At 41.5% G+C, this 106,099-nt stretch overlaps 5 protein-coding genes across 10 annotated transcripts in view; 1 reads left to right on the forward strand and 4 right to left on the reverse strand.

Annotated features, from left to right (window-relative positions):
- The window catches only part of SELENOO (selenoprotein O), a 14,662-nt gene extending 10,066 nt beyond the window's left edge, over positions 1 to 4,596 (forward strand). The window contains exons 8-9 of the mRNA XM_042872682.1: positions 335 to 491; positions 1,102 to 4,596. Of these exons, the coding sequence (XP_042728616.1) occupies positions 335 to 491; positions 1,102 to 1,281 (337 nt within the window). The 3' untranslated portion in view covers positions 1,282 to 4,596. The remainder of the gene's footprint in view (positions 1 to 334; positions 492 to 1,101) is intronic.
- Positions 4,597 to 7,177: 2,581 nt separating this feature from the next.
- On the reverse strand, positions 7,178 to 30,702 carry TUBGCP6 (tubulin gamma complex associated protein 6). 4 transcript variants are annotated; one of them, XM_042872677.1, is made up of 27 exons: positions 30,647 to 30,702; positions 28,546 to 29,357; positions 27,008 to 27,171; positions 25,447 to 25,657; positions 24,805 to 24,978; positions 23,461 to 23,582; positions 23,075 to 23,150; positions 22,436 to 22,545; positions 21,115 to 21,206; positions 20,878 to 21,017; positions 19,980 to 20,129; positions 18,682 to 18,763; positions 18,510 to 18,598; positions 18,004 to 18,119; positions 17,252 to 17,390; positions 17,044 to 17,160; positions 15,503 to 16,799; positions 15,036 to 15,091; positions 14,566 to 14,758; positions 14,124 to 14,292; positions 12,850 to 12,991; positions 11,551 to 11,745; positions 11,145 to 11,277; positions 10,552 to 10,765; positions 9,453 to 9,652; positions 8,404 to 8,566; positions 7,560 to 7,646 (listed from the first exon to the last, which is right to left on the reverse strand). In XM_042872677.1, exons 2-26 carry the CDS (start codon positions 29,290 to 29,292, stop codon positions 8,415 to 8,417), a joined length of 5,280 nt encoding a protein of 1,759 aa, XP_042728611.1. In that variant the 5' UTR covers positions 29,293 to 29,357; positions 30,647 to 30,702; the 3' UTR covers positions 7,560 to 7,646; positions 8,404 to 8,414. The 4 variants fall into 4 exon arrangements, with proteins under 4 accessions (XP_042728613.1, XP_042728612.1, XP_042728611.1 ...); XM_042872676.1 differs by having other exon boundaries at positions 25,447 to 25,660; XM_042872679.1 differs by lacking the exon at positions 8,404 to 8,566 and having other exon boundaries at positions 7,178 to 7,646.
- A 255-nt stretch (positions 30,703 to 30,957) lies between these two features.
- HDAC10 (histone deacetylase 10) lies at positions 30,958 to 46,925 on the reverse strand. 3 transcript variants are annotated; one of them, XM_042872841.1, is made up of 20 exons: positions 46,412 to 46,922; positions 45,484 to 45,618; positions 43,238 to 43,334; positions 42,572 to 42,669; positions 42,388 to 42,492; positions 42,110 to 42,178; positions 41,510 to 41,636; positions 40,969 to 41,034; positions 40,808 to 40,867; positions 40,328 to 40,417; positions 39,026 to 39,132; positions 38,724 to 38,791; positions 37,991 to 38,270; positions 36,837 to 36,927; positions 35,178 to 35,263; positions 34,654 to 34,707; positions 34,135 to 34,219; positions 33,444 to 33,629; positions 32,838 to 32,997; positions 30,958 to 32,173 (listed from the first exon to the last, which is right to left on the reverse strand). In XM_042872841.1, exons 1-20 carry the CDS (start codon positions 46,486 to 46,488, stop codon positions 32,157 to 32,159), a joined length of 2,058 nt encoding a protein of 685 aa, XP_042728775.1. In that variant the 5' UTR covers positions 46,489 to 46,922; the 3' UTR covers positions 30,958 to 32,156. The 3 variants fall into 3 exon arrangements, with proteins under 3 accessions (XP_042728775.1, XP_042728776.1, XP_042728777.1); XM_042872842.1 differs by having other exon boundaries at positions 43,234 to 43,334; XM_042872843.1 differs by lacking the exons at positions 30,958 to 32,173; positions 32,838 to 32,997 and having other exon boundaries at positions 33,450 to 33,574; positions 46,412 to 46,925.
- Positions 46,926 to 48,728: 1,803 nt separating this feature from the next.
- LOC122180957 (secreted frizzled-related protein 2-like) lies at positions 48,729 to 52,028 on the reverse strand. The gene is made up of 4 exons (XM_042872984.1): positions 51,742 to 52,028; positions 51,040 to 51,209; positions 50,095 to 50,187; positions 48,729 to 49,039 (listed from the first exon to the last, which is right to left on the reverse strand). Exons 1-4 carry the CDS (start codon positions 52,026 to 52,028, stop codon positions 48,729 to 48,731), a joined length of 861 nt encoding a protein of 286 aa, XP_042728918.1.
- A 14,020-nt stretch (positions 52,029 to 66,048) lies between these two features.
- Positions 66,049 to 96,770, reverse strand: MAPK12 (mitogen-activated protein kinase 12). Its single transcript, XM_042872759.1, has 12 exons — positions 96,596 to 96,770; positions 96,019 to 96,148; positions 86,671 to 86,729; positions 83,766 to 83,877; positions 78,512 to 78,541; positions 77,862 to 77,909; positions 73,104 to 73,218; positions 72,401 to 72,472; positions 71,539 to 71,618; positions 70,722 to 70,800; positions 68,858 to 69,031; positions 66,049 to 68,039 (listed from the first exon to the last, which is right to left on the reverse strand). Exons 1-12 carry the CDS (start codon positions 96,709 to 96,711, stop codon positions 67,969 to 67,971), a joined length of 1,086 nt encoding a protein of 361 aa, XP_042728693.1. The 5' UTR covers positions 96,712 to 96,770; the 3' UTR covers positions 66,049 to 67,968.
- Positions 96,771 to 106,099: the final 9,329 nt, after the last annotated feature.

Raw genomic sequence — 106,099 nt, forward strand, 5'->3', positions numbered from 1 at the left:
GTCCTGTGGAATGTTAGTTGTTTCTGCTCTGTGGCCTAGGTCAGGACTTGTTTCCTCACCTGGCTGGCTGGGATCTCTTTTAACAGTGGGTCTGAGAGTTCTAGCAGGCATTCCTGCTGGCAGATCAAACAGCTGCAGCTGTACTGCATCCCTTTCATCAGAATATGAAACAATTCCACCAATAAACAAGCACAGAAATATTTAAAAGCTAAGTTCTGAATGTGAAGGTTTTCACAGAGCAGTGCATGACGGACATCAGCTACAGGTCTTCAGACAAGAACCACATCGGCTTCTACATCTGGAAGCAAACTCGTTTCTGCACGCTTAATTTCAGAGTCCGTTTACACAAAGAAGTAGAAAACATCAGTGATGGTGATGCATGGAATACTGAACGTGTGAAGGTTATGAATTCCAACAATCCAAAGTACATCTTGAGAAATTATATCGCCCAGAATGCCATAGAAGCAGCTGAAAATGGGGATTTCTCAGAGGTAAGATTGCTGCTGAACAGCTGTACGGGTTTGCATGGATGTGTAGTGCTGCTGCTCTTTCACTCGATGGCAGGTGAGCTTCTTTCTGGCTGTTTTTTAAGTAAAGGGATTGGGAATTTCCTGTTTGGAATGCTTGTCCTGTTTTTGAGTGAGCTGTGGTTTTAATGACTGCTGAACAAAGAGAGGAACTCAAAATCTGAGTCTGAATCTTAAGACACTTCACTGTCTTGAAGTCGGGGTTTAACTTCCACCTGGTCTTTGCTGTGCTATATGGTATTATTAAAAATTCCTGGCTTTCATCTGTGGAGTTCAGCATGCAGGTTGTTACATTCAGAATAAGGGTCAAGTAATGTATTCTGAGAAATATGTCAAAAGGATTTGGGTACAAGACCTGCATTTTAAGTTATCTGAGCTCGTGTTCCATGCAGATACAAATTACTTTACAGTTTTTGGCTCATTTCTGTAGATATTTTTCATCTATTTCCTATTTGGCTTGCATGGAGTTTGTGTATTAAGAACAGCATGTTCAATTATCACTTAGTTTGAGGTTCTTTTCTACATCATTTTGTCTTTCTTAACTGTAGTAACCATACTGTGGTTTTTTCTGTAGGTGAGAAATGTATTGAAACTCCTGGAAAATCCATTCCAAGAAACAGAAGATTGCACAGAGATAGAGGAGGAAGCTGCCTCTACAGCAGCTGCTTGTGCTCAAGCAACCAGAAGCAGGCTACCATATTGCAGTAAACCTCCACTCTGGGCTTCAGAGCTCTGTGTTACATGATCTTCATAACTGCCTTGTTTTATTTTTCGCTGTAAACTGAAGACTGTAATCCTCCTTCAGCAGTGAAGAATTGAGCAAGGCAGTCATCAAAGTGCTATTAAGTTATTGAAACAACCCTACATTTGGATGCATCTACAACAGTCTTCAGCTGTGCTTAATTTAGAGCAGTCTTGGACCCTTGGAACAAGCTGATAATGCTGGGCAGTCTGTACAGATTGTTTTTTGGTGTGTTTTGAGACTGAAAGCCTTTCCTTTATTCATATCACATTGCAGTATTTTCTGTTGAGACACACTGACTTTTGAACATCCAAATGGAGTTGTTATGTGAAGACAAAAGTATCAAGTCAGGAATCTGATCTGTTTTTGTCTGATGTCTTAACTAATAGTACTTCTAACATCTATTTGCTGCTTTTTCTGTGCAGGGATTTCTAGTCCTCTTTAATGGAGGAATAGATTCAGAGATGCTTGTTTTAAGCCACGATTCAGTTAATTAGTTCATTTATTGTGAACCTTTAGGTTGATATTTAATCTTCATTTTCAGGGAGTCTGCAGGCAGGGGTTTGAGGGGGGGAATGAACAAACGCGTGGGTTTTGTTCTTTTTAGTGTTTTATTATAAATAATACATAAGGAGCAGAATTAAGGGAGGCTGTATATTTGCACGTGGAAACCTTGGTGGTGAAGTCATTTCAGATTCAGTGTTTACATACAGTATACATGAATGCAGATATTTACAAAAGCCATGAGTGCAGTTTGTAAGCCAGTTGTAAGTCGACTCCGGCAAATTCAGTTGCCTGAATGAGCACCAACTGCACAGGTGACCCCAGTACTCAAACACAGGTTCCTTCTGTTGATCTGTGTACTCTTACCACAGTTCTTCTTGAGAGAAGCACGCAGCTGGGATGCCTGCTCACAGTGCTCAGTGAGATGCTCCCATTCCCACTGTGGTCTTGTGCATCTTACTCTGCTTCTGTGGCTGTTGAGAGTTTTTACGCTGTAAAGAAAGGAAGGTGCTATTTAAGGAATGCACTGTTTGAGCACTGTGTAAAAAAGAGGAGGATGGGAGCTGACTTGCTTGAAAATGTATTGATAGTATTTCAGTGGGTTTCATTTGAGATTTTAGGGGAAAATCTGTTTCTTCTATTGCCGTGTCAGCAAAAGTGAAAGAAGGTCCCAAGTTAAAGGTTTGACTGAGCTTTCTGAACTTGCTTCTAAAGGGCTCTGGCTCACATATCCTTGTGCAAGTCTGATGTAGTACAAAGGTTTCTCTTTTCCAAGGAGGCCACTGTCTTCCACTGTGAGTTTATGGGCTGTTTAGGAAACACTCTTTGCCCCTGTGCAGGACAGGTATTAGCTCAGGTTGAAATGAGCTCTTCTAGGTCTTCCTCAAATCATGAGAAAGCTGAGCTGCTGCTTGTCCAGTTCTGCTATTAGCACTGTCAATTTGTTCTTGCTGCCACAGCAAACAGGAGGTGTTTTGAATGCAGACATGAATTCTGCCTTGCCTTTGACTTAGAGAAGCTGATGCTAAGCAATGTCTGGCAAATGAGAATCTGACAAACACGGCACCTCCTGTGACATCTCAGAGTCCTTACTGAAAAGGGTAAATGTGAAGAAGTGTTTGTCCAATCTGGGGCAGAATGGTGCATTTGGTACCTTGAAGAAGGCAGCAATAATGTGGGGGCTGGAGTGAATGATCCCTTCCAGCCCCTACAAGTCTGCGATTCTGTAATACTTGCTGGTGCAGCTGGTTGAAGAAATCCATTTCTGTAGGAGTTTGACTGCTGAAGTGTCTGTCATCAGACGTTACCCTTCACTGAACTTGGGGACTTCTGAAACCATCTCATGGAAACTCCTACTGCAAGGCAGTGTTGGGTAAAGACTGTGCCGGGGGGATGGCCAGGGAAATGTGCTGGCAGTTGAAAGACATCTCAAGCAAACTCATGGCAGATTTGCAGAATCAGTGATCTCTTATGCCAGGAGGAATTAATAGGAAGGGGGGGAAAAAAAAAAGTTGCTCACAGTGATCTTAACTGTGTGCTCATTTTTTCTCAATTTATATTTTGGGAGGCAGAAAGGAGCGCTGTTGTGGTGGAGCTCTGCTTAAGCTGTTGACTTTAACAAAGTGGTCTGTAGTAATGATTTTAAACCATACCTCAGGGATTATGTGTTTTTAATGGCATTCTGACGTTACTTTATTTTGGGGTCGGAGTAGATCTTATTAATGCATGAAGAAGGAGAATGGTATTTTAGCACTGTATTTGGACACAGGAGATGTTGAATTAACTATTGAATTAATTTCCATATAAAGAAGCACATTGATTTGCTGTTGTAACACCAAAGTCACGGAGAGAGAGTGGGAGATACTTTGAAATAGCAAATTTATTCTTAAAAAGGGGTGCCAGATGTAAAAGTGAAGAATGAAAATGTGGGGTACATTTCCCACTAATTGCGTTCTTAAGTGAGAATCAAGTACAAGAGGACTGGAAGGCTTGAAGTCACAACTGGAGGACATTCATCGTGTGGCTGCTTTGGTGTGTGCCACCTAAAGCTGTGTCTAATAAATACCCCATGCTCACAGCTGTGAGTATGCTCCCCATGTTTCTGCCAGGGTTGAGCTGTTGGCGTTGAACTGCTTGGTTTCTCAGTGCATGCAATAATACTGATGCTCTGGATTGGAATAAAAGTGACCAAGCCAAATAGAATCTTGTGATCTTCCAGCACCTTCATTCCAAAAGGCAAATGTTTCAGCTCATCGATAGTAGCTTTGTTCTGTTCCTGGAGAAGTGTGAGAGTGGTGGCTTGTTAAGGACAATTCAGCTAAGTTCTTAGCTAACTTAATCTTTTAGGTCAGCTCTCTAGAGAGAAGGAAATATGGCTTGTAACATTTGAGAGTCTGAATATTTGAATCAAAAATCGCTGCTTGTTTTTTTTTTTAGAGCTCATCTGTGCTGTACTTAGGCCTGAGAATAATTATTTCTGACCAGATATTCTGCTTATATAGAAAGACTTTTAGGCTCAGAATGAACTTGTGACTTTTCAACACCAACAGTGTTCTTTGGAAACCCTTTGGTTGCACTTTGGTCCTCTGCCTGTACAACCTGACCTGCCATTGCCTGAAAGCAGATGGCACCCAGGGGACCAGGAGCCTCACATTCCAGTGGGCTCCTCTTGTGACTGAGATCTCACCATCACTGCTTCCTGAGCTTGTAGAACTACGATTGCTTGATGTTTGACCGTCGGTGTTCTCTTGGCAATGCTTTTGTTTGTTTCTCTTCAGACAAATGCTGCTGTCTTTAATTCTTTTATTAAGAAAAAAATAAATCTGAAATGTAATTTTAATATCCTGGTCAGTGCCTGTTGTTTCCTGGGAGGCATTTCCTGTTAACAGTGCCATTCAGCAGCCTTCTGTGCAGAAGCAGTAGTGCTGGGTCAGTGTCAGCTGGCCAGATGGGATCACAGCAATCTCATGGATATTTTTGCAGTGTTTTCTGAGGAGTGAATGGTGACAGCTGCAGCCTCCTGCCTTGCCAGCAGTGCCAGCAGTGGGGCAGGTAGGTACCTTTACCTCTGAGTTCCTTGTCAGTAAGACCTACACTGATGCCTCTTTAATCCCAAAGTTTTAAGAAGGAAAGGGGGGGAAAGGGAGGAACTCAGCTGCCTAGTGTCAGCAGATACAGGATTTGATTTTTAAGCCCTGCTCAAAGTAGGCCTTGGAGTCCAAAGGGAAGAAGCATTATAAGATCTCCATCAGGAGTCACTAGGAGACCAGACTGCACTTCACCCTTCCAGAGCTGGCTGATACTTGAGGCAGTGGACGTAAAAATACAGAGGGCTTCACTGTACTGCCACATCTCGTGTAGGAGCCTTAACTGTGTTGCATTCTTCACATCTAACACCTGTACACCTGTGTTACATCATACAGCATCACTAAGTTGAAAATACCCATTAGTTATTCTATTTTGAAGAGGTGGTTCTTGCTATTTCCTAACAGCTGGTTCTACATAGGCAATGTTTTCCAAATCAAAATGAATTTTACCTTCTTACAGGGCCTCGGCAGGACCTGGTTAACTAACTCGCATCCTGGCAGCCCTGTGGTGCAGCTTTGGCTCTGCAGCTCAGCTGCCCCAATAAGCCCTGTGTGTGGGCTGCTCCTTGCAGTGTTTTTGCATTCTCAAGGCCTTCTCTTCTCTTCACCTTGTCCCACAGCCACAAGCTGAGTTGTTGGGGGGGGGGGGCAGCTGCTCTTCTGTGCCTTGTATCACTCTGCTCAGCCATAGAAGGTGGGGGTTCACAGAATCACAAGTTGCAGGGACAGTGGCTGGGCTGTGCCCTGCTAGTGGGAAGTGAGGAGTGGCTGCTGCTGCAGCATTTCCCTCTTCCTGGGCCCTCATTTCTGCTTTTCCCCTTTTCTCTGCTGTCCTGCGTGTGTTGCACCCCATCCCTGGAGTGCTCAAGGCCGGAGGGCCTTTGGGCAGCCTGATCTAGTGGGAGCTGCCCTGCCCACAGCATGGGTGGCACTGCATGGTCTTTAAGGTTCCTTCCAACCCACACTGTTCCATGGTGGCAGTGGGGTGAGAGAGCAGCTATATGGATGCTTAGCTGGAGGCCAGGGGTCAACCCACAACCACTTCTGTACTTTTTTTTTCTTTTCTTGTTGTAAGGCTGCACTTAAAGGCCCAACTTTGCTGTTAGATCTTTTTTTTTTTTCAGAACTTCTATCAAAAAGATGGATACAGACATTCAGTACCACAGAGCTGGAGGCAAGGACTGGGAGAGGAAGGCAAGCAGTGGGAAAATGATGAGCGGTACCTGTGCTTTGACATCTGTCATGTTTTAGTTCTTGCTCATATTCCTCTCATTTTCATCACACAGAGCTCCTTTGCAAGTCATCTGACTGCTGCGCTGTGCTGAGGTGCTCTGAGGTCCCAGCCTGGGAGCTGGAAGCACTTTGGCTGCTCTCTAGTGATCGCTGTGCGTCAGGACAACAGTCCCAGCAGGAGGGACTGCAGGAGTCCCAGCAGACTTGTGCTTGTGCAGAAATCAGCTAAAACATCAGGCAGGCAAACAGCTCTCTGCCTGCCCGTGCAACAAAGCAGCTCAACCTGCAAGCTACCTGCCCTTTGGATATCTTCTTCTGCAGCAGGAAAGACAGCACAGAAGTGAAAGGAGCACAGATGGAGAAAACAGGGTAGCTTTGTTAGAACTGTGTAATACGGTCTTTTAGAGCGACCTGGGACCAGGGCAGCTTTATAACTGATATATTCTGACTCCAATGTGTCATTTCCATTTCAGGGGAAAAAAACCAACACCATAGGTAACAAAAAATCGTATTTGGTATTCCATATTATGGAAATATGTGGGCAATGCCTATACCTTTAAGTGGCTGCCAATTAGAAAATGAGGCTCTGAATATATCTATGTTTTAAGCAATTGTGTCTTTATAATCTCAAAAGTCAACATACTTCAAACCTGAAAAATGCAAAGCAGAGTCCCCCTCTGCAACATTTCATATTTCATAGTTTCTTTTGATAATGGTGAGGTTAAAAAAAAAACCAAGGAAGTAAAAACTGTGCTCCTGCAGTTAGAAGCAGCCAATGGAGTTGTGTTTCACTCCTGTGATGCTGAATTTCTCTTCTAGTTCATTTTGTGGTGATTATGTAAAGCCCAAATCAGCCATAAGGACAGTAGATCTGTGATAAGCGATCGCACAGTTGCTGGGTGCTTGAATAGTCCAATAATTATCCTCTCCTCCCCGATCACTGCAATGTTTCATCAAGCCCTCTTCTTTCACTCCACTACCAGCCTTCAAGAAGTTGTCATGTTTAGACTGATCTTAGTTGTCAGTATGAAAATAAAACGCATCAAATCCATCTGAACAGCTGCACCTCACACTCAGCAACTTTAGAAAGTATCTATCGTTTGATTTATTGCACATGTACGTATTTACATCGGAGGAAATTCACAACACTGAAAATACAACATTTACACATTCACAGATATACAGTTTTGCACTCCCTCCTCTGCTAAGCTGGGGCACTCCTCTATCTTTGTGAAAATGGCAACATCGATTCTCAGTAGGTGAAACGACAGGAAGCTGTTACAGAGTGATGCATCTTAAAAATTATGTGGTGGCTATATTCTTCAAGCTATCAGAGGATGGGTTATTCAATTGACAAAAATGCCTCTTGCATGGCATTTGCATAAGCTCCTATAAATTACAAGCATACAGGGTTTACTGTTTCTGCTTTACCATGCTATCAGTGATCTTTAGGCTGCAGGGCTCAGTTATCCTTGTAGTAGTTATTGAAGTTGATTCGCAGTAGGAAGTCCTCCAAATGTGGCTGGTATCCTCTATTTACAAGCTTTGTTACCACTGGGAGAAAAACAAAAGGCAAAATAAGCTTCAACAAAGATTAATATTCCGAAGTCAGGATCGGCATTTCAATTTAGGAGATAAAAAGCAACAAAACCAGCCTATTGTAGAAAGCTGAGGACAATGGAAACAAACATGCAATTTTGTATGAGACAGGTCCAATCTTTCTCTCTGGAATTATAAAGAATTGCAAATTCGATGCAAGTTCCAAGTGAAACTGTCTTATGCTTTCCCCAGGCTGCTTTCACAACAAGAGGCTGTGTTCTTATTGTAATGCCAACTGACCAGGAAACGTGGTTAGGCCTGCTGGTGGCCTCTGAAGGAAGAAGCTCTGCTGATGCTCTCTTGAGCTATGTCCACGTGAGAGAAAATCAAAGAAACTCCTACGACAAACCCTTCAAGCTCCACAAATAAACAAATTGACTTATTCTTCATATCCTTATTTAACAGAGTAAAAAAGGCAGCAGAAACTCCCTAAGCTCTGCCATGCACTTACAGAAAGGGAATCAGCAAGCAGCAGTAACATGCAGGGAGGAAGGGAAGGTGGGCAGTTAGAAGTCAGGGCCTGCATCAAAGCCATTGAAGTCCAGACTACTTTGTATTGGCTTTCAATGGATACTGGATCGACACATTGTGAGAGAGTCTTCTACAATACACAGTGACTGGAGGAACACGTGTAGATAACAAGCACAGATTCGTTTTGTAGTGCTTAATAAAGAGGGTGGAAAGAACTGGGTCACTCAGCAAATTTCCTTACGGAATGGTTTATTAATCTCTGTCCATGAAGCAATCATAGATCTCGTAGTATGGGCTTAGGTGGTTCCCAAAGGTGTTCTGACCTCCTGTAGAATTTGGAAGCAGCCATTCTAACTCATCCTGAAATATCTGTTTTTGGTCCTTTGACACCATTTTTGGATACCCTTAAAGAATAAAAAGGGCAGCTCATTTCCTGAAGAATATAATCTGACTATAAAGTGTTCTCCTTAGATCTATTTTTCAAGAACAGTTACACTTCCTTCAGGAACTGAAGGGTTTTTGAAAAACAAACAAACAAACAAAAAACAACCAAACCCCATGAACTACCTTTGTATTCAGGGGAAAGGTAAATGCTTTCTACTAAAAATACAAGCAAGGTCCGAAAGAGAAATGGAAAAAAAACAGATGGCTCAACCATTTCTTGGCATTATAGCTAAGCTGATAGCAAGAAGAAATTTTATGATATTAAAGCATAGAACATTTGGCAAATGATCCATGCAGTTGAATAATACATGCCTGGAAAACTGGCTACAAGCTACAAGCAGTGCCAGGAGGGTCTCACTGAGCCTCAGTCTAACATTGGAATTGGAATTTTCAAATCACACAGCAATGGTAACATTCAGCCAGTTCAGACAGATAAAGCTTTGAGTTAATTTCAGATATAACTGTCTCTCATTGCTGCCAATAAAAAGTTCCAGAAGTCAATTGCAGAGAAAAGAAAAATATAAGCACATATAGAGAAAGCTAAATACTGAATCTTTATTTTGGAAATTAGCAAAGATTTATGTTCAGTTTGGGGATATCTGTTAAGAGTTCTTATGTGGATGCTTTAATTAGAATCACTAAATCACTCAGCTTGAAAGAGACCACTAAGATGATCTGGTGTTTGCAGAACAAGATAATGCAGTTTTCATTTGAGAACTACGTGTTCTAACACACAATAATTACATGCATCTTCTTGCTGTACTTGCAAAACCTCTTAGCTATTTTTTCAGTTGTCAGTTGAATGCTGTCATCTGTCACTGTCCCAGAATGTATGCAATTTCTTACCTTTGAATAAGAAGTGAGAGTAATACTTGAAAGTATTGTACGACTGCTGCATCAAACCAAAGTTGGGATGAACAGCCATTTGCTTCCCAGCATCAAAGCTCCACGACTGAGAGATCAGCTGGCTGCGGAACTTCAAGATGAGGCTGAAGATGCTGTGTATGATGTTCATCACTGGGGCAGCCTTCTCAGTCAACAGACCCCTAACAGAAAAGTAACAATGGTAAAAATGTAGCTGACATTATTTGAGTTTGTAGGAAGAAGAACACGACAATGGGGCGACAGTCCTTTAGGTTTCCTCTTTAGTTGCTTTAAATGATAACAAAAAAAAAATAATAATCTATGAGTCTGCAGTCAACTGTAACGGTGATTTTATAATTCCTGTTCTTCCCATCTTTTCTATCCACCCACTATGATTCCAGTGTATGCACTTTAAGAAGACATCAAATAAACCCTTGTTGCTCTCCTCTTATTCCCACCACCACCTTTCCCCATATAAAGTAACCGAAAGGCCACGAATGTAAGATTCCCCACAGACATGTGTCTCTTGCTGTGCTAGTGAATCTGGATGGAGGCATCACATCACATTTGTTCTCACACAGCCCAGTCCTGGGCACCACACAGTATCAAGGGCAAAATGTACAAAAATGTACAGAACAAGCATCTCACATTCTTGAGCCAGGACTGCTTGTGAACACTACTCACACAGAATGAAAATAACACTCATTAACAGAGGCTATGACAAGGATGGGCTGAAAGAAAAACAATTGTGGCAGAAGTGCCACGATTCTGCCACTTAGGTTAGAGCTCTGCAGCTCAAGGGGATCTAAGGTTCACAGAGGCAGAGCAGGAAGCAACTGCAGGGAGTCTGAGTGAGTAAGGAGATGGCTAGCTGAGGAAATTATGGATCTTTCTATGTGCCACTGTGTTTCCCTTTATAAGAACACTTTGATTCTAGGCACTTTCATGTATGAGAATGATGTAGCAGTGTTTGTGGTTAGGGAGAAGTCAGTCTGCACACCTACGCTGGGCCAAACAGATGTGCAGACTGGCAGATCCATTCACTGAAATATGTGAAATAAATATAAGCGTGCTAGCTTGCCTGAAAATTGCTTTGTTGAGGTATTCAGCGTGTGTTCTGTGAATTTCTTCCAAATTGCCCACAGAAGACAGTTTGTTTCCAAATTCGCACCACGTAACATGAAGGATCTGATTAGCAATGTAACCTTGAATAACTTTCACAAAATGCTGCATCTCATGTTTATACAGCTGCAGCTGTCGAAACTGAACAGAATTTGATGCATGACTCACTAATGCTGAAAGGAAAAACAGAAATATATTATCAGTGGAATCCAGTGGGACTGTCTAAAACAGGATTTATAAAGGAATGAACAGTTCTTTTAGTAAGACCTGTATAAAATGCTAAGGAAATTTCTTTATTGTGGCATTTGAAGCTTGACACATTAATTATGACTGCATTAAGTCATATTTATGATCAACTGACAATCTGAGATTGTGGAGTCTCCTACTCTGGAGATATTCAAGACCCTTCTGGACATCTACCTGTGCAGCTCACTGTAGGGAGCCTGCTTTGCAGGGGGGTTGGACTCGATGATCTTTAAAGATCCCTTCCAGCCCCTACAATTCAGTGATTCTGCAACAGCATGCCCTCCAGCTCACTTGTTTTATACTTACCAGTGCGTTTTAAGTGAAACCACACATCCTTGAGAGTCCACACCATGTGCTTCAACTGAAGCAAAAAGGAGAAGATCTTGTTGTATTTATTCATGCAGCTCTCTGTTATGACAATATTCAGAGGCCAGTCAACCTAAAAGAAATAACCGAGCACTGACCATGCTGCGTTTTTGTGTTAGAAATTATTACCACATTTCAGATACAAATATTTCCAAGACATATAAACCGATGTAAGTATTTTGATTATATAATGCAGTGGCCAGGATGTGTAAATCCTGTAATTTCAATTACACGGTTTTTCACTCCATTCTTGGAGGTATTCCACTATTAAGATGTTCAGTCTACCATAATACACAAGAACCATGCTATGCTTGCAGTGCTACTGCCTTCAGACTGCCTTTCTTACCTTGTACCTTAGCTCTAAGCAGCTCAGAGCATCAGGTGCGTTGGGCTTGAACACTTCTGGAAGGTACTTGAGGGCAAAAGAAAGATTGGAAGCAAGCTGGGTGTCACCATGAAGACTGTACTGTAATGCTTTGTTTAGGATAGAATTAAGAACCAGCGGATTCAGCAGTTCACCAGGTGTCTGTCCTGATCCAAGCTACGGGAAGAAGAAACCCTAATTACACATTATTAATTAAAAGAGTTGACTCTTGCAAACAGATGAATTCAAGCAGAATGGTAAAGTGATGACTACCTGAACTACCAGATGTCCCATCATTCTGACTGGAAAAATTTACTTTTGCAGTAGGGATGCACAAAGAGGTTATGAAGAAATTTCTGAATAATGTATCGTCCACAGCATCAAGGTAATCTCCACGTGCACTCATTTCTTTTGATACGTGGGATCGGAGCTTGCTGTGGTCAGGAGCTGCTGTTAAGCATCCCTGCTGGAGGGAACACGGCCTTCAGACTTCAGAGGGGCAGAAAGCCAGAGACAGGGCTGGCATTAGCCACCTGACTCCAGTCTGTCCATCTCGCAGTGCAGCAGCCTCAGAGGCATACAAATCAAGCTATTCAAGGAGTCGAGTGCTTTTTCTAGTTGCACCAAAAGCATTCTTAGGGGGACAGGAAAATGCATTAACTGTCCCTGCAGGTATGTTTCTCTACTGACAAGCAGGTGCACGAGAGCTGCTCTGAAAGCAATATCTCCTATTTTATCATATCAACCCATGCCGTCACAAGACGAATGCAGTCTCATCAGACAGTGCAGCACTCTCTTCAGATGTCCCCCCTTCTGCTGTGTAGGACATTTGAGGTAGGAGCTGTTATTTTACAACACAGGCCTTTGCACTGGACCTCAAGTGGCAACAGACTCTTCCAGCTTTGCTACCAGGAGACAGAGTACAGCAGTTCTCACAGGAAAGAGTGAAATTCCCTTCTTTAACTGCTGATCTGTCAAAGTTAGAAATTACCAATCTCCATGTACCAAGTACTCTATTTCTGGGATTATCTGTAAGAAATATTACACCCTTCCTTGGAATTTCCCTGGGTATGGGCACCCCTTCTGAGCAAAGACCTTCTTTTGCCTCAGTCCTTACAAGCTTAACAGAGTTCCTCACTTCTTGACATAGCACAAAGAGGAAAACAGCACCAGCTAGGATTCTGATTCACACCATTCCCTTATTTCCATCCAATTTCATTCACAGGTGTCAAGCTAAAACAAATAACCAAAAACCAAAGGCTAAGAAGATGCAGCATGTACCTTCTCAAACAACAGGTCACTGAGCGACTGAGCAAACTCCCCATCTTCCATTAACAGGAAGTGTCTCAGTGCTTCAAAATGCTTCTCTACATTCAGTTCCACGAAGTAGTAATCAACTATTGCTTTGTTCACAAGAGAAACACTAAAAGAAAAACACAGAAAAGGTATTATTCTTACAAGGATCTCCTTAATGTTAACATTCTGCTATGGCTACATCAGGTTAATGCTTCAGTACTTTGATATCCAAGACAGGAACACGTTCATACAAGCAAAAGAAAATGAGATAAAGCTTATGCTCAAAAGTCTTCACTCAGGATATGCCACAACTAAAAGCTACCACCTCAGTGAACTGGGTTTTGAACTGTACTGCAGAAGTACTTTAAGGCTGGCTACACACACAACGGGCTGCTGACTCTGTAGCAACATTTCATCAACAGTCTTCTAACTTATTTTTGTCACCTAAACAAACAGCTCAGGCATACATACTTTGCTTTGCTGAATACATGCAACTGTATACACAACTCTGGTAGACAATCTGGATGTTTAAAAATAAGGTAATTAGATCTTTCTATTATGAGCTTAAAAATACAGCATAGACAGAGCTAGTAAGTGGAAATCCAATTTTGCAAGAAAGAAGATTCTAAAATAGGAAGCATTTCAACCTATCTGTGAGCAACTGTTTTCATGACAGAAGCTGAACTTTTACACATTAACAAACTTTTGTTTAACATACCATACTAATAAAATAGCCTCACACACATGTGGGTTCCCTTAATATTCCAACAACAACAAGAACAGACTCCAGTCAATTTCAAATCAGCCTTGAAGACAATGGAGATCCCACAGAAACATAAAACATATTCTGCTCAATACGCATGAACTTTCATATAATCAAAAGATCTTCTTTTTTCCCCCTCTACCAAAGAAAGCACATATCTTGTAAATAATACACCTGTTTAAAAGAATAAGGAAACAGTGGTGTGAAATAGTTGTGAAACCCAGGAATGTGAGAGCAAATTCTTCCCTCTCAGCCCCTGTATTCCAAACAGACCTTCACTTTTGTAATTTACTCGTATAAATGTATGTATATATTACTATTTACAATGTAAATCTGAACTTTTTAGTTTGTAATAAACCAGCCACCAGACCACTTCTGGAAGCAAAAGGAAAATTTAGAAGCACACATCCGTGTGCTACTCTTGTCTCAGAACAGAACTAAGAGCACTACATGAATTGCTATAATACAAATTACATTATTTCCAGTAAGAACTCACTGAGATACCAGTGGGGCAGTAATGGAACGTTTCATCAGCACGGGCAGAGATAGGAGCTCACTCAGTTGTACAGCTGTTTCATCTGTTGCTGACTGTACCATAGGATCCACAGGAAAAGTGTATGATCTTGGTATCACATGGTGCAAGAGATGGGAAACTGGTAGTTCTGCTGAATTTAAAAATACATAGACACTGTGAGTTGTTATACTTCAGCAATTTGATGATCTACTTCTGTTAACTTCTGCAAACCCCTCTACATCAGAAAAACAAAGTATGTCAATGTATAATTCTCATCTTTGTGCCTAGAAATAATTTGTTTAGCTACTGCAGTTCATAATATTGATAATTTACTGAAAATTCAGATACTTGTTCCAGCACCCCACTTTCTTGCTCAAGTTTGCTACACCTTCCTCTCCCTACTTCTCCCAAGTGTTCTACTCACACATTAAATCATAACTATCTTGGTACTTTTCAATGCAGTATTGATCTGATAATGCTTTCAAATAAGCTTGTTCTTTCTTCCATGCATCTTCCTCTCCTCCTTCCTCATCCTTAGTTTTGGAAGCACTGGGTTCAGAAAACAAAGCTTCTTGAGGCACAGTATCCCGTGGAATTGCCTTTTCGGGCTCTTCTGCCTAAAAGAAAAAACACGGCCAAATTGCTTTTAGGACAGCTGCTGCTTTTGGCCATTCACACTTCATGTGTTCTTACAGGCAATTGACAAGTTGTTCCATCTGAAAATAAGACAGCTTACTTGTCAATTCTTTTTGGACACGTAAAAACAGTACAGTATAACAGATTAGTAAATTAACACAGACCCACATTACCTTAATTACCTTAACACATTACCTTAATTACCAGATCACTCAATTCTTTGAAGGAAGTCTTCTGCACTACCAGTTTGTTTCTTACCTGCAAGCTCTGTGATGAATCTGGAGAAGGGTCTTTGTCAACCTCATCTGCAATTACTACAATTACAAATAAGGTAAAGACAGCAATTACTCAGACCTGCTGATAGTACTTAGTTCATACTTCAGATCTGTTCCCAAAGTTGTTCAAAATTTCCTTAAAGCCTACAGACAGTAAGAGTTCCTCCCCAAAGTCCAACACATGCAGTTTTTTGCATGTTCTCTACTCAAGTTCACATGAGGTCCTGTTTCACAAAGTTTCAGAACCCTTTTTCTTTTTTCCCCTCAATTCTCTATTTCTTGTATATAGAAGAAGAGAATACGTGGAATTCTTGACTCTGGATTCTAAAAGCATTCTAAAACTTATACAAGGAATTAAGAAATAAGTAGCCATTTTGAATGTAAACATTTACAGTGACTTTCAGGATGTCTTAAACAAATGCTGACTGAATAAACTTCATTTTATTTTACCTTCTTGCTTCTCTTCCACTGCATTTTCCTTTTTGTCACCTTTAGCATCAGGAGAGACAGGATCAACGTCAGATGACTGTGAGTGAGGTGAAATACTTTCCTTAGCTTCTGATGGTTTTGTTTCCTTTCCAATCTCTCCAGAAGGAGATAACTGTTCATTATACAGAAGTGTCTGAACTGTGGAATCAGATGAAGGACCAGAAATTGCTTTACGATGAGGTATGGGATCATCTTCTGTAGACGGAGTCCACTTCCCTATTTGGATGCTTGACTGGGATGCATGACCAAACGGGCTCCAACGAGATTTCAGAGGCTGTGTATCTGAAACTAGCTCTCCAATTTTGATGTGTGACTGTGAAGAATGCCCGTGGATGTTCCAACGAGGTCTGGCTGAGACAACCTCTGACACATTCTCACCAATCTTAATATTGGCATCAGACACATGGCCATGGATGTTCCACCGGGGCCGTGCAGGAGCAACATTGGACACATATTCACCAACCCTAATACTGGCTTCCGAAGCATGCCCGTGAATGCTCCACCTCGGTCTTGAGGGCTCTACCTCTGAAGCATATTCCCCAATTTTAATATGAGCTTCAGAAACATGCCCATGAATATTCCATCGGGGTCGAGTAGATTCAACTTCTGAGGTATAGCTGCTGATTTCTATATGGGAGTCTGAAGAATGCCCATAAGGACTTGAACGTGTCTGGTAAGTGTCCACCTCAGGCACATATTCTCCCACTCTGATGTTGGCATCAGATGCATGCCCATGGATGTTCCACCGAGGCCTTCTAGACTCCACATCAAATACATTTTCTCCAACTCTAATGTGCCCTTGCAAAGCAGCAGTCGGCCTGAGAACAGTATTAAAATCATACTCGTTTTGCTGATGTAGCAGTGCATTACCCTCTCCTTCTGAGACAGGCTGATTTTCACCTATTTGAGAAGTCTCTGACAGATCTGAGTTAATATTTCTAAGTGCTTCATCTAGCAGAGATCCTTGTAAGCTAATGGCAACAGGTTGCTCATCTTGTGGCTTTGGTAAGAAATCTTCTATGTTCACACTGGATTCCGGAGAAGAATCAGCATTACACAGGGGGCTGCATGCTTGCTCTGAACCCTGCAGACTGCCTTCAGATCCAGCAGGTTTAGGCTGAAAATGCTCATCAGCATTAATACTTGCCAGCTGCGGCATGGCCAATGGTTTGTCAGTAGATGTAACGTATTCCAGTCCAGATTCAGATTCTTTTCTGCCAACTCGTTCATTAGAATGCAAAGGTTTCACAGTTGACACCTAAAAAGAAGTAATTATTACACTGTATGGCTAGTCACATAATCAAGCTACTTAATAAGGCATCATGCTGTTACATGTAAGACTTGAAATTTTCCAATTTTTCAGATGCATTACAGATACAGTGATAACTACTCATGCTGCTGCTGCAGCAAACCTTCTATTTGATGAACTGAACTATGAAATGAACTCCCCTTAAGGAAACTTGGAACATCTACCTGGAGTTTATGTAAGCAAATAAACTCACCTGTGAATGTGGATCTTCCACAGCAGTGTTTCTATCCAAAGCCAGCTGGCACTGTTTATAAGGAATAATATCTAATTTCCTCCTGTAGCTTCCATCTGGAAGTTTTTCAAGCATTTCCTGTAAGCAAAAATGACAAAACTAAAAGTCTTTAACGCATCAAATACCAGATTTTCTAAAGATCATTTATTTAAATCTTTTCAGAAAATACCTCGATACGTTTCTGATCTTCAAAAAGAAATTTAAGACGAGCTGTTTCCAACTTGTGTCTCTGGATTTTCCATAAAGCTCTTTGTTCCCTACGGGCTGCGTCGTCAGAAAGTTTGCTATAATGGTCAATTAACTCTTGCCTGAACAAAAGTAAAAATAAAGCTGAGTTACAGATTTTCTATAGTAATTTTTCCTCTTCCCTTCTGAAGAATGAGATCTTTCTGTATTTCAGAACCAAGAAATAAATTTTTAACATTAAAAAATAGAGGCTTCATTTACAGCGAAATTACAAGTACAGAAAATAGGACTGCAGTTTTAGTTAATATGCTCCTATAACTACGCTTAGTATGTCACTTGTTTTTGTAAGTATTTCTGGATATAAGGGAAGAAAATGAAATACCACCAGCTATGTAACATTAGCACACCAAGTAACTGATTATCAGTGTACCTGGAGTCTCCTTTTTATCTCTGCTTTGGCATACATATGGCCATTTCTGCTACGGGCTCATGTTTTAATTCTCAGATTAACATTTTTACCCAAACTCTGATCAAAACAGTAAACAGACTGGATAGAACGGGCACAAATCAGTTGAACCCAGGCTTCTAGACCACTAAACAATCCTACACATCCAAAAGCTGTGAACATTAGCCCTGCAGAGTTGTGTCTGAAAACTGCCAATGCCATAAATTACAAAATAAAACAATTTTCTTGAGATCTTTGGAAGCTTTGGGAGACTACTCACACAGACTTACCTTGCCTTTTTTTCTAGTTCCTCTTCCAAAGCTTTCAGTCTTTTTTCTCTTTCTCTGAGCTCTCGAGCATAGCTGAAATCATCATCAATCTCCTCTTGCTTTATAGCAAGGCGACGCTGCATAAATATTTAAAGCCACTCAATACTAGCTGTAATGCACACATCTGCAAAAAGTTCTTACCTGCATTTCAGGAATATGTCATTGTAGAATCATAGAATGGCCTGGGTTGAAAAGGTCCACAATGATCATCTACCTTCAACCCCCCTGCTATGTGCAGGGTCGCCAACCAGCAGACCAGGCTGCCCAGAGCCACATCCAGCCTGGCCTCGAATGCCTCCAGGGATGGGGCATCCACAACCTCTATCTATTAATTCATTCAATTCATTCATATTAATTCACAACCTCCATATATTTACTCATTCAAATTCAGTACAATAAATCAAAATAACCTTTTAATTACTTGTATAAGAAATACACATAGCCTTTAGAAATAAAAACAGAAATACCTCTTGGTCTTTTGCAAATTGCTCTTTCAACTTCTGAAACTGTTCACGTTTCTTTGCATCTAAAGCCATTCGTTCCGATATCTGCCGATCTGTGTTACAACAAGGATGCTGTTATTTTACATTAACAAACCCGACAGAACACACAAACACACCAAACTCCATCACAACTCACCATTAATGGCTTTTAGCACTTTGCTAGCAGTCTCTCGTGCATGAACAATTAATTCCTGCTTGGCTATTTCCATGCGCAAATCCTGAAAATATCAACCAACCACAAAAAGCAGGTGGAAATACTCCTGTTATTTTAGACTTGAAAATACAGCTACACGTGGCTATTAACCCATGTAACCATACCATAACCATAAAATGGTTATTAATTCACGATCACAGTAAGCGAAGAAGAATAAAACAATTAATTAAATTTTAAGTCTACAGTAAGTTAAAATTATTATTGAAAACTTGTTCGTACTCTGGACCTTACATCAAAACACATCAGTCCAGTATACGTACTACAATCAGGCAATGTGTAGGACAGAACTACAAGTATTCTAACAAAACAATTAGCCATGCAAATTAGGAAAAGGAGTGTTGTCACAGAATCACAGAATGGACAGGGTTGGAAGGGACCTCAAGGATCATGAAGCTCCAACCCCCTGCCACATGCAGGGCCACCAACCTCCCATTTAATACTAGACCAGGCTGCCCAGGGCCCCATCCAACCTGGCCTTGAACACCTCCAGGGACGGGGCATCCACAACCTCTTTGGACAGCCTGTTCCAGCACCTCACCACTCTCTCTGTAAAGAACTTCCCCCTGACATCCAACCTAAATCTTCCCTTTCAAAGAGTTGATTCCCCTCCTGTTTGTAGGCTCCCTTTAGGTACTGAAAGGCTGCAATGAGGTCACCCCGCAGCCTTCTTTTCTCCAGGCTGAACAAACCCAGCTCCCTCAGCCTGTCTTCATAGGGGAGGTGCTTCAGTTCCCTGATCATCTTTGTGGCCCTTCTCTGGGTCCTCTCCAACAGCTCCCTGTCATTTTTGTACTGCGGGCTCCACACCTGGATGCAGTACTCCAGATGGGGCCTCACAAGAGCAGAGTAGAGAGGGACAATCACCTCCCTGTCCCTGCTGGCCACCTCTCTTCTGATTCCTAATTTCTTCCATTAGCTAAGTAAGAATCTAAAATCTTTTCAATGCTTTTTAGTAGCAAGGCAAATCTTTTGCGGAAAAGAATTAAGATGGAAGTCCAAATCTCCTTTAAAATGCGAAAATGCTGACAAATAACAACACATTGCCTAATGCTTTAAAAGCTGTATTCAAAGTCTGTTAACTGCACTAACAGGTCAAACAGCAATTGGCCAATAAGAAAAAGTCTGACCATCAATGCAAATTCTGTTGAAGTTACAATAAAAATAAAGAGTAATTAAAAAAAAGATCAAACTATAAGTTGTTTACTCTTTCACTCATTTACCTTTTCCTCTTTGCTTATAGAACTGTACCGAGCAATTCTTTCCATCCGACCTACGTACACTGCACAATCTCTCTCTATTTCTTTCAGCTCCTCGAGTGAAAAAATAACAGAAATCCGGGGTACGGGTATATCTGACCAACATATGTAGTGCTGAAAAACAGAGAGAAATTTTCTTCTCAATACATTCTAAAAATTGAAAGATATACGATCATGAACTCACGTGCCAGTGCTACTGGCACACCTGAGTCGTGGTTTGGAAATGATTATCAGAGCAGATTTAGGAGAACTAGCAGAGAGCCATCTTGTTTAAGATATCAGTGTTATGACTTTTATCTGGAGCTGCCCAGAATACTTTTTACATAAGAGTGCCCACACACTTCAAACACTTCTGTAGTTGTTTCTCTGTTAGACCTGCACAAAACAGTGTGAAGAAACAAAGTAATTTAACCAGTTCTTCTTGCCAAGGACAACATTTGCTCTGCAAAATGAGAAAAAAAGGAACTATTCAAGCTCTTCTTGGAAAGGCAGTGCTAGAGCTGACATAGAAGAGCTATGTAGAACCAAGACCTAGTAACTAAGGCATCTGGAGTGAAAAATGGAAGGCACAGGCTTAAAAGACTAAATCATTTCTGCTTTCAGCAGAAGGAAAATAAGAAATCTAGCACATGCACAGTATACAATAAATCTGATGCTGTTAAAAATGTGTATTTCTGCAGTTGAGATATTAGCAAGTAGAGTGGATAATCAGTTCTTGAATATCTGACATTCATGCATTAGCCTCCTGCTTATGCAATACCAGTTGTAGATGAAGGAGTTCACTTGCTAAAAATATGGCAAGCCAACTCTGAAGAGACATGGTTTTCTCAATAAAACAGGGAAGAACCAAACCAATACATACCCTGGGACAACACAACTTCAGCAGGTTTATGGTTTTCCCACATATATATACGTCATTAGCAATATGTTTAAGAAATACAGGGACACAATCTTCTACTTCTTTTGAAATCAAGACGTAACCATGAGTCCAGTAATGCTTATCTGTGTACCAGAAAAAAAGAAGAAATTATGTATTTTCAAGTATTTAATTAACAGCACAAATTGTGTAAAATAGAAGTGCTCAATATGCATACTGTACCTCTGAAACAAAGATAATCCTCATTCACCTGGATCATAAACTCTCCGTAAACATCCCTGAATACACCACTGTACACCCAGTCATAGATAAATCTAAAAGAAATGTAATTAAATAATATTGAAAATGAATCCTGGCTTTCTCACCTTTATCACAACCAACCAACCAGTATATTCTTTAAAACATCAAAGCACACAAGCCACAGGAAGAATAAAAACATGCACTCAAGTGCTGTCACACTGACATTTAAGCATACATAGGGCTCTATCTCTGCATTTTTCTCAAAATAAACCAACTCAATAGAGCATATTTCACTGATTATTACGATCAAAGATTGTCCCAGTTAAAACAATCTTTTTATTTCTGCATGTAAATTTACTAAGAAAATATTAAAAACCTCTAGAAACATTCCAGTCACATCAAAAGAGCAGGGAGAGAGAAGCAGGAGTCAGATGTAACCTGGTCAGGAAGAAATGGACAGACTATAGAACAAAGACACAATATCAACCCTTTGTATCCACAGACAGTTTTGAATATACATGTAATAATGAGAAAACCTATTTCAGAGTATTTATTCATGCTCCTATTCATGCATATTTCTTCTGTGCAATACCAAGCCTTTAAAGAAATACAAAATACAATTATCTGAACCTACAGGCAAAAAGGTTCAGAGCACCCTGATAGCCTTCTTTTTCCTTAATAGTTCCAATACCAACACCTTTCCTAGAAGTTTGGTCAATGCAACAAACAGGAAACCTTTAGTGCAGGAGCCACAGTTCAATTTGGACATTGTAAATAAAAGTTAAATCTTTCTATGTATTAGAACTGGTGTTCCTATTATCTATCAGAGCAATAACTTTGATCAGTGAATTTCTTTCAGGATAACAATATTTCTCCACGTGATGGATGCCTCCTTCCATGTCAGCCCTGATGACTGATGTTTTGATAAAGATCTGCAAGACATTGTTGTTATTATTATTTCTGCTTACTGAAAAGCCCTCAAACACAGTGGAAATAAGCATTAACTTTCCCAGTCTGTAGAACTCTAGCACAAAGGCATGATTGCCAGTTTCAGGATTCTACATTAAAACCCACATATTGTTACTGATCTGGAAAAGAGAGGGAAAGAAGCATTCAGCAAAATTAATGGATTTTAACATGTATTTTGCAGAAACAGCTGCACCTTACGTATTTTCTGAAAACGTTAAAAGTCATTGCTAGGTTAACAGTTAGCAGAGCTGTTAGCAATTAGCATTTACTCACTAGATTGCTAATTCAAAATTGCTCTTAAATACAACTGTGCAGAGAACAGTTATGGACGCACCTTGTGTATGGCTCACAACTTGTCTTTAACAAAGACAGAAGGACTGGATAGTGTTCGTTGCTACAGTTGTTGAGGGCCTCTTTGTACAGATACGAAAGCAATTTTACACCCTAAAAATGAAAATGATAAATATTATAATATTAGATGACAAATTCCGCTACAACATTATTAATAAAAATTGGTGAATATGTATATTTAGATCCATTTCACACACAGAAGGCAGGATCCATCTTTAGATACCTGCAGTTAAGATCACTCTATCTGAGTTAGCTTGTGAATGCCCCCTCCTCCCTGGAGGCATTCAAAGCCAGGCTGGATGGGGCTTTGAGCAACCTGGTCTAGAGGGAGGTGTCCCTGCTTATGGCAGGGGGCTGGAACTAGATGACCTTAATGGGCCCTGCCAACCCACACCATTCTATGATTCTAAGTTTCTAGTGATCTCATTCTCACTTTATAAACACTGGAGAGTTGGATTAATTTCATTTGCTACAAACATCTCCTCTACAATGAAATAAACTGCACTTTAGAGGTCTGAGGTCGTATCTTTGGTAGAAACCAAATGCATTATATAAAACCGCATTTTTGAAAAAGGTTATAATTGTAACTGAAGTGAAACATGAAAACAAAATCTGTTATCACCGTAGGAAATGAAGCACCAGCTCCGCCACTGATCCCCAGTGCTGTTGCTCCTATGCCACAAAGTTCAGCCAGATATCTAAAAAACAGTATTAAAGCATACGTAAGAATTTCAGACAGAAAGCTCTGAGATCACGGTGATCTGAACTTTGCTATAGATTAAATTCACACCACAACGCTATGGTATTATCTGAATGATAACATTATCTGAGTGTAAAGACTTTACATGTTTTCCCTAGGGAATATAAAGAAATCTTTGTGTGAAAATGCTGGAAAAATACTGAAAGATTATATAAGGCTGTCTAATATTCTCCTGTAGTGTAAAGAAAAAAAGCAGGCTGCAGTTTTTGTTCTATGGAAAGCTTAAATATTTAATGTTAATCTCTTACCTCAACTGACGACCCAATTTCCTGAAGAGAAAGCTGATTGTCAGAAGACTTAAAGTAGGAGGAGTAGACAAAACACAGGCTCGGTAATATTGAAGATACTTTCTCAGACCACTTGTGAAAGCCTGTTGTCAACAGAAAATATTTACAAAGCCTTACTGGTAACTGGTGTTAATAGTTATATCTCACATCAGTTGCACCAGCATGAAAACAAACCTTTAATAAAATAATCTGCATCTAAAAGCAAGAGGAGCTTGTGTAGGAAAGTAAGAGTCCACATAACTTCAGGCATACAATTAACCAAATGACTCCCTTATACTCTTTCAATGTGCCATGAACAAAGACTGTACCCAGGCACACCCTGAGCATTTTGGTTCAACTTCCTTGAAATGCCCTTTTGAAGAGCTTCTGATTCTGTAGCAGCTCCATTCTGAACCCAGGGAAACCTGTTCCTTACTTCCATACCTAAACTAAACAGAGGAAAAAAACCCATATAATGTCTAACTTTCTCTAGGTTGACTAAGAATTGAATAAGAATTTTTATTCCATTTCTATTAACATAGCTATAAATGAAAGATTCAGGAGGCATATATTTTCATAACTAATCCTAAAAGAATTATATGCATTAGAAAGAGAAATTCACCTGGTATCATGCAGGTACACAGAGTTCAGAAAAATATAAAGAGGGCTGACAAGTAAAATGTGCCCTTAATTCTGAACTAAGAAAAAGTTATTAAAGCTATTTAAATAGCATGTTTCTCTATTTCAGTATCAAGGTAATATATATATACAATGTTGTATATATACATACTGTATTAAGAAAGCTATTGTATTTTAAAGTTATGTATTTTAACATATTGCCCAGGGAGGTGGTGGAGTCACCGAGCCTGGGGGTGTTCAAGGAAAGGCTGGATGTTGTGTTGAGGGACATGGTTTAGTGGGAGCTACTGGGAATAGGTGAACGGTTGGACTGGGTGATCTTTTAGGTCTTTTCCAACCTTGGTGATTCTATGATTCTATGATTCTATGATATAAATGTTTCTAAATTCTGTCCCTTTAAATCTCAACAAAGCCACGTAACAGATCATAGTTTAGGTAATGAAGAGCTTTCATTTGTTGCCTTGGGGAAGGCAAACCCTAAGCACACACAGCCCCAGTTTAAGCAGGGCTCCAATGGTGGCACTGTTCCTTGCTGACCCGGGATACATAAATATACATATTTGTATTGAAAATACTTTGCAGTTCTGCAGAAAGCAGAAATTCCAGCCTTATTTGTAATCAAAGTTGCATTCTCTACCTAAAATAACTGGCCCATTAAATGTAAGTGATTTAACACAATGGTGCTACCTGAAACACAAGCCCTTTGCTGTACGAAGAATCTAAGACTGGCTGAAGAGAGAAGCGACTCAGCCGTGTGTAGTAGGTTCCATATTCTGCAACTTCTGAGAGCAGGTTGTGCATTGCCTCTGGTGAAGTTCCAGACACATATACCCCCTCCTTTATAACAAAGGTTTGAGCAGCCTAAAATGAAATGGGAGAGGAAAAACAAGGCTTCAAATATTACCCAGCTGCATTCTGATTTAATTTAACAAATTTTCAGCATAAACGCCCTGATAACTCATACTACATATGTAGGAAAATATAGTAAGAATATTAAACCATAGCAAAATTTCAGGAGTGCATTTTCACATATATTGAAAAAGATTAATTATCAACATTTTTCATGAAGACCCAGTCTACAACATTATTTAAACTTCTGTTTTCCATAATTCATTAGCTTATTTTTGCAAATTATTTTGACAAATGCTTGTTCCCTGCCTCTTGCAATTCGCCATTACTGCAATAGATAGATATGACATTACTGCAATTAGGTCACACTCATCCTCTTAGCACAACTGCAAGATCTCAAAATAAATACTGCATTGAAAAGGAGGTTTCTTAAAAAAAAAAAAAATGCAACTGTGAATTGTAGTTAAATATCTTTCATACCTGATTGAGTGAAAATGTAGTGGATACCACACCAATGAGGACATTCAAGACATCCTTCACCAGTTCAGGTTCCCTCATCAGCACAAGCTGTGGAAGCTGAAGTACAGTACTACTGAAGAGCTGCATTTCCCCTTCTCGCAGTTTGTAGAATTTGTCAAAAGCTTCTCTCCCAGCCTCAGTGAGGTATGGCTCTTCCTTTTTACCAGGTGGGCTGCCACAGCAAACAAAATATTGAAAGGGGATTATATGAGAAATATATCTAAGGCAAAAAAAAAAAGGTATTTCAGAATGCTTCACAGCTGCTAATGTGTACTGACCACAGGATGCTAAGTTTTCAAGGGATGGTTCATACAGACAACAAAATCATAGGCCTAACTCAGGACAACAAATAACCTGGCAGATAATTTGAACATCACCTCAGAAACACAGGCTTGGCCAGAGAAATTCTACTCTCTTTTGTGGCTTTCATTGCTGCAGTTTCCATTTTAGGAAAACGAGGGCAATACATACTTGATTTCCAGGATAATGTAATACTGATATTCAAACATGTTCCAGAGCAACATGCTCAAAGTATAATGACTTGTATTATCACTTTCTACTGCTTTCTAGCAGGAATTACCATCCTTCCAAAACAAACCTCCCATCCAACTCTTCCAAACTGCTTTGGGTTCTAGTAGCATTTCTAACAGGAAAGCTTCAGTTATATGGCCTGCATTTGACTTTTAAGATCCTTAAAATCTAAACGGTAACAAGAAAAACTGTTTTTCTTACTATGAGAAAAGCCAGAGAGTGCTACAGCGGGTTTGGGAAATAAGGGAACAGAAATGAGCTTAAGCTTGGGCTTGAAAATTTCAATACTATACAGCATTGCAGCAGGTGCATCACTAGGCCATTACTTACAACTACAGAAAACATGCACAAGTTTTGTTGAGAAATGGGTGAGGTGCTGTTCAGCAGGAATGGAAGAATGAAACTTGCCATTCTTTTCAGGGAATCATGGAAAAGGAATCAGGGAAGCAAGGAATCTTTTGACAGGGCTGCCTACAGCATTCTTTCAGGAGAGGAAACTCTTTCAACAGCTGGACAACTACAAGTCAAATACCATCAACAATCAGTTAGTGATTTCTGTTTAAGTTACAGACCAAGGAAAAGGAGCACAATACTGGGGGGTAAGGGTTTAATTCTTCTAGCGCTTTCTCTTCTGAATCTGAAAATATGAAATCATTTCAGGTTGAAATTAATTGGATTGTGTATACGGAGATCTTAGTTAGAAAATGTTGCATTTCACATGGGCAGAAAGCACTGCCGTGACTCCGTCAGTTTTTAGTGCTAAGGTGATTTTCTCTCTTCCAATGAAACAGATGCACTAGCTCCCTGAAATGGCATGATCTTTTTTGCTCTCGATCACTAACACACGTACTGAATTCTAGGTATTAAATCTGCGGTATTCCTACTGCATGTTTAACTCCTATACTGAGCTCATTCAGAACTAAGATGAATTGCACCTTCACACATTTGCATGTGATGCACAGGAAGTTTGCCAATAACATCAGACACATACTATCCAATTCTTTCCCAGCATCTTCGTTTGCTCGGCCCGTATGTAAGCACTGCATCCCACAGATCTATGTCTGGAGTCATGCTTGGCTCTGACTGAGAATCAGGAGTCAGATTGGATGCCGACTGGAATCCTTCATCTTCTGACTGGTCTATGCTTTGAGGAACCTGTCGGAGAGAGTTCAAGCTTTACGTATGAAAACATAACTGAAGAAACACATGCTGATAAAGATTTTGCTATCATTTGTGATTAAGTGATTCAATATGACTCAGCCAGTGCCCACTCCTTTAATCTCTAACTTTTTTCCTTAAACACTTTCATTTGTTCCACTTCCACAGGCACCAATGCCTAAATACAAAACAACAATCAATCACCACTGAAATAATAACACTACGTTCGTTAATGCTAAAATTGAAACCTACTCCTTTGTAAGCATATAGTTCTGTAGAGAACAAAATGGCACTGCTCAGAATGACTTTTAAGCAGATTACTAATTCTAATTCTTAAAATATGTACAAATTTTGTTAACATAGCTTGTTCTCTGATGCTTATTCACATGCAGAAAACCTGAAAGTGTCCAAGCACTGCATGTGCCACACTCTAATCTAGCAGTTGTATGTGCAGAGCAGTACCCAGTTCTAGTAGGACAATTGCACAATGACCTCCACACAAAAAACACAGCACGTTCTTCAAGAAATCTCAAATCCTACAGTCTGATGGCGACTACAGCACTCAACAAAAAGTCTGCCTCCTCACAGTTAAGACTTACATCTGTATGAGTACAGGGCTTTTTGTTTTTAATATCTGAATGCTAGTTTCAGTTAGGACTTTGAGTTAAGGAATTGCAAGAGGTATTTGTATGTTAAGTAGAGAGAACAAAGGAGGATTAAAAAAAGAAACAGTATAACAACTTACCAACTGTAACAAATGGAAAGACAGAAAAAAAACCACAAGTGCATTATCTAGTACCTCGATAAGAATATAATGTAGCAAAAATGAATAGATTGGACAGTAAAAGCTACAGTAGAAACTAAATGCTGCAAAGGTAAAAGGACAGCGGGACACAGGAGGTTTGATGAAATATAATGACTGAAAAAATGATTCAAGATACAAAAGTCACAAGGAAAATACACATTGGGTCATGTAATCTGAAGAGCAAAGCACGTATATTCAGGCAGGAGAGCTTATTCAGTCAGGAACAGTAACAAGCAAACAGCAAGGCAAAGAAGTTCAATACACAAAGCAGGCAAAAAATGTAAGCAAAAGATTACTGGGGTGGAAAAGGCACAGACAAAGTTGATGGCTTAACTTCACACAACCTATAGCCAGCCACTTCTTTATACAGTTCTAGGACAAGACCAACATCTTCATTATCATACATTTCTGCAACAGGAAAGGAACAAACGATCCCTGCTCCAGCTAAAATTCCAACACTTGCTTCTATTACACATGAAATTACTACCTGTGTTCAAAAAAACAAGTTCAAAATGCCATACTGAAAGCATGCATAGACTCTGAGTCCAAAATAAACGATACCATACTTTAATTGCAAGTCCAGACAAATCTGCATTGTCAGGCACTGGTGGCAAATCCAACTTGATGTCCATGTCATAAGTACGGCTGTGGACAAGAGCACCAAAGAGCGAGACGCGTGTTTCTCTCTCAAACCTGTCCCCAGCAGGATAGTTCTGTGAGAACAAGCCTATGGCAGGGAGTCCTGTTCCAGGGGCAGCCTCCATGATCTGAAGCGTCTTCTGAATTGTGTCATTGAACTGACATTCTTCATTTGTTATTAGAGACTGTATATCAGCTTCAAACACACTTACATCGTAATAATCATAACCCTGATACTTGACATTTCTCCCGACATATTTGTTGTTCAGAAAATAGTCCTTTTTTTGTGGTACAAGCTGTGGAGGACCTGTTCCTGCAAGCTGTACAAAGAGATCCAGGACAGCATTAACCTCAGTAAATGGTAAGCCCTCGGCTGCTTCCAGCTCCTCCACAAGACTCTCCAGCCTATCTGCCTGAGCTCCTAGTCCACCGACTCTCAGGTTGAAAGACAACATCAAAATCTTGTTTTTAACTGGAAGCCTGGAAATGTTTGATTGCAGCTTACGTGCTTCATCTTGAAAAAGGTTTATGAACAGAGTGTTATACGCAACCCTCTTCAGGTTTTGCTTAGCCTTCCTCTTGCTGATCTTCTGCCTGCCCAGGTGCACCTTCCATGGCAAACCCGTCAGGTGTGCCTCACACAGGTCATTGAACAGCTGTGTAATGCTCTCCATTTTTTGTCAAACCGTGAGGCTACACCAATTAGCTTGACAGTGAGTCTCTGGTTTCATGTGAAGATCTGGAAAATATCAGGAAAAAGAGGAGATGCTCATGACATAAACATGAAAAGCAGGTGAGCATGTTTTAACTGAAACCAAGGCAGCCCATAGCCACGGAATAATTAAGGTTAAAAATGATCTCTAAGATCATTTAGTTCAATCATCCGCCTTCCACCAATGTTGCCCACTAACCCATGTCCCTATGTATGACATCTACACGATTCTTGAACACCTCCAGGGACCCATCACCTCTTCGAGCAACAAGTTCCCGTGCCTGACCACTCTTTCGGAGAAGAAATTTTTCCTAATATCCAATCTGAACATCCTCTGTCACAACTTGAGACCATTCCCTCTCATCCTATTGCTGTCATGCAGGAAAAGAGGCCAACTCCCACCTTGCCGAAACCTCCTTTCAAGTAGCTGTAGAGTGCAATGAGGTCTCCCCTCAGCCTCCTCTTCTCCAGACTAAACAATCCCAGTTCCCTCAGCTGCTCCCCATAAGACTTGTGCTGCAGATCCCTCACCAGCTTTGCTGCCCTTCTCTGGACACGCTCCAGGGCCTCAGTGAGGGACCCAAAACTGAACACAGTACTCGAGGTACAGCCTCACCAGAGCTGAGTACAGAGGGACGATCACTTCTCTGTTGCTGCTGGCTACACTATTTCTGATACAAGCCAGGACACCATTGGCCCTCCTGGCCACCTGGGCACACTGCTGGCTCCTGTTCAGCCGAGCATCGACCAACACCCCCAAGTCCTGTTCCCCAGAACAGCTTTCCAGCCACCCCGCCCCAAGCCTGTAGCACTGCCTGGGGCTGTTGCAGTCAGAGCACAGGGCCCAGCACTCGACCTTTAATAAGATTTCATCCCACTTGCCTTAGCCATCGATCCAGCTTGTCCAGATCCCAAATGAGAACGAAAAAACTGACCCATTACATATTTAGGACACAAGCTATAAAAACACTGCCATGACTTAAACCCAAACTTTAAATCGCTCATTTTACAGCGACGCTTAACTCCAGAAGCCTATTTTTACAGAGAAGCCCGCCTGACTCAACGCCTTTGGGAACATTCCCAGACGTGCCCTCCAGCCCCCAGCCGCCGCCCCCAGCAGCCCGCCGCGCCCACGGCACAGCACAGCACAGCACTGCACACCTACATGAGTGCACAGCCGCTGCGGCAGCGCGGTGCGCAGCCCCCAGCCGCCCCCCAGCTGCTCGCACCCCCCATCATCCCGCGCACTCCTCCGCCCGTCGGTGAGCCCAGCCGCCCCCAGCAGCTCCCGCCCGGCCCCGCCGCAGCTCCTCTACCTGCGGGGGCTCCCCCGGCGGCCGCCGCCCGCAGCTCGGGCCGCCCCTCCGCTCCCCCTCAGCGCGGCGCGGTTGCCGGCGCCGCTACGTCACGGGAACGCGACGGCCGAGGGAGGCGGGAGGGGCACGGCGCTACCACGGCCCTGAGGTGCCGCACCGCCCCCTTCGCCAGCACCGCCCCCTGAGCGCCCGCGTCGGCTGCTCGCCAGTAGCGATCGGCGCCGCAACGCCCCTCCTCGGCCCGGCCGCCAGCGAGGAGCTCAGGAAACGCGAGCGGTCCGCAGCCAGCAAACGTAGTGCTGCAAACAGAGTTCTGACAGTACTTGCAAAGTTCTTTTATTGAAAATAGAGTTTTACCTTCTTAGTCATGTTCTAATAAACGTAACCTACATCTCATGGCTTACAGAGGGCAGCAAAACAGAACAAGTGGGATCCTCCCTGGGAGAGAACACACTGGACACAGAATTTTCCAAAAACAGTCCTAAAAATAGGACAACGAAGACTGATTTAATCAGTGTGTGCAGTTGATCCCAATACCAACAGCAGTAGGAAAGCAGCCTAATGGATATATGTGATTTTAAGTGCTTGAAAGCAGGTTACAATACTGAAGTCACAGAGACGTACACCTGGAAACGAGCACAGAAAGGAGAGTGCTGAAAACCAAGGCACAGTACGGCTGCTGCCTCAGGAAGTCCATTTTGTTTTGAGAGTTCACAAGCTGCCTCACCTGAGGCCACCACCAAAACATAATAGCAGTGCTTTTTATTTTTTATATAGAAAACTTGCATTTGAAAGGAGAGCAGACTCAAGTCCATAGCCCCAGAACATTCACAGCACATATGTATGTCATAAATGTTATTTTAGTCTTTACACTGTTTTACTCAATAACATATTGAGTGACTTTACCTATGCAAAGTATTATGTGTTTTTCTCCTTGGGCTCTGTGTAGTTCAGGAGATTAGATTTCACCTCAATCACACACTGCCACTGCTGGGATGCTATTAATGTTCTCTCATCAGTCACAGGAATTAAAGGAAAGACCATATTTGGTGAATCCTTTAAGTCCTAGAAATGTATCATTAATCTGAAGGACCTGTTGTTGAGTTCAAACTCCCAGTGAGCTGGTGGTAGTGCACTCAGGTGTCGCACTGAGTCATTCTGAAATGCTTGGCTATTAGAATTGCTCATTCACGTTCCCATCTTCTGGAGTTTGCAAACATTGACGCAGTCAAGCTAGTGCCTGTGCAAGCCTGACTTTGCAGTCACATATAACACAGGCCTCAGAGCACAGAGGACTGGGTTTCGCATGTCAGTTGCATAGTGTCAACACAGAATGTACAAGCATAGCACCCTGACAAAAACATGGATTGTAAGTATTTGAAAAAAAAGAGGAAACTGTAAATGGCTCTTATTCTGCTTAGACATCAACCACCTTTTTTTCCCCAGTGACTTGAAAGGCAAAATGAAGTGTCACGTTTTCTTCTGCTGCATAAAATGGTTTTAAAGTGCTTTAAATTCCATCGTTCACTGAAAAGAACACCAGTAAGATGAAGTTATTAATCAAGCTCATTCCCAAGTCCATAACAACAGTTTTACTGGGGCTAGGCCACTGCTCCTGACCCTTTCTTCTAAAAGCATTTTCTTTCAGAGAGAGATGCCCACCTTTACCACTGTTTATGAATATTCTGCTTAAAACCAAAGGTTATTCAGCAGAAAACTGTTTGTAAGTTGGTACTCTTAAATCCCACATGCCTTCCTAAACTGATTTCCTTTACCTGGTCTTCAACTACATGTGAATGTATTTCAATCAGAACTAACCACTACTGAGTTAAGGAACACTATTTTTCATTATTTTAAAATGCCATCTCATTCTACACTATCTTCAGAAAGCACATCAGCAGTCAGAGCCCATGCACATCTTATTAAACATTATTTAAACTCATAGAATTATGGTAGCTTTATTTCAGGATAAATAATACACATTTTTGGAGCAACGATACTCAGAGTTCCAAAGTGTACAGTTACACTGTGCTATGAAATGCAGTGCTTTCAAGCTCAATGGGCAGAATCAAGGGCATGCAGCTTCATACTGCTCACATTGCATCAGTGTGTTCCCACTGACTTAGAATTCAGTTGTATTTTATCATCTGTCTAAGAACATATATATTAATAAGAACTAAAGACTACTTACCTGAGCATTGAAGCATTTTCCAGTCCTGCTGAAGCTGGTTTCTTAGTTTTTTTATTTGATTTACTTTTTCTTGGGTAGGAGGCACATGAGCTCCAAAATTTGGCATAGAAGCACCTGCAAGTGCTTTGGCTACACTTTGCATTAGATTTATGTCTGTGTCCTAAATAAGAAAAAAAAAAGCAAACAGAACAGTGGGCTGCTTCCAATCGTATTAGATGGAAAAAAGTCATAAACTATCTTTAGTCAGAGCACAACTCTAAGCTGCACATTCCATGTGGAAAGCAAAGCCAGTCCCCAAACTGAGGCAAACTGTTGGATCATCATCTGCTGCACGTAAACACAAACATTAGCTCAGGCCTTGCATTCACGCCTTAGCTTCTCAATCGTGCAGGCTGCCTACAGCTCAGTATGTGTCTGCCTGCTTTTGTTCTCAGGCCAGACAGAAACATGGGCTATTTATGTCAACAACTCAGATGTTCCAAAGACAGCATAATGAGCACAGTCAGAATACAGCAGCTCAGAGCAGTTCACACCCAACACGCTGTTGCTTGATTTGAGTTCTGTCCCAGGTCACCTGAAGTACCATGGTGTAGCACCACTTCTTACCTCAATCACTGCAAGAATTCGAGATTCTGCCAGTCCTTGTAGCAAACCAATAATAAGAGAAATCCCACTTATTCCAAGGCTCCTGTTTGGTCCAACAGCTATTACTATCAGGTTGGGTTGGTAACTATATGCTACAGGGAGAATGAATCCAAGCACAGCAGAAAAGAAGTCATTCCTGTCAGCATCCTTTAACAGCAATGAAAAGCAATTTAGAACAAACATGAAGCTGAAAATGCTCATATGTAGGATTGGAAAATTAAAAAAAAAAAAAAAAAAGGCAAGAAAACCCCAAACCCAACATAACATGAGATTCAAAAAGCTTTCTGTTGACTCTAGGAACAGAATACTGATGTGTTTTCACAGCAATCCTTATATTAAACATGCAGCTTTGATCAACACTGGTTATTCATATTTTCTGTAGCATCACTGCACTGCAACTCTGCCTTCTCTAACATAAAACAAAACAGCCATTGCAGGCTTACTCAAACCATGCATTCTAATTCACATTAAAGGTCTGTGAAGGAGCAGCACTACTGGAAGGGCAAAGAAAGAATTTTTTTTTTTGAAGTCCCAATTGCAGTGAGAGGTGTAATTCTCAATGACATCTTATGAATTTATAAATCTATTCTATTCTTTGTTTTAAAAAACCCAAACTTTTTATCTTAGGATGTTTTCACAAAGTGCACCTTACCTCTTTCCAGTTTAGCACAATGTAGTGTTTAGAGCTGCTCTTTCCAGTCTGTTCTTTCTTGCAAACATGTATGACGAGTATTTTTCTGTAATCGAAACCCACATCCAAGTATTTCACCAACTCCCAATGAGATAAAAAGTTCTGTTTTATCCATTATTTCAGTATAATGTATACTTTCTTCCCTATCTTGTCTTACCCTTTTAAATAATTGCCTTTTTTATTATTTTGCATATTCAACATTGTATTTTCAATCTTACATTTTCAGTAATAATTCTAATTTAAATTGATATAGAAGGGCTATACTTCAAACCAACTACTAAACTAATAAGGCAGAATTTAGAAACAGAAGCTTGTTTTCAGAAATACATTTTGGCTTGCTCGGTATTTTGTTTCAGGTTAAACTCAATGAAAAATCAATTCACAACTGATTTCTTAGTGCAGATTTCATCATATATATGGTCATTTAGGAACATTTATCATCCCTGGGATTTAATTTCCTAAATTAAAAAGAAGCCTCACCCATCTTCTGTGCTCGGTATGATATCCATATCTCCAACAAAGATGCAAAGCACTCTATAGAACACAAAGGAAAATCATGTATACATTCATTTGTACATGCAAGTAATTCTTTTCAATTAATGCAACTGATTTAAAGAATTTGCATGCAGATTAAATAAATAAAAAAGAATATACACCTCTCTGAACTTGGTCTATTAGAAGTATAAAGAAATTTAGGATACCTCAAGGGAATGCTCTTCTCCCACTAATCCTGGGGAAACTAAGCCAAGAAAATGTCCTTAGGTCAAGGGCAGCCAATATCTGGCACAGAAAGCCTAAGTTTGCACAGCATTGATCCCTACAGGTGTTCTGCGTTTGGTAAGGCAAAAGGATTTTGTCATATGCAATGCTGTCTTTACTGCAAATCAAAAAAGCTGTGCACATTTGTTTTAAAATGAAGCCTTTCAACAAAGGCAACCTGACATATTTTATCCACTTTCATCTTTTTACATTTTGAATACCAAATGCAAAAGATAAAAATTCACCTTTGAAACCCAAAACGAAGAGAATGGCTCAGTGCAACAGCAACAGAAGCAGAAGCTGCAGGTGATTCTGCAATTCCATTGCATACCTACAAAAGATTTTTTTTTTTATTCAGAAGTAATTAGTGCTGCACAAGATCGTGTCGTTTCTTATTTGCACCGATTGGTTTTTTTACTTATGTATCATTCAAACAAAGCCACAGCTGCAGGGAAGAGATCCTAAGATTAAGATGTTATTAATTCGTGTACAACACAAAGGTCACATTTGATTCTGACACCAAAAGCTGTTGTACAGTTTCAAGTGCATGGTCCTGCATGGAAAGTCAGCTGTAAAAGTAGCTTATGTAGGTGAAGGTCATCTTCAGTGGTTCTCTCAGCAGTCTGCAGATTAGATGCACTCAGTGTGCCAGAATGCAAAACACACTGGAAAGACAGACACTATGAAAAGAAAGCTGTCCCAGAATTCTGACTCTTCCTTTAACATGGGTGAGCCATTACTTTCTAGAAAACATGGTGACAGTATTAACCAGTCAACATTTAAGTGCTGGTTTGTGTTGTGCAGAGCTTTAAACTCCGCGTGAAACATAAGGGAACATAAGCAAGGACACAACGTGTGCTCTTCCTGCTCAGTTCTCCTCTAACTCTGAACACAAAATCTCAGCATCACCTCCATATAATCTCAAATAGTCATTACTTGCAGATGCTATTTACTTCTGCCAGTAGTTTATCTCATCTATTTATAATCTATTTTATTTATAGTTTATCTAATCTATACCTAGAGGTACCTGCAGCCTGTAACAATAGAAATTTGTTCCCAAAATCTACAGCCATGACTGCCAACAGCAGGAAGATGACTTACAAGAAAGAGGCCATTCTCACAGTTATTAATCCTCACTGGCTTTGTACTTTAGAGAGAGCTTTTTATTCAAAGAGACTGATTTACCAAATGAGACTGTTTGCATAATATACATTTGGCATTTTATTTTTAACTTGCTTGTTGTTTTCCTCTTTGTTTTTCAAAATGTCAGTACATAAATACAATCTTGCAACCTCTAAGTCTGCCTCATTTTCATTCCTGACTGTGCAAGGATCAGATTGCTGAGCTGGAATGGTTGTTTGGAATCATACAGCACAGTGGTGTTTTGAACTGGTCTATGAAAGTAATCAGGGTGAAGGGCCAGGAAAACAAATGACTGCATAAATTATTGTACATATAATGATAGAGAGTACAGCTTAGCATACTCTGCTATCTTATAGGGTACTGCAGAAGTTAACTCTCTCCTGAAGTCTGCAGGCAAAACTCCATGCAGAAGTTGAAATCTATCTCAGATTCCTTGCTGCTCGCTGGTGCTTGATACAGTCTTGTGCCCACAGCAACTGGAAGAATGAATATCTGGTTCATCCTTATGTTTGAGAGCGATGCCTCATGAGCTGTGACTGCAGAAAAGCAGAATAATATCTTGCCCAATAATAATTAGAAAGGTGTCTTAAGGTTAACTACTCCTAAAATGCTTTCTCATCTCACATCCTCTCTTGTTAGCTAAGCACAGACTAGTTGAGATCAGCAGGGTTATGAACTACACAGTAACTAATATCTAGATGTAGAAGCAGAAATCAGGAAGGCAACCCCCAGCCCCCTCAATTAAACCACATTCTCTTTACCTCTTTCTTAAGTATTTTATCTAGGATGGTCAAAGCACTGCCAAGAGAGAGCAAAGTTTTGTTTGCTTCCACAAGGTCCGCATAAAAATCACTGTAAAATGAATCACACAAAGCAAAACTAGGTTAGATATGACAGCACTTTTGGAGAGGATCCTGATAATGGTATTTTGCAGTCAGTACTGACAGCAACACATTTTCTATAAATACTACACATTCATTCTCAAAGACCTAGCTCTAGCAGGAAGATGACAACACTCCTGCCTAACAGTCTCTAAACCTGTTTCTATTTGCACTAAAAGAAAACAAAAAATGCCTGATGATATTCAGGAAATAAAGTGCTGTCAAAATGAGACGTTCTAATTTTGGAAGTTGAGTTTCTGAAATTGCAATACCAGTCAGATATTTCTTTTCCAGCTAAAAGCTAACACAGATCTTAGAGGCATTTTCCTAACACCTTCCTTCTAAACTAACACATTTTCACTGTCCTCTCTCTCTTGAAACATTCTGATTAGTTATGTAAAGGAGTCCAGAGGAGGGCCACTAAGATGATCAGAGGGCTGGAGCACCCCTCCTATGAAGAAAGGTTGAGGGAGCTGGGCTTGTTCAGCTTGGAGAACAGAAGGCTCCAGGAAGACCTCATTGTGGCCTTCCAGTACTTGAAGGGAGCTTATAAACAGGAGGGGGAACAGCTGTTTACAAGGGTGAACAGTGACAGGACAAGGGGAAAATGGTTTTAAACTTTAGGTTTAGGGAGGCTTAGGTTAGATATTAGGAGGAAGTTTTTCACACAGAGGGTGGTGACACACTGGAACAGGTTGCCCAAGGAGGCTGTGGATGCCCCATCCCTGCAGGCATTCAAGGCCAGGCTGGATGTGGCTCTGGGCAGCCTGGTCTGCTGGTTGGTGACCCTGCAAACAGCAGGGGGTCGAAATTAGATGATCACTGTCGTCCTTTTTGACCCATATGATCCTATGACTTTAAGGAGAAAAATGGTAGCTAACTCTAATGTCTTAAGTTTTCAGAAGTAGTAATGCTGCCTATGACTGAGTAGACCGATGCCACAGAGACAATGGCAGGGAAAGAATAAGATTATGGTTTGTTCTGAGACCTCTCATCCTTATAATTAAGTTGAAAATTAATTAAATACGACCAACCTGACAAGAGCTTCTAGTTCATTTTTGTCCATTTCCTTCACAACATGAAGGTGTACTGGGAAGGTGTTTGGGTCTGCTGAAGCTTTCAACTCAGCTGTTGTTGCTGTTTTGATGGGAGGAATTGGAAATACAATATTTTTCATGTGCAACTCCAAAAATCTTTCTATTCTGTCAGTTCCATTGCTGTCAGCTATCTTAGCTTCACCATCTGTACAGGGATTTGTATCAGCAGTCTTTAGTAAGTCTGATTTGGTGCTCAAATTGTGCAAAAACGATGTGTCTAGAAAAAAAAGTTTCACGTGTATTAATTTGTGAGCAGTATGTTAATATTTAGTCACAATTATTTGCAAAACAAAGTACACCTGTATTCACAGTGTTTATATTTGTTTCCATGCACTGTCTGCAATATTTTGGCACACACATTTTTCAGTGATGCTACAATTTTTTTAATCCAGAAAAAATTTGTAAGTGATAATAAAATTCCACCATTTTTTTTCCCCACACAGCAAACAAAGATATCAAAGCACTACTTTTTAATGTGATGTTTGTCACCTCTAGAAGTTAACAATGTTTTTTTTCCTCAGACTAGCTGAAGACTTGGCCCTGAAGGAAGCCTCACAGCCCTCCAGCAATCATTTGGGTGAATAACTGGTAGTTCAGTTATTTCAAACCAGAGGAAATGATCTTAATTTTGAATTTCTGTATGAATCCTTTTACCAATTCTATTAATTACCTTCATACGTCAACCATTTCCAGTAGGGTTTATGTGCTGCTCTCACATTTTGAATAGATTCAATAGCACTGTGAAAGAAACAGGATTAACAGTATCAGTAGTGATGAAAAAACAGGGAATAATTTACCAATGGGAAAAAACAACACCAACAAGAAAATAAAATCACTGAAGAAATGTCTCAAAGCAGGAAATAGATTACAACGTATCACATGTAAACCTTGGCAGGCAAAGTGCTTAAAGCTTGCACATCTTTATATCTTTGATAGCTACACAGGTTGTTCTAGAATTATTCCTATGCTTACCTTAGGCAAGGTGCCATTTCTCCAGTTACCTGAGGCAGAGGATCTCTTAGCAAAGTTCTTACAGTCATGCAGACGGATTCAGACAAGGACCTCAGATGGTACCCACCCTAGAAAAAGTGTTTCATTCCACGTAAGGGACCAATACACATGAAGTCTGAATGTCATCACGGGAAATAAATCAAACTGAATGTACCTGAATTTACAGAAATGAAAGATTGTAAGCAAACACAATTCAGTGTTTCATATAAAAAATTATTAAGTTAGAGGTTACCTGCTGAAGTTCAGCAGCAAGCAACAACTCTATTCACTTCATCATGGTTCAGTTCAGTTTGGAAGTCAGTTGTGACTTTGCCCTGTAACTCTAGAAACATTCTTTTACACTCCCCTCCCATAGCATTCCAGCTTCAGCAGTCCTGGTGGAAGATTCCTTACAAGGTAAAAATTACTGCTGTCCTCTAAAATATCTGCACAGGGGAAATCTCCCACAGCCTGACACTTAAAATATCACTGTCCTGATAATTTGGCAAGAGTTGGAAGAGAAATGAAGATAGATTTAAGATGATGGAATTAAAGATGACAGACTTGTTCCTGCATTCCATTCATGGAGCAGTCATATCATCTGCATCGTGAGGAGATGATTATTTGCACTTCAGGCAGTATGTATAATAACCTGCTGAAGAAAGGGTGATGGAAAACAGCTCAAGCAAAACAGAGGTCAAGTGAATCAATTTCTAAGCAATTCACTTGTTTGGGATCATACTGGGAAGATTCACAAACTTATCTACCAGCAAAATGACCGTTTCTCCACCGTGCAGAAGAGGAGTTGACATTGACTTCAAAAGGAGGAAAAAAATGCTTTTAAAAAGACCTCTTAAAGATCTTGATAGATGTTTTTATTAAAAACAAACAAAAAAACTCCCCAAATGGGAATGCAGCACAGGCTCTATAACCAACTTACAGTGTATTTATGCTAAAGCTTTTAAAAATTATTCAGGAGTAAGACAAAATTGCACAACACTAGTAATGCAGTTTATTCCCTACATAAGTTTTAATGAAGTGGGGACTGTCCAGAGCAGCATTCTGTAGTCACTGTGCACAAGAACTGAACACAGCTGTAGAAGCTGTTTTCAGAAAAATAAGCACATGTTCCTCTGTTCTAACATTTTAAATTAAAATAATAATCAGGACACACACTTCTTTTCATGTCTAAGAGCACTGCCAAATTTTAGTCTTTTTTTGTATTATTGATTCTAAGAGGAGATACAAAAAGAAATTATTTTGTTAAGCTCCAGAAGTATTTACCTCCAGGATGACACACAGCTTCCCATGGGCCAACTGCATCAGGAAATGGGTAAGGTGGGCAAAGACTTCAGGAGTGGCATTCATCTGACCCTAAATTAAAGAAAAGTTCTGTTAAGAGATGAAACCTTGAATCAAAAACACTAGTGAGAACAATAAATAAATAGATAGATGATCTGAAATAAATGAGATTGGACTCAGCCTCAGCATAAAGGAACGCTCACCTCTAGCTGTATCTAACAAAATGCTGAACCAACTGCTTTAAAGGAAGATGCAAAAAGATGATGCAGGAGTTGCGCCTACAGGACAATCTATCTTTATATGTCCTGTGCTATGCATTGAGCTGGGTCAGCTTAAAGACTCAAACATGTATTTTCAGCTTGGTCAGTGAATTGCACATAGCAATCAATGGGCATTTAAGATGCAGGAATATTTTACAAACACATTTATGACTGACAACACAAACCACAAAATGTTACTTACCTCAGGGTCTCCAATTCCTGAATCATATCCAGAGGAGACAAGAACCAGTTCAGGATCAAACTGTTACAAAACAGAAAGAAATATAGCACGTTCTTTTGCACTGCATTTCAACTGTACACAGCTATACAATGACACCAGCATATTCATTAATTGTACAGTACCTCAAAAGCCGTTGGAAGTAACACATGAAAAAATGCAGCAAGATAATCTGAATTTCCCATCCCAACCTGCAAAATGGGAGAAATCAGATCAGATGGGAGATCAGATCTTCCTGTTGAAGTAATAGCTTTTCCTAAGCTTTTGCCAGACATAAGGAAAGATAATACCAAAAGTTAAAGACAAGACAGCCTCGTAAGATCAGCTCAAACACCTCTGTATAAGAACTATATACAGATATCCATCGTTTTGGGTCTTCAGTTCTCTGCTGAACAAGGATGGACATAGCCATCTCCTGAAGCACTCCCAGGAGTGGCTAGCCAAGATACTGAAGAGAAACGATATGCATGTGTCGTCTTCTCTCTTGAAACAAACAAACACGACATTCTGAACCTTATTTCTTAGAAGACATTTCACTGACAGGAATAAGATACACTATGCTACATCTGCCAAGCAGGCAAAGCAGCACATATTCAGAAAGCATTATATAATGCATAAGAAATAAAGCTATTGCCTTTGTTCTGTTGGGCTGTAAATAACATTTACCTTATTCCAAGGTAAATTTATATTAAAACCTTTTCCTTTTCCCAAACCCACAGCATCATAATCAGATTCTTTGAGTGATGGCCAGAATTCCTGATGTTCGTAGCGATGCCAGGAGAAATACAAAACACTGAAAATACAAGAAAAATCCAGCTTGACAAAAAGGCTCCAAAACTGACCCTGTGAACTCTAATATATAGTGAAAGCATGAAAATATAATTATCCTTTCCTCTTAGTTCGCTAAGCAGCTTTTGACCATAGAAATCGGTACAGAAGGCCCTATGTCAAAATTAACCTGGGACAGCTTTTAGTAATGTCATGCATGTGCTCCCTACAGAGATCTTACAACTGATAATCTTCCTAAAAGTCACACTGCTCACTCATTTTGTGTTTGTTAATCTTTACTGTAAAATAAATTCATGTGTTTCTTGTTAGATTTTTTTCCCCCTTTACTTAATAACAGGTTAAAAACAACAGTCACTAAAATAGCAAGAAGAACATCTTGTCTTTGGTGAGATTCTAGATTTAGGAGTATAAGAAAAATATCTTATTCCCTACAGAAGCACGCAGTATTTAGCTAGCTAACAAAAGCATCCTTCAAACCTTGGATCTTCTTCAAATATATACTGAGTTCCTTGCCCATGGTGCACATCCCAGTCAACAATTAGGATTCTGCATAGAAAAGCAAAATAAAACATTCAGTGGAAGAACCACAGCATAGAGGTCTGAAGGAAGTGCAGATGACTGAAGATTTTGGGACCCAAAAAGGTACGTGACACCCACGAGGCTGTGGACATCACTCTAAAATGGTACCATGTCAAACAATAATGCAACATTACACTTGGCATGAAAAGCTTCTCTACGGTCAGCGACGCTCTTACCTCTGTAGGTGATATTTCAGTTTTGCATATTCTGCTGCAATAGCAACGTTGTTGAACAAACAGAACCCATTAGCTGCATTTCTCTGACTGTGGTGACCTGGAGGTCTAAAACAAAGTTTTATGTCATTATCCACAACCAAGGTGAATTTTGGTGAGAAGTGAAGACTTCCTCACATTTTCTTACCTTACTAATGCCATTCCATTGCACGCTTTTCCTGACATCACAGAGTCCACTAGCTGCAAAGCTGCTCCTACAGCGAGTCTGGCACAGTGGTAAGTGCTCTAAAAGAAGAGAATTTCATTGTTATCATCAGTCGTTCATCAGCTAGTTTTAGAGATAGCATGCATAATGTGCTTTGTGACCCAATATGAAACTGACATAAGTCTATGCTAATGAAATTATATGCAGTTAGTTAAAGGCATAATTTTACAACAGAAAAGCCAGTGTGCTTTCTATTAGGTTTATCTGTAATCATCACATCCTTTGTAAGGATGTTCTCTCTGAGGGAGATAAGAAATAAGAAAAGGACGTATTGAACTGACTGGTTCTACTGGTGTCTCTGAAAATAAGGAGCAAAACCTTACAGTAACAAAGGCAAAATCAAAATTTGAGTAGTATGTATACTGGCATGATACAATTACAGAATAGGTAAAAGAACACTTATCAATTTAAATTACAGCATAGCACTAAACTGGAAACGGATCAACAGAAGGGCATAAACACATGCAAGTATATTTAGATAGCAAAACAAATTACTATCAGCATTCCCCTACTTAGAAAACCATCACACAGATGCAGTAATACAAATACCTGCAAATCCCACTACAGGAAGCAGTTTAACTTACACACCGGATGAAAGAAAAAAGAATCATAATTTCCAGAGATTCTTTTCAGTTCCTCTTCGTTCATTGTCTGTGTGCTTTTTGCAGCCTCCAAGTGTTGTGAACTGCAGAGGAGAGGGAGATGAACAACACTTAACTAAGCAAACAGACTTACAGTTTTTAAATACAATTTAATTGTAATGAAAGCTAACAAAACATGTTAAGAGAGGTTATCTGTGAGACTTCACAAGTCCAGCATGTATCCTGGGATGCTGGTTGTAGGATACAGCAAAGCAATGGAGTGCTATGAAATTAAGGATTCTTGGATATCCTAAGAATATGACATGCTTCTCCCCTTTTCCAGTGGTCTTGGTATCACCAAAAAGCTGTTTTTTCATTGTGCTACAAACTATTCTGCAATCCACGCTACAGAGAGGTACCATCCCAACTAGAAGTAAATTAGAATCTGACAGCTGTCAGCATATGAATTATGACTGAGAATGTGTCCAATCATCCCTTGTTGTATGGAAAACAGGTATTTGATAGAATTCCTTATGATGTATGTATAACTCCCTCTTCTCATTGGTTCAAGAGCACAAGTACTTAGAAACACTGTTCCGCCAATTCTCTGTCACTGCTATTTTGCCTTTGGGTGCTGAGATGGAAATTAAGGTTGATGGCATCTACCCTCCTATCTGCATCCTAACACAGGATACAGCAACCACATATGTGTTCTGTGTGCTCCTCTTGCTGGACATCCAAAGCAACCACAGTTTCACAACAAAGTGAGACAGACCAGCATTACCTAATATAAACAGTTCTAAGCAGTGAATTCAAAATGAAGATGCTATCAAGAACAAAACTGTACGAAGCTCAACGATTGTGTAATTACTAGTTTAACTTCCTCAGCAGCTTCCTACCTAATGGAGGATTCAAACAACATTTTTGTAGGAGTTATGCACTTGTTTCAATATGAAAGTCTTTAGAAAAAAAAAGACATCTATTATCTCTACCCTACATTTGGAAAGAAAAACAAGACCTTAGTGAATTTTTTGTTCCAAGCCATCTAGAAGGGACAACTCAACTGCGAATTGTTATCAAGTCTCTTCAGTACCTGATCAGCAATGTACTTACTGCAAATATAAATTATATTGGTAAGCAGAGCTGCCTGCATTCCAATAAGAACATTTTGAGGAAAAATACTGTTCTGGAATCTGAAAATTTAAACATGATTCAGGATTCATTGTCCTCAAACAAGCATCAGGTCACCTGTGTGCAAACTTTTGTTTCCTGGGGTTCTACTGCTGGGTTCAGAAATTGTTTAAAGACAGTACAGCTGATGGTCTTAAGGGAGCAAGCTAGATGGAACCTTAGTGGAAGTTCCCCTAAACAACTCTGCTAAGAAGCCTCAGCAAAGCCTTCCCACCCTTCACTTGGGAGCTGATTTAAAGGTAAAGTCCTCACCCTGGATACATTTTAGTTACCTTGTATAGCTATCTCTGCATCCACCGATGTGGGCCTCCATGCTGCCCTGTGGAATGTTATTCTAACTTAATCTCACCTCTGCCATGTCACTGCAGACTTGTCAAGCAATCTAAACTCTCAGCTGGATTTGGTTAATAGCATCTGTGCTGCCCACTTCCCTTGGGGACTGTGGGATTGTGCTCTTGCCTATGCAGACACTGCCTCTGTCTGCTTTGCCATCAGTGCTTTGCTCCCAGCTCCACTTGTCCTTCAGGGAAAGACTTCACTGCTTCCTAACAAGGGAAAACGAGCACACAACCAACATGCGTGTTGGTTGCAGAGCTATCGCACCAAGGGGACAAGTGCCAGAGCAGACTTTAGAGCCATGAGTTCAGAAGGGGCAAGAAGCTCATCCTCTGAATTTCCCCCACAGACTTAGCTACAAAGTTTTTCTGTTAGTTCACTCTGTTTCAAAGATGTTTGGGAGAAAGAGGTGCTTATCAGTTTTCCTACATTTTTAAATTAGAAACTTACTTTTAATATTGTATTCAAATCAGCAATAACTGCTCAAGAATCCAAAGAGTGGAAATGGTGATATAGTGGAACAGCAAATTCATTCATACTTCAGCATCTATAGCATAGTCAACATGATTTGTGCAAGTTTCAGCCTGACATATTTTCCACTGAAATTACTGGAAGTCATTGAGCTTAGAACCAGGTATTTTTAAATGGTGTAAAACATGCTCTGGAGGTATGACATCTGTTATTTCATTAGATTAAACTGAATGGCAATAAAAATAAATTTCAGACCTGTGAACTAAGAGGATTTCCTCCTCGCTTCCTTCTCTAGCAGGCACAGGGATGCATCTTTCCACAAGATGGTAACATTGAAGCTGCTCATAGGAGGCCGACAGTCTTTCTGGCACTTCAATATCACAAATAGGACTGAAAATAAGTGATATTCATATTACTGCAACACACACCAGCACAGCTTTCAAGTAATAATAATGCCTACTATGCACTATAAGTAAAGATTCAATATCCTCAGAGGGACTTGTGAGAGTAAAATAATTATAATAAAATTCTTTGAATACTTTTCAGTTTAGAATTGAGCCAAATGATTACAAAATCTGTAAGCAAAAATAAATTTATGTCTCTTGCACAGAAATAAACAAAACAACACTAAATTTTGCTTCTTCTCCCACCACTTAAAGCAGCAATGATTACCACAGACATGGAGACATTGAGATTAAAAGTGAAGATCTTACAGGGAAGATCAGCAGAGAAGAGGATTTGACAGGACTTCAAGCACAACAAAGGTACTGGTCTAATTTACATAAACGTGAGCCAGCTGTTTATATCAGTTTCTAATTGAACTTAATTGAAGGGTTTCAGATGAGAAAGTAAATCCATATATTTTTCCAAGGTCAGTGAGACTTCAGCTTTATGAGCAATTCAGTTAGCTTAAACTGCAGTGTTTAGAGAACTAATCCCCTTACTAAGGCCTACTGGACTGCAGAGCTTCAGCTTCTCAGATCCAGCTTCAGATTAGCAGTAGAGTATCTAGATACTAATTAGCAGTAAAAGTTTTACAAGAAGGCAGACTTTCTGTTCAGCAGGAAAGTTACCAGGTTGTCTGTCTCTACACACTGCACTTCACATTTACAAAAAATACATGCACTGGGTACTTTCTTGATAAGAATCAATTCATAAAAAGGACAGGACGTTACTGACTTACTCGTTCCAAAGCAGCTTATGCCTGGTCATCGCCTCATCGTAAATCAGGGCTGTTCCTGAAGCCATCGCTACAGACATGAGAGGTCCCTAGGCGCGTTATCTCGGGTACAGAACAGATGTACGATGAACTGCCAGTGGGAATGTATGCGTGCAGGGCAAAGGCCTGCAGGAGGATCTCGCACTTCTGACTTCTAAGTACAAAGCGCAAACAAAGCCTCGAGGGGCTGGTCTGTGAGGACACAGGGCAGAACGGCCGGCACGGCCCTGGAAGCTGGATCCGCGCGGGCTGGATTCCCGGTTACCAACAGAAGGACGTGCGGTGCATTGGAGGGGGTACAGAAGCTCCCTCAGTCTGCGGATAAGGGCCTGAGGCCAAGCCGGGGCGAGACCTGGGCCGGCAGGTGCGTAGGGGTTACTCACCTCAGGCTGAGACAGGTGCGCGGGAGAGCTCGTGCTCTGCAGCCCCGCACGGCACCCGCACACCGCGGTCCCCACGCGGGCCGCCCAAGCAGCGCCTCGGCCTCACCGCCAGCTGAAGGCACGGCGCCGCCCGCTCGCAGCACGGGGCGGGATGGCGGGAGCGGGCGGGGCTGCGACGCGTCCAACGGAACGCCCACAGCCCCGCCCTCAGGTGGCTGCTGCTGCTGCGCGGGCGTTTGGCTTCCGAGGGGTTGGTAGTTAAGGGGTGAAACGTTCCCAGCCCAAATTCCCGAGTTGAATTTTCTTTGGCGCTCACCGTAGAATGATAGAATGGCTTAGAGGGGGAGGAATCTTACAGATCATCCCGTTCCAGGCCCCCAGCCGCGGGCAGGGCTGCCAACTGGACCAAGCTCCTCTGCACACCTCGGTGATGTATAGCAGAGGGTCTTAAATCACACATATGTGCATATGAAGACAAAATTGCTCCATCCAATTCCACTTTACTTTGTCAGAGCTCTGCAAAGTGGGGCTGGCAGCTGGAGCTGCGTTATGCCCAGGATAGTTCAAATATAGCCACTGTTTTAAATATACAGCAGATCCAAGAGCAAGTAAGCAAAGGGCTGTAAGGTAACCCCTCATGTAAAGAGAAATAAATGGAAATCGACACAAGCTAAGATGACCTCCTTTACCTCATAGTCAATCGAGCAACCAGTTCTCAGCAGCTCACATCAGTAGCCATGTCCTTTCGTGCCAAGACCAGGTGGTTGATGTTGTCCTGGCACTTAAATGGGTCGCTCCCTGCAGGGCCGCCCGTGGCTGACCTGAGCCCCATCAGACGCCTTTGGGAGCAGTTGGCAACTGTGGGCACTGATGGAGTGCTTTAAATATTTACCATTTTTCCAGCAGAAACCATTGCAGATTCGGTGGGATCAAATGAACCGAGCTTTTGAGTCACCTACGTTATTCAGAACAGTGTCTTCATTATACAGTATAAACTGAATATAGGTTGTTCCAACTTTTTTTTTTTCATCATTTCCAGAAGTTTTCTAGCTCATGATAGAAAATCATATAATCACAGGTTCACAGAATAGCCCGAACTGGAATTCCGAGACCCACAAGGATCATTGAGCTCAACTCCTGGCTCCACACAGAACCACCCTAAATTCAAACCGCGTGTCCAAACTCTCCTTGTGCTCTGGCAGCTCGGGGCTGTGCCCATTGCCCTGGGCAGCCGCTTCCATGCCCACCACCCTCTGGTGCACTGACGTTTTGTATGTCGGAATATGAAATAGGACCTTTCAACAAAGAAGCCCTGATTTAAAAAGATTCCGAAACTGCAGTTACCCCATGCTCGGAGGCATTACCACCATTGATCATCTTGATCAGTGTAAAATGACAACAAATGACCAGATTTTCTTACGGTTGGGCTGTGTTACGTTTGCTGTTATTTATTCCGATTTATTCCATTTTCATTCGGACAAAAGTGACCAGCAGAGGGCCACCTTCTTTTAAAATTCTCTAAAGGAAAAGTACGAGGTGTGTTAATGAAGCATTAGCCAGAGAAAGTTTGGTAAGTCAAGAAAATGGCGGGGTGAACCCTGTAGAAGAATACACTAAAGGTACTGAGCTGGATGAAAACTGTTTCATTTCAGTTTTTATACATAATACAAAAGATTTTTGCAATAACTCAAGCCTTTATACATAGATGACCAAATTCAAATTTCACAAATGGCTAAAATACTATAGAAAGTAGGCCTGATAACACTGGATCTAAGTTCAACTTATAATACAGTTTAAAAGGAAACAAAGATTTTACATGCCACTTATACATTCTTATTTACAATGCAGGTTTGGCATAAAAAGTGTACTAAGCTTTTTATAAGTAATAAGATAAATATTTACAAGCATTTATGGTACCTCCATTTCCGAGTGGCCAAAGTCAGCTGGGAGTCCCTTCTCTGCCAGTGGTAAATCTGATTAACTAAAATGATACCCTCCTCAATCTTCCCTACAAGGAGATACACCATAGGACGATGGCTTTGAGTCATCCTCTGTGTACAATTTTCATTGATAAGCAGCCATTGCTGTATCATGTGCTGAGTTTCATAAGGCAAGAGTGAGCCCTGGGTAATGAATTCCACGTGGCACTCAATGTTGTACTCTTGGTCGCCAATTACTGCTCTTTTTTTGGACAGCTTTACTTTCACTGCTAAAGAAAAAAGGAAACATGTAAGTTGCTCAGTTTGTTCAAATATAGAAATAAATACCCGTTAAAGCAGGAAGATTCCTTAAAAATACTCTCATAATTCCTGGTGATGGAGTGTGGTGACATCTTCTCCCACAGCAGCATAGATTGTCTAACTTTTTTTAAAATAAGTTTGCAACTGATCATTTTTTTCACTGAATTGGCAACTAGGCAAACATATTTTCACAAAGATGTGTAATGTATTTTTGCCATCACTGTATACGTGATGGTGACTGGATAATTAGATCCTGTAAGCTGTTGGCGTGATTCTAATATCACGAGGCTGACCTCCTTGCCCAAACTAGTCTACTGAAACTCATTTTGTTTCTCTCAGCAGTAATGTTTGGTGATACCACCCTGTTACATTCTCCCTTTTCATCACAGACATCACAGACATCTGTCCATCCCACCAACACTTCTTAGCATGAAATTTCTCTGCAGTACCTGTTCTAAAGCCAGCTGTATTCACTGGTAGTCTCTATCGACTTCAAAGGACTTTGCAGGACATTTCTAGGGCAAACTCAGAAGTATTGCCCACCACTTCAGTAAAATAACATGAGGTCAGAATTTATTTTGTATGATTTTCTGAGTCTTTTCAGTAAGCTATGTATTGTGAACAATTAATGCACAATTAACAAGGACATGCCATTCACTGGTGAAACAACCAAAGCTTTATTGGGTTTAATTACTAATAAAAGACAAACTGGTTTATTTGCCTGATTTTGCCAGAAATATTTTCCATATACCATATTGTACTGCAATGAAGCCAGCCCAACAAGAACAGAAAAGCTGTTTGTTTGTAAAATAGATGATGAAGAAGTCTTTCATGCAAAATAAATCCTTAAATTTTGCTCAGAAAGAACATATTCTGAAAAATAACCTAAAGTTGACTCAGTATCCAAACTCTCAGGATGAAGATTTTGAAACCCCAGCAGAAGCTGTCAGCTATTTTAATCCCAATTTAAAAGCATTTTAGAAGGAGAACTGATAGTTTAATAGTCATATTAACAAGGACTTACCAAAATTACTGTCACAGAAAACTTCAAGAACTCTTTTGTGTGTAAAGAGTTCCTCCACTGCTGGGCAGGTCTGGCATGCAGGCTTTGGTAGGACTGGTAAGAAATGGCAAAGTCTCATCATTATCTTTTAGAATGTTTTGTGTTAGTTTTGTGCTGTGAAAGTCGAGAGCTTGCTGTTTAACTATGAGTAATCATAAAATATACAAAATTGTTCAGGGATAATGTATGCATCCACATGCTTCTCCAAAAACATGGCTAAGGAGGAAAAGAAGTTTCTGTTTCCACGCACATTGACTCTTTGTTTAAACTGACAAACTCAATCATCAACATCAAATACAGTGTTTATAAATAGTGTTTTATTTTCAATACAGCTGTGGAGTGGGGAACGGGTCAAGTGAGAATTCTGTCAGTGATCCTAGGTTCAGCTGGACTAATATTGAGAACATAGGAATTGGAGTGTGCCAGCAGCAACTTACTTGTACTGCTATTCTCCTAAGTAAACACACCTAAGCACATTTGAAGATTTGATCATTAATGTCATGCTAACTCCCTTAGGAAAATCAGATAATAAGTCCTCCCAACTTTTCCAAGCTGATCTGAAGACCAATTCAATTAATTGTGAGTTTATCAGATCCCTGATAAAGTTGATAAGCCTGTAAAGAGACCTCAAAATAAATAAAATACAGTGCCTGTAGCTGTGCAGGGAGATAATCACTTCCTCTGCTATGTGTAGACCAACTACTCTTCATTGAATTGAACTGATGCTGACTCACATCATCTGAGGAGTGCCACAGTTTTCACTGCAGGCATTAATACTTCCCCTTCTGCACAAACAAGTATGCATAGATGCAACTCCGATTACAAAGTCACAGACTGAGAACTGTGTCCCTTCTATCTTGTTTACCTGCAGCATACAGTACAGCCACCCTGCCATCTTCCACCTACCTTTGTGCAAATATTTATATTCCTTTGTAAGCGATGCCAGACACATGTCCTCGTCTGCAGGGAACCGACTGCAGTCCAGGCTTTCTGGCCAGGCGTGCCCATGGCAGGCGAGCACAGGAGCACAGCTGTCCCGAACACCAACACACATACTCCTACAGGGGAGGATGAACCTGCACCAGAGGGAGCACCAGGCTGAAGCTGTTCAACTCACTCAGTGATAACAAAGTAGTTCAGCAGTGATTTCTGCACAAAGTACATACTGATATTTGACAACCTTCAGCAATAATTCATTTCTAGAAATGGCTTATTCTTCTACGTTACAGAATTATGTTTTTATTAATGCTATGATGTTTTTATTTATGCTTTTCTTACTATCTGAGAAAATCCTTGTCAAGAGCCTGAGTCTCTTTGCAACGGGTATTTGGTTTCATTGTCACCTATATTCAACTTTAAATTAACACGAACAAAATTTCAACTGAAACAAACTAAAATATGATATTCTTTAGCTACACATTCATTTCCACAAAGCAAACTGAAGCTGAAGTTGAACTCAAGAGCTTTTCAGTGCTTTTTTTTCCCAATGAGTATGAAATAGTTAAGAGAATTATTTCTGATGAGGCGGAGATCACCTTTCCATTACAATTGAAGTACATTTGATTTGATCCCTGTACTGGCCAAAAGGCTGGGTGCTGTGATACTTACGTGTCCAGGCAGATGGGGGCAAACAGAGAGCACAGGAACATCCTCACATGAGGGTGACAATCCGTGTGCACCAGGTGCTGCCAGGTGGTGGATTTTAGGACGACCTCCGCCATGCTTGTGTGTCCCATCAGGTTGGGAAGCCTCATTTCGGAGTATCCAATCTCGTGGCACATGTCCATCTCCTTGGGTATCACTACACATTTGGTGGATAATCCAATGTCAAAGCCTGTGGCCACTCTTAGGAAACCACTCAGAGTGAAAACAAGTATTTTTGCAGTCAACAACATCTTCCTGTGAGCCCCAGCTTGCCAAACAGGGGGCTGTCAAACCTCCCAAGTACAGGGGCATGCTGAAAACCCTGTGCCTTATATACCCCAGGAGCTTAATGAACCCTTGGTTTTCGTCTGCTTATCAAATCACTTGAGACAGCACCAGATCTTATAGCCTATCCAAGTGATTGTTGTGATAACCAGGGAGGTGGGGATGAGATACAGAGGTATATTCTCTAAAGACAGATTAGCCATAGGCTTTCACGTGCCTGACAGCATCAGCTGCAGTAGGGTGCTATGTGGTATATTAAATTTTGACACCTAGAAGTCTTGCTATGTGCTTTCTAAATCAAATTAAGAGATCCCCCAGAAAAGTGGTTGGGCAGACAAGCTGTCTCCTAGGGCTGCTGTGTCTCCTTTGTTTTCAGACACTGCTGACTAGCCAGAAAAAACAGCCCAGATTGACTTATCAAGTGAAAACGTTTTGCTTGTGGTAATTGCTCATGTCTCTTCCATGTTTTACAGTGTAGAAGAGGCACTGTCTTTATTTGCACAAGCACCAAAAAAGAATCAGCCTTACTCTACTAACCAAATATTTTGGCTGGAAATTGGGACTCCTGTGCTGTGACATGCTAAAGCTCTCAACTTCCATCAATTTTACTGACTACAGAATGACTACAGAACTTGTATCTTTTACTTATTCAATGCAGTGATGGATTTAACCTTTCCTGGTGGAAAAATATTGTAGGACTGTTGTGGCTATCAGTATTTATTCAGAGAGAAAAGACGGTTACACGTATGGAGTTCATTATGTCAAATGAACTTAGTAACACTTAGAATTCTACAAAGAACTCATCATTTCTCATCTTTATTAATAAATTATGACTGTAGAAAACTCTGTGTAAGCAAATAATACAAAGGATTTACTTATTTCGTCTGTAGCACAAAACAAAATAAAATGAATATTAAATTTATTAAGAGTGAACAGAATTACTGACAGTATTTTGTTATTCTTCTTAATATAGGACTGACAAATAGCTCTTACCTATAGATGAGAAGCTGGGGAATCAGGTAAGGTGACAGGATCTGAGTGATGTGTTTTTCTTACCTATTGTGAACTGAGAAGTCAGCCTACTAGACAGTTAAAAGACTTGAAGCTTTAAACAAAACTTCTAATGGAAATTTTTAATATTTTTTCATTTAGATACAGGTGTGTGTGGTGTGTTTTGTTTTGTTTGTTTGTTTGTTTTTAAATTTCCATTTCTTATTTATAGAAATGTTTAGATATTAACAAGTAGGTGGATCTATTGTAAAATATCTGGCTTTATTAGACAAAAGCCTGTTTGCAATAGCATATCAGCTAGTATTACTGGTGCTTGACTGAAATACATTTTTCAGAAACAGCATCTTTTTGTGCTTATACTTAGATGTAGCACATTTGGACTATGTGCTACATATTATTTATGTGTTTATATCTACGTTTTAGAGTATTAATCTTAGCATCTTTGAAATCAGTGACAAACTCCCACTGGTTCTTCCTTAGTTGTTTTCTTAGCTAAGCTACAGGAGAAATTACAGTAACTGTTTAAATATACTGGGGGAAAAAAAGACAACATGACATCTCTGATGTGTCAGTTTGAGATCCAACAGCTACAGGGGAACCAAACTTTATATAGGAAGTCCTCACTCAGCCAGAAGATTTCTGCATCCATTCATGCTGCTGCTGTTTTGCCATGGATTCTCCTTTATTGCAGATGCTCAGCTGTTCATTGATGCTGTGCAGAAAAAAAAATCCGCCAGGTAAAATATTGCCCACATTGTTTCTGAGAAAGCAGTAAACTGATTTCTTCTTGCCACATAAGATGAACATTCAAATTACATAACAGGTGATAGAGGAGGGATATTTCTAATTGTAGTGATATATATGTAGAGGTTCCTCCAATAAAGGCTACATAAAATAAAATAAAATAAAATAAAATAAAATAAAATAAAATATTAGTTTTGCAGACTATCAAGAGAACTGCAGCATCTGCATGCATTCTGACTGGGAAGCACAAAACATTGGACCTGAGGTTTAGACAGCCTTCCATCTCAAGTCTGGCCACCAGCTAATTCTCTCTGAAACGTTTGAAGAAAGCTGTGGGGTCGGTCCATTAGCCACAGGCTGTATTTATTGTTCCTGGATATGAGAAGTGGTCACCTGCTGATGAGCTCTGATAAGAGGAATAGTTGCTGGAGACCCTTCCTACCTCTGTTTTGCCTTCTTTGACTGTTACCAGGGAGACAGACAGAGATTAACCCGGAGCCACCACTCAGACCCTAATATGAAATGGAACTGAATTTTTCTTCAAAGATACTGGGAGTCTGAGAGCAAGCACACAGACCTGGGGATTTGGGGACTTCATCTAAACATTAGTTCAATATTCAGCTGGAATTTATTTGAAGTGTAACTGCAGACACAGACAAAAGCTTACAGCTATGCACCCAGAGTCCCCGAGGACTTCAGAGAGGCAGCTGGCGCAGCAGGGGCAGCTTTGCTGGAGCAATGTGCTCAGCCTGAGGGGCAGCATTCATTTCATATATGGTATCTATAAACCAGCAGAGGAAGAACCATGGCTGGTTTTGGAAAATGCCTCTTTAATTTACCCATCACAATGGCTGTAGTGTTGCTTTAATTTTTAAATAACAGAAGTACTGTATGCCCTTCTATGCTGTAATGTGGGTAGTTGAAGGCTCAGCCTTGGCACACTGAACTCTGTCCTTGTTACTGGAAATTGGTTAACCCAGAGGAAAGTTTGTTTTAATAGTGAAAGAGAAAGCCGATGCGTGGAGTGACCCAGATTTGGTTTCTGACCTCAGGCTGCCTGTTTAACCTGTAACCCCACTGCATTTCATACGCACACACACATAGACCAGGGACAGGATTTCTGGGCAACACTACAGGGGATGCAGGAAGATGGATGCATTTGAATAGGAAGTGTTGAGATACTGCAAGAGTCAGGAAAAGGGATGTAGGTACAGGATTTACAGATTCCAGCATCACCTAAAGGCACAGATGTGCTGAATGCTGTACAAAGCCTGAGTAAATAGCATTTCCGAAGTACACCAGATAAGCAGAGACGGAAATAGGGCACAGGGAGATCAGCTGGCAATCAGGCTGTCTGAATTTAGGCTTCAAAACCACCGATCATGTATTAGATGAGCATCTTCTGCACAAAGCCAGTACTGATAACCACTTGTCTCTTCTTTTTCTGAGCTAGAAAATCAAAATTCTCAAGGCTGGGGTTTCTCAGTGCTACTGGTTCGCTGGTTTGGCTGGCACTGCCTGTTTCTCTTCTTAGTTTTTACTTTTTTTGTAGTTTTGCTTTGATTTCTTGTTATATGGAGTTTTGCATATTTCAGGCATGATCCCTGCCATGCAGAAAAGCTTCTGTCTAGATGTTGTATTTGCAGTCTTTTGGACATTTATTCTCTGTTTTCCTGTCACAGAACTGTATATCAGAGCAACGTCCCATCTGAGGTTTTGTCTGTTACAGGCAAATACAGAAAAAAAAAGCCAGTTCAAAAGGAGAGTGCACTGCATCATTTCCAAACTCTGTGACCAAGACAGTAAAAGCAGGCTCAAGAGTGTTTCCTCAGACCACAGGGGATCAGCTGTCCTGCCTAGGCGTAAACAGCAAGTATGTACCAACTATTTGTAGTCCATTGAGAAAGTAAACAGGGTCGCCTTGTCTATCCCCAACACTTTCTTTGTCTGTGGCCTGTAGTCAACTACTGATTATCACGATAAGGCAGAAAAACATTAAGTCTTGAAAATTATGTCTGGCTTCTGGCTGTTAGAAGAGATAGCTCTATCAGTTAAGCACGTAAAAGGCTGGGAGAGTGCTCAGCTGACTCCAGCAGGCCTGGAGCCGATCCCTTTTAACTCACTTGACAGCTTTTTGCATCTATCTTCTCCCTCTTCCAGCTACTTGGAGGAAAGGCTACCAGAATTTGACATTATACCATTAAATGGCTGGCCAAACCCGCTTCTCTTTGATGCCATTGGAATTAATGGGCCTGAAGCATCTGTGTAGAATTCAAATTTCAGCATACCTACTTTGCTGAAGAAGAAAAGTCGTGTAGTGTTTATAAGGTTTCACAAATAAATAAATGTGCATAAAATATGGACATAAAACGAATGGACAAATGAATGGACAAATCTTCTCTAAGCAAAGTTCCCTTTGGCATTAATAAGATCTTTTTCTTTAAAAAATGATGTCATTTTTTAAATGTCATCTCTTTCCTTGGACTGAAAAATGTATTTGAATGCACTTAATCGAATCAAGTGTTCCCACAACAATTGGTTTGGGTGAATTGAGATGAACACACAGCTTTGTCAAGAAATAATCAAATGAATTTCAAATTATGGATTCTATCTGTTGGATTCTTGGCAGCTTTTTGTTGTTGTGTTAATTTAAATTAGTCTCCAAGACATTACTCATCTTTTTAAGCGTGCAGATTTACATTTTAAATTTTTGAAAAGAAAAAGTATTTCCTGGATATATCTTCACCTTCATTGCCACATTTCCATGTCAGACTATTTTTGGAAAGAGCTTTTTTTCTAAAAGCATTTTCAAACTATTTTATTCAAATGCACACACGCATACTAAACTTTGGTTGGCTTAATTAAGATAAATGTTTGCATCCTAAACTCAAGTGTGTGCATAGCACCACTTTTCAAGAATTGTTTTGGGACTTGGGGAAAAGAATATATATTTGTAATTGTGGCAATTACAAACCACTATGACAGCTCCACAAATGAGTGTGCCCACTCACAGTCATTTAGTATGTAAATTTTACCTGACTGCTTTGCAAATACTTGATTGGAATAGTTAATTCTATTCTGCTACTTGAGCTCTGTAACAGGATGGGTAAGGGATACATGCTGAAGGACTGAGTGTTCCATGCTTATTTTCAGTCTCTTCATTTTAGATACTCTTGCAGACACCTTCTAGAACCCTTTTAATGCCCCTTCTTTGACAGAAGAGGCATTTGCTATTACAACTGTCACTAACATACTTTTCTCACTTATTTCTTGTGTAACTCTCAAGGAGCTTGCAACATTTCTCAAGTTGGTGGAGGAAGATCTGGTCAGATTGTCTAGGCAAACTCAACACACACAAAACCATGCGCCCTGATGGGACGTGCTGAGGGAGCTAGCAAAAGTAATTGCCAAGCTGTTCTCTATCATCTTTCAAAGGTATGGGAGAGGTGCCTGAGGACTGGAGAAAAGACAATGTTAGTCCAGTCTTCAATAAAGGTCAAGGTGGTGACTGTACCCCTCTAGTCTGCCCTGGTGGGGCCACATCTGAATTACTGCATCCAGTTCTGGGCCCTTCCATTAGAGAAAGACAGGACTTCTAGAGAGAGTCCCGTGGAGGGCCCCAAAGATGATAAAGGACCCGGAACATCTCCTGTATGAGGAAAGGTTGGTCAGCCTGGAGAAGACTGAGGGGATATCATATCAATTTTCATAAATATGTAAAGCATAGGTGTCAAATGAACAAGGCCAGGCTCTTTTGGATGGTTCCCAGCAACAGGGGAAATAGACATAAACTGGGACATAGGAAGCACCATAGGAGCACAAGAAAAAGCTTTACTATGAGAATGACAGAGTACTGGAACAAACTTCCCAGGAGGGTTGTAGCGCATTCTTCATTCATACTCAACACTCACCCGTGCAACCTACTGTAGAGAATCTGCTTTAGTGGGGGCGGGGGGAGGTTGGTCTAGATGATCACCAGAGGTCTTTTGAATCTCTATGATTCTTTTTCAGTTAACTGCAGCACAGTAACTCACTTTGATTAAAATGTGTAGCCAAACCACACCTTTGCATGCCAAGTGAAGAGCAGCAGGTTGGTAACATCCATAGCTCAAGTCAGACATAGCAGCCCTTCACACAAAACTCCACCACTGTGTGAACTGATTCCAGATGTTGCATCCAACCCTCTGAAGAGTACTTTGCTGGCTTCCTTCTTAATTTCTGTAATTTAGAGGAGGCTGCCTGCCTATTGAAGTGAGTCAGAGGTGTTTACTGGTTTGAGATCCACCTCCACAGCATCCTCAGCTGATCTCTGACCTTGCGCTAAGCCATTTTAGCTGAGTTGGGAAATTCTCTTTTTTTTTTCTTTTTCTTTTGTTTTGGTATTATTTGCTAGCTTAGTGAAGAGAAGCAGCTCTGAATGCTGAACTCTAAGGAGAACCAGCTGGCAGGTAAGGGAGAGAGAACACCACCACATCCACTGGGTAGGTCTCCATGGGCAGCTGTGGAAACAGCCTGAAACACTAAATGTGATAATGGCTTGACAGACACTACTTTTTAAATCAAACCCTTATAATTATCCCTATGTTGTTACATAAGTATGGGACGGTTTCCCTTTATAGACAGTAACTCTTCTTGTTCATCTGGTAAGACATCTGTTGGGACAGTCATATAAAAGTAAGTAGACCTTGCATCTTGTACAGTTACTAGATCTTTATATTTACATCCTAACAACATTGCATAGTGCCTTCTGATAACACTGTAATTAAATAGCAACAGACACCCCCTCCTCAAAATCTCCTGAACCCCAGCAATTGCTCCTTCAGAAAGGTGTTTGTATTGCTGTAGCAATTCTCTCAATGGGCTTGAGAGTCAACTTAGCTGCTTCATCCCTGCTGATCCTCTTTGTGGGACAGCCCTATCTGCATTCCTGAGAGATTTCAAGTTCTGGAAGGGCAGAGAATTTAAAAATAAATAAATAAATAAATAAAAATCAATCTTCAAAGAGGAAATGTAGACGTACCATGCTTAGAAAAAGAGAAAAGTAAATAATATTCTCTCCTTGGGCCTTTTGTCCCCTAGAAATTTCAGAGGACAGCAGGGGCAGGTTCTTTCCTTTATACCGCGGCTTGTGTCACACACACAGCCTCTGCTGAGATCAAAGACATGTGGTTTCTATTACTGTATCTCAAAGAGAAGTTCACTGATAAAGAAGTCTCCACCCTAATGATTAAACCCTATTTGGATTTGAATACCTGAGTGCAGGCCTTCAGCCAGCAGGCCAGGATTAGGAGGTTCTTGACTCCAGTGCCCATTTGCTAATCAGGCTGCAGATCACCTTCGTCTGTCTGTGCAGTGTTATGTCATTTGACTTTCACAGCCATTCACTCATCCCTGGGCCTTCTTTTTCTCCTAGGGCTGCTACTGGGAAATGAAACCAAGATTAATCCACCCTAAAGATCTACAAAGGAACTGAGCAAATAAATAAGGAAATTCTATAGAGCAACCATTTATTAACTGCTCAAAATTAATCAGTGCCTGAAAAGATCTTGAAATCTGAAATTTACTTAGGATTAGTTCATGAAGCTGAGTAACAGATAACTGAACCAGAGAAATAATTAAACTGAAGGCTAATCAGGAGAGGCTGGTTTATGTGTTTACTTATTTATCATGTTTTTCTTGTGTTAGCTGCCATTTTCATTCAGTAAATAATGCTAAGGGCTTCATGCTGGTTGCAGCAACCAAGGATTGACAACTGTATCCATGGGAGGCTCTTTTCATTAGGGAGACCATGGAGGAGTAAATAGTTTAGAGGGAAAGGTATTTTGAAATTACAGTGAAAATCACCCAGAGACAGATTTGTGATTGAGGCTCTATTTTCAGACCTTAAAGAGAGAATGTTTGTCTGTTTTAGTTTTTCTCCCCAGTTATGTATGTTTGCCTGGTAAAAGATACCACTGCTTCTCATAAGCTTTCTGTTGTTACATCTGCATCTCTCCTATATTACTACCTTTAAATATACCAAGGCAAGAGATTTTGATTGATGAGAGAGAAAAATGTATTTAGAAAGCAAATCTAGAGAGTGCAGACTGAAAACCTGAGCATTCAGTTATGTGAGTAAATGTTCTACTTTTTTTTAGATATAATTCTGTCAGATACTGCCATCCATCCTTACACTGAGTAGTATTTTTCTTCCTGACATTCCATGAAGATGGAATAGAAGCATTCAGTTTACAGAAATGCAAAATGGCTGAGGTTTGCAGGGCTCTTTGGGTCTAGCTGGCCCAACCCTTGCTCCAGCAGGGACACCCAGAGCAGGGTGCCCAGGCCCATGTGGAGGTGGCTTCTGGGGATCTCCTTGGAGGACATTCCACAGCCTCTGGGCAGCCTGTGCTCCATCACCTCCACAGCATAGAAGCACTGCCTGATGTTCAGATAGCAACTCCTGTGCTCTAGTTTGTGCCCACTGCCTCTCATCCTGGCTCTGGGCACCACTGAGAAAAGTCTAATTTTTTATTCTTTTTCTTTATTGATAGGCTGATGCTGTACCCAGGGAAAACAATGACAGATCCATGATCAATAATCAAATCTTTAAAGACAAGAGTCTGCCCACATTGCTTATGCTGAGTCCTACAGTACATCCTGTTGATTTCAGTGCAGTTCTAATGGTATATCTCAGTGTTAGCAAGACTGTCAAAGGTGGCCAATGTAAACAGGCCACCCATTCAACTCTTTGGTGAATTATCTTTCAAGATGATATATAAAAATGTTTTGTTTGGGAATGTGCTATTAAAAAATTGATTTGGGATGGAATGGCCTTCGTCCTGACATGTGGCAGACTGAGGAAAACATCCTTATCAAAAACCTGGATCATGCAAAGGCTGCTGCAGGTGTATGTTCATGGCTTTGAGTGGCACCTATTGCCTGGGTGAGCCCACAACTCCCCTGCTTTCTGCAGCCCTTGATCAGCAGCCCTTCTCACAGTCAGGGGAGTTCTCAACTGGTACTGAGAAAACGAAAGGAAATTACTGATTTGCCTTCTGCCGTATCTCAGCTTTCCATTTTCCTCCTCCATTTTCCTCCTTTCCAAGAATAAATATCCAAGAGGAACAGCACATTTTGGTTCAGTCTTTTTAAAACCAGTCCTACTGATGTGCCCCCCCTTTTTTTTTAAGGCCTAACATTCCTAGACAAGATAAAAGATTCAATCTCTAAACCTACTAATTGATCACAAAGCATGTCTGGGCCAGCACAGTGTATCCCATGACCATAACAAAGCAGACTTACATCAACACTCAGGCACTGTCAGGCACCCTCTGGTGTGACTTGGACAAGCTCTGGGGCACAGCAGTGCTGCCTGCTGCTCAGCTCAGGTCAGCTCAGCTCCTTGGCATTTTTTCAGTGGTGGCTTTGCTCGACCCAGTGCAATGACTGGAGGTTGCAGCGCAAAAGTGAATTTTCCATTTACATAAATAATTTATATCTCAAAGTACTCAACGAACACTGCCAAGCACTGGCTATGCAAAGCAATTCAAAAGCTGGAAGACATGCGGCAAGTTCATAATCTTAATCATATCAAATCCTGGTGATCATAACCGCTAATCCAGTTATAATGCACAAAAGGCCATGAAATCAAGGCAATTGGAAAACGAAGGAAAAGTAGTTAATATTCTGGTTTAGAGTCTTGAAATGGCAACACTGAATAGCTATAGCAGTTGTAATTATAGTGAGCTTTGTTTGTATAGAGAATCCCACTCATTTTACTCCAAAATGAGACTCCAAATATTCACTTGTTTTCATAAAGCAGTAGGTTCACACCCGTCCCTATAATTCAGCATCCTGAATTTAAAGCATTAACTGAGTGTTTTGATTTAGAAGTCATAAAGGGAGTCACACTTAAAGCCTGTATGACATGGGATGGAAGTCTGCTTCCTTGTCCTCTTATTCTGTTGGCGTGCAAAATGATCTCAAAATGCACAACATTCCATCTCCTGTGGTTTAACCTGGTAAGTCAGATTGTTTAGGTAGGATTTTATTCAGTAATGCCCTTCAGAAAATCATCCTGTACAATCTTCTCTTTGTTTAAATGGGATCTGTGCTCTCTTACATTGTTTTCCTTCCAACTCATCACTACCTTTTGTACAAAAGCATCATGTAAGCAATACTCTATTAGAGCAATTTTATTGTCAGGACACCGGCTTGGTCCAGATCCTATTAATAGCAAACAAGAGGCTTACAGTGACTTTCCATTGATTTCCCAAATGGCAGGGAAAATACCTATTATTTTCTTCTATGTTTTATTATCTGCAATATTTATTATTTGGCAATAAAACAACAATATTTATTTTAATAGTTACTGTTATTTTATGCTACAGTTTATGCTGGAGTACTGCATTCAGGTTGACTCTAATGTAATGTAAACCCCCACATCTAGGCCAGAGCATGGCAGGAGCTGCCCCAGGCCCAAGGCACTTCTGTGGGGATGGGCCAGGCCAGGGGTACATCTGTGGGACAGGCCAGACTGGGGCTGGTCCTCAGGGTCCCTGTTATGAGCAGTTGCCCCAGGCCACAGCGACCAAACCTCTGGCAGCAAGGATGGTCTCAGGCCCTTAGAGCAGCCTCACCACTACATGTTCTGAGCAATTCATGAACAACTGCTTCACACAGACTGTGCTCTTATTACTTTATGGCAAAGAGGGCAACAGTACAAACAGATGAAAGTCCTAAGCATCCATCCACTTGGGGTGAACACAATTTTCCAGGTACTATCAGCTCTGCCTCTCTGTCTGGGCTGGTACCTTAACTGTACCTGGAGCAGCTCTTTGTGTCTACATCTGGCTGGCAGGAAGCTGCCCGACTGTGCTGTTAAAGCTTTCAGCCTCCAAAGCCAGCAGCCTGCTGCACTGCTGGCCAGGAGCACTGCCTGGCCCTACCAGCTCCTCAGCTGTGCCTGTGGAGTTGTGGGAAGACTGGCCTGGGTCCAAACTGTGCTGGTCATTCAACAGCATCAAATGCTGATGTGCAGCACTTAGAGGTGTTCCCAGCAATGGTGATTTTGTTAGCACAGCCCACATGTCCAGCACATGGAGCATGGAGCATTTGCAGCTGCATCAGAGCTGAGTGCTGAAATAGGGATGTGAGGAACATCTGAGATGGCTTTGGCAGAGAAAAGTGGGGAATCCGATCCCATAGGGATCATTTTGGGCGCCACAACTGTTTTCCATGTCTTGCACTCTGCCTCATCTTCCAGCACACATTGCTTGCTGTGAGAGCTGGGGCAGGAGCAACCATCTTGGTCAGTAAATAAATCCTAATATGTTCCTAGAGAAAACTTAGCTGTTGCCCACATTGAAAGTTGTACCACAGAAGGAAAAATGACAAAAAGCCTGTATGTTAAAGCACATTGACAAGGACATCAAGATCACCAAGGTCAAGCCTATTAATGGTAGTAACAATATGGAATGACTGAGACTTTTGGGATCATGATGAAACCCCAAGATGATTGCTAAAATTTGTGTCTGGAATTCCAGAACTAAAAACTCTAGCTAACACACTCACTGGAGATGCATTACAGTTACTGTAAGCATTTAAATGCAATCAAATATTTGCCTGATTTTATCATCTTGTTCTAGCAGTTTTTTGCTCCAGATACATTCCTGTGTGATGCTTTCCAGTGAGGTCCCTGCAGTGCTGTCTCTCATCAGTATGCAAACCTATCCTTAAAGAATCGCCCTGCTTCAGGACTAGCAGACATTTTGTGTACTTCCTCCTTATGGAAGTTTTACACTCTGATACTTGCTGCACTAAATGCATTAAATCCTCGGGGTTCCTTAAGAGTTCATTCACTCACTGGACATACTGAGTTACTGCAGCCAAAGCACAGGATTCCTTCTGAGCAGCAATTTTGATTCCTTAGAACTGAACTTTAGCCTATGATGTACCCAAGACCTTGAGAGGAGTTGTTTTACTGAAAACCTTAGTTCTTGTTTCTCTGATTAGACTTTTCACCTTATTTGCAATCCTTACAGCAATACACTACTGTGTATATTAAAATAAATAACTAAATTTCAAACTCTGACTCAAGCCCCCAAGTGCCAGGAGCTTTCTAGCAATAGCAAAGTGGTCGGACAGATGCCAAGCTGTGCTGCTGGGAGGCAAGAGCTCTGTTACGTATAAATGGGGCTTTTAAAATTCCAAAATAACACTGTCTTGACCCTGGCTCCTAGTAGACAAAATGCTTGTGGATTCCTCCCTGTTGCATACTGATGAAAAAGAGAGTATGAACTAGAAAACTGTGGACATATAGCAAAGTAAAGCATAAGGGAACTCAGCTTGCAGAATATCAGGAGATAAAAATGAGTGCTTAAATTACTTTCCTTGTCCCCATTTACCTCCATGCAGAGGGCTGCTGTTCCTGGTAGCTATAAAGCATGCATCATTCCTGAGAGCCGCATGTGGCAGTTTTGAAATCATTACGTTACTATCCCAGTTAACTGCAAATAAGCAGTAACAAGAGCTGTGCGTGAGAGCTGCTGCTCATTAACTCATGGTCTGTGACTTCAAAGGATGTCTGTATGATGGAAGTCCTCCTTTCTTGACCTTTCCCCAGATCTACCTCCTGAATTTGTGAAAACACTGAGGATGAGACTTTAGGTGCTGGGTAGTCCATGAAACTGCTTCTGGTATAGCTTGGCTTACACAACCAGTTGCCCCACAGCGCATTCAGGAAATGGAAAATCAGATCAGTCAGAAGACAGCTCTGATAAACCCCTGATCTTTCCCTGGTACCTGCATGGAGCAGGTAAAGCCCCATGGGAAGATCTTATACAAAGACCCAGTGAACAACAGCATCTAACATGGCTTATTCTATGTGATCTTAGCTAAATAGAACAGAATCACAGCATCTGGAAGGGACCTCTGGAGATCATCTAGTCCAACCCTCCCACTACAGCAGCTTCTCTACACTAGGTTGCACAGGAAGGATTCCAGATGGTTTTTGAATATCTCTAGAGAAGCAGATTCCACAACCTCCCTGGGCAGCTTGTTCCCATGCTCTGTAAATCTCAAAGTAAAGATGTTCTTTCTCATGTTCATATGGAAGTTCTTATGTTCCAGTTTGTGCCCACCGCCTCTTGTTCTGTTGCTGGGAACCACTGAAAAGAGCCTGTCTGCCCTCGACACCCACCCTTTATTATAAGCATTAATAAGATCCGTTCTCAGTGTTCTCCAGGCTGAACAGTCCCAGGTGTCTCAGCTTTTCCTTAAGGGAGATACACCTCTAATTATCTTTGGAGCCCTCCGCTGGACTCTAGAAGCTCCTTTAATGGAGGGGCCCAGAAGTGGACACAGTACTTCAGATGTGGCCTCACCAGAGCAGAGCAGAGGGGGAGGATCACCTCCCTTGAGGCCACCTGCTGGCCACACTCTTTTTAATGTGCTTCAGGATAGCAAGGACCTTCTTTGGCACAAGGGCAACTGCTGGCCACCTGGACACTCGGGTCCTTCTCCACAGAGCTCCCTTAGGGCATGCCAGCGCCTAACCTGTACAGATGCACACAGTTATTCCTCCCCATGTGAAGGACTCTACGCCTGCCCCTAGTGAACCTCATAAGGTTTCTCTCAGCCCAACTTTCAAGGCTGTCTAGGTCTTAGTGAGTGGCAGCACAGCCTTTTGGAGCATCTGTGACTCCTCCCAGCTTTGAATCATCAGAAGGATCTGCTATTTGTATTTGAACAACAGAAAGTAGGAAGTTTAAAGAACCCATCCAGCTCAAATGCTTGGTAGTTCCAAATTGAGAGTAAAGTGGATCTTCTGAAAGCATTTTACAGGACACATGACACTCATCTCAGGGCTACTTGTAACTAAAGAAATACGTGAAGTTGTATATGCTTGATGACCATCAGTCTGACTTTTAAAATCAAGCTGAGGAACAAACATGCAAAAATGCAAATCCTTCAGAACAAAGCAGGATGTCTGCTAAAAACAGATGCTCTAGGAAAAAATTAGGTGGCAGCAGTACAATCAAGTCAGCTGTGTGGCTGACTCACAGCCTGGAAAATGGGAGAAAGGTTAGGTTTTGTGGGCTGACTGACTTCCAAACTAAACTACATCAGCAGCTCACATTACATGAAATGTACCTACAGATTAGGTTTCATATAGTTCCCTTGTACTGAAAATACTATTTTCAGAACTGATTATACATTTGAGAATACATATGGGGAAAAATGACACCATTACTGTGTAAAAAAAACAGAAATCCAACTTTTATTTTTCACAATACATTTCGAGTACATGCAGAACATATTTACATTTGTCCTTAAGGCAAACAGAAATTGGGTTCTTATTCCTGAGTTGCTAAGCACCAGTAGAAATAGCAAATAAAAGCCTGGGAGATGTCGCTCCCTTTGAAAGAGCAGCTGCCTCTCATGCAAAATATTTCTGCTTTCACCTCACATTTCTCTTAATGAGCTATTTATACTAAAAATTCCTGTTGCTTTTTGTGCAGTTTCTTCAGATTCCAATCTCTTCACAGAAACATCATGCCAAGATGCAACAAACTTTTCATGTTTGTTATTTACCTTACACAGTGTTTACTGACAGACAGTGCAGCAGTTCTCCTGTCTCTCCTGGCACACACATCGAGGTCTGCTCTTTAGTTACTGTAAGAGTTCTGTAATTCCCGAACACAGAAAAACCAAACATCATCACCTTATGTCTCCAGAAGCCTGTGGCTTCTACAGTACTAAAAGAGGCACCTCAGCCACTTGACATTTGCAATGAGCAAGGCTACCAAAAGCCACTATCTCCAATAGGCACTTTTCTCCCATGACCTTTAAGAGGTCATGGGCACGAGGCACGACCCTAAGTAAGTAAGTGTTGGCCCCATGATAAGGGGGTTGAAACTAGATGATCTTTGAGGTCCTTTTCAACCCAGGCCATTCTATGATTCACTATATGATTCTATGATTATGAACTAAGCACCAAGGAAAACACATAAAGACATAAAGAAGATCTCATAAAGCATCTCACATCCCAATGTAGCTCATCAGGAATCTGACTCCTTCTGGTAAGGTACCTCCCAGTGGAAGGTTGGAGGTTCCCCCCAAAGTAAGATGACTCCAAAAGGCCCCAAAATAGAATGGTTGTGATTTTGCACCTGGTGACACCTCTGTACAAGAGCCTGCTGCAAGCAGCATGGATAGCTGTAGTGTTGGGTGTTTATCCTCACTTAATTTTCTGTAACGTCACTTGCGTGCAGCTGTATTTCTAAGATCAGCACTGCTGGTTTTCTAATCAGTGTGTCCTCTGAGAATATGTATATTTTCAATGATTATTTCAGACATAAGATGCTAGAAAGCTTGTACAATTTCAAACAGTCTTAAAAAGTTTCTCCCTGTAAATCCCAACTCTGTCATACAAAGAGACTCCACTGCATTGAGATAAAAACATTGTGACTCTAGAAAGTGATTGTTCACCTAGTGGTTGTTCACCTAGTGCACTTGGGAAGTCTTGTCCTACTACACTGGTTACTGTAAAAATCTCTAGGATGCTGACACTTGCCTACTTCTTCTCTCTTGCATACATTTTTCAGACCTGGATGGAGCTCAGGTTCTTCTGCCCTCACAAAGGAGAAATGCATCCATTCAGGCTGTATCTCTCCTCACTAGTTGAGGTCACAGAAGCTGATCAGCCTCCCCAGACATCTCATCAAGGTGAAATATTCCAGAGGAAGTCCTATTAATACCTCTTGAATTCAAGATGGTTCAACAGCCCTGGAGAGCAGAGAGGAGACCCTGTACATCACTGATGTACTCTGTGTCTCAGCTTGTTTGCAGTAGTAGCTTGTACTCTCATTTGATTTCTGATCTGAAGAATTGGTCCCACCTGCTCTTTCAAGGGTTGTCAGAGACCGAATTCTTTTGTGCAGAGGGGAGAAGCTATGAGCAGAAATATGCTTCTGGACAATTCTGAGGTGCTGCTTCCAGAGGCACCACATTTCCACATGCATAGTAAAAGACACTGCTCCTTCTTACAGTGAAAGATGAAATACATTACATCCACTTTATTTATAAAAAATTTATACACCTGAAATATTACAAACATTTACAGCTTTCCTGCTTTCTTCTGACTTCTGAAAAGACCAAGCCATACAATTACACTGCTGTCTCCTTTGACTCTGATGTTTGTGGTGGCTTGAAGTTCAGTATCTCTTTATACGTAACACCTGGAAAAAACAACAACAACAACACAAAACAACAAAATAAAGAGTGTTGCTGGTCTGGCCAGAAAAGGAGCTGCAGATATAAGCTGGGTGCAATCCCCAGCATGGTCGGGCTCTGATCAAGGTGAGGAAGACAGAGACCTCTTCAGGCGAAAAAAGAGAGAAACAGTACAAAAAATAAAGGAATCAGAGATTGCTTGACCACTGTTTTGCCACTTCAGATGTGAAGAAGTAGCCCAATACAAAAATGTTGTAGGTGTTTTCAAAGGTGTGTAAGCATTGACATTATAATATAGTGGAAAATACGCCCAGAAAGTGCTCCTAAGTACAGCAGAATTACAAATCAAGACCTCACCTCATTTACGAGTCAAAATACAAAACTCTGACGTAAGACAAAAACCAGATTCAGATTTTAATTTCTTCTGAGATAGACAGGCTTTCTCAGAAAGAGAAAACATATCTAACAGAAAATTAAGGCCAGCAATAACTTTAAGGCCTACAAAGCCAACAGCTAAGGAATCTGTTGCTCTGTCCTATCCACTGTAACAAACACGTTTCCTTCCTATATTGCAGGAGATAAGAAGAAAGATGTATGAAGAAGATAGAAGCCACTGCTAGGAGTGAAGAGAAGAAAACCTCTGAAGATATTTTCAGGAGGATTTGATGAAAGGAACGCTGACCAACAGTGTTTCTCTATTTTATGCTGTCCACTTATTTTTTTCCATTAAAAGTAGTGACAATCATCAGCAAAGGAGAGTATTTTCATTTTGGGGTGGCCTTTCTAACTGCCTATTTTGAAAACATCACAAAACTAAACTCACGCTTCCACTCATCCAGGGTTAGATCCATGTTATCAAATGTCTCATCATATTTCTCAGCCTCAATTTCTTCCTCAGGATCGTGAATTGGTTCAAAGTAAGGATGCATCAAAGCCTCAGCTGCCGTGACTCTCTCCTCCGCATCCAGCACCAGCATGTTCTCCAAAAGATTTACAGCTATGGAACAGAAAATAAACACTGCATTGAAATCAAGCCACCAATTCCAACTTATGCAAGGTAATGCTGCACAGAAGATGCTTTAAAGATATTACAGATTTACAAAAATTATTTATTTACAAAAATAAAAAATAAAAATAATTGCAAAATAATTGGTTGTTCATTCTACAGCCAGTGGGGCCCTACTGCACAAAAAAACAGAGTGCGGTGAACAAGCTGGGACGTGTACCAAGCAATGCAGAGATGCTCCTTAAATTCCACATGCAATACAGCCACATCACCTCAGCTATGACTTCTCAGCTTCTGACTCCAGGTCCACGGCATTTAGGAACTTCCCAGTTGTCTGCCCTCACTGCCAGCACTGTGTTGTGGTTCTAAGGCACATCGTGACTTGGCAGCGGCAGGATTTGCAGATGGGTGTAGAGCTACTGAGGATTGTTTGTTATGTGAATAACTCCATGCCCTCAGCACTGGCAGCACATTTTCAAGTTCACCAAGATATCCATGCTCTCAGTGTCAGTACTAGCTTTATCTGCAACGTGTTTTGACCTCACCAAAACAATGCATGAAATCCATGAGCATCTTCAACGTTCCACACGGGTGGATTTTGGATCGGGTCCTCCGTGAGACTACCAAAATGCACTAGTATAAACAGACACGATTCTATTATGTTCCTAAAAGTATCCTGTAAGAAAGTTTCTGAGTTGGGTGGAACACCATACAGGAGGAAGGGCAGCAGCATGGGAAAAGATGCTGCAATGCTTGCTTGGCACATTATGGATTCATAACATTACAGAATCATTTAGACTGGAAAAGAACATTGAAATCTTTAAGTCCAACCACGCACCTAACACTACAAGTCTCTCCAACCTTCTCTCCCAGACCAAGAGCAGTTGTTCTTCACATAAGGAACAGCCAGATGGCCAAAGAAGTGATAGGAAGACATTTAAGTAGAGATCTGTAGACTTTTCTGCAGCTGGGACAGCTAGTGAGTTTAGCCATTGGGCCACAGATAATAATCCTATTGTATCTTAACATACCATTTTAACTGCTTAAATACAGAAGAGTCAATAATCCTAATTCATATTTTAAGAATGCCTGGCTTTATGAGTCAGGTCATTGGGGAACGGATGAAGCTGGGCAGAGCCATCTCAGAGCTCTTATTCCCTCAGGTCACGTCACAGTTATGCACACTTGGTATGTTCTTCTAGCTGTTTATATCCATCAAATACAAGCCAGATCTTTGCAGGAATGCACAGATGTTTCTCAGGATGCATTCATTCCACGTCTAAAATGTCAGCTTTCTATTTGCTTGCATTTCTGTTGTACATCAAAAGGACTTTGATTTCAGAATTATATTTAAAATACAATGCACAGAAAATTTTATTAAATATATTTAAATCCCCAGGGCTTTTGAGAAAGCTGCTTCAGTAAAACCATTAAGCGCGGTCTGGATCAGAGCCTAAAGCATAAAATACTTCTTTTTGACTCTTTTGAATCATCTGATTCCTGGCAGAGTCTAAACTTGGCACAGTTCAGCCACTAGAATCAAAGATCTGAGTGATGGAACGCAAGAGGCAGAGCAGCATGAGAATCACCACATAACCTATCACATGACTGATACTGCTGCTGACTCCAGAGCAAACAAAACAACAACAGAAATGGCACACATTCGCACAAACTGCCTTACCCAAAGGGCTCGCGTGCTTCAAGACGGATGCAAAATCCTTTTTCTGGACTTTTGGAAGGCTTTTGATATAGTTTTTTGCCTGAAAAGAAACATGAATATTAAATTAGAACTTTGCCTCCTTTGTAATGTGCTTACTAGGTAACTTAGTGATGCTCTGACAGTACCTTGTACAAATGGAATTTTTTTTTGCTATAAGGCCTGGTTATGTTCACCTTCCTGTTGAAAGGAACAGTTTCTTTTAAATTGAACCTTAAAATTCTGATTAAAAAATTAAATGTAAAACTTTGATACCTAATTAACATCTAAAATGTTGATTAGAATAAACATGTATTCATAATTTGAAAGAATGTCATTCTGAAATTTACAGAAATCTCTAAAAGTGTCTATCTTACAGTAATTCTTTAGTATTTAAATTGTACAGTTCAACTAATGATTCATTTTAGGTTCTTTATTGTAGGGACTTCAGGATTCTCAAAAACATCACATGAAAATAGGTAGTCAGGGACACCTACAGAATGAATGGGTTGTCTGAAGAGGTTCATGTTTTCAGTATGTTCCCAGCAAAGGAAGCGATGTATCAGCTCAGCTGATTTAAAGTACTTAAATACACCCATTTTTTTTCAGTGTCCTAATCATTTTCTGTTTCCCCTTAATGTCCAGTAATTTTTCTGGCTGTGAAATCTCATAAGTAGGCAGAGATGTGCTATCGGGGGTCATTTCAGCAGCCAACACACCTGATCTCAGGCAGTCTAAGAAGTGAGAATGGCCTAAGTAAAATCAGGGCACATAAAACAGTCTGACAAAGCAGAATACTCACTTCCTGACTCTTCAGTTTTTGCACAAAATCTTGACTTGGTGTACCCGTTATTTTCATTATTTCTTTGAGTTGATCCAGATCTGAATGCCAGAAATAAGGAACAAAGTCTTTCACCATAGGATAAAAATTATGTGTTTCTTTGCTACTGGAGAATAAAGGAAAACCAACAATGCAACACTGAACAGAAGATGTATAAAAGATGAGCTGTCAAACATACAGAACTCGTGAACAAAACAAGTGAAGAATTCTTGCTGTATTCTTTTATCACTGCACTCTACTGTCTGTTACAACTCGGGCCAACAAAGTATCACCTAAGGTTGAAGTATGGCTAAGTCTTAACTATTTCCTTAAATTTTCAGCAATGAAATGACATGACCAAATATTTTCCGCACATCTAAAATATTGTACTCTGTATTATTTACATGATATTTTTGACAAAAGCCTCAAAAAGCATGAAATGGACTGGCACATGCTGGTAAGTTCATATACTACACCAGAATTTTCTGTGCTGGAGTTGTGGAACCTATTGCTACTATATATATATATATATATACTTATTTATATATATATATATAAATATTTACCTTTTGTATTGTCATTGAAACTTTTAGCTGATGATTTGAGGCATCATTCAATGGATATCCCACTCTATTGAAAAAGTTCAGTAATGTGAGTTTTAATTTGCTGATGTACAGATGTGGTACAAATATCAAATAACTACTTAAATATAGATGATAGCCACATCATAGCTATATTTTAATTTACGCTCAACAGATTTGCAGCACACTCACTGCACCACATAAGCACCTTTTTGCACATCGTTTTCTGAAGTTGGTTTCATTAATGCATTGAGGAAGGATACGGTCGTTTCCCCTGAACAGAGGCCTCCCCATTATCATTTCAGCCATTATACAGCCCACAGACCAGATGTCAACTGAAAGGAGGATAAAGTAGCATTAAATTACTGAATATTTGTTCATCCAAATGTACAGTTTAATCTAAAATATATTTTAAAGATGACTAAAATTTACCTTCGTAGTCTGTTATAATATAGATGGGTGCCTTGCAGACTATGATAATCAATATAGAAAAAACTACTAGCATTTCTGATAGGCAAACAGAAGATAATCTGGTATTGGGCACAATCAGCTTCTCAGTAACAAACAGATGCATGCAGGAAATAATTCTGCTATGCTTTCAAAGATCTCTATGGTTATTCTGGCATTACTTCAATTCCCTCATTCTGCCACTTACCTCGTCTGTTACAACAAGCACATCTTTGCAGAAAGATTAGTCAGGGAGAACACAAATACGTAGAGCAGGTTTGTTCCAATTGTTTTGGAGCAAATGAACAATTTGCATTTTAGAAAATACACACAAAAAAACCCACCCCATGAACGAAACAAAAAACACACCCCCAAATGATTACCTGCAACCTACAAGAAAGATTTTCATCGTTATATTATCATTTCCACCTCCAATGTCTCACTCACTTCAGAAGCACAGACTTGCCTTATTCGGTGAACGCTTCAGCTGTATTAAGACTTTTCCAAAGAGATGCTGACCTGTTTGTGTGTAATGCATCCAATTAAGGATGACCTCTGGGGCTCTGTACCACCTTGTAACCACGTAACCTGTCATCTCACTGTCCGTATGCCTGGCCATTCCAAAATCCAGGATCTGCAGTGGAAGCACAAAGTACACCCAGAGAGTTATCTATTTCATACAGATTTAACAAACACAGGAAATAAAAGACTCAGAGCATCCTACAGATTGAGTTATTTTTGCATCTCTTTCTCACTGAAGTGTCTCGATCTCATTTTATTAATCAAGGCAGAAGTAGCAAGGAGGTTTACAATTTTTTTCCACGTTAGATAGATACCTTTATATCAGCACTTAAAGCTGTAAAGCCAGTAGAGAAAACAATACATTATTCAATTAACGGTTGAAGAGATACTGGTCCCATTCAATCCTGGGTGTGGAACAACCACCTTATCTTTTTAGAGTTTGAAGAAAAGCACCCAGCTTACATGGTATCCACTGTTCTGACATCCAAGGTGGCACGATTATTCAAGAGTGTGTTCCAAGAGTGTTCTGAAGTCAGCCAACAGATGTGGCCAACGGTCATTTCACAGTTTATCAGGAAATCCACACTATTGACAAGAAGGGTCTTGGCAGAGAAGCCTGCTCAGATCATCCTTTGCAGATATTTGAATAGGTAGCTTCATGTGAAGGGCCACTGCTCTCATCTGGCTTCATACATATATTGACTGACACAGCAGAAGTTTTTACTAGGAGCACCCGTGCATTACTATAGCAAGATTGACATATTTATAATGCTTTCACTGTAGTCAAACATCTTCAAATATTTCACTTTAAGCAGGACAATTTCATTATTCCCTGATGCTAATAGAAAGGGAAACTGTAATTTCATTCATAGATAAAGAATATAAAATGCCAGGGCTTGTCTTTATTGCCACACTAGAAGCATTATTTCCATAACTTCCCCATAACTGTTGATTACCTACAAATTTGGAAAGGACTAGGAAGCAATGGGAGAGTTTTATTCTCACCAATAAAATGCAATTGATTAAGCCCAAAGTTACCTTTCAAAACCGGTCTCAAAATATTTGCAACTGCAATACATCTTTATATACAGCTTTCAAATTTAGTGTGCACAGGGCACACACACACATCTTCCCTTAATGCTGGGAGGGAGAGGAGGGTGAGGGAAATCAGTGTGTTGTGCAGCAGCTCAAAAGCCACTGTTGGTACTGTCTGGCACAGCTTTGTAGGCCTCTTTCTTTCAAAAGGCTGTGACACCAGGTCTTGGAGAAGGGCTAAGATGGAATTTGGACTTGTAGTTTTCTAAAGGCAGAAAATGAAAGCAAGAATTTTTATGTGTTATTCATTAACTTTATGATTTCTTTTCATTGATGTGCTCATTAGGGTCATGAACGAATGGAGCTTAGCATTAACACAGTACCAATGCAACAACAATTTTCACATAAAAATATTATTCTCAAACTCTGCCTGATCTTCTAGTTTTATACTAGAACTTCAAAAGATATTTTCAGAGCAAGTTGAAAACCAATTTTATAATGCAGGAATTATGAAAGAGAGCAAATGCCCCATGGCTCAAGAGTAAGCTCCCTTTCTATTTAGCAAACTTAATTTTCTTCCTTGCTTCAGTAACTGTAACAAAAATAATTTGTAGCTTCAAGACAACAGGAAGGGCAGTGACTCCCCCTGTGGCAGCCTCCACTGTCACTTTCTAAGCAGCAGCTGAAAGAACCAGACAAGGCAGCTGGAAAGCACGCTCTGAGAAATAGGGCTGATTACTTATTAACAATTATTAATTCAAGGAAGCCACACAGCTGCTAGAGCTGAGGCAAGGGAAGATGCTGAGACACAAAAGGGGGAAAAAATATGGGATGATCCCTGTCAGTACTGCCTTGTGCCAGCATACGGAGCGCTCACAGGGCAAGGCACATCCTATGCATTACAGCGGAACGCACACGCAGTGAAAGGCAGTTCAGTTGGTTCAGTGTAAGTGGGGTCACAGTTAAATCCCTGCCCTCATATTTCTAATGTACATTTCTCAACATTTGATAGTTTGCTTTCTGCCCATACGCTGGAGCTGCCTTTGGACGACCGGTATTCACTGATTTCAAATCACACACTTCAGTATGCGATATCAGAGCTTATCATAAAACTAGGGATAGCATAATTTTGCCCTGAGAATCAAGGAAGAAAACTTAAACTTAGTACTACATTTTCTCCTACTCATTTAACAAAATGGTGTTCTGCTATCAAATTATTTGCTTCAGCTTATGTAAAAGCTTAAAAATGTCCACGGCAACAGAAAAATAAGTTGTATTAGGTAAGGAAATAGAGCAATCATACAGAGGAATAATGTCTTGGATCTGGACTGCGTCTCAAAATCTCACTGTACAGGTAGGGGGGGTGGAGGGAGAACATGTCCAACTGGTTTACCTAGATTCTTTTTTCCCCCACTATCAGACTGGGACTCATCACAGTTTGGCCTCACACAAGCCAGAAAGAGACAATGGCTTTCTGTCTTAAACAGGGGAATCCTGAAAACACATGGCCCTGAACATCCAGGTCTGCTGCATTCAGTCTCCAAAGAGCAAGAAACTGTATTGCAACAGTTACATGCTGTATATAATGCAGTATATAATCCATATGTTACATGCTAAAAAGCACTTTTATTGCGTTTAATTATGGGACTGCTTTACAACCTTTGATCTTCTGTATCTCCCAGCTGTAGACTTAGACTTACTGTATTTATTCAAAGCTGGAATTCTCACATGACTGACCTGCTTCCATAAAGGCTTATATCTTTTCAGGGAGACAGCCTTGGCCGTAAGATCTAAGAGTCCTTACATATCAGGACACAAACATCCCATTCAAACATACTGTCGTTTTGTCAAGATGTTTGTACCAGCCATGACAGCACAGGACAGAAAACGTAGCTTGGATTTGTAATTAACTGAAAAGTCCTGGCTTGCCTCTCAGACTGCCACAGCTAAGAGAAGACAGGTAACAAAAACAAGTCTAGAAAATTAATAGTGACGTATTAAAAAAGAATACAATAGAATACAATAGGCTGACCTGAGGACTGGAAACAGTGTGAGGCCCATATCCCTCAGGAGAATAAACTGTATTCCTAAAATGAACAGTGCTGAACACTACATAGTTCAACTTGATACTAAACAATTTGCTTTTTTTAAAGCAGCTCATTCTGCACAGCTCAACCAGATGCATTTTACTACTTTGGGGCACACTGTGTATCTATTTCTCAAGTACAAATATGTTCCCTAACAGGTATTGGAAGATTTTTAACAGAGATAAGAAACTGAGTAAAAAAATCTGAACAGCTCAGATTCACTATTTCAGTCCAATGTCCATCTTCAGTCCAACTCCATCTCAGGAGGCCTGAGATGCCACATGTGCAGCAGCAGAATTACTATTCAGACAGACTGTACTGACAACAAATCCAAGGAAGACTCAGCAGGAATGGCAACACCCACTCTTCAGGACAGGTACTTTCCACTGTGGGTGCTACAGCCCCGTCTCCAGGTGTGCATTCCAACTAAGCACCGTTTCCATAGGGGATAGGTGTGAGTGTGCACCATCCTCACACCCACCTTTGGACAGAAGCCCAGGTAGGAAGGGCAAAGGGAGGCATGGTCTGTGCCAGCACTTTCCCACTCCAGATAAGCAGCAACCAGGAAATACAGGAAATGCCATAAAGTGCACCTGTCTTACAGCGCACCAGTGAAAGTTAACAGATGAACTCTACAATGCTAAATTAGCAACCATTTCTCTTTAATGTTTTTTTTTTTTTTTCTTAGTAGTAATTAATTTAAAAGCAAAAATCAAGAACTGGCGTATTCTTTCTATGAAGTACATGTGGTCTGCATGCAATTGATGTTATTTTAATGGTGCGGAAGGAATCGCTTTCAAAGAAATATGATGTTTGTGGTGAGCAGTATTTGATTCCTCCCGTGCTTCTCTGAAGCAATGAGCTGCAAGGCATCACAGGAACAGTTCTGCATTACAGCTCTTGTGCAACTGTAACCACGACATGATTATTTCCTGAGAAGCCTGACTGCTATAGTTACACACACACCTTTCACAGGCCCAAGGCTATTGCACGACTGCCACATAAACACCAATCCACATGAAAGTAATTTCAGCTCTCACACTGCTCCTCACCCAGCTGGAAGGACTAAAGCTATGAATAAAGCCTGTGGCATTGACCTCCTCACCAGCAGTCTTCTGTACACCCTGGAGCCAACCCTCAGCTCTCCTCTGTTAACGGTGCACCAGTTTCCCAGAGTGTCCTACCTATGTTCAGCTCTGACATCCTTGGCAACATTTCCGTTTTCTGGTACAGCCACCTCTTGTGCCTGGCTCCATAATGATTTCAGACATCATCACCTCTGCCATTCGCATGAAACATACACTGACTTCAGTCAAGGACATGCAAATAGGAAACTAATAGATTCTCAGTATTCAGGGCTTTATTTCTTAAATAAATACACAAATACTGCTGTGGTGTTAAAGTCACACAAATGGGAAAATATTTAAAAGTATCAGTCTCCATCCATTTTTTTCAAGTTCATTACCACTGTCCATCTGATCCTCTTCCTTTCTCCAAGACTCTTCAGAGCTCCTGGGCTGAAACCCCTATGTACCACTGACACCAGTCAGCACACTTACAGCTGCTGCCCCTGGTGTTTTCTGTGGCACATCTCTCATACAGATGAAAACTTTTTTCAGTGAACATATCCTACCTTCAATTCACAGTCTTCATTTACTGCCAGGTTTCCAGGCTTTAGGTCCTGCAATCAGATTTTAAATGGATGTTAATTATTTCTTTTCCAGCAAACAGAATAAACCACACTTTGCAAGTATTTCTTTCATTTAGGTTAGATGGTTTTCCTGCAACTACTTAACACAGAAACAAGTAAAACAATGTCATAAATATAAACCAGAAAATTAGACATAACAAATTACAGAAGTAAAGACACAAACTTGAATTTATATGGCATTTTTCCTTGTGTTCTCCCCCTAGATGACCTTTAAGGGTCCCTTCCAAATAAAAAAAAAAAAATCTATGATTCTTATATAACATTTAAATATTTTTAAGAGTTTAATTTTTGTCTTCAAAGTCAGAAAAAAATCTTAGCCATCTCAATTTAGGTGCTGTTTGCTCTTATGGGGACTTACTACTCAATTGCATGAAGCACTTTCAGAACTTGAACTGTGCTCTGTGCAACTTTGGTGGCCAGCTTACACTTGACGCAGTTACACTGTTTCTATCAAACAAATAATCCAACTTGAACATTATAAATGTGAACTCAAAAACATTTATGTCCATGCTTACACAAAATCACAACCCCATTGTAAGAATTTAAACATATTTTATGTAATTTCTACTTACCCTGTGAATTATACCGGATGAGTGAATATACTGGAAAAAAAAAAAAAAAAAAAAAGCAAAGAAAGCATGTTTTAGTTAACGAGCTCACGACTCTAAGTGACTCTGAGGAGCTGGGGAGCAGGCTTTTTCATGGTGCTAAAGTAATCTGAATTTTGGAAATGTTTATTTACTACACAGAAGATCTTTTTAGTGTTCAGGTAATTCAATAGCATCTTACCCTATTCCTCCCCCCAGAACTACATGACAGTAAACAAGTTTGAGTACTGCACCAGATCATACAGTTTTTCTGCATACACATCTACTGAAATAAATCCTGCCCTTTTATGCATCAGAAATGCTCTCTTGCAGTAGACATCTCAGCTGTGCCATCACAGTTTAGATCTGCATGCCTCAGCAGTACCGAGCTTTCAGAAATCCTTTAAGAACAGGATTAAGCCTTGCTGTATGCTTCACCACTGCCTGCGTGCAAATCTAGTTTATCAGATTTATCAGCATGCATTTAAGGGCTCTCAAAATTCAAACTAAGACATGGATGCTGAAGACCAGTTCTTCAAGGAAGCTGGGAAACAAGACATCTGACCAAATACCAGTATCCACACCTGTGTTTGTCACCCAGTGCTCCCATGAGGTGCCCAGTTCCTCTCACCAGGTGAATACCACCCTCAAAGAGATGTCTCATCATAGGCCATGACAGGAGTCTCTGGTAATTGGTTCAGACCAATTTGTATGCTTGCCTGCTGTTCCAAAGTGAGGACACACTGCCCTAGAGTGCCCTTGAATGTGCCTGTGCTGTTCAGGTGCAGGGAACTGCTCTGAAAACACTGCAGACCATGAAGACTGAGGCATCTGTATTACTCAGACTAAGCAACAAGAGAACAATAAGGGCTTTTTAACAAGTCCTCAGAAACGATGGATGAAGTGGGAATCCTAAATGTCTTTACCTCAACCCACAAGTTTTATCTTTTTCCAGTTCTCTCCCCGATCCCACTGGGGGAAGAACAAGCAGTGATGTGGTGGGGAGCTGCAGTTAAACCACAGCAGTCCTTGTGGTGACCCACAGGGGGCCCAAAGGGTTGAATTAATGACAGATCCAAACAGAATCTGTTGACATAAAATTCTTACAGGCATTATACTAGATTAATAATTGCTAGTCACAGCGTTGATTTATTTGCTCACGATGTTGCTTCATTTGTTCTCAAGGTTGGTTTTCTTAACTCTTTTCTTCTTGCTTATCAACTCTGATGGCAGCATTTATGGTTTTGCCATTTTGTATATAGCAACAGTCCCTCTGCAAAGGAATCCTCATTGTCCACCAGATGAGGGGAACAGGGAAAAGAAAGCAAATACTTTTCCTCCCTGGGCATCCCTCTCTCCGTGTTACAGGGAAGTAAGCTGACTAAACAAAGTATCTACAGTTGGTAAATGTTTATATGTTTGTTCCTCTATTTTTCTATAGCTGGTTTCATACCACACAACAGCTGCAGACTGGGACTCTGCAGATCGAGTCCCACCACCCCACTTGGAGCCACAGCAGGTTGCCCAGGATGGGATCAGTCAAGTTCTGATCAGCTCCAAGTATGGAGCCCTTCCAGGCAACCCATTCCAGTGTGGTGGTCAGACACCAAACCTTTTTCTTCTTGTGTTCAGACAGAATTGTCCATTTCACCTTGTGCCTGTTGCCTCTCATCCTGTCAAAAGGCACCACTGAGAAGAGTCTACTCTGCCCTCTTTACATCCTCTCATCAGATCCACATAGACACTGGTTAGAGCAAAGCCATGCCATGTCTTCTCCAGGACGCATGAGCCTATCTTGCACAGCCTTTACTTATACGCTCTCCACTTCAGACCCCTCAGTGTCCTCGCTCTGTCAGTGCCCTCCTTGTGCTGGGATGCCCCAAATTGAACACAGTGCTAAGTTCTGAGGAGAGGGAAAAAAATCACTTCACTCACAGATTACAACTTCAGCCATACAGTCAAGATGACGACAGGGCTCTGCTGCCACAGGGGCACGCTGCTGACTGCCATGCCTGAGTCCCCTTCTGGAAAGCTTTCCGTCCTCTGCAGCCCAAAGCCCTAGCACTATGTATCTCCAGCAGATGGCACATCACTTCCTTCTGCCTATTATCCAAGTTTTAAAATCTCCCATAGAACTGCCAAAGCACTCCACGGGAGTTCCTGGAGGCAGCCACAAAGGGTTGAGGGAACTGTTACCCAGAGCACAGGTTGTAAAACCACTACAACACATAAAGAGCTATGAAATGCTATTTCTGTCATGGATGTGCATGAAATGCATCGGGATGGAAGGAACAAGATGCAAAAAGAAGAGATCAGTCAGAGGTACAGAACCTGGAGAAAATATAAATACATATATATTTTTATCAATATGCCTGTAAGTAGTTAGGCTCCCAACAAATGGAGAAAAGGCTGGAGTCTTCAGCCAACAGCCATCTTTATCAAGGATACCACCATGACTACTTACATTCCAAATCACTTTGGTGTCTTTGTACTGAGGCCTCTTGATTTTCCAAAGCAGAGGCTAATAATATTCTATAGGCTATTTTTGCTGGTATGACTGTACACAGTAAGGAAATAACTAGCAGATTCAGGAATTTCTGTGCCTAAGAATGTAGCATGTAGAAACAGGAATTCAAGGGACTGCACCCTTTTGAGTTTTATTTTAAGTAAACCCATCCATTTTGATGAAGAATGTGGTTTTATCGGTGTTCTCGCTCCACTGAAGATTAAGACAGTTAATAGCACCAAAAATCATATCAACATTTTGGGGAGAACTCATCTATCTTCTCAACACTTCTCTTTACGTAAGACTGCTGAGATTACATGACATAGCACTTATTTCTGGTGCTTGTGTAAATGCTAGCCCTTCTGTAAACAGGAAAACCTGTGTTGAGCTGCAGTGCTTCTTCAACAATAGTGGTATTCCGTGACTGCTTTCTATTATCTGCTGGCAGGTACAGCACTGGAACTAAACTCCTCTTAGTTCAGAAAGTTTTCCATTTCGGTTCAACAGCCTTCTGAATAGGATCCCTCTGAAATGGGATCCTATTCTTGCCAATTTTCTTCATTAAGTTATCCATCTGTTGTCAGATTATTCACTCTTAATGTGATAAACACACTGAGAGCATAGCAGACATACACTTCACAGTGTTATTACCAATTTACTGGAACAAAATTTAATTCAAGATTCCAGCTTAACGTGTGCAAAGTCCCTCTGAACACAGGAGCTCTGTGCATAATCTTGACTTTTGATAGCATTCATAAATCCTTGAATGAAAGCTTCAGATTGTGCTAGGAAGAGATCCAACAGTTGTCTGAATTCTATGGATTATTATCTGCATATGTAATATCTATACAAAATAAAAATCTACTAAAAAGGGAATTGGAAAAGTCTAGGGGAAAAGCATTCTAGGCAGCAAGAAAAATTAAAATGAGGAGTGACTTAACAGCAAAGAAAAACTGAAGAGGAAATGCGTGAGGGAGGAGAAAACAGTAAAGAAGAAAGAATACCACAAACGTGAACAAATACAGTAAACAGGGATGACCGAAGGAGAGAACTGGAGAAAAGAAAAATTACCATGAATATGGCAAAAGATGCTTGAAAAGGTATATAAGGTTCATAAAGCCCAAGAGCTAAGTTTATGTTCTCAAATACTGCATAAATCAAGAAATACAATGACCAACCCCATATCCTCAGACCTCTAAGAAAACAAACCCAATTCACATTCCTGCAGATAAGGAACCCAAGACTGAAGGAGCTGGAAACTCCAGTCCTGTTCCACCTGCGTAAGGACATTTATTTTCAGCTTGCCTTCCATATTCGTTCACATTACATAGCTTTTCTGCCAAAAACAAAAGAATGGCAAAAGCCCTTCTAAGTTGCAAGCTTAACCAAATATTTTAAATAAGACAAAAGCATACAGCTGTATCACCAAAATAAAAATCATAGAGTCATAGAATGGCCTGGGTTGAAAAAGACCTCAAAGATCATCTAGTTTCAACCCCCTGCTGTGTGCAGGATCCCCAACCAGCAGACCAGGCTGCCCAGAGCCACATCCAGCCTGGCCTTGAATGCCTGCAGGGATGGGGCATCCACAAACTCTTTGATCAACCTGTTCCAGCATGTCTCCACTCTCTGTATGAAAAATTTCCTCCTAACATCTAACCTAAACCTCAAGCACAAAACATGTTTCCAAAGTTTCATGATGAGAGCAGAACAATAACTGCCCTTCTCTATCTATTAAATATGGAGCTACAAAGGAATCGTGCTGATGCTCTTGTACAGGACCACCAAGTTGTCCCGCAATACTGATTATTTTAATAGGGTTTGGCAATATAAATACACATCTGAACAAATCAGAATCTTGACAGATGTGACAAATGTTCCTCTATTAAAACCAGTGCTGGATTTTCACCGCATACGCATATCCCTATCAGATACAACTCCCAGCACAGTCTGCACTTAACCTCTGTGCGCAGAGAAAAGTCTGCCCATATGTTGTAGGACTATAAAACAAAAGCTGTACAGTGCTGGCAGCAGCCACACCAATCCTAGACGGTGCAGTTCTATGGCCTTCATGCTACACAGTGTCTCCTGAACAGCAAAGGGAATTAAATGACATCACTGCTGGAGAGCCTGGACACAGCCTGCAGAGCTAGGTGAAGGGATTTAGCACAGTAATGTTACAAGAGGAAGACATCACCTACATTCTGAATTCTTGTTTCTTGAATATATAAATAAGTGAAATGTGTTCCAGAGAATAACTTACCTAGTCACATTCAACAGTGCTTTGCAGAACTGGGCTCTTAACACACAGAGATTAATGTGACAATTATTATGGTCCCTGAACACTCGCCAAAACCAGTGTGAGCACTGTGAGACAGTGAGGCTCAGATTTTCTCTCCAGTTCAGATTTTCATTCCCCAAACACCACACCTACAGGTTACATCCATACATATAGGCACGATGTAATGACCTCAATTCTTTTCATTTTCTTGAAAAAAAAAAAAAAACCAACACACAAAAACCAACAAAATCCACACAGAAAGCATTGCACAAAAAAATCCCAGCCCTGCCAGATAACACTGTCACAAAATAACTACTGCACAGAATTCAATACTTGTACCAAACAAGGCAAGGTAAGCTGTATCCTGCCATCAAATGATAAGTACAGCTCTCCATAACAGTTTACTAGGAAAACAAGATATTGTGAAATGGAAATAATAAAAAGTGGCAAACCTTTAAGCCTTTTAATATCTGATATACCAAGAACTGGATTCGGTCTTCAGTGAGTTTCTCATGCTTCATTATCTTACTCAAGTCTGTTCCCATAAATGGCATGACTAGGTAGCTAAAAAAAAAAAAAAAAAAGGAAATAAAGTCAGAATAATTTTAAGTTTGTCAAATAAATTGAAACATACTTGTATGCTGTGGTTCACTGACAATATTACAGATCATTCTGTTTACCAAACAATTCCACTATCTTCCCTTCAGGCCCCTCTGTGTTTTTATCTGCTGTCATGAAGAGGTACCACATAACCTTGACACTGATTATGGAAAGTTGGCAGTTACCAGAAGAGTACAGATGCTGAACTAGATAAAAGGTATCTACTCAACAGCCATGTGATATTTCAAAGATATCTACACAGGAAACTGGAACATTCACACAGTGGTATTTATCTCACCATCATTATCATAGGGTATGTGAACCAGCAGCAAACAAACGGCCTAGAATCAAATAGACAAGGTCAGATGTAACAAATTAACTTCTATCTAGGATTGTAACCTCCTTCATCATCAGTAACTCATACTGGCTTCCAGTCTCAACATCCACAGGCCAGTTTGTTATCTCTTGGACAGAAAAAATGTGCAATTCAATTCTGTAATCATATAAGGACATAGCAACTACTGAGAATGAAATTTCTTCTCTCTCTCCAAGTCTCACTCTAGATGCTTCTCAACAACAGATCCAGTAACCTAGAAAACTGAGATTGATTTCTGCTTTGTTGATGCTCTTGAATGTTAAAAGCATATTACGTTCTCCCCTTATTCAGACATATTAGATGCATTTTCCCAGAGGTCAGGAAAATTTTAAATGAACCAGAAAATGACACTAGTTTTACCAAAAAAAAAAAAACAACAAAAAAACAACAACAAAAAAAACCCAGAAAGAAATATCTATGTGTCTTTTAGTAATGGCAGTGACCTTCATGATTCATTAAGATTTCACTAGCCTGCCATCATCCATACAGATCGCAGGCCTCTGGATGGATAATGATTTATGTAAATAGACAACATTAAAAACAATACGTAACCATCAAGCACTCTAAGACCACTTTTCCATATGCAATATGCTCAGTTTACAGTTTGGTGACATCAAACCTAACAGTCAAACTGAGGAAACAAAATCGGGAAACAAAATTTAAGAAAGAGAAAACTCATTTCTGAGTTTGAAAATCCAAACTTCAGTACGAGTTTATGAGTAACTTACTGGAATGACTGGATCAAACGTTACAGGCTCACTTGAACACTTTGTCTCCTATTTAAAGCTTGTCGAACTTGTTGTTATTTTAGAAATGTATTTACAGTGAGGTTAGACACTTGATTGCCAAATCAATGGAAACGTGATGCCTAGCACATTTAAGTTCCTTGCAAGTCCAAGTTAAAACTCTAGAACTTTTAGAGGGCAGCAACCTGTTCTAGATACTTGTTTTATGATACAAGGACAGACAGTGCAAAAATTGTAGTCAAAGAAGATGAAAAACAGCTGTACACAGTGGGATTTCAATTGGTAAAGACTGATTTTGTACAATATTTCCATCAGTTGCACTTCCAACTCTGACAGAAAACAAGTGCAAGCAGGGAAATGACACTGACTGTTTCTTCACACAGGAAATGGTATCTTGTTTTTAGTCTTCATTACACTGACTCATGGAGTAGAGCAGCAGGAAAGCAGAGCAGCAGACAGAGCAGGAACATATTATGCTTTAAACAGGAGGGCCAGAATTACTTGAGAAACCCAAAGTCTTGGATGACACCGACCTTAGGGATTGCTGGTGGTGAAACCACATGCCTCTCTTCAGCTGTTTCTGGCCACAAATCAACTTGAATTTGATCTTTACACAGTCAGTAAGAGATAACATCTCACAACTAGTCAGCCAAGGGAAGGCTCCCTCACGTATCTAATCCAACCTTTTGGACAACATCCTTTTTGGCTCTTAAATGATCAATATGAACACATGGTCCATGTTTTTTGTATTTGTTTCCCTCATTTTCTTGTCAGATAGCTTTTTTTTGTCAACATACAAATACACAGGATTGCTTTTAAAATATAGATACATCGGAGGAAGTTCAGTGCAGTTCTACAAATATAATGTATTATCTACAGTAAGTCCAAGAGCGTTTCTGACCACTGTTTCTGTAGTGACCCTAATTCACAAGAATTGCAGAAGGATCCACAAGTAAAACAGGCTTAATATCTGCAGCACTAAATATCTGGTGTCTGAGATGCTGCCAAAAGACAGACAACAAAGAGATGTAGATGCCCGGTGCCAGAAAATAATTTATATTACATTCTGCTTGGATCACGTTGGCCTGTGAGATTAGTAGTCAAGGGGAAGTGTAGAACACCTTCAACTGGACATAAGGGACTGCAGAATGAGCACTGGGAAACCACACAGAGAGGAATGCAACAGAGCAGAGCTCAGATATTCACAAAAAAATTAAACAGTAACAGCAGTTTTGAATTAATCCTAGAATTAGAATGGACCACACTGGAGATGTGTCATGCAGAAGGCATCACTTTGAGACTACTTGCCTGGGTTAAGAATGGTTCCATTATCTGATCATCTAAGCTTTAGTGTAAGAAACACTAAAGGCGGGTTAGGGAGCCCATCAGAAGGTGTTTACTGAGGGATGCAAGAAGCACACAGCCACACAGCTTATAAAACAGGTTACTAGCTCTAACAATAGTCTGAAAAACCTACCAATTTCAAAGTTGCATGGAACAGCCATTCTAAGATGGAATTCAGAAAAGTCAGGAAGCAACGGGTTTGGAATTCTCCATTATTAAGACACACAAACAAATCTTTCTCCATACAAGAAACAGTCCCCTGCTCCCAAACAGAAACAACTCAAAACTCACAAGCCAGTAAATTTCTCCACTGTGACATCTGGTGTGAACACATCCAGTATTCCAATCACCTGAAAATAAGGAGAAGGGAGAGAAAGAAACCATGGGTTAATACTACCTTAACAGAAAAATTCCTGAATAGTGTAATTAGTGGAGAAATGTAATAAACAACATTTCCATAACAAGACATTAACTACGGGCATAAAGGTGGCTGAAGTAGCGCCTAACAACATTAGGATTCGCTATGTGTTAAATTTTAAACCTTTGAGGGCTACTTGTGATAAAAAAGATGTATGTATTAAATAAAAAGCTCAGAGGCTTACCGTTTTATACAGGAAGACGGAGCGCCTTTGAACCTGAATGACTTCAGTATTTTAAATAAACCAGATAAATCAGTTTATAATCTGAACCAGTCATAAGTGGTCCTCACTTAGCTGGACCTGCACTGACAACAATGAAGAACACTTCAAACACCTGCTGATTTCCCTGAGGAAGTAATTTAGGTAGAAAGATTGCAATCCCTAACTGGGAGAGCAAACAAGAAACTAGACCTAAATTCTTCCCATAGAAAGTACATTATCAAGAGAAATAACCACCTAGCAAAGTACATCTCCCCACCACAGCTTTTCCTAAGAAATTTAGGTTAGATGTTAGGCAGAAGATCTTCACTCAGAGGGTGGTCATGCCCTGGCACAGCTGCCCACATGGGCACCCCATCCCTGGAGGTGCTCAAGGCCAGGCTGGATGGGGCCCTGGGCAGCCTGAGCTGGTGGATGGCAGCCTGCCCATGGCAGGGGCTTGGAACTGGTGATCTTTGAGGTCCCTTCCAATCTAAGCCATTCTATGATTCTAGGGTGTATTTTTCAGTGCAACTACATCAGCTGAATATAGACTTAATACAGTCATCTCCAGTGCTTCTCTCAAGCTCATTAATGACTAGTAAATTAAATATACAGAGCTAGATGCTTCAAAAGATGTAGCTGGCATTGTCTAAAGCCAAATCTCAGCTCAGACACTGCTTAATCCTGTAAATTCCTACACATTACAGGCAGTTGGAGTTGTTTCTTTTCAGCTTCCTAGAACATCTGTAGTTCAAACCTCAAACTGGAATCCTGCAGTCAGGCACTGCTAATTCACAGTTTCTCTTTGCTCAGAGGAAGCCCCTGAGCAGGGCCCAGAAGCCAGGCTCTGCCAGCAGCCTGTTGGTGCTCTGGGCAGTGGGCTACTCGTGCCAGGTCCAGGCTGCCACACTGACACTGGAACATGGTATTCTGGGTTTGCACGAATGCACACTATCTCAAACGGCAGCTTTTAGGCTGGTTGATGCACTGATTAACTGATGCACATGCCTCACTCAGCAACCTTCTGCGACACAACTTTTAGACAGGCACGTCACAGGCTAAGGGTTATTGTGGTACTGAATTGAAGGCCACACTGAAAAAAGGTATTTGAAACACCTGTGAGGAGTGGAATGGCATTAGATCAGTAAGACAGACTATCATGCCACCCCCCAACTGATGCCAGGTCTGTCTGGCTCTGATGTCATCAGTGCAGACTGGCTTCTGTGCTGAGGTCTGAAATGCTTTTTTAGAAGCCAAACACTTTGACAGAAAGCACTTCTCCTATTGTCAGCAGGCCTGTGGAGTACCAACCAGTGGGGCACAGAAAGAAAGCAACGGAAATGGAAAATGAAAGAGAATAGTATTCCTAAGAGACTTGTAATCTTTATAGCCTTATTCAAACCAATCTTTATGGCTGTGTGGTTTAGGGATTACACATCAGTTTAAAATTGAAAAACTAGAAGCTTCATGAAAGGAAACAAGACTAACGGCGTATTATGTTGTCGATGTTACCATCAAAGTACTGAAATTACTGCACAATTCACCTGGATAACAATCAGGATGGATTTGGGACATTATTAGCATATTAGCATAGCAAATTATGTGGAAGTAAAGACAAATGCAGAAAGAGCAGAAATGCAGGGAAAAAAAGAAAGAAAGGAAGGACAACTTCCTTTATTCAAAGGTTTAAATAAACGCAACCAACACTGATGACATCCTTTGTGCACCTATTTTTATCCCTTCCACATTCAAGGGAGGTACCACACTTAGACTGGGTGTTATCACAACATTGCAAGGCTTAGATGAGGACAGAAACCTCACAATCCCTCATCTTTGTAGCCAAATGTATCTTAGAAAAAATAGCTAGTAATATTTTTCTGAGGACCGTTATCTGAAACTCATTCAGAATAATGGGACTACCATAAAACAGTGACTACACCCACAGAGGATTTGGTTATTCTCTGAAGTGACATCTTCAGCGTTTCTTCCTCTCCTCCCACTTTTCCAGAAGTCCTGCTTGTTCTCTCCAAGGAGGTATTTCTATGCCTTCATTCACCTAAGCTATCTGCCTCACCAACACAAAACATACTGAAGATAAACTCTGTGATGCCAGAATGCAGCAGTGACCCACGGGGGACAAACCCACAGACAGAGCTGATGGAGCAGAAGATGAAGTGATAAGGATGCTGCACTGCTTCCATCTCATCATAACAAAATGTTATCAGGCCCCCACTGTCAACACAAGAACACGTTTCAATAAAGAGAACAGCAGAACAAAAATCATTCCGTGAACCACACCAAAATCTTACTTCTCCATTAAACTGTGTCCCATCGTTACTTTATGCTTCCTGAGGCACAAACTACTGATTCCAAGGGAGGCTGCAAACCTCCGGAGACGAGCGTACCGTTGGCCTGCGTTGTTGCAAACCCCGTGATGTGAGGAATACCACAGAGACCAGCACTGCTCCCACTGGAGGGAATTTTAAAAACTAACACAGAAAGCTCTTCTAACATGCCAAGTGTTTCACAATGCTCCTTTTCTTGTTCTCCAAAGCAAGTTTTCTGAAAAACCTGAGATCCACGTTAGTGCCCAATATATGTCATGTTAATAGTTAATTGATTTAAAAATAAAAGGGGCCCAATTGCTTCCTCTTGGTGATCCTTATGAAACAGTTGTGCTTTGGGGTGATCTTTCTTCCCTGGAACAGAGTCATTTAGTATTTCCACCCAGACCACTGCTTTCTGCAGATATGCTAAGAGCAAGGAGGCACAGAATGAAATAAGTCTTCCCAGGAAGATACATCTCCAGATACTTCTCCAGGAAAAGGAAAAGAACTGGACAGAATACAGGAAACTCCCTTTTCCGTACTGTGGAAAATCCCAAGTCTGTCTAAAATGCCCTCTTCTCCCAATTAAATACAGTATTTGCAAAAACTTCGTGGTGCTTAAAGATACTGCCCCAGCACAGAATGAAGCCACCACAAAACACGCATCACAAGAATCATCTCTTGTTCATAGCGTGTTCTCTATGAAAGCTGAGGTATTGTGAAGCGTCCTGCAGCCGTGTTCTTCCCCTCCGATAAGGAACGAACTCCCTGCACCCAGGGATGGTGATGAAAAGCATCTGTAGAAACTGCCAGGAGCCGTGACCACATTTTTTCCCTACAAACTCTGCCAGGAAGTGATTTCAAGAATGAAGCCCCCACAAAGGATGCATTTTGATTACTTCTGCCCATTCTGCCCATCATGTTTAAGGCCAGGTTGGACGGGGTCCTGGGCAACCTGATCTGAATGTTTGGTGGCCCTGCTAGGCAGGGGGGTTGGAACTACATGATCCTTGAGGTCCCTTCCAACCCGGGTGATTCTGTGATTCTGTGATCTCACTGAAAAACAGGTTGGATTTTCATCAGCTCCCCTGCAGTACCTTCCTTGCTTGTTACAAAGCATGTCTAAGGACAGAGCTTGATGTGTGCCTCTCCCATCTTCCTGCAAAGCAATGCCAACCAGCTGCAGAACTACACTTCTGCTGCTCCTACTTGTTTCAGGTGAGGATGTTCATGCTCTGTACACTGCTGACTGCGTCCTTCTCCCAGGAAGCCGCTCCAGTGGCTCCAGCCTTATTTTTAATCTCTATCATTCCCCTGCACAAGACATTTACACTGATCATTCTGATCAGTTTTAATTACTGGCAGCAAATAACAGCTGTGTTTGTAAGGTGGCTACCACCCTCCTCTTCTCAGATATCTCCTGTTCCAAACACAATTCTACCACGGGCACACAGCAGCGAGGAGCTCCTTATCCATATGCTCCCATGCACATTCATGTATTTTCAAGGACCGTTTCACTGGATTTCTGTAAAGGAAATTTCTGATGCAAGCAGCAGTACGCAAATGAAAGACGTGATCTGCTATAAATTAATAAGTAATGCAGGCTATGTCTTTCATGCAGTAAGTGCTTCTTTATCCCATGGATGTTACGCATGAACACACAGCGAAGCTGAGCAGCTCTGGCACTGAAGCTGCAAATACATTTTTTAAGAGAGCCCTGCTGGGGTATATTGAACTATATATCATACTGCATTACATTTTCTGCAGTGTTAGCTTCAACTTCATGTTGTTGTGCTCTTCCACATCACAGGGCACCGGTGTCCTTTCAACTATGCTAAGAAGCCTCAATCTTTTTATAATTGTAACCCACAGCACAAGGCTCGTGCTGCAGTCACTTCCATTCCACCCAGGGTTACCTCTGCTGCACCTCAAGGAGAGATGGAAATGGCAGCACATCCACAGACACCAGCCATGTCTCACAAGCCACGCTCTGCTAGAGACCTATACACAACACTCAACAGACTCAAATGCTTTAGACTTACACCCTGGAGTGAGCAAAAATCCTAAAACAAAAAGGTTTGGGTTTCAGCACTGTCCTCACCATGTTTTATTTGACTAAGCACATTCGTCTGCTTTATTACTGTCTAAGGCTGGGTGTGAAGAAACAGGTGATGGCTGACGTTCAGCCTGGATAAAACACCTACCAGGTAGGTTTGTAAAAACAAGCCCAACGTGTGATGACTGGTATTGCCATGTTGATTTACCAGCAGCTCCTGGAGTCACTTCTTTCAGTACTTGGTGTTGTGTTAGCTGCCTTGCTGTTTGTAGCTTTCAGCATGCAGAAAAAGCACCATGAGTGTTACTGCCCTACAACATTTTGACAGCAGTAAATCATACAGCCATGCCTCACTTGCAATCTGAAAGCAGATTTGCCACTTTCAGACAGGATTCACAATTTGCATTTTATGGCACTTATCTCCTTAAAGGATGTGAATTTTCAGCTGATGCAGTCCTACAGGGTTTCCTGCAGGAAATCCAATGCAGTGAGCATTCACAGTGGCACCACACATCTGTGTAAAGGCACTGCTCACCTGTAACTCCCTTCTTGGATTGACTTAGTATACTTCCTCTTCTAATGCTCACGCCAGGCCAGATGAGCTGCAAAAGTGACAGTCTGAAGATCTCCTCAGGTAGGAGCATACCTTCCTAGCATTTTCTCTGAAAAAATGTTGCCCCTTGGCTGATGCCAAAAGACCTCACTTTTTTCATAATTAAGAATTCAAGATAATTAAGCATCAGCTAACCTGAAATGGAAGGCCTGCATCATCATCCTCAGAAGCGTAGCTGTAGAGCGAGAGCTGATTTGGTGTCTGTTGGATACCTGAGCTCCTTCCAAAGGGGGAAAAACACTAAATGGTTCTCCTAATGTAAAACATACATTGTTCTTGAGATGTTGGAATTCACCAGAGAGTAATGTTCTCACAGAGAGATGACTGAGAGAGTAATATATAGAGTACCTTTAAACAAATACTGCAGCTGACTCTTAGTAGGTTTCCAGGAAGACATCTGTAGAATATTAACTGACTCAACTTAAAGAGATGTTTAATGGGCATCTGTCAAAAATCTTCTTCCAAAAGCATATTCAGAATTTAAATTGGTACAACTGGGTCAGAATTATCATGTGTGCTTATGCTTATATATAGATACAAACGTATGCTGGCACACAGGCACTGTTTTCATTCTCTTTCTGGTTTTAAGTCAAAGCCATAATAGATAATTTTAAGGGTCCTCAATGAACTCAAAATGTAAAAAGGCAGGGAACAAAAGCAGCACTACCCAAAAAAACTTCCAAAAGCTAAGCAGCCTGGTCTTCTACATGATGCAGTGGGTGACAAAGAAACAACCAAGATCTGTAGTGGGAGATAGCATGAATAAATGAAGAAAAGCAAAAAACACAGTATGCTTTTCATTCTGCTTAGCTGCTTGTATTCCCCATTTTCACACCACTTCCTCTTTTCTGCCAGAGTATCTGTTTATACAGCTACAAAGTGATCCAGCAACTTATCTTGCTGGAAGCTAACTTTCCTTTTTGGCAATATCTAAGGCAATATCTAATATCTGGGTTAAATTACTTCTTAGGCAATAGAAGTAACTTACGATGCTTGTGAAACATCCCAAATTCTCTCAGACTATAACATCCATCAAAAGACAGATCTGAGTGCCATCAGAGACAGGTCTCACTCTCTTGATAGATGGCTTCTACCCCATGGTCCTCAACACCACTTCCCTCATGGATTTGTTTTCTAAGGGATGAAGAGAAGTTCCATGTTACAAATTAGCATGGCTTACACAGAAATATTCCTTGTTACATTTCAGTTACGCGCACCTAGAAAGCCATCAGAGACCATAATGATTTGGCATATAAAATGAAGAGATAGTCATCTCTGCAATGTATGGGAACTCTTGAGTCACAGCCTGAGCCACTGATTGACCACCTGAGGCAAAGACTGGCTCAGCCATGGGAGCACAGGTGAAGGCGATTCAGCTGTGTGACCAGAAGGGGTGGAAGGCGGTTGCACCTCTCCTAGACCCCATTTAAGGCCTGACTGCCATGGGGGAAGGATCTCTTTCTGGAGATGGCTCCCTTTGGAGTTTTCTACTGCAAGCCTAGGACACGAGTGAGCATTCCATTTATTTTTGATTCTCTCTCTCCACTGCGATAATCTTTCTAATTATGAAACATATAGAATACCATCCCAACCACGCCACTCTGCTAATTGTATGTTTGTTAATCGTACATTGCAACCGCTATTGCCTACTCCTGAAAATGCCTGAATAGATGAGCAAAATGACTGGGAGTTAGTTCTCCTACAAGGTAAAACACAGCTTCAGTAAAATTAAGTGAGATGACTCCCATATTTACGTTCATCCTGTAGGATAACAGGACATCCTACGACACTTCCACACTAAGTAAATGAGCGTACTCTTCGAAGGATCAATAATAGAGGTAATCCAGGGTATCGAGCAGGTGTTTTCTTCACTCTAGCAGGACACAATGAAGAACTGTAGCACAGGTTTATGATGTCTCCTGTGCTCTTAATGGAGGGTCAGAGATGCCAGTTTTTACTGTGGCGTGTCAGACTATTTTCTTCTATTATTCTGAATGCATCATAAGGTTAAATAAACTATGATAACACATTGATGCATACGCATCATAACGCTCCCTTGAAAGCTACGAAGGGCAGACATGCTCTATCCAAAGGCAATGACAACAGATGAAAGGAACAACAATGTGCAAAGAAAGAGGCTCTTTGACAGAACTGCAGCAGATCAAAGATCGGGGGGAGGCCTGAAAATCCTGATGAGGAGTGCTACTGCCACTCTGGTCTAATTTGGGATGGGAGGAATGTTTAAAGAGTATCCCGAGGTCAGCATGAGGGCTAGAAATCCTGAAAGGCTTTGCTGCCAGTCCTAATTCACAGTGGGTGAAATGAATGGTATGGGACTGGAATCGTGGATGGAAATCCTCATGAAGAGCTGTAATGCCCCTTCAGCCTTATACTGGATGGGCGAGGGTCAGTGTCTGCCTCCCCAGTGTCCACACATTCCTTGCATGATCATTTATTTGGTCATTGATCTTTAATGAGTAAATACCATAATTTGTGGCAATTTTTTTCCTTAGCACCTAGACCAGATTTATCCTTCTGTGGCCCAAATTGTTTTCTAAGACTATATGTTACATATTATACCCTTCCTCCATGTATACTGATTTGTACCTGTTACAAATGGCACTCACACTCCACAGTGAGCACTTCTGTGTGTATTCTGTAGTCATCCAACAAGCATGTGGTGAGGTTCCAGAGTGCTGTCCTGAAGGGCCTACATAAGTGGAAAATGCAACCCAACGCATTACTCTGGGAAACGGAAGACAGTTTGCAAACTCTGGACACCGTTAAGAGCTTTTGACTGCAGGAGCTAACTGCTCCCAGATATTCAGTGGAGAAAATGCAGAGAGTATGAAAGCCCATGTATGACATGGAAGATCCCTGCAAAAATTAAGTCTTTGATATGTACAATAGTGGTTAAAAAGCTGTTACTTCAAGTAAAATGAGGAAATATGCTAAAAGATTTAGGCCAAAAGGTTAAGAGGCACGAAAAGCTTTAAGCCTACAAAAGGCCTTCTTCTTCTGGACAGTCCAGATATCCCACTGATTATTGTTCAAAACAAACCTAGACAACACTGGTACCCAGACTGTTAATCCCATAATGTCAAATGACAATGATAGGTTACTGTTAGCACCAGTTTCTCTCATCCTCACTCTCCATCATGTAGCTTGCCATCATGAAGGCTATATGAAGGAAAAATGCTCCAGCCTCCCACATTAATCTCCCACATTATTACTTGAAAACAGACTCCGATGTATCATTTTAATAAGCCACTACCCCCAATCTTTCCTTTTTTTTTTTCTCCTTCATTTTAAAGCATTTAAAGCCACTACTCCGATCCCCCCAGCCCACCATGGGAGCCTCTCCTCACGCTTCAACTCCACAAAAGTTTTCACACAGATCTGTTCAGGATAAACAATTTAATCACACTTTCAACACTTCTTCCTACAGCTGTTCTTCTTTTGTACTGTGTGGGAATCTGTGCCGAGTGCTGTATCTTATTCTTTACTTTCCAGTAAAGCACTTTGCTTAGTTATTCCCAAACATTCCCTGTTTCCTATTAGCACAAACCCAACACTTCCAAATACTTCATGAAAGATAAAGAAAGCCCTACTCCCCCAAATAGGTATGCATGCACAACATGCCCACCTTCAGCAAGTTCTGAAAACCTGTTTCACTTTTCAGATGCTGCCGTGTGGGATGCACAGCACAGACCCATCCTCCTGTACCTCACAGGGATGTAATGACGAGGATGGAATTTCTGGGCACTCCATCTCTCTCACTGGTCTGAAGCACAAATTCCACTGCAGTTCTAAACCTTCCCACCCAACCTTTCCTACAGGACAGCAAGATGTGCTTCTCACAGGAGACTCCCATGTGTGAGCTGACGTTTGCAGATCAGGGACAGGCAGACGAAGGACAGACCACAGGTCTCGTCAAAGAGCCCTGAACGCTACAGCTGCACATCAGCTTGCCCAGTTCTTTTCTTTTTCAGTGCACGTAAGCTCTGCGAAGACTGAACTCACGTTTTCGTGCTTCATGTGCTTCAGGAGGCGCAGCTCTCGGTAGGCTCTCTTGGCAAGGATCTGGGACTGAAAGGGGCGGTACAGCTTCTTAATGGCCACTTTGGTGCCGCTTCTTCCATCCACAGCGGAGCTTCAGGGGAGCAGAACAGCGCCTTGTGAGTGCGGGCGGAGCGGCACCGCCGCTCTCTGCTGCCTCGCCCTGCCAGCGGCGTGCCCGGCACAGAAAAACGATCCCAAGCCAGGCGTCCCGCTCCAGGGTGGAGCCCGGGATGGGGACACGCGCGGCTCGGAGCGCGTTCCCAACCACGCACGGGCGGACCCCCGCTCCCCCGCCCGGCTCTCCGCGGGACGGGGCCGCCCAGGTGCGGGTGGGGCCGGCGCTCCTCAGTCCCCCCGGCCCTGGCAGCGCAGCCCGGCTCGGAACGGCCGCCGGAGAAAGTTGGTCGGGAGGAAAGCGAAAGCGCCGCGTCCCGCCGACCCCGGGCTGCGCCCCGCCGAGCCGCCATCTCGACCGCCCCCGGTCCCGGGGTGCGCCCTCCTCCCCGGGGCAGCCGCAGCCCGACCCCTTCCCGCTCACCAGACGGTTCCGTAGGCGCCGGAGCCCACGAGCTGCAGGTCCCGGTAGCGGTCCCGCACTTCCCAGAGAGTTTTGGTGATCTCCTGCCGGTAGAAGCCGTTCTTGGGGGAGGACATAGCGCGCGGCTCCTGCCGCCACCTCCAACAAAGAGCCCGGGGGGAGCGCCGAGCGCCGGGCCGGGCTGAGCGAGCCGAGGGGCCGGGCTTGGCCGCGCTCCCTCCGCGCCTCGCTCCCTCCCTCTCGCCCGCCCCTGCCCCTGCCCCGCTCCCTGCCCCGCTCCCCCGGCAGCGCCGCGCTCCGCTGGGGGCACCGCCCGGCCCGGCGCCCTGCCCGCTCTTGAGCTCCGGCGGGCTGTCCGCGTGGAAAGGCGGCGACCCGGCAGGTGCTGGGCACGGGAGGAACGGTGCGTGGCAGTGCTGCTCCCGGCATTTCCCTCACGCCGCCCGTGCTGCGTACGCCGCGTTAGCTCTTCCAGAGGCTCAGCGCCTCCAGCGCTTCTGCTTTCCGCCCCTCTCCCCGCAGCAGGGTGGCCGAAGCCGTGCCGCTGCCTGCGTGGATGGCGAGGGCAGCTCCCTCATAGCGCCGACACGGCGGAGCGAGAAGCTCGGCGAGCTGAGATGCGGCCGTGGCCGCTCAGCCTCATCCAGCGCCGTGCAGAGAAAAAGGTGTGAGGCTTCTGCCGCACCAAGACACGCTCAAAATCCATCTGTTCCTTATGACTCGCTTGCATGCTGCCGTGTGTTTATGGATCTGGTGGGTGATGTGTGCTTTATTGTCCTGCAAAGCTCAAGATATCTCCCCTGTCCTATGAAATCAGCCTTGGAAATGGGAGGTGGGAGTGGGAGCTGACAGGAGTGCAGATGGATGGCTGCGTGGTGACACCAGGGCCCTGTGCAGGTCCTGTGTGCTGTGCTGGGTATTGTGCTGCTGGGGTAAACTGAGAATCCTTACTGTGGAGCTGAGCACAAGCACACCCCGGCCTTCATCTGGGTGAGTGCCCACCATGGGCTTGTTCAGCCTGGAGAAGAGAAGGCTCCGGGGAGACCTTACTGCAGCCTTCCAGAACTTGAAGGGAGCTTATAAATGGGAGGAGGAATGACATTTTACACGCTCTGATAGCAATACAACAAGGGGAATGGCTTTAAACTACAAGAGGAGAAATTTAGGTTAGGTATTCGAAGGAAATGCTTTACCCAGTGGGCAGTGAGGCACTGGCACAACTGCATCAAGAAGCTGTGAGTGCCCCATCCCTGGAGACACTCAGGGCTGGGCTGGATGGGCACCTGAGCTGCTGAGTGGCTCTGCCCATGGCAGGGGATTGGCAGTAGATGGTCTTTGAGATTCCCTCCAACCCATTCTGTGGTCCTGTGGTGTGGCTCTTGCAGTCTGCACTCTTGCATCAGTGCTTTGGATGTGGTAAAACTTTGCTGACTTTTACACTGAAGTGTTAAGGGATACAAAGTAAAAAATAGAAATGGAAAGAGGAAGAAATGAGAATTACAGGCAGTCCTCCTGCCAGGATGGGGCTGTGCGACCGCTGCTGCCTGCAGCTCTGCATGCGCAGGGGTGTCTGCAGGCAGGAGGCAGTGGATGTGCAAGTGGTCCATGCATCTCTGGAGTGGTATGAAGCGGCTCAAATGGCTGCTTAAATCTTTCATGGTGCTGTATTTCCGCAGCAAATTGTCCTGGTCGGCACATTTAAGGCTTGTGCCTTCTTTTTAATATGTTCTATATTTTCTCTGTGCGTGTATAACTAGAATTCTTGCCCTTTGTGTGGTCTGACTTCAGCCCTGAGCAATGTTGCTGAGGTTAGGCAATTCAGGCTTGCTGTTGCTAGAGTTCAGTTTGTGGCTTATCTGGAGAGGGGCGATCTGGCCGTGCTGTGTGTCTGCTCAGTTCGGGCGAGCAGCCCTGCCCTCTTCCTCTCACTACTGACGTGTCAGGTACAAACTCACATCCTTCCACCGCGCGGGCGATCTCCAGTACTGCTCTCTGCCGATAGGTGACCCGTTTGACTTAGCTATGTTAGTGAGAACAGAAAGCAGCCTTCTGGCGCTCAGCAGGTAGTGCTGGGCTTCTGTCAGATCAATTGTACACATTTGTTTTTCAGATCAACCATCCCAACCATCCCCAATTTGTTTATTAAATTTCCAACATCGCTTTTTTTGCAGTGTTTGACATTCAGATGATGGCTGGATATGGTATGGGCCACGTGAGAGCTAAGCAGCAGTACCTGTTACTGGGTGTTGAGCCTGTCCATTATTTAACATGTAGTAGCTTGGATCCATTCACAGCTGGCAAATCTTACAGCAGAGTCACAAAATGCAAAGTCTTGGTGACCTGCTGGGCTTGGTTGGATGGAGTATATGGTATTTTCCTGAAGACAATCTGTTGCAGTCACACTGGTGTGATACTACAGCCATATCTTGGCCTAGGCAGTATTGCTGGGAAGGGCTAATTGAAAAACAAATGCTATCATATGTCTGTTTTTGGCATACTTTTAATGTAAAGATAATGGAACAAAAGGTTTCTCAGACATCATGAATAAAAGGTAATAAATAATATTACGATGCAAAACACACACTTAATGCCCAACCTGTGAGGGGAACATTGGGAAGATTGTTACTGTGGAGAAGTTTTTGTTTTGTTTTTTTTAGCATCTTTCATTGCTGTAAGGTTGCCATCAGCTGCAAAACACGTGGTAAATAGGATGTGTACAGTAGTGTACACGGTACACATGTGTACAGAGATTACACTTTATGATCTCTCCAGGGACTAATAACTCAGTTCACGCTCCAGACAGGACCTGAGACTTCAGTGCTGGAGAAGCAGTTCTGTGAGACAGTAGTAGAGAAGCTAACCACGTCTTCCTGAGGAGTTCTGCAGAGGAAGAGAAATTACACAGCCTGGTGAGGGAGCTGCATGATAACTGCTCAGGACAAACTCTCTATTAATGGTGACAAGGTGGCAGTTTGTCAGGGCAGAAGAGCGTGGGCCAACAGCCAGTCCTCTTTTTAAAGTAGTCTGATCTTGCCTATTCATGTTTGTTGCTGTGGAAGAAGCAAATCAATTTTCATTTATTGCAAGGAGAAATAAAGCTGAAACAAAAATGTCAGTTTTCCTCTGACAGTGTTCCTGTGCTATCGTGTCCACACCCTTCCTCGTGGAGCTGTTGCCAAATGTTTTGCAACTATTCAGAGGTTGTTTCTCTGACCCCTGAACAGGGTGCTTGAATTCCACTGTATGCGGCACAGAGGGGAGCTGCTCAGCCATGCTGTGAGAATGCTCTGCAATAAGCTGATGGGAATAGTTAGGTACTACCTAGGTGTTTTTTATTTTTATTTTCTTTGGTTAGGCATTTCATTTGTTCAAGATGTTGAGTGAGGTGTTGCAACAGTATTTCCTGCCCCATTTATCACAGAATCACAGAATCACAGAATTGTAGGGGTTGGAAGGGACCTCCAGAGATCATTGAGTCCAACCCCCCTGCCAAAGCAGGTTCCCTACAGCAGGTCGCACAGGTCGGCATCCAGGCAGGTCTTGAACATCTCCAGAGAAGGAGACTCCACCACCTCCCTGGGCAGCCTGTTCCAGTGCTCCGTCACCTCACTGTAAAGAAGTTCTTGCGCACATTTGTGCGGAACTTCCTATGCTGCAGTTTCTGGCCATTTCCCCTTGTCCTGTCTCCACTCACCACTGAAAAGAGACTGGCCTCACCACTATGGCCCCCACACCTTAGATATTTATAGACCTGGATCAGGTCCCCTCTCACTCTTCGTTTCTCAAGGCTGAACAGACCCAGTTCACTCAGGCTTTCCTCATAGGAGAGATGCTCCAGGCCCTTCACCATCTTTGTGGCCCTCCACTGGACTCTTTCCAAGAGATCCCTGTCTTTTTTGTACTGGGGAGCCCAGAACTGGACGCAGTACTCCAGATGAGGTCTTACCAGGGCAGAGTAGAGGGGGAGGATCACCTCCTTTGACCTGCTGGCCACGCTCTTTTTAATGCACCCCAGTAAGCCATTGGCCTTTTTGGCCACAAGGGCACACTGCTGGCTCATGGCCATCCTGTCATCCACCAGGACACCCAGGTCCCTTTCCGCAGAGCTCCCCTCCAGCAGCTCATCCCCCAACCTGTAATGGTATCTCTGCATTCTGGAAGTGGAATGAAAGAAGCAAAGCCATGTGTAGACATAGCAGATGGGTATGTATTGAACAACTGCTTGCTCTCATGACTCTGTCCCCAAATCCTGCCTAAAGGCCTTCCTCTTCTTACTGATTCCTGCCATAAACTGATGTGTGGGGAGTCTGGGTTTGTGTCTGAATTTGGGAGGTCAGAAGGAAGCAGTGGTGTTTTTAAACTATCACAGATTATTATCCCAAGATCCTATTGTGCAGAGGAAAAATTACTCTTGAAGAGTTTTCCATCTCTGATGCAAAAATCATACAAAAAGGGCATTACTGGATATAGCTGAAAGCGTAACCTATTTGTCACTACATAGCTGTGCTATCACCTGCTTATGTCACCACTCTTAGTGCCACTCTTACCCGTGTTTTCCATCACCCTTGATGTTGGGGCCATTTGTTGCTTTTCCATTTCAGCCTGATGAGAAGGCTGGGCAGGACACGTTGTGTAGTTTCTGCACAGAGTGAAACATGACTGGGGTTTGTTCTTGGTTTGAGCCTTTGGGCTCTATAACAAAGTGAGTATGAAATAGGAATATATCTTAGTGCTAATCTAGAGGGCATTATTGTATGAGGGGCAAGGTATGGCTCAGTGGAGGCTGCCAGTTATGGCAGGCGTAATGTCTATTTGTCTCATGGCTGCCACTGAGATTCATTATTTACTGCATTCACTATCCTTTGTGATCAATCTGGAACCTAAAAGGAGCAGCTAAAACCTCTGTATAACTGCACATGTTAATTGGTGACAATAATTGAAGCTGAGGGACTATGCGAGTGCAAAATGAAGCATCTGTATGCATGGAGGATTGAAGCCTAATTGAACAGCTTTGTTCATTATGCAGAGATTTTCTGTACAATGGATTGTTAGAAGATCAGCATTAGTGTAGGAAGCTCACAAGATATCCCCCCTTAACTTAGACCTTTTTATGCATATCAGCTCTACACTTCATACAGCAGCAGCAAGGTCGATGGCAGCTACATTAATGCAGCTTTCTGACCCTCTTGATACTAGTCACATAAAATCCTCGTGCTTTTGTCTTTGCCTACTTACATGGGTCCCGTTTAATAATGCGCATAGCACTCAGAGCTGAAAACCAATCAATGTCAAAGACTGATAAATGAATGCCACTTGGTAGGCAGGCTTTGCAAGAGCATGCTGATTTCCTGAGAAGCAGCTTTAGGGGGCTGCACTGTATCTGCAGACACTGGCAGCATGGTTCATATGCAAGAGAAACGAGCAGCTCCTTCAAAGAGGAGCAGGGGTGCTACCCTTAATTCTTATAAAGCCATATTCAAATAAAGCCAGTGAGACTGAGCTTGCCTTGCCTGAATTCCTTTTTGCTACTAACAAAAGAGATAGTTTTATGCAACTTGCAGTGTATTTCTCTTTTAGCAAGAACTAAATCTTTCCAACTGCTCACCCGTCAGGGATTCCTGAGCCATTCCAGCAATTACAGTTGGAACTAAGGATGCTAGTTAAGTAGTTCACTGCATTTAAATAGTGTAATTTGTAATAGATTCATCTCTGAGCAGGTTGTGAGTGTTGGAGAGGTGGATGTCTGCATGGTCTTTATTATCCAGGAGCACATGTGACAGGAAGAAGGAAGGAAGTGGCTTTTGTATTGATGCTCCCCACCTCTGCCAAATGTATTTTTTTTTGCCAGCATTCTGTCCTTGAAACAGCTGCCTCCCCCATTCCTGGGGTGAGTGCTCACTCTCTGTGTCTGACCTTGCAGTGAACTGAACCACCTCCTCTTTTCCTTTCATCTTTTGTGCCAAATATAAACATACTAAGAGCATTAATGGGAATTCTGCAACAGTGCTGTCTAATTGATAGATCTTGACCTACTGTTGCATGGTGTTTTTTCATTTACCTTGATTACCTGGTTTACACTGTTGATTACCTGGTTTTCTATTTGACCTTTTTTCTATAAGTTCCTAAAGCAGTAACTCTGCTGTTTCCTACTTTTGTGGCCACAAGTAGTGGGAGAAGGAAATTCTGTGTGTTATGGCAAATGACAGCTGAGCTTTTCCCCTAAACCATCCCGTTTTTCTATTGGTGCATTTGTAAATTAGAAGTGTTGCTGAGGTATCTTAAAAATGAAGATGCAGACTGTAAAAGACATGCAGCCTACACCTGAGCATGTCAAAAGATTGAGCTGCATGGTATAGGCTTGTTTTTCCTTTTGCAAGACCTTCTACTTCCAATGACAAAATTACTAGGCTTGGAGTTGCACTTAACACTGATTAGAGTGAGATAATAAATACTAGAGGTAATTTCAGTTTAGTAGGTAGCAAGATAACAAGCTCTAGTGACTGAGAGCCAAAATTAGGTAAATTTAGATTAGAAGTAAATTGCTAACAATGACAGTAATTAACCAGTGAGAGCCCTCAGAGGGTTGTGATGTTTTCCTTCAGTGGAAATGTGAGTAGCTGAGGCACAGCTGTGTTGTTTAGACGTGTTTTGCTGAGAATTAATTCTGTGCTTTACAGGTCAGGGATAACGAGCACCATCAGTTATAAGCAGCACCAAAGGCAAGTCCTGCCTGACCAACCTCGTGGCCTTCTGTAATGGCATAACTGCATCAGTGGACAGGGGAAGAACCACTGATGGCATCCATCTGGACTTCAGTCAGGCCTTTGACACGGCAGCCCACAGCATCCTTCACTCCAAATTGGAAAGATACAGATTTATGGGTTGTCTATTTGACGAATGAGGAATTGGTTTGCAAGATTGTACGCAGAGATTGGTGATCAGTGGTTAATGGTCCGTCTGGATATCACTGATGAGTAGTTTCCCTCAGCACCAATGCTCTTTAATAACTTCATGAATGACATTGAGATGGAGTGCACCCTTGGATGACACCGAGCTGTGTGGTGCAGTCAACATGCCTGAAGGACAGGATGCCTGAGAGTCCTGAACTGGCTTGAGCAGTGAGCCAGATGAACCTCGTGAGGTTCAGTGAATCCAAGTGCAAGGTCTTGCATCTGGATTATGGTAACCCCCACTATCAGTACAGGCTTGGGGATGGAAGGATAGAGAGCACAGCCCTGCTGAAAGGGACCTGGGAGTACTGGTGAACGGCAGGCTGGACACGAGCCAGCAATGTGTCCTCTTAGCTCAGAAAGCCAACAGGATCCTGGGCTGCATCAAAAGAAGCATGGCCACTGGGGCAAGTGAGGTGATCCTGTGCTGGTGAGACCTCATCTGAAGTTCTGTGTCCAGATGTGGAGTCCTCAGCAGAGGAAAGACATGGAGCACATTCAGAGATAAGCCACAAAAACAATTCAAGAGATGGAACACCTCCTTTATGAAGACAGACTGAGAGAGATGGGGCTTCAGCCTGGAGAAGGCTCCAAGGCGACCTAATAGTGCCTTCAGTATCTAAACGGGGGCTGTAAGAAAGAAGGGGATGGACTCTTTAGCAAGGTCTGTTGTAGTATGATAAGGGGAAATGGTTTCAAACTAAAAAAGCAGAGATTTAGACTGGATACAAGGAAAAAGTTTTTTATTATAAGAGTGGTGAACAGATTGCCTGGAGAAGCAGTGAAAGCCTCATCCCTGGAAAATTCAAGGACAGGCCAGGCAGGGCTCTGAGCAACCTGATCTAGCTGTAGATGTCCCTGTTTGTTGCAGGAAGATTGGACTAGGTGACCTTTGAAGGTCCCTTCCAACTCAAGCAGTTCTATGACCATTTATTGTGGACAGTGTAGGGCACTTTCTGCAGATGTACATGCAATATTTAGAGAACATACAAAATCGTGCTTGTAATAAAAATGGCGTCAGGAGACTGAAAAAAAAAACCCCAGTTAAACCCACTATAAAAAGTCCTGCAGTTAAAATTCAGGCCATGCAAACAATCCCTTTATTAAACATTTTTTTATCAAAAAGCCAAAATGAAATACTTATTTTTATTTTACTTTTTTTACAAACTCTGCTTTTAGTTCTAAGTGATCATACAGCTGTGAAAGACCCTAATAGAGATATTTACCTCTTTTCCCCGCTTCTGTTGGTGGACAGATGTTTTTTTCCATCTGTGTTCAGATGATAAGCATTATTAGTAGTAAGCCTTCCCTGTTTTGGTCTCAGTAGGGTTACTGCCTTTCCAATTACCCTGTCCTGCTGCTGTAAACTGATAAACTTACCACACCGCCTTCCTGCATTTCCACTAGGGAGTCCGTTACCTGTTCTAGGAAAAATAGGTTAATTAGTGGCTTTTGAGGTCAAAGAAATGGCCTTGATTTGGGAAATGAAGGAAAAAATTGTCTTTCATGCTATCATTTTTCTTGACATTACAATGAGATAATGATTTATGAGTTTTGACAGTACTTCATTAAAAATAGCTGAGCTCCTGTTATCCATTACTGTCACCTCTAATTAGTTTGCATGTGGCTACGACTGTATTCTCCCTACATAATTTATCTCCTAGAAAAAAAAAATCACATCTGTGAATGGAAAATAGAATATAATTTTGTTTGATATTTTAACTACCCAGTTAAGGAAGACTCAGAGTTGCCAGGAGAACAAATTTTGGATGTGACAAAAAAACTCTGTCTTTCTACTTAACTAGATATAATAAGCAGAGATCATCTGCTATTTGCCTATCACGGAGTTCTACACATTCTTTGGAAACATTTGGAGCTGGAGACCTCCATAGCTAGGAAACCAGATTAAACAGATGATGGGACAAATCCCACACTCAATTCATTATCGTTCGATGCAGAGGGCTCTCATGAAATTTATTGCATCCTTGCCCTTCCAGCTGGAAAACAGTTGCAGATCAGGCAAGAAGCTCAGCATGGGATTTCAGAGAAAATAAAGCACGAAACTATTTCTCTGTTAAGTGGTAAACAAGTAAATGAAAAAATAGATGCGTGAGACATGCCTGAGTTATGATTTTCACTAGACAGCCAGACAGATCATTTAAGGATTTATAACCTTGTCACCCATTTAGTGTGAAATTCAGATGATTGCTGCACAACCATTACAGGCCTCATGCAGCACCAAAGGGTGGCACTGTAATGACAGCCACACGCCAATTCAAAGGACTCTCAATAAACCCACGCCAGCTTAATGTGCACTGAAGAAAGCTGAATTCAGATTGCTGCGTTCTACTGAATGTAAGAGGTAATTGGCAAACATTGACAGGAGTCATGGAATCATGGAATGGCTTGGGTTGGAAGGGACCCCAAGGCTCATCATGTCCCAACCCCCATACTTCTGGAAGGGCTGCCAGCCTCTAGGTCACATAGTAGAGCAGGTTGTCCCGGGCTCACCCAACCTGGCCTTGAATACCTCCAGGGATGGGGCATCCACAGC

This window comes from Lagopus leucura, unplaced genomic scaffold (genome assembly GCF_019238085.1).
Source record: "Lagopus leucura isolate 7727_CA_CO unplaced genomic scaffold, USGS_WTPT01 Super-Scaffold_100008, whole genome shotgun sequence".
NCBI lineage: Eukaryota > Metazoa > Chordata > Aves > Galliformes > Phasianidae > Lagopus > Lagopus leucura.

Coding starts and splice junctions, on each gene's coding strand:
- LOC122180957 (XM_042872984.1), bottom strand. CDS start 52,028: ATGTTGTTGACTGCAAAAATACTTGTTTTCACTCTGAGTGGTTTCCTA. Junction 51,210..51,741: donor GCCCCCATCTGCCTGGACAC/GTAAGTATCACA, acceptor CCTCTGGTGCAG/GTTCATCCTCCCCTGTAGGA. Junction 50,188..51,039: donor ATATAAATATTTGCACAAAG/GTAGGTGGAAGA, acceptor ATTTCTTACCAG/TCCTACCAAAGCCTGCATGC.
- HDAC10 (XM_042872841.1), bottom strand. CDS start 46,488: ATGTCTGTAGCGATGGCTTCAGGAACAGCCCTGATTTACGATGAGGCG. Junction 42,179..42,387: donor CTGAAATATCACCTACAGAG/GTAAGAGCGTCG, acceptor TTTTCTATGCAG/AATCCTAATTGTTGACTGGG. Junction 33,630..34,134: donor TTGTGCTAAACTGGAAAGAG/GTAAGGTGCACT, acceptor TTGCTGTTAAAG/GATGCTGACAGGAATGACTT.
- MAPK12 (XM_042872759.1), bottom strand. CDS start 96,711: ATGTCCTCCCCCAAGAACGGCTTCTACCGGCAGGAGATCACCAAAACT. Junction 86,730..96,018: donor AGCACATGAAGCACGAAAAC/GTGAGTTCAGTC, acceptor CCTTATTTTCAG/GTGATTGGAATACTGGATGT. Junction 72,473..73,103: donor GATGCATTACACACAAACAG/GTCAGCATCTCT, acceptor TCCTCCTTTCAG/TTGACATCTGGTCTGTGGGC.
- TUBGCP6 (XM_042872676.1), bottom strand. CDS start 29,292: ATGGAGAGCATTACACAGCTGTTCAATGACCTGTGTGAGGCACACCTG. Junction 20,130..20,877: donor TGAAGTTGTGTTGTCCCAGG/GTATGTATTGGT, acceptor TCTGTTTTTCAG/CACTACATATGTTGGTCAGA. Junction 17,161..17,251: donor AAGATCAGAAACGTATCGAG/GTATTTTCTGAA, acceptor TTTTGCTTACAG/GAAATGCTTGAAAAACTTCC.